Source organism: Globicephala melas, chromosome 8 (genome assembly GCF_963455315.2).
Source record: "Globicephala melas chromosome 8, mGloMel1.2, whole genome shotgun sequence".
NCBI classification, from domain to species: domain Eukaryota; kingdom Metazoa; phylum Chordata; class Mammalia; order Artiodactyla; family Delphinidae; genus Globicephala; species Globicephala melas.
The window spans coordinates 94,886,547-95,027,960 of record NC_083321.1 but is presented as its reverse complement, the minus strand read 5'-3'; the positions used below and the strand labels follow the sequence as shown (position 1 = coordinate 95,027,960).

General features: G+C 55.4%; 1 protein-coding gene across 5 annotated transcripts; it reads left to right on the top strand.

Annotated features, from left to right (window-relative positions):
- Positions 1-25,545: 25,545 nt before the first annotated feature.
- Positions 25,546-117,339, top strand: NECTIN1 (nectin cell adhesion molecule 1). 5 transcript variants are annotated; one of them, XM_070046207.1, is made up of 8 exons: positions 25,765-26,562; positions 77,407-77,757; positions 78,290-78,592; positions 79,018-79,135; positions 80,567-80,718; positions 82,823-82,945; positions 88,977-89,087; positions 90,255-94,582. In XM_070046207.1, exons 1-8 carry the CDS (start codon positions 26,484-26,486, stop codon positions 90,803-90,805), a joined length of 1,788 nt encoding a protein of 595 aa, XP_069902308.1. In that variant the 5' UTR covers positions 25,765-26,483; the 3' UTR covers positions 90,806-94,582. The 5 variants fall into 5 exon arrangements, with proteins under 5 accessions (XP_030695114.1, XP_069902308.1, XP_030695126.1 ...); XM_030839266.3 differs by lacking the exons at positions 82,823-82,945; positions 88,977-89,087; positions 90,255-94,582 and adding exons at positions 115,190-115,337; positions 116,626-116,701; positions 117,202-117,339 and having other exon boundaries at positions 25,766-26,562; XM_030839254.2 differs by lacking the exons at positions 82,823-82,945; positions 88,977-89,087 and having other exon boundaries at positions 25,546-26,562.
- The last annotated feature ends 24,075 nt before the right edge of the window (positions 117,340-141,414 follow it).

The window sequence follows — 141,414 nt, the reverse complement described above, 5'->3', positions numbered from 1 at the left end:
GGTGTGAGTGTGTGCACGCATTTATATGCATGTGAACACGCACACACATGTGCACACACACACATATTCCTCTACTTGCAACCCCCATCCTGAAAAGGGGCCTGGGGCCCAGCTGAGTTGAGGAAGTTCCTGGAAAAGAGCGTAGCTGCATTAGGATGGGGTAAGTGTGGTGCATGCGTGTAACTGCGTGTTTGCATGGGTGACGCCTGTGCATACAAATGAGCTACAGAGAGAGATTGGGAATGATCAGGGTGAAGACAGATTTTAAATAAAGCAGAGGTCTCCTAGCATCTCAACAGTTCAGAGCTACACTGGAGATCATCAGTTCTGAACCCCTTATGTATCTGATGAGGAAACCGAGGTTCTAGAGCTAGAAGCAGGGTTTCCTGACTCCAGGGTCGGTGCTCTGCACCCCTCCCCACCCCCACTTTCACGCTCTGCTTGGATGTCAAGCCTCTCCCAGGCACCAGAATGACATCAGCTGAAACCAATGAAGCATCGTGGCAAATGGACAAAAATGTTCACAGAAAAGAATCCAAGGCAAACAAATCCCTTCCCAGCCCTGCCTGCCCCCACCCACATAGCCATTTCCCAGATCCCAGAGATGCCACTTCCAGCAGGGGACCTGCCCAGCCCTGCAGGCAGGCTGGGTGAGCCTGCGAGAGAGAACAGTGAGGAGGAAAACAAGAGAAGAAACCGCCTGGGCCCTTTCAAGATTCCTGGGGCTCTCTGGGACCCAGAGTTGTGCGTGGATTGGAGAGAAGGGAAGACCAGCAGAGAAGCAGCTGAGAAGCAGCAGTTTAGAAGGAGAGGGGTGTGTGTGTGTGTGTGTGTGTGTGTGTGTGTGTGTGTGTGTGTAAAGGAAACCCACAACAGAGAGATTATCAGACTGTGCATGTGTTTGTGCAAACCCAAGAGAAACCAACAGATAGCATAGCATTCTGCAGGCTGAGGAAGAAGGAACACACACACACACACACACACACACACACACACACACACACACACATGCACCTGCAGACTGGATGTGGGTGCGGCTGGGAACAGGGTGAGGCCAGGAGGTAAAGTGGGAACAAGGTGAGGCCAGGAGGTAAAGTGCTGTCAGAGCGAGCCAGCATGCAGGCTGTTTGTGTCTGCAATGGGGCGTGTGACACAAGATGTCAGAGCACGTCTGTGCATGTGTGCGGCGTGGGGCCTGCCCCAGGGACCCAGAAAGGGAGTGGGGAGGGCAGGCAGTGCACAGCACCGGACGCCCTTCACAGATGTGCTCTCACACTTCTGGGGGCCAGGCAGCCCCCAGTGTCCCCTTCCCTGGGACCCTGCTGACAGACCCCCTCAGCTGCTGCAAAGGTCCTCCCCTGCCTTCACCTGCCATGCTTGTCACCCTACCCCACCTTCCTCCTCAGGGCCTGATATCCCAGGAGTATGATCGTCTCCAGCCTGGGACAAGTCTCTGCTCTCGGCACAGCAACCACCAAATCCGTACCCGCACCCAGCCCACACCCACACCCACTTCTGTCTCCGAGCAGGGCACCAAGTACAGACCTTGAGTCACACAACCTCAACTTCAGATCGTATCTCTGCCTCTCATACTGGGTGACCTTGAGCAATACTTGGGCCTTTCTAAGTTGCAGTTTCTTCTGTTTAGGGAAAAAAAAAAATAAAAGAATAGCGCCCTTGTGAGGATTAAATGAGGTAATGTATGTGCAGTCCCTGGCATTGTGCCCACCACCAAGTAGGTCCTTCCCTTTCTAGCCTCTTAATTCATGCTCCCAGGGGGTAGCTTCTTATTCAAAGTCACAGGGACTTCCCAAGCAGCACCAACTCCCTGAAACCCTAAAGCTGGAAGTAACCTTAGAAGTCATGTGGTCTAAGTGCCTCACCCCACATTGTAAGTCAAGACACGAGGCTTGAAGAGACGTAACTTGTATTAATAATGGAGCCGAGACCACAATACAGATCCTCTGCTTCTCAACCACCAACTTTCAGCTTTCTCCCTTCAACCAGAGCCAGAGGATGTTCACAGCAATGTACTTGGAAGGTTTATTCTCCATTGGTTTGGAGTGGAGCCTGAGCTCTGAGGTGTAGGCTGGAGCAGAGGCAGAGAAGGAGGACTCTGAAGGACAGAGCCATGTCCCCCTCAAGTCCTGAGCAATTCAGCTCTGGCCCTAAACTTGCATTCCCAAGTAGCAAAGCCAAAGTTCTCAGGAGAACTGGATTCTCTCTCCCTAACACCCCCATCCCACTGCCACTTAGAAGGCGGTTTCGTGGTCCATCTCAGGTGGTCCTTTTGGGAGTTAACCCCCCATCCATTATAAGTGATCAAAGGATTTCTTCTACCCACACCTCCCTGAAAGGAGAATCTCAAGTCATTGCAAGCTTCTCCACCTCTTAATATTTCTGTAGCACAGACCAGTGCCAGGCAGCTTCCTGTCTCACCAGGCCCCACATCTGGCTCTTTATCTGGGCTCTTATCACACCTCAGTTCTGATAAAGACCAACAGTGCTAAGGACTACAGGACTGTGCTGAAACATGCCCCCTCCCTGAAGGATGGGAGTCCCAGGGGAGGAGCTGAGGCTGGTTGCTGAGAGGACAGCAGAGGTCATGTTCCTTGTGTTTGCTCATCACACAGGATGGGAATGTTCCTGGGAGAGACCAGTGCATGGGCAAGAGGTGAGTGCAGCGGGGGGAAGTCTGGCCAGAAGAAAGAGCCGTCATGCCAGGAACCAAGCAGGGGAGGGGGTGGGGAGGAGAGAAATGCTGAAGTGGGTGCAGGGATATAAGTCAGGAAGGGGGCACAGCTGGGGAACCAGTGTGGCAGGAACCAGGAACCAAAAAATAGGAGCATCACTCACCTTCCCCACCCCCTCCTGCAGTGACAAAGCAGTCCCCCACCCCCACCCCATCAGCAGGTACTTCTAGGGACACAGGAGGCCTGGGAGGAGGCAGAGACCAGGACAGGAAATTCAGGTTCCTGAGCTCATGCCTGTTCTTGCACTTCCTTAATCCTAGAGAGAAGGAGCCAGAAACCAGGGCGAGTTAGAGACCCCTGAGTGCACAGTCGCCCCTACCCTTCAGCAGCTGACTGGGGAGAGGCTGGGCAATGGGAAGCAGACTTCCTCCAAAGGGTCCTTAAAGGCCATTTGTGTCCTACTCATCAGGACCACGCAGCCTAATCTGCAGAAGTCACACCATTCACTCCCTCCACCAAAATTCATGTATCCAAATGCAGTAAATGTTATAAATATCTAATGTGCTTCAGTGACTCATTGCTTCAGAGAAGCAACATAACACTGCTGCTGGAAGCATGGACTCTTGAGCCAAACTGCCTGGCTTGAATCCCAGCTTCACCAGTCGATGGCTGTGTGATCTTGGGCAAGTAACTCAACCCCTCTGTACCTTAGTTTCCTCATCTCTGAAATAGCGATAATATTAATAACTACCTCATAGGAGCACTGTGAAGTTTAAATGGGTCAATATATGTCAAGTGCCTAGGACAATGGCTGACACATAATAAAAGTTAAATAAGTGCTAACTGTTGTTATTATTTATTCAATCATCAAAAAGTTATTGAGCACTGACTGCGTGCTAGATGCTGGTCTAAACCTTAGGATCCCATGATGAGCCGTCCAGACGTGGTCTCTACTCTCAGGAGCTTACATTTCAGTGGGGGAGACAAACATTCAATAATCACTAAAAAATTTACGTATTTACAGACTGTGATAAGAGCAGTTAAAGACAAAAATAGAGAGCTGGGGGACTTCCCTGGTGGCACAGTGGTTAAGAATCCGCCTGCCAATGCAGGGGACACAGAGTTGAGCCCTGGTCTGGGAAGATCCCACATGGCACGGAGCAACTAAGCCCGTGTGCCACAACTACTGAGCCTGCGCTCTAGAGCCCGCGAGCCATAACTACTGAGCCCGTGTGCCACAACTACTGAAGCCAGCGTGCCTAGAACCCGTGCTCCACAACAAGAGAAGCCACCGCGATGAGAAGCCCGCACGCCACAACAAAGAGTAGCCGCAACTACTCTTTCTTTCTCGCCGCAGCTAGAGAAAGCCCGTGCACAGCAGCAAAGACCCAACGCTGACATAAATAAATTAAAGAATTAAAAACTAGAGAGCTGTGAGTGCGTATAGCTAACAGATTTGCAGTTCAGGGAATGCTGTCTGGGGTGTGATGCTTCTCTCACTCTTCCCCACTGAGTCTGAGCACCCTGGGTGCGCCATCGCTGTCCGCAGACGCCCACTGAGGACAAAGCCCATCTGTGCCCTTCGTGGATCTGGCCACGGCCGTGCATCCGTGCACTCTTGGTGTGAGAAGCCCAGGCAGCGCCAAGTCCCCACCACCTCACCTGCCGCCACCACCACACCATTTCTGGACCTGGTTCTGAACAGAACCATAGTCCTGCTCTGGGTGCTCACAGTGTCCAATCGAGAGCAGCCACTTGGAAGGTGATGACTATTTGTCAGGAGTCCTACCTGCTCCTTAGAGACTGTCCTAAATCTAATATCCAGCCAGGAAGATGAAGCAGGGTATTGTGCGAGGTACGTTACAATTCACTTAGCAAATTTATTCAGTTGTCTCATTTAATCATCACAACAGCTTTGTGAAGTCGATATTATTATTATTATTATTATTAGACCTATTTTACAGAAAAAGAAACTGAGGCTCTGAAAGGTTATACAACTTTCCCAAGGTCACACAGCTTATTTGTGGAACAGCTAGGACCCCAACCTAAGTCTGCTTGACTCCAGACCCTAAAGTCTTAAAAAGCATAGTATGGTCTTTTTAATAACATGAGTAATAATATAATAGCTAATACCTGTATAACACTTTCTATGTGGCAGTTATCATCTTATACATTTTAAGTAATTCCATCACTTAATCCCTATCATAATCCTATGAGGAAGATACTATTGTTATCCCCATTTTACAGGCGAGGAAATCGAGGCACAGAGAGGTTAAGCCGTGTGCCCAGGGCCAGTGAGATGAGTCAGGAGGTCGAGTTGACCATGCTTTGTCACAGAATGGTGGAGTTTAACGACCTTAGCAGCCTCAGCTGGAGGCTGAGAGAGGAAGAGATGGGCTCATGGCTGCGGTGGAGCTGCCGGTACCTGGGCAGAGGCTGTGCCTCTCCCCCACGCGGCCTCTCTCACCCACCTTTCTCCAAGTATCCAGGTCCAGGCTTCCCTATGACCTGGCTATCTCCTCCCCTCCCCCAGGTTCACCTGTGTGAGCCAGGGCGTGGGCACCATCCCGTCCAGCTCTGTCTCCTTTCTGTGCTAGACACACCACCTGGCCCTGGTGTCTCCATCACGAGGCTCCAACTGCAGCTGAGTCAGGTGAGGCTGGGAGTCCAGGGCCGCTGTGACGGAAGAAGCAAAGGTCAGCTGATGGCCGACTCAGAGGCCCAGGGCAGTGTGGCCCCTCCACCCCACTTGGGTCTCTTTCTCCAGAAGGTGAACTCAACCCAGCCCAGTGGGCCTGACCTAAAAAATCAGACCCCAGAGAGCGGCATAGACATATACACTACCAAACGTAAAATAGATCGCTAGTGGGAAGCAGCCGCATAGCACAGGGAGATCAGCTCGGTGCTTTGTGACCACCTAGAGAGGTGGGATAGGGAGGGTGGGAGGGAGGGAGACGCAAGAGGGAGGGGATATGGGAACATGTGTATATGTATAACTGATTCACTTTGTTATAAAGCAGAAACTAACACACCATTGTAAAGCAATTATACTCCAATAAAGATGTAAAAAACTAAAATCAGACCCCAGGGCAGAGTGGGGGCAAGGGGTTCCCCCTGCAGTGTCACAGGCTCCACCCAGAGGAGGGTTCAGACAACGAGCTTTCCTCTTCCCAGATACCCCTCCCCCCATTCCAGCTAAGCCTCTGCCCTTCTCAGGCCCCTTCGGCTCCAGCCCTCCCCATAGGGCACAGGCGCATCTCTGTCCTCATCACAGGAGGAGCATGGGGTGATGGACAAGGACGAGGAGGGGGCAAGGACTAAAGGTGGCCAAGGACCTGAGAAGCTGGAGAATGCGTTTTCTTTTGTCCTTGCATCAATGGCACTGTCCTGCGGGCACCACCAGGGCCGTGGGGCCCTCCTACTCCAGCCTGCACACCTTCCAAGAGCTTAGCCTCCTGAAGGCGGAAGGGTTTGATCGGGAGTCACCCCTGCAGGAAAGGGGGAGCCCTTCCAGCAGGTGGGGCGGGTGATGTGGGAGCGCCGAGGGAGGGGAGCAGGGGCAGGGCGGCGAGGCGCCCGCAGACCGGCAAGGTGACTTGCCGTCCTTTCTCCCTCCTGCGGCTCCCGGCTGGAGCCTCCAGAGGTCTTGTGTGGAGGACGGAGCAGAGGTGAAGAGAAAGGAACCGCTGTGTGGGCTGAGAGGGCTCCACAGACTAAGTGCTGACTTCAGCGGTCCCCGTGGACGGGAAAGCAGGGCCTGTGCGGGTTGCGGCGGGAGCTGTGGATCCTGTTGAGGTGGGGCTCTCCCTCTAAGTGGCCCAGAAGCATCTAGATGAGGCCTTGTGCTGAGCTGGCTTGCTTCTACCTTCCAGCTGGACCACAAAATGGGAGGAAACATTCATAAAGTGCCAGAGCCGGCTCTGTGGCCAGAAGTCCTACCAAGGGGCTGCCAGTTCCCCCTCTAACTGGTCTTAATTTCCATGATTTGCAGGTCCCAGTCTCACTGAGGGCCCATTCCCCATCATGATGGATGGGCAGGAATAGTCCGGTGAGCCGGCCCCCAAGGGCTCTGGGCCGGTCCAGCAGGGTCCTGTGGGTTGCAGGGCAACCCAGTTCTCCACCTGAGCCCCAGGCACTATGCCCACTAGAGCACAATCCTCTCTCCCAGCTAACCTCCCAGCTAGAGGGCCCCATCCCTTCATACAGCAACAGGATGTGGAAAGAGAATGAGCTTCGTACTGGAGCTTGCACTGGAGCTCCGTCAAACCTTCCCGAAACCCCTCCCGGGACCTGGCATGTAGTCGGTACTCAATAAACTTATTGAACCGCTGCTCGGCTGATCTAGGGGGACCTTGCCTTTCACCACGTGAAACGTGGACGTCTTCTGCCTCCCACTCTCTGGTTCGGCTTTTGTCACAGTGACTATAAGGTACAACTCTGGAGTCAGGCTGCCTTCATTTGAATCCCTAATATATTACCACTTGCAAGGAAACCTCCGGCAAGTTACCTAGCTTCTCTGTGTCTCAGTTTCCTTACCTTTGAAATGGGCGTAGTAACACTACCTACCTCATTGGTCCATCATATGAAAAAGTTCAATTATATTGTGGGAGCAGAATAGTGGACCCCAAAGATGTCCATGGCTAATCCCTGGGACCCGTGAAGATGTTTCCTTACATGGTAAAGGAACTTTGCAGATGTGTTTAAAGTATGGCTCTGGAGATAGATTGGGCTGGATTATCTAGGTGGGCCCAACCTAATCACATGAGAACTTAAAAGGAGAGAAGCTTTTTGGGGAGAGAGATGTGATGACAGAAGAAGCATCAGAGAGATGCAACATTGCTGGCTTTGGAGACAGAGGAGGGGGCCACAAGCCAAGGGCTGCAGGCTCTGGAAGCTGTAAAAAGAAAGGAAATGGAATCACCTCTAGAATCAGCAGGAAGGAATGCAGCCCTTCCTACACCTTGATTTTTAGCCCAGTGAGACCTGTGTCAGACTTCTAACCTGCAGAACTGTAAGATAATTTTGTGTTGCTTACATATTAGTGTGTAAGCGCTTAGAATGGGGTCTGGCACGTAGTAAGAGCTCAATAAATGTCAGCTCTCGATTATCTTCATCGTTATCACCATCGTCATCGTCACTGTTGCTGTGGTTATAATACAGGGTAGAGGACCCACTGTTGCTCCCATCCCAGGGCAGCCGCCTCTCCAGCATGAGCTGCTCCGAGCCCATGTCCCACTTCACTGGGGATCACAGACTGCGTGCAAGTCAGCCAGGGGGCAGAAGACATCCTGAAAACAAAATGGCACTTGGTACAGCCACCGTGTGAGTGAGAGACACATGACCAGCCTCCCTGCGGCCCCGTTCTTGTGGAGAACAGGAGTAGGGGCACCCGGGAGAGTGGCGTGGGCCTGCCTGGTCCGGGCATAAGGCCTGCCTGGAGTCGCCACTGCAGAGACGACAGCTCCGGGACCTAAATGCACCCCATTCCACACCCACCCACCTGGGACTGCTGAGGAGACAGCCTTGGCACCCCAAACTTGTAACTGCTGGGCTGTGTGAGTACGAACAGGACCTGCAGCGCGAACAACTTCGAATTACACAGAAGGGGGTACTTTCTCTGGTGAAGGAGCATCGAATAGCACGTGATGCGGTATTTCAGATTGACTCAGGAAGGGGGAGGGACAGGAAGTGGTCTCCAGAAGCCAGGCTGTGGTCAGCCACGGGTCACCTCACAGAACAAGCCCCCCTCAGGGCCCACTCCCACGTCCCCGCCTTCTCAGTCAGCCCCCGCCAAGTGAAAATGAGGCTTTGCTCCCCCAGCAGAGTCCCCCAGCCTGCACACCTCCCCTCCTCCCTTCTGGAAGCCCTTCATCCCCATCCCCACCTCCAAAGTGACCCCTACATTCCCCCCGGGTGCTGGGGGCCTCAGAAACCTGTCCCCACTTGATCTCCTACTTCTCAAGGGCCACTAAGGCCCAAGGGAGTAGCCTCTCAGAGTCCCCAGATGCAGGGTAAGACCCTTTGCCTAAGACTGAACTGAGCCCAGGGTAGGGACCAGACTGTCGTCCGACAATATCCACGGACCTCGCCATCTCAGGGGACAGGGGTCATTTCCTTTTAGACCCGTGGACAAAAGCACTGTTAGACTGTAGGTTCCCTGAGGGCAGGGTCCCTGCCTGTCCATTCACCACAGGGCCTTGCCCAGAGAGGACCTCCAAAGCCATTTGTTGGGTAAGGAACACCCTCTAAAAGTCGACAGCCCTCTCAGAGGGCCCTGGACAAAACCCAACCCCTTCCCATCTCCCTCTAAAGGGGAGCTCGGCCAAAAGAGCCACCCCAAAGGGACTGGCTGCTTTGGGGTGACAGGAGACAGGAGAGAGCTAGGCTGGGGGGGGCGGGGGACAGAGAGAACCACTGCTCCCAGGGATACCCTGACCTCAGCCCAAGGGCCCATCCCATGTGGGTCACCCACCGTCACCTCCCTTTCTATCCAAAGTTTAGCTCTGAGCTGGCGTTTCCCCACTGCTCCCTGCTCACCCAGGACTCCCTGGATGTTCACGGACCATGGAATCTCTCCTTGTTCCTTCCTCTATCCCCCAATCTACAATGTCACTTTCTGATTAAAAGAACTCCCCTTACCAACACCCCAACTCCGACTCGCGCCACAGGGAGCCGATCTGCGTGGGGAGCTGGCAGGGTCACTGCTGATCCATGTGATTCCTCTGTGCAAATTAGAAAAAGATGCCTTTTTCTCCAGATGCATGCAGGCCCCATCATGGTGCATGGGCTGGTGAGAAGGGCATAGGCTGGATTTCAGCCCCTGTCCACCCCTTGCCTGAGTATCCTTGCACAGTGCACAACCTGCCCACCCGCACACAGCTGTTAGACTTCAGGGAGTACACCCACTGGAGGAGCCTAGTAGACCAATAAGTCTTAACCTCTCATTTTACACGTGAGGAAGTGGAGATCCAGGAAGGAAATGTAATTTACTGAAGGTCACACACCAAGCTGGAGGCAGACCCAAGGCCGAAGATCCAGGCGCCCCGACTCCCAATCTAGCACTTTTCCGTCCCGCTGCTCTATCCAGTTCTCACTCTTGGGGACAGATGGCAAAGCCGAGACAGCAGGAAAGCTCCCAAAAGCAGTGCCTGGGGAAGCCTTCTTGCACTAATTAGAGAAGAAGTGATAACCTCATCCCAAACTACACATAAAACTGAACGTAAAGCTCTCTGAACCGTGTACCACTTAACCCTTGGCGGATGTGGGACGTGAATATAGCTCTTCCCCAGTTATTCCCCATCTACAACCTCATCTATCCTAGGCTACTTCACTGTGAGGATGTCCCCAATGTCTGTCTAGGCCAGTACATCTGTCTTGGCCTGGAAACTCCCAGATGAATTTCTTGCTTCCGGAGAACACATACAAGTGCTCAGAAGATGACTTTTAATGTAGATGAAGGTGAGGGCAATGGTGATGAAGAAGGAGGAGAAGTGGGGAGGAAGGGGGTTGCGAGAAGGAGAGAAAGAGAAAGAACAAGAAGGGCAATTCCTAATGTATTATATTAATTTCTTATCCTGGGATCCTAGTTGCCTATAACATCACTGAGCTGTGCTTCACGGAAATGGTGGTGAAGATACACACACGTGTATCTCTCTCTCTGTCTCTCACTCTCTCGGTGGTGCCTGCAATATAATGTGGTGATTAAGCTCAGGCAGAGCCAGACCTCCTGGTTTGGAATCCTGGCTTTGCCACTACTTGGCTGTGAAATTTCAGGCAAGGGCCTTGGCTTCTCTGTGCCTCAGCTTCCTCTTCAATAAAATGGGATAACAACAAACATGACCTCATAGAAGTTTCTGAAGATTATGAGAGTGAATATATGGGCAACACTTAATGCAGTGCTTGGCTGATAGCAGGTAGGCAGTAAACCTTGTCTGTAACTATATTGGGGTGCTGTTTCTTGACACCTTGTCCTGGCCCTATTTTCCTATGGTGTTGGGGGAATTGTCCAGGCTGCCTGGAACAATTTCCACCTCAGTATTCCAATTGTTGGAGCAGAGAGGGACTGCCTTAAGAAGTAGTGAGCTTCCTGTCACCAGGAGCAATCAAGTGGAATCCAGATGAGCACTTGGCATGGATGTAGCAGAAGCAGGGTGGGGGTGGGGGATCTCTTCCAAAGTCCCTTGCGAGCCCAATACACTACGAATATGTGAATAAACACACATCTCCTGGCACCCACATGGGCATAACCTTGCCCACAAACGGGGACACACATACAAGGGTGCGGTCTCCACACTGGCTTTGGGGACCAGGGAGAAGTATTTTAGGCCAGGCAAGCCAACATCCCCAGCCAGCCCCCTCCCCTAGCACCCAGCCTATTCCTGTGTACACACAGGTGAGCAGGTGGCAAGCAGGAGTTTTCAGGGAGGCACCGAATGGGATTTCAAGGAGCCTGTTTCCTACCACTCCCGGTTGTCTTTTTACAGGCACCAGCTGCCAGCCTCCGCGCCCCCATTGCAGGCCAGCTCCAAGACAGCGTGGGGCAGGTGACCAGGAATGGGACAAGGTAATTGGGTGTTGGTTCTGTCTCTGATGGAGGTGGACTGATAGTGCACCTGGGGTAGTCCTGGCAGGTCTGGCCTCTAAAGGGCCGCAGTGCCCAGAATTCGGATGCTGTGAGAGGTAAGGACTTCCCCATTGCAAAAGGAATGAAGCAAGAATTCGTAGGAGGGTCAGAAGCAGCCCCCCTCCAGCCAAACCTATTCCTACCCCTGCCTTGTCCTGACTGACACCCCACCTCACGCAGTCCCCCAACACTTGTCCTGGGTGCTGTGTGCCATCCATGAGCCATTCTTTGGAGAGTGCAAAGTGCTGCTAAACCGGAGCAGCAGCACATTCGAACCTTCCTATCAGCCCGGGATGCATTACTGCATATTATTTGTCTGCAGCAGCTGCGACAGCGGCTCTTCCTTCCTAACAATATCGGCTTCGCCTGGTATTAAAAAGGGTCCCTAAGTGCCACGAACATCTTTGCTAGGAGAGGAGACCACACACTGGGGAGAATGGGGAGGTGGACCACCCTGGGATGAACATTTTGCTGCGGATTAGTCCAAATGTGGATGCAAAAATTAGGTGGGGGAAGGGGAGGAGGAGGAGGCAGACGGAACAGGAGGGGGACAAGGAGCCCGCCCAGGAGGCAGAGCTTTCCCGAGGACCAGTACACCCAGCCCCACTCTGCAGGAGGCAGGGCCCCCTCCAGCTTCCCTGCCACGGCCCGGTTCCTCTTCCCAATCAATGACCTCTTTGTGGCTGAGAAGGTACGGGAACCACTACAAGAACTGGGGGTTGGGGGGAGGCCACCTCGTAAGCTCCCGGGCGCGCACGATCCCAACTTATTGCCGTCGGAGCCAGGGCTCCCGAAAAAGGTCTCCACACCTCTGGTAGCACGGGGCTGCCAGGGGCAGTGGCTGGAGCCTCTCCGACTCCGTGCGGCGGTCGCCCGTTCCCCAGTCCCGGGAAGAAGCTCTCTCCCCCGGCCCATGCCCGCTAGGTGGCGCTCGGCAGTCATGCTCCTCCCACCCCGGCATCCCAGCAGCCTGAGAGGCCCCTGGACGCCCGCTTGGAGGTGGGCGGGGGGTGGCAGGTGCACCGAGGTGGGGGAGGGAGATAGGAGCAGTATTCCCTCCTTCATTTATTCATGTCCATGGAATTTCTAAGGCCTCAGCCTTCAGTTGCATTAAAAGTGGCCAAGGACCAGGGAAGCTGGAGAATCCGTTCTACATTTTTTTTTTTTTTTTTTTTTTTGCGGTACGCGGGCCTCTCACTGTTGTGGCCTCTCCCGCTGCGGAGCATAGGCTCCGGACGCGCAGGCTCAGAGGCCATGGCTCACGGGCCCAGCCGCTCCGCGGCAGGTGGGATCCTCCCGGACCGGGGCACGAACCCGTGTCCCCTGCATCGGCAGGCAGACTCTCAACCACTGCGCCAATAGGGAAGCCCCCGTTTTACGTTTGTCCTTGCATCTATGGCGCCATTCTCTCTCTTTTTATTGAAGTATATAGTTGATTTACAATGCTGTTAGAAGTGTTAGCTTCAGGTGTACAACCAAGTGATTCAGTTATACATATATATATTCTTTTTCAGATTCTTTTCCTTTATAGGTTGTTACAAGGTATTGAATATAGTTCCCTGTGCTATACAGTAGGCCCTTGTTGTTTATCTATTTTATACACAGCAGTGTGTATCTGTTAACCCCAAGCTCCTAATTTATCCCTCCCCCCCCTTTCCCTTTTGGTAACCATAGTTTGTATCTATGTCTGTGAGTCTGTTTCTGTTTTGTAAATAAGTTCCTTTGTATCATGTTTTCAGATTCCACATATAAGTGATATCATGTGATATTTGTCTTTCTCTGTCTGACTTATGTCACTTAGTATGATCATCTCTAGGTCCATCCATGTTGCTGCAAATAGCATCATTTCATTATTTTTTATGACTGAGTAATACTCCATTGTGTGTGTGAGAGATAGATAGATAGATAGATAGATAGATAGATAGATATCTCCCACATCTTCTTTATCCCTTCATCTGTCGACATTGCATGTCCTTCTCTTGAAGGTCTAAATACCCCAGTCCTCCAGAAGCCCACAACCTCTGAGAGACAAGAGATCCAGGAAAAGTTAATCCGAGGTAATCTACGCCAAAGGCCAAGTAGGAAGTACAGCCAGTGCTCTGAGTTCAGAAACAGCCATGGGATAAGACACCACAGAGCTCGGATAGGGGTTATCTTGACCAATCTGCTCCGGACCAATCAGAGCAGAATGGGTGAGAGTCATCCTTCCCTTCCGGTGCCAGGCACTGGACTAGGCCCTGAGTATTTGATTATGACCAGATAACACAGTCCCTGTCCTCAGAAAGTGTGTGGATGAGTGAGGGAGAAAGACACCAGGCAGATAACTACACAAATAATTATCTGACTGCTACTGTCATATGTGAACAGGTTAATATAAAGACTTCGGGAGGAAGATTTCACACCCACCCTGGGTTGCCTGCTGCAGGCCCAACCAGGGTTGGAAGTGAGGAAGTTTGCATTATACAGAACATGAGCCCACTTCCTCTTAGTAGACATAAGAAACGGTTACCTAACATCCAAAGCATAATCAAGACTAGGGCGACATTTTTCCTCTGGGTAAACTGGGAAAAGAACCCATGTTTACTGAGTGCTTAGCTCCACGTACCAGCATGGTTGATGTCTTCTCATTTAACCCTCACTTCACTCTGTGGAGTGGCTGTTAAGCCCACCTTACAGAAGAGGAGACTGACACTCAGGGAGGTTGAGGAACTGGCCCTAGACTGGAACCCATAACTGCCTGAGTCCTAATCCCACCCCTCTTCTGCTGTAACACGCTGCCTCTGGGACCATCTCTGGATACACTGCTGGGACCCAACACAGGGAGCGTAGGGGAGGGGAGAGAGAGAGAGCAAAAGGAGCCTGGCAGGCTAGGAAGCCACCAGGTCAGGGCCCTTGTCACCACGTCCTGTTGGCATAGCCAGCCCTTTCTCAGCATCCTGACCAAACCACCACTCACTTAACATTCCGCTCAGTTTTCACTCCTTCCGACTCCAAATGTTTATCAACACATGCTGTAATGTAATCAGCTCCTGGGAAAATACACACTAGGTAACAGATGCTGACAAGAGTGTCAAACAGATGTCCCCTCCTGTCCCTCCCTCCCTCCCAGCCAGAGCCGGCACACCCAGGAGGCTGGGGAGCACCTCTTGCCACTCCACCCTTCCAGCCCCAGCAGGGGAGGCCCTCCTTCCTCAGTAGCCCGACAGCGTGAGGGTCACAGTGCTGGGGCCTCACACATCTCACCTCATCCTCATGGCGGCACTGTAAGGCTATTCTTAGGACGCCCATTTTGCAGATGCAGGAACTAAGGCACACAGTGACGATGAAACCAAAGTGAGGCAACAGCACCATCAGAAGCAAAAGAAGCGATGATCACTCTGCCTGTTCCTTCACTAGGAGGCCACCTCCCCTGTGGAGCACAGGCCTTTGAAGAAAGCTGTCTCATCACTTTTTTTTTCTTTTTTTTTTTTTGCGGTACGCGGGCCTCTCACTGTTGTGGCCTCTCCCGTTGCGGAGCACAGGCTCCGGACGCGCAGGCTCAGCGGCCATGGCTCACGGGCCCAGCCGCTCCGCGGCATGTGGGATCTTCCCGGACCAGGGCACGAACCCGTGTCCCCTGCATCGGTAGGCGGACTCTCAACCACTGCGCCACTAGGGAAGCCCTATCTCATCACTTTTAAATTTGTTGGATCTGAGGCCTCAGGGCCTGGCTTCTACGGACTTGACAGGCCAAGTCAAGTCGGGCTGGCAGCCTGTTCTCCATTTCTGCCCCAACCAGGCTGGGGACAGAATGGGTCCTGAAAGCTCAGGACCGAGCAAAATAGGGAGGCTTCAGATGCCGTGCGAGAGGAGAGAAGGGTCTGGGGAAGGGGCAGGCGCCTTCTTTGTCCTTTTCTCTCCCCTTCTTCTACTACCAGAGCTGAAGGACCCAGAGGCCAGCCCAGACAGAGGGGAGACGAAGGGCACAGAGATGGGGAGAGCCCTGATGGGACAGGACCGCCCCCCAGCTCAGGACCTCTGGACCCTCTGGGATCAGCTCTCTGAGGCTGGGCCATCCTAAAGGAAATCCGTATTTGCTTTTCCCTCCAACGCAGTCAGTTGCTCCTTTCATCTGACAGGAGCTGTAAATGAGACTTTATGGGATTTCTAATGATGGCGGTCTCCCTTCATCAGCCTCCAATTCCCACTTCTCAGCCCAGTTGACTCCAGGAAATGTTTTGACCAGGAATCCAGACTCTAGCACCAGGACCCCACCCTGGTTGCCGCTTTCCATAGCGACAGCTAGCAGTTGTCAAACAGGCATCGGAGGCCAGGAGAAGCTCACGACGGAGAAGTCAGATCTGGGTTCCAGGCCGCCTCCCAGATGGTGTATTTAACCTCTCTGGCTTTTGCTTCTTCAACCGTAAACCTGGGGTGATAATGCCTGCTCCACCCACCTACCTCACTGGGCTGCTGTGAGGATCAAATGAGATTACAGGCCGCAAAAGCCTTTGAAAAATATAAAGCAATCACCCAGCCTGGTTTTGCTATTATTATTATTGCTGTTGTGATTGTGTGTAGGTGCCACTGGGAAAGCCGATTATGGCAATCTGTGTGTCTCTGAGAGTGAGCTTGTTTGTGGGCACGGGGGTATCTGTACCAGATTTGTGGAAGGACGGAGTTCTTGTGTCGTCCCCTGCCTTTAAAGGCGCATACAGGCAATGTATGTGGCTATGAGTATATCGGTTCATGGGCACACATTCAAGTGTCTTAGTATAATATCATACTAAAATATAGCAATATAATAATCCTATATGCCAGGCATTTTGCTAAGCATTTGATATGGAGGTTGGGCCAGTGCAGGTATGCAGGCATCTATGGGAGGCTAGTTGTGGAGCATTTGTACCATCTGTGTGTCAGTGTTGGGCGAATGTAACGTGATGTGTGCCTATTCATCCCATGCACATAGCAGGGACTCTCTCCATGTGCTCACCTGTGTTGCAGTGAATCTGAGTGTGTGCATGCAAGCATGTGTATGCACGTACATGCATGTGGGCACACACCCACCTCCCTGTACCTGGGTTGATGGTGTAATTGTTCATTATTTATCAGCTGCCTGGCTGTGGGAGCCCCTGGCATGCCCTGAGCTCATTGCCAAGCAGCCATCAGGCCCACACACCCATTGTGGTGACAGCAGCCTGCCTGAGCAGGCAGGTGCCACTCTACTCTCTGGAGCCCCAGTCTGTGCCAGGCAGCAGGGCCCCTGCCAGGGGATTGCCTACGCCACCCTTGAAGCCTCAGGAGTGCTCAGCAGATGGGCCAGGCTCGAGGGCCTTGGGAGCAGAAAAGACAGCTGGCACCTTCAGGTCCAGAGGACGTGGCTGTAACAGGCCAAACCCAGCGCCTGGCCCAGGAACTCCATCTTAGCCAAATAGGGGCTGGGGCTGCCCAGTGGCCAGGTGTGAAACATCCTTGCTCTCTCTGCCACACCACCACGGCTCCTCACTGCCCTCAGGATTAAGTCCAAACTCCAGTGTACAAGGCCCACACAACCTGGGCGTGCACCTCCCAGGCCCCCCGCTTCCCACTCCTCTTGCACCACACCCACCAGACTGAACTCTCAGTCCTTTGATGCACCCAGCCCCCTGGGCCTTCTCACTGCCTTTCCTTCTGCCTGATTTCTCCATGTGACACCCCTGGCTAGCCAGTTCTCACCGCTCGGGGATCAGCTCACCTCTGCAGGAAAGCTTCCTGACCCTAGATTAGGGAGGGGTCCCCACTCACCTGACACGCCCATAAGCCCCTAGATTTCCTTATCATCCCACTTCCTAATAGAACCTTTCTTCCTCATTAGACTTTGGCCCCAGCCACAAAGGGAGCATGTCTCAGTAGTACATGGCTTTATTCCAATGCCTAGCATGGTACCAGGTCATAGGTGGTGCATAAATATTTGTTGAATGAATTGTTTTTAAAAGCCTGTTGAGAGACAGCGGCTGTCTCAAGCTCTCCATATATCTACATCACAGTGTGCATTTGAACAGGCTCTTGGGTTCTCAGATCTCAAGGCTGGGGAGAACCACTCCTTTCCCCACTCCGTCCCCCCATCCTACCCCACCAATCACCATCATCATCCCAACAGGGCTGAAGATGGTAGAGTTTACAAGCCGCTTTTACAAAGGTCTTGGAAATCATCAGCATCCCTTTACAACTGAGGAAACTGAGGCACAGAGAGGTTAACGTGTCTCGTTCATAGGGGCCAGCTCACTGGTTCGCCCAGAGCTTTCCTAGTTTTAGCACTGAAAGTTCCATGTCCCGGGAACCCCCTCAGCCCCAGGCAAAATGGGACAGTTGACCACCCTTCTTGTCCGGGATGCAAACCTAGGACTCCTGACTCCAAATCTCGTATCCGCTCCCTGCCCAACTGCCTCCTGAGAGTCCTCAAAATTCAGTGACCCACCCTTTGCATGGTCTCTCCAGACCACTTGGCACTGCCCTGGAGCAAGTCTCTCCAGAAGCATGTGTCCAGGAGTACAGGTCATTAATACTAACCTCAATCAAATAGAATTCAGAGAGACGCTCATTTCTGGAGGGAAAGCACTTTACATAATATAGAAGAAAACTAAGTCTACTATTAAAATAACTTCATAATGATATTAAAGCAAATTTTTAAAATAAAAAAAAAACTTCACTCACAAAGCATTTTCCTTTCTCCATGTTGCCTTTGCATTTTTCTCTTTCTAAGCGCGGGGTTGTTACAGAACCGCAATGAAGTGTAAGTATCATGCTTGTTCTCATTTTCACTCCACATTACAGAACTCTCGCTTAGGTTTGCCTCATTGTGGATCCTCCATGTCACTAACACCCATTAGCTTAGATCACAGGGAGTTTGGGCTCAGGGCTGCCTCCTTCCTGAAAGACCCGTTTCTCAGCAGGGATTGCTAACTCAGGGCCCCAGCTGGGCTCCTGCGGGTTGCCATGTAAACACCGTCCTCGGGCATGTGTGCTGTTTGCAGGGCAGAGGGACACAGCTTTCATCAGATCCTGAAAAGATCAGCGCCCTAGAGAAGGACACGCAGCTTCACGTCCACTCCCAGGGCGAGCGTCCACCATGCACTTTCTCTGCAGGGCTGGGCTGACCCAGGAACTCTGTTCCTCCCTTACAATAAATTCCATTTCTCAGCTTCCATATGGCTCTCAAAAAAAATCTGTTTCCTCTCCACGATCCTGATAATTATCCTGACCACAACGCCCCCCTCCATCCTGAATCTAAAGGCAACATGGAAGGGGAGAGAGTGTGGGTGGGAGGTTGAGTGTCTTCTTTCTTTCTCTAAGTCTTTTTCCCTTTCACCTCTTTCTGCACTGGGTATGCTCCAGGCTGGAATTTGACCCATCCTCTTCCCATCTCTTGGTCTAAGCTCCCTGGTCCATGGGTATCCTCACTGAAATCCTCTTCTTAGCACCACTGTTGAATTTTAAGTATTCCCACCCCAAATGAGGAATGATCCCCCCATCACATCCAGAATTCCCTAGGGTTTTGGATGTGGTGATTCACAGGAACGTGTTGAGGGAATTCCAACCAGAGGCAGAGTGTAGACTGATTTACCTTCTGGAATCCCTTCTTTCTGGAGAATTGGGTGGTTCGAGAGGGAACTGTGGCCTTTCAATCATCGCTCAGAGCTCCAGCCCTCAGAGCCACAGAGATGCCTAGGAAACCATGGCCCACAAGGGAGACGCTAGCTGCCTATTAGCCACTGAGGTACCACTTTGACCCAGTAGATCATCGGACCTGGGGGGCAGCTGCATTCCACTGATCTGTCATCTTCAAGAGCAATGGCAACATGGCAATAGGGAGGCTCTGCAGGGATCTCTGTAAGAATAACAATAATTAAACGTTTCTAAGCACTGTGGGATACGGGATACGGAGGCATCATCATAATCACCACAGCTACCAGGGTGATGATAACAGTAATTAGATGCTGTGGTTTCCCAACTACCCCCCGGGAGCACTGCCTGGGGTGAGGCTGGCCTGTCAGGTTAATGAAGGGGGCACCAATGCCAGCCAGTCCTCTCTGGAGCTGGCTAGGGCTTTGGCCACACTTCCTCCATGAGATTCCTCCTCTTCTCTCGCCTTGCCCTCAGCCTCCACTGACCCCAGATTGGGGACTGGGGACACAGGAGAGGGTGACTCCCATTCAGCATATCACTCTAATGTAGGTTCAAGTTCATCCCGTCCTATCAACAGATTTCAGGGGATTGGGGAATCTTGGGGACTTCTTAACAGGACTCCCCTCACATCAAAGTGAGCTTTATCAGTCAATTAGTGAATGACACAGAGGGGCCTGGGAGATGGCCAGGAGGGGAAGTCTTTATTGTATTGACTTTGGGCCTTCCCCAAGCCCAACAGCTGCCTCTCTGGAAGAGCCTGTGGAAGCCGAGGGGGGACGGTGGGGACAGTTTCCTGGGTAGGACACCTTCCTCAGGGCTGGTCTCTGTCTAATCACTGCCCTCAGCTGTGGAGAAGGTAAGAAAGGTGAGCCCAAGGGCCTGTCCTTTGAGCAGACTGTTATTCCTGTAGTCATTGAGTCTCAGAGCCAGGAGGGAACGTGAAATTCATCTGGTATACTCTCCGCATCAGAGCAAGAATCCCATCCAGGGCATCCCTGATAAGTGGACCTGGGGCCTCAGTCTGAAAAGGGACAGGGAGTTCATTCCATTGTCGGTTCCCTGAACCGACAATGGTCCTGATTGAATCAATTGGTCTTGATTCTTCTCTGTGAAAGCACACAGGCTAGGCCTGTTCCTTTTCCAGTCAGGGTTTTGGGAACTTGTTAATCACACCTCACTTCCACCTCCTTTGGCCTTCTCCTTTATGAGGTCTGAGGCCACCTTCCAGCCTCTCTCTGCAGTTAACTCCAACTCCTACTTGACTGCAATGACCTTATTATTAACTTCCCTGCTTTCCACCCCCAAAACTTCCATCTTCACTGCTCTCTTCACCTTCCCTCCAGGCTCAGAGAAAAATGAGTCCTCTCTTTTCCAAGGCTAACCCCTCCTCCACCCTAGTCCCACCAGCCACGCTTCCTCCAGGGCCTGCCCCGTGAAGTACACCCTCTTTCCCTTCTTACACTTGTTTTGCCAATCCTAGCCGTCCACTAGCTCTCTTCCTTCTGCCCCAGGATGCTCAGGGGCTTTTGAGTTCCCATCACAAAGGGGCGAATAAGCCCCTTGGTCTCTGTTGTGCGAATCCTCTTCAAGATTCTGGTCCATTTTACTCATTCTGTTCACCACCAAATTCCTCAAGAGCAGGGTGGACACCAGCTGCCTCTGCTTTTTCACCTTCCACATTCTTCTGCTCCCACTTTGATCTGGGTTCTGCCCCCAACACCACCCTCTCAAAGGTCACTGGCGTTTTTGCCACTGTATCCAAAGGCCTCCTCTGATTCCCACCTGCTCTCTGAAGCATCAGACACTATTGGAAACTTCCTCCCCCGTTAAAGTCTCTCCTCACTTGGCTTCCATGACAACCCTCTCTCCTCACCCCCCTCCTCCCTCACTGACCAGTCATCATCTGTCTGTCCTACCCACGTCATTGCCAGATTCATCTCCTGGGAGCCCAGCTCCGACAGCTCCCAACGAGCACTTCTCTGTTCAGAAACCTTCAATGGTTCACCATTGCCTGCGGGAAATAAAACAAAAATCATGGAGTTGGGCTTCCCTGGTGGCGCAGTGGTTGAGAATCTGCCTGCCAATGCAGCGGAGAAGGGATCGATCCCTGGTCCGGGAAGATCCCACATGCCACGGAGCAACTAAGCCTGTGCGTCACAACTACTGAGCCTGTGCTCTAGAGCCCGTGAGCCACAACTACTGAGCCCACGTGCTGCCACTACTGAAGCCCATGTTCCTAGAGCCCGTGCTCCACAACGAGAGAAGCCACTGCAATGTGAAGCCCGTGCACTGCAAAGAAGAGTAGCCCCTGCTCGCCGCAACTAGAGAAAGCCCATGCGCAGCAACGAAGACCCAACACAGCCAAAAATAAATAAGTAAAAACAATAAATTTATAAAAAAAAAAAAAAAGAGAAACATCGCAATTTCTTCCAAGAAATGGTCAAGGCTAAATAACCATGCCTCACCTCCCTAAAAAAAAAAAAACATGGAGTTACAAAATGATGCAACTATATGCAATGCATAATATACAATGTAATAATATGTCAGGGGGTTCAAACTTTTTAAGCAGCAGAGTCCATTCTGAAGACTCTTTCTCAGAAGCCCAATGTTTGAAGAGCATGAAAACAGTATGCTCTTTAAACATGCTTCCTATTGAAGCAGGGAATAGGGATCCCAGGAAATTCTAGGGCTTTCAAACCACAGTTAGAAAACCACTGAAAAAATTAAATTCATCAGTCTGCGGGTGAGAAAACAGGCCCAGAGAGGAGAAGTGACTGGTAGAAAGTTGCACAAGATGTGTTAGTCAATCAACACATTTTCATTAAATGTGCCTACTGAGTGCCAGACACATCCTAGGTACCAGCAATAAAGCAGAGGACAAGACAGAAGTGGTCCTGCCCTGGAGGGGCTGACAGCCCAGCAGGGAGTGAACCAAGTATTATAAACAACTACTGAAAGTGGTCACAAGTATGCCAAGGAAACTGTGGGAACATATAGGAAGGGACTCGCCTGGTCTGAAGGGCAAAGTGGGCCACCCTGGGGAAGTGACACATGTAAACTGAGCCCTGAAGGATAGATAAGTAGCTGGTCGAAAGAAGTAGAAGAACATTGAGGCAGCTCCAGCTTCGGTGAAGCCCAAGGAAGCAAGTTTGGTGGCTGGAACCTCAGGAAAGCCCAGCGGCTCCTACTCAAAGCCCTGGAGCAGGCTGAGAAAGGGCTGCAGAAGCAGGCAGCCTCAATGGCCTTACTGAGAACTTGACACTGGCCTCAGAGGCTGGCTGGCCAAGGAAGCCTTCTCAGGCATTGGGACCTAATCATTTGCATTGGAAGACAATCCACTGCTAAATCAGTGGGGTATTGTGTACTGGATCCTGGAACATAAAGTAGACATTAGCAGAAGAAAAAGACATTGGAATAAATTCTGTAGTTGAGTTAATAGTATTACACCAATACTTATTTCTTAGGTTTAACGAAGGTACCACGGTTATGTAAAACATTAATATTAGGGGAAGCTGGATGAAAGACACTTGAAAACTCTGTACCATTTTTACATCTCTTCCGTAAGCCCAAAACTATTTCAAAATAAGAAGTTTTAAAAATACATGTATCCCTCTGGCACTGTGGCAGAGAGGAGCGAAACTGGATGCAGGGAGAGAGATTACAGTAATAACGATGACTAACACTTAAACCGTTCTTCCTGTACACCAGGCATTGTTTCAAATACTTAATGTGTTTAACTCATTTAATCCTTGCAAGTCCATGACTGAGTATTTTATTCCCCCTCATTTTACACATGAGGAAGCTGAGGACAGAGAGGTTAAGTCAGTGGCCCAAGGACACACAGCTACTGAGTGACAGAACTGGAGTTTAAGGATTCAAATCTAGGCAGTCTAGCTCCAGAGTCCTGTGTGCTTGAGCATTACATTGTACCCCCTCCCCTCAGTGTGCACTGGCTCTACTGCAAGGATATTGCAAGGATCAGGCAGAAATCATGAGTGCACGGACTAGGGTGATAACAGTAGAAGTGGAGCCATGTCACTAGACTTAAGACATCTATTGGAGGCATACTCAACATTTGCTTTTGAATTGGAATATGATGGTCAAAGAAGAGGGAAGAAGCAAGAATGACTCCTAGGCTTCCTTCCGGCTTAAGAGTAGGGACCAGAACTTAGTCTCCTGATGCTTGGTCCTATGTTTCTTCCCATCACTGAGGGAAACATTCCAGACCTTTCACAGTCTACTTTCACTTTCTTGTCCCTTTCTCTTATGATCTTCAAAATGCAAAACAAGCTGGACCACCTGCTGCTCCCAAACAGGCCCCAACCTCTCCAACTTTCATGTCCTTGTACAAGTTGTTCCCTCCACGGAAAGTGTCCCCTCCATCTCCCTTGGTCCAAATCTGATCAACCCTTCAAGGCCACCTCTTCCAGAAGCCTTCCCTGCTCTCCACAATGAGGAGCACTCGGTGTCTCCTCTGGACGCCAGCATCTTTTTGGCTCTCTTTGGCAGCGAACAACTTCCACCCTATAATATAGTTATTTGAGTGGGGTCGTGGCTCTTGCTGTCTTTGGTGACCTCAGTACATAGCATAGTAGATGCTCAAAAAGATATTTGTTCAGTGAATCATCTATCTGAGTAAACAAGCTCTATCTTATTTCTCTTTGTCCCTTCCTGGCTCCCTTTTCTGTCTACTGCAACCCACCGCACCCGCACACCCACGCGCGCGCACACACACACACAACACATACAAGCTGGCACCCATGTTGGTACTTTGCGTGTTTCAGGGACTGGTTTAATCCGCCTCCATCTTCTCCACCCAACCCATCCCCAGGCAGCCATGCCAACCCCCAGGCACAGTCTTTTTGGAAGCCCATTTAATGGCAGAAGATCAAAGAAGCCTTACCCAACGATGGAGAGATGGGAGAACGTAAGCGGGGAACTAGCAGGCATTGGTGCATCTGGAACTGCCCCTTCAACCTATCCAGTCCATCTCCTACAAGTGGTCCTATCCTGGAGGAGGTGACAGCCCAATGGTGAATACATCAAGTATTCAGAAGCAGAGTTTGAGACCACTGCAGTGAACTCAATCCAGCACTGGTCCTTATAGGGCCAGACTAGACGACCACACACCAAATTGAAAAGGCATTCTCCAGGTAAAACCCTCGTGGTGGCTACCTGGTATTCACTGCCGGTCTCTCCTTTCCCCGAGTCTTAGGTTCAGGTACAGCTTAATGCCTCTCTCCTCCAGCACTTGCCTCTGTCTGATAGATAACTCACTCAGCCCCTGTGTGCCTTCCCCACAGAAGCCTTCCCTGATCCCCACCCCACCCCAGACTGAACTGGGCACTTTCTCTGAGACCCGTCAAATCATGTGTGCACATCTCTGGGACACACCACACACATGAAATGCTTGTTTATAACATCTGCTTCTGTTTGTCTTCCCCCTCTGCCCCCTAACTAGACCGAGTGCGCTTAGGGCAATGACGATGTCTCTGTATCCCCAAGCCTGGTATGGTGTTTGGTACAAAGAAAGCCCAATTACATTGGTTAAATGTAAAAGATGGATGTATGAGTGTGAATGTTCACATGAGCACTTTAGTCTACAGGCTTCAGCAGGAAACCAACAGACACTCCAGGACCAGATCCCAAATAATGGGAAAGCGGTGTCCTCCTTGCCCATCCTCTTTCTGCTCTGCCTACTCCCAGGAACTAGAAGTTACATTTTATCAGGAATGGGCCACTCCCCCTCTGCTCCTGCCTGCTGGGCAAAGGGCAGCGATGGGCAAAGGGAGCATTGTCTGGTCAGGCGTCCGGGAAGAACTTGCTTCTCCTTAGCGGGAAACTCTTTCTGTCTGTCTCCTCTTGAGGGAGAGGATGGGGTCCGGAGGGAAGGAACAGAGAGCAGGCGCCGGGCTGCCAAGGGCCCAGAGGGCCCAGCAGCCTTGGCAGGAAGCCAACCACACCCGGATGTGGTGGGTGGTGAATGGGATGGGGCGGAGAGTCCCTGCCTTGCCGCGGACACTGGATGGGTCCCTTTCGCGGGTATCCTGCAAATCGCTCAAAACAGAGGTTCCACAAAGGGGGCAGAGCAAGATTTCTTGCTCTATTTAGGGAGGGGAGGGGGCTTCAGTTTTTGGAAAAGGAACTCCTGAAGGGAGCGTGTATTAGAAAAGACCAGAAACCTCAGCGGCCCCATGTCACCCACGAATGCCCACCACCGACTTCCCTGGCAGCTTCCGGAGGATCCCCCCGCATAGCTGCCTCTCCATTTAGCGTTCAGGTGATGCAGAGAAGCAGGATCTTCTGGGCTCTAATCCGAACCCTGCCACTTTCTGCTCATGCCCCTGGGCGAGCCGCCTTGCCCTTCTTTGGGCCTTTGTTTCCTCATCTGTAAAGTGGGGCCAGGGTTGGAGGAGAGGGCCTGGAGAAGACCTTTCGCCTCGGTCACTGCTGGATCCTGGTTTCTCCGTACTGCACGCCCGCTCCTCCACAGCCCCGCCTCCACCCAGTCCTAACTCCACCCCCACCGAGCGGCTTCTCCCCTGACGCCGGCCGCTAGGGGTCACTGCCTCCCTTTGTCAGCGACGGAGGAGGGCGACTAGCCCTTCGGCCCCCTCCCCGGCGGAAAGGCGACCGAAGGGGCATCTCCCGAGCAGTGGGCCTGAGCGCGACCCCACGGCCCTTGCTAGGGATCCGCCTCTGCCAGGGGCCGGAAGGTGTGCGCGGCGGGGCGGAGGCCGGGGCCGAGCGCGGGCCGCGCGTGGGAGCCAGGAGGGGGTTAACGCTAACCCCTCCCCTTCGGGCTGACATCACGGGGAGAGCGGCTGAGAGGCTGGAGCTCGGCGAGTGAGAGAAAGAGAGGGAGAGGAGCGAGCGCGGCTCGACTCGGTGCCCGGGCAGCTCCACATTGTTGCGGATCGCCGGGACCCGGCAGAGCGAGCAGCTGCGGCGCTGCGGGGACGCGGCGCCCCGGATCGCTCTCCTCGCCTGGAGCCGCACCGCCCGATCGGCTGGGCCGCCGAGCCGCGCGCCCTCCGCCTGGGCCCCGAGCCCACCGCGCCGCCCGCCCGCCGCCCTCGCTCGTCCCGCCGCCCTCGGAGGACGGCCGCCCATGGACGCCTTCAAGTTGGAGCCGAGCGGGAGGGTGTGAGCGCGCCGGGGGCCGGGAGCCCGCGCCGGGCAGCCGGGCGCGCCGGGGGTGGGTCCCTCTCCCCAGCCCGGCTCTGCGTGGAAGAAGAGGGCGGGGACCGGCGCGGGGAGGAGAGCGGAGGAGGAGAAGGGGGCATGACTCGTGCAACTTGCGGCGGGCATCTGCCGAGCCTCTGAGCCGGCGGCCGCCCGGGCCCCGGATTGCGTCCGCGCCGATCCCAACCAGCCCACCCCGCCCCGGCCGACGGCTGAGGTTGACCTGGATCTTCAGAGCTCCCGCCGGCCTGCAGGGATCGCCTTCGTCTTCCGGGCTGCTTTCTGGAGCGCGAGGAGCGCTCTCCTCGCGGTCCCTCTCGCCGGACCCCCGGCCCCCGATGGCTCGGATGGGGCTTGCGGGCGCCGCTGGACTCTGGTGGGGACTCGCTCTCGGCTTGACCGCCTTCTTCCTCCCAGGTAAGCACGTTCCGCCTCTGCCTTTCCCTTCCACACACCCCCCCCCCCCAATCCAGTGCCTCCCCCGGGGCTGGGAGCTGGATCGCAGGCACGTCTGGGTTGTAGGGAGTGAAAGGAGCCAGAAAAGTTGGGTCACGGCTTAGGTAAGGGGGTAACGGGTGGCACGGCGGAGAAAGAGAGATTGAGCAGCCGAACAGCCTGCCCTGCAGGGAAGCAGTAGGATGCACATCTCTGTGTAGCAAGAAAGCACTTTCTCCGCGCAGTTTTTCACACAAAAATAATAATATGTAATAGCGTTCTATTTATTCAATAACCAGCTCTCAGCTCCGGAAGCAGTTTGCAAACACTTCATGTTACATAAATGCAAAATAATCACCGTCTCGGGGTACGAGACAACAGCCCCAGGGGGAGGGCGTCAGTCTCGGATCTGGTGGGCTGCAGGGCTTGGCGGATAGCAGGGGGGCTTCGTTTCTTCTACCAGCCCCTTTGCCAGATGGTTTCGGGCGCTGCCGCACCGCGTCGCCCCACCACCGACGCGGAGAGCCCGCTCCTGCGGCAGGGCTCACCTGCGGCTCCTTTACCCGGAGGCTGAGGCCCCGGCGGCGCGAGATCGCAACCTCCCCACCTTGCGCAGGGCTGGGCTTCGCCTCGGAACTGCAATCGCAGTTTGCGGGGGCTCTCCCCGCAGGAGGCACCGCGGGCTTCGTGCCAGCCAGGTAGCTGCGTGACCCACTTTCCCGAGGGTGCCCCGCGTGTCCTTCCTTGGGATGCTGGCGACCGAGGGGTTAACGCGACGCCCGACCCCGGGGGTGGCCCGCGGTGGCCCCTCTGACGGATGGGGTGGGGGCGGAGGCTGGGACTGGCCCGGGCGTTTTGTGCTGGGGAATGAACTGGAAAATGCGTTTAGGAGGCAAATCCGACCGAGTCCCCTCGCCTGGATTTAACCCTTTGTGTCCCTGGGGAAGCTGCCTGGCTCCCACGGTGGCTGGGGACACCGCGCGCCAGTCGGGGCTGGCGGGTGGAGTGGGGGAGGGGTTTGGGGGAGTTCCTCCAGGCTTCGTGAAGGAAACCTGAGACTACCTCCCGCGCTAGCTAGATGGGGGGCTTGGGAAGGAGGCTGGGCAGAGTGGGAGCTTGGCTGGAGCACGTGGCCCCGGCCTTAGGTGGCAAAATAAGGGGTCGAAGTACAGAGAAACCGGCTCCGCGTGGGGCGAGAATGTTGGGTCTCGGCTGTGTCTGCAGCTCCGCGGAGGGGGTACGTGCGGTGTTGCAGACTCGGAGGGCTGTCTGCTATCTGAGGGCCAGCCACGTTGTGTGTTTTGCGGGGCTGGCCTGCACTTCTGGGAGGGAGGAACCTGGCCGCATTCACTTTTGTACCCCGTCCGCCACCAGCTCACTGCCAGGGCTCCGAAAATGCCTCGGAGGGGCCGATGGCGGAGAAAATGGTTTGTGAAAGTCCGCACCACGGTGCCCCTGGCCCTGCAGCCCGGGGGGCGCTGCCCTGCTAGGTGTGCGGGGTAAGGGTAAGTTCCTGGGCACACAGGTGTCACTGCCCATTTCAAAGAGGCATGGTTGAGTCCCTCCACGCAGCAGGGTGGCGGTGAGAATAAGAGGTCTTTATCTTTCCCTGGACCTCCTGGGAAGCCAGCAGGAGATGCTAGAAGCTCAGGCTCTAGCACTTGTCCGACACCGGGGTTTGGGCTTCCGGGAACCCTTCAATCCCATATTACCCACACCCAGTACCCAGCAAAAGGACAGCTTTCCTGAGGCCTGTGTGCACCAGCAAACTAGGGGTTAACCTAATCCTGGGTCAGACAAAGAGCGGGAAGGCTTGGGGAGGGGATGTTCACTGCCCCCCCCCACTCTCCCCTCCTTTTGTTACTCTCTTCCCCAGCTTTGTGGTGCTGTGCTTGGTAGTTCATTCCTTCTTTGGGGGGCTGGAGGCCTGCCCTGCTTCCTCCCACTCAGGAAGTGGGGGCAGGGAGGTGACACTGTCACCTGGCTCAAGTGTAGACACTCCTCCCACCAAAAATCCAGATTGAGGGGGTGGGACGCAGAGAAGGAACCACACAGCTCAGACAGGCAGCTAATACGCCTCCTTGATTGATCGTAATTGTCATGACTGGGTAGCGTCAGTCAGCGGGGCAGCCAGAGTTCCCTGACCCGAGAGCCTCCTCTACCCGGTGCCTGTGGCCCTGGTGCCTCTGTGAGGGGAGGAAGGTGGATGTGGTAGTGCCCACGCGACACTTGGACAGAGGCTGGTGGGCCCAGAAGTTGCCCTCCCACACCCCGTTTACCATCACTCTCAGGCACCCTCCTGATTGCCCGCTGCTGCTTCTCTCTGGGGACTTGGCAGCCTGATGCTCCTTTCTGGGTTCTCCTAGGCTATGGCAGGGGGCGTGGAGGGTGGAGGAGAGGAGCCTGGTGGGGGGGGAGCCCCCCCGGGCTGTGTGTGGTGGCCCACAGACTTCAAAACACTCCAAATCCGGCTCTTAATGTGTAAGCACAGAAGTATATTTTCAACAACACAGACTTTACCGGGAAGGGTGGTGAAGCCCCACAAGCCTCTGAGATGAATCTGTTCACTCAGAGGACAGGGCCAGTGGGGCACGGGGGCTGCATCCCAGAGGGACAGGAGGAGCCCGGGAGAGGAAGCAGAGAACCTGTCTTAGAAGCAGGTGCGCTGAGCTGGTGTCCCACCTACACCACACCCTCCCTAATTGGCTTCCCCAAACCTTTTGTCTGGAAAGAGAACACACGCCCCAGGTGTCACGCACACCCTCCGAAGACCTGTCGGGGCCGCAGCACCCCCTTCTCTGCAGCCTATGCAGAGCTCGCTGTCATGGTGGTTTCCTTCGAAACCTGGGGTGTCAGGACTGTTGGGTTATTCTCCTCTCTCCCCATCGCTCACAGACAGTGGTGTGCTCTGGCTTGCTGGGCAGGACGTTATGGCAAAACCAATCCTGCTGGCCTGGGGTTTGCAGTGCCGGTAAGCAGGAATGCCAGTGCCCATTTCGGAGGCAGCGCTGTGGAATGTCTCAGACTCTGATTCAAGGCCGAATCGTCAAGGCTGGAAGGGAGGAGGAGATACGGCAGAGCCTGGGCCCAGCACCCTGGGCTGAGTGGTCTAGAAAGTGTCTCTGAGCCTGACTCTCTGTGTTTACGGGACAGGCCGCCCCTTGTCGCCTGATACTGGCCTAGACTCTGATATCCATTCCCTTCTCGGCTGCTCAGCTTTGCACAATGAATCCACCTCGTTGGCCTGACCCGGGACCCAGTTGTGCACTGCCAGGATGGTCTCCGGCCAGAACCCTAGTGCTGACGGCTGAGCAAGTGGGCCAGGCTGGGGAGGGTGGGGGGCAGGGGGGCAGCCCCAGTTGCTGTGCCCATGATACTGCCATTGTTTAGCAGCTGACTAATGTTCATTGTTCAGCACAAACAGAAAATACCCAAGGGAGGTGTGAATATACCTTCAATTTTCCTGATTGTATCTTTCCTGGTTAACCTGGTAAACTGAATGGCTCCTACCTGCTGGGGGAGACAGTGAGGGTGTCTGTATACTCACCTGTTACGCTGATTTGTTTTTTTTTAACTTTGAAGGTTAGCCAGTGAGCCAGGCTAGAATGGCCATCAGCCAGCTGTGGGGCTTAGGCTGTAACATTTTTGACAATCTGCCTATGGCCTCACCTTCAGTATAGAGTGGGTGCACACACACATGTGCAAGACTGTGTGTGCATGTGTTGGTCATCTACAATTTACTGTGCACGTGCAGACCCATGGGGACTAGGACGAGGAGGTGTGTGCACTGGGATCTATGGGTCACCATGGTGCAGGGGCCATAAATACACATCAAATATATATTCACATGCAATTGATTTCTTATGGCTTTCCAACTAGGATTTTGTGAGTGGCCGTGAGCCTTGGTAACACCTGTGTTTATGTCAGAGTGTCAGTGAGGGTGACTTTGGAGGAGACCTAAGATTTGCCCTTAGCCAGCTCCTTCCAAGATGAGCTGTCATATCCTTTGGGGTTGGGAAGCCTGGACACTGCCTTATTTTTCTGCTCTGCCCTTGGCCTTAGACTGGGCCACTGCATCCTCACGGGGGATGCTCACCTGGAGAGACTTTCCACTGCTTCTCAGGATTCCTGAACGGCGGGGAGGGGCCACAAGAAATAGAGTTTCAGCTACTATTTTGGCATCTTTGCTTCCTGCATGAATATTTGGGGAAAAGGATCAGCTGGAGAAAGGGGATGTACTCTGGGCATTTAAAAAGGAGCTCTTGAGTCGTGGGCTGTGAAAAGCCCTGCTGAACCATATGTGTGCCCAGGTTGGCAACATACATGTACCTGGAAGCATCCCAGTTCATTCAGCAGAAAGCAGGAGCCCCCTTGTTGAAAAGGCAAGCGGGGATGAGGGGCAAGGAGTGGGGAAGAGGCCAGTCCTGGGATCCCAGGACCCTGTGCCCGAGTCCAGCTGGTAAATGTTTCTGCCCCATGATGCCCGCCCCTCTCCATAGAGACCAGGTCTGCAGAGCCAGCAGCAGATGTGCTGGCTGGGGCAGGAGGTAACTTAAGATCTGAGCAGGGATCACCTTGCACAGGGAAAGCCCTGAGCTGGAGATAACACCCCTTAGTCCGGTTAACCCTTTAAGCTCTGGATTCTCTTGTGCTGTTTGGAGCTGGGAAATGGGGAGAGGGAAAAGATAGGAGAAAACACATCAAACCTAATATCTGAACACTGACAAGGAGAGATGAACTCAGTGCAACAGGAGAGATTCAAGAAGGACACAAAGAAGGTCTTCCTGACAGCAGACTGTAGGCTCTTCAGGGCAATGGATAATCCCAAGGTTTATTCTGGGGTAGCAGAGGGGCAATGCTTATGTATTCTCAGGGACTCATGGGATCTGTGCCTTTCACAGTCTTCTGGGGTAGAGTAGCAGTGGTCCCAGGCCCCAGTCAAGAGGGAGCAGCAGATAGCTCAGTTCCTCTTCCCACAACCTGGAGATCACCCCATCTTGGCCACCCAGCAGAGTGAGAGAGCAAAGCAAGGCCAGCTGGACTGGATTTGAATCCCATCTCCACCAATTGCCAGTTGAGTGGCCTTGGTTAAGTTGCTTTGTAGGCCTCAGTTTTCCCATCCGTAAAATGGGTTTCTGCTGATACAGCTTTCAGAGGAGGTTTGTGAAGATTAGATCGACAGTAATGTATGAAAAGTGCTTAGTGCATTGCCAGGCATGTGATAAATGTTCAGTAGTGGTAGCTGCTCTTGTTCCCTACGCCTTTCCTCTGAGTGGTCCTGGCCCCCACTGTGTCTGCCAGCTGGGCAGTGCCGACTTCACAGTCCCTTGAGAAAGAACCACTCAGCTGCCTGCCCACTGCTGACCTCTCTTCCCCACCTGGAAATGATGGCAAAGGCTGCAGCAGCCCTGGGGGACTCAGGTGGCCTGGTTGGCTGCAGGCACCTACCTGAGCCCAGCCCTGGTGGTCATGTATGGCACGAGCAGCAGGTGCTGTGCACCTTTGTTCTGCAGCCTGTCACCGAGCGCTCTCCCCTGCACCTGCCTCACTCCCTGGCTGGGGCCCAGCTGGGCACCATGGCCCATCTGGAGTGCTGGCTGGGGCAGCAGCCTGAGGCTGGCATGGAGGGCCTGGGACTCAGCCCCTGCAAACTTCCACACTTGGGAGAAGAGTGGGCCACAGGACCCTTTCCCAGCAGTCCACGGTACCGGCTCTTCAGGCAAGATGGTACAGTCCGAGAGGTAGAGAATCTGTCCTGGGGTCATGCCCTTCTCGCTGGCAGAAAGTCCTTTTGGTTTCTCCAGCTGAAGGCTCAGTCCTTTCACCAATAATAATAAAGATGGTTGTGACAGTCTCTTCAGTTCATAGTTTCAGCTGATCCTCTCAGTGACCCCATGTGAAGGGTATCAGTAGCTCTCCCATTTTACAGATGAGAAAGGTGAGGTGTAGGTTTAGTACCTTGCTGACCATTTCATGCCAGTGTAGCCAAATTAGATTTCAAGTCTTCTGACTCCAAATTCAGTAGATGAGGAAGATGAGATGGGCTGGGCTGGACAGATGCGGAAGAGGCTGAACCAGGCCACGAGAGAATGTGTCCGGTGAGGTGGTCATTCACTTTGCCAGCAACCACCAGCTTACACTCTCCCCGACAACAAGCAGAGCATGGCGGCTCCCTGGAGAAATGAGGGATAAGTTAAGGATCTAGGTTGGAGGGTGGCAGCTGGAGCTGACCACAGAGCCCAGGTTGGCACAGAGCACAAGATGCCCAACAACAGAACAGCTTGGGGGAGGGGGCATGTCAAGGGGAGCATGTCCTTTCAGATGCTAGAGCACCACTCCCAGGGATCCGACCTGAGACGTGGGCACGACCCCTGAGGTGTAAGCACAGAGCCTCCGGGCACAGGCAGGCACACAGCCAGCATGTGGGCCTGGCCCGGGGCAGAGCGGTGCTCAGACAGCATTGTGGACTTGACTGGAACAGTGGAGGGGGTGGGGCGGGGATTTGGTAGGCAGAGTCGATTCCCTCTCCTAGGCTATCCCCCACCCCTCTCTGGTCCACGCAGACCCCAATTTCATTCCCAGTTTATGAGGAGTCTCATTACCAAGCCACAGACAATAAAACCCGCCTGGCCACTCTGGCCCGGATCTCATTAGAGGACATTAGTTCCGCTGGCTTGGTGGCTCCGTTGGGACACAGCTGCAGGCGTGGCCCAGGCAGCAAAACAGGCCAATGGCCATGGGCACAAGCCTGTCCCATTGGGAGTTCGAGTTTGATCTGCGGGCCTAAGCAGGGTCCTCCTTCCCCACCCGCACCCGTACATTCCTGGAATGCACGTTCCCCAAAGCTGGGAACATGGAGTCCCTCCTGCCCACTTGGACCCTCAGTTCTGCTCCCCACCTTAAGGAGGCAAGGACACAGCTCCCTCCAGGGCTACGCATAGGAGTCCGCCTTCTCTGAGAAGCTCAGCAGATCACTGTCATTCCATAGAAGAGGGCACAGGGGACAGCACGCCCACCTCCACACACAGATCTGAGAGACACGTCCTAGCAGCAGAGGTGGCGTCTGGAGCCTTCCACACGGCCTTGGCCTGAATCTTAGCCCGTCTTTCTGTCCAAAAGGTGGGGGTAGAGACCTGGAGACCCCATGTGAGAAGCATTTCTCATTCCCTATAGATGCAGTTTCACCAGCTGACAGCCTCCACAGGGGCTTCCTGGCCCCTCTCCTCTCCCCAAGGTGGAGTGACTTGCCCACAGTCGCTATGATGGAGCCCTGGTTCCATCTTGGGGTTCTTCCCACCAAAGACGGGATTCTTTCTTTCTTAGCAGATTCTGGTGTCTGTTGCCAGCCAGCCCCTCTGCCTGTGCCCTCCCCCTCTGCTTTATCTTTCTTCCCCCGCAGACCAGCCAGTCACCACCATACCACCAGGGCTCAGTGAACGTAGCCATGAAAAACAAGACGAGGGCAAAGAAAACCGTGCCCCTTCTTGGAGCCTCGGTCTTGTAGAGGAAAGAGAGCGCCAGGCCGGAGTAATTGGTTCTTAGCGCACACGGGCTCACTTGGTGTTCTCCACGCGGGGGTCACACAGGCCAGCCCACACTTCAGCACGTGAGCGCCCGCCAAATCAGTCAGCGGAGGTGGGAGCGCCAAGCTGTTTGGGAAGACATCGGCAAGTCAGCCCTGCTCTGGAGAAACGGGGGCTGGAGATCTATGCCAGCCCCTGATGCTCCCCTGTAAGGCCCTGTAGCTTGTCTGGAATTCGAGCCCCAAGTGGGATTGGTGGGCTGACTCCATGGGCTCCATTCCCTGACCCCTGAGCAGCGCCCCAGGTATCCCCTCCGTCACTCCTGGTCTCTCCTGGGCAAATGCTGTCAGCTGCTGGGACAAAGGAAGTAGACGAGGTGCCTCAGAGCCGAGCCAGCCTTGCCGCCACTTGACCCACTTGACGTGGATCCCACTGCAGGAGGGGCTGGTGGCAGTGTCCTCATTCGGGGACTCCTGCAGCAGCCACTGGCTCACCTCCATCCCCAACTCCTGGCTCTCTGGCTCCAAACTGCCTACACTGCTTCTTGGATGAATATACCTAAAACGTGCCTGAGAAGGACACTCACACGCCCAGAAGCATTTGACGGCTGCCCCCTCTCTGGCTCAGCTCCCACCACCTCTCCGGGCATGGCAGGCCCAGCCAGCCACACACCTCATGCTTTCCCACCTCAGTGCCTTTACACGTGCTGTTCCCCCCAAAGGGCCCTTATTTCCCATATCCAAAAACTGAGGTCGAGAGCTACTCTTATCATGAAGCCCCCAGCTGGAGATAACCTCTCTCACTCAAAGCCCCCACCTCCCGTCCCCAGCACCTCATCCATGCCACCCAAGGCAATAACCACTCTGCATCTTGCTATAGTTATTTGGGCCTGGGATTTATCTTCATAAGACTGAGAGCTCCAAAAGGACAGGGCCCATTGTTGATAGAGCTTGGAATCCCTAGGGCCTTGCACAGGGTTGGCCACACCATGGGCTCTCTGATAGCACTGTAGTAGGTGGATACATCATTGCATAGTACATGCTAAGTGGATATGTCGTTGCTTGTTTGGACAGTGATGATGATAACAATAACAGCAAACTGTTATCAAGAGTTTTTAGACACTCAGACACTGTTGTAAACATCTTACGTGTAATAACTTATTCGGTGTCTTTAACATATGAACAAAGGAGACCTGAGCAGAGGTTAGGTAACTCACCTCTGGTCACATAGCTAGTAAGTGGCAAAGGCAGGATTCAGGTCCAGTGTCCATGATCCTACCACTTGGCTAAGCTGCCTCTCTTCTGGGTGATGGAAGAAGACAGCTTACTAAGCCTGGAGTAACACAGGACCTTGCCTCAAGAATGCCCATCCCCCGGGCTTCCCTGGTGGCGCAGTGGTTGAGAGTCTGCCTGCCGATGCAGGGGACACGGGTTTGTGCCCCGGTCTGGGAGGATCCCGCATGCCACGGAGCGGCTGGGCCCGTGAGCCATGGCCGCTGAGCCTGCGCGTCCGGAGCCTGTGCTCCGCAGCGTGAGAGGCCACAACAGTGAGAGGCCCACGTACCGCCAAAAAAAAGAATGCCCATCCCCGCTGCGTAGCATCTTATAGCCTACGCTCCTGCTCCCTTTGATGGTGCAGGAATGACCTGGGGCCTCCCTGGAGCATTGGGGAGTCATTAGTGCTTATCATCAGGGAGTTTCGGCTGTGGTTACTACTTATCCTTCGGATACCTTACAAGTACTAAAAGTACAGTTGTTACATTCCTGGTATATCCCGCCACCGTCACCGTTGTGTCTTGGGAGTATTGATGTGCCTGTGCTAGAGGGAAATGTCTTGACATTATTGCTCTTTCATCCCCTGAGCCTTTGAGCATCACTGATGCCGTTTGGGGGCCTCCCACTATGTTTCACTGTGAGACTAGAGGCAGGTGTAATAGCTCCTCCCAGAGAATCTGCCTGGAACTGCCACCAGCAGGTGTTCCCAGGCTGGCCCCAGATCCTGGGTGGGTCCACAGCTCAGCAAACTGATCCTATGCCAGGGCCTGTCCTAAGCTTCCGGAAGGTTCCCGTCCCTCTTGCCCTCACCCAGAGATCCCAAAAGATGGCAAGGGAGGTGGCCCCTACCTGGGGAGAGGGGCAGGGAGAGGACTTAGGGTGTTCACATGTGCCAGCTGCTTTGATCTCCTGGGATGAAAGGGCCTGGTTCTTCCTGTACCACGGGCAGGTTCAAGACAGGGAGCGGGGGACAGAGGCATTGGCCGCCTTGCAGCTGAGTTATCGAACTGTCCCAAGAAGGAGGATCGTGGGAGCGGAAAAATCAAAACCCTTTCCCAGTGTTGTGGTCGCGGACCAAGAGTGGACTCCAGATGGCTCACGTGTGATCGTCCCCTCGAGGGTCACCTGGGGCCAGTGCTCCTCCAGCACTCCCTGACCCTGCAGATTACCACGGGTGCTCAGGCCTCACAAACTCCCTTGCTTAATTAGGAAGGTAACTCAGCTGCAAAACAGTCATCTGATATGTTTCGACGCCAAAGAGAAATTCCTCCTAGACCCTCTGCTGTTCTAGATTATCCATGCTCCGTTAGTTTGAATTACGGTGCAACTTCTGTGGCCCAGACACAGGCCAGAGCTATGCGATCGGTTCCTGGAGCTGGAATCCTCCCGGCACCCGGGAAGTACTTGGAAGCATAGGAGGAAGGAGGGCTTAAGACCCATCTGCCCTCCATGCAAACCTAAGGATTGCCTTGTCAGCACAAAGGAGCCAGCTCTGCCCAGAGCCTGCCTGCCCCGGAGCCTGCGATGCCCACGGGCGCTTTTGAGTCAAGCCACTTTGGTGCCTTCTAGGCCAGGCCTCCTTTGAGGGTTTTAAGTCAATGGCAGAAGCTTCTACAGCGGCTTCTGGGTAAAACTTGGAGCAGAGGCAGGGACGGGCTTCTCCTTGCGTGTGAATAAGATCGGAGTGGAACAGCCACACTGCACTGGATTATTTTATTATGATTGCCCACCTCCCCCATCCCCAAACCATCCTGATCTCATTGGCCTAGATTGCTGCATATCTCAGAATGATGGATGGGCTGCCTCTCCCTTCCCAGGCAGGGTGGCCGGCCCTGCTACCGAGACACCTCCTCCCCAGCCCCTTCCCAGATTTATTCCCTGTGTTTACGGTGCCCGGAGAGTAATCAGTGTCCTGGGCCGGCTGCGCACCCTGATTATCTCTGCTCGGTTGATGGATGAGGCTTTGGGGAACTTCGATGACAACCCCCTGCCCCTGCTCCCCTGTGCCCTCCCCTGCCTGGGCCTCAGCACCCTTCGCAACCTTCAACGCCTCCCAGGAGTCAGATAACAGGCCTCTGGGCTGGAACCGAAGGAGCGGGTAGTCGTGGAGGAGGAGAGGTGATGGTCTTTGGCCCCCCACCTCTCAGCACTGCTGTGGGGTAACTGGAAAGGGTCTCTGTGGCTCCCCCTTCCCTCCAGGGAGCCTGGGACAGCGGGCAGACAGTGCCACCAGCTAGCTTCTCTGCAAGTCAGCCCCCCCCCCCCCACACACACACACAGCCCCGCTCTGCTCAGAAGCACCCTTCCCAGAAAAGAGCTCCATTATCCTCTCCCATCTCCCATCACTCCATTACTCCTACCCCCTCGGCACTTGTGTACACAGTTTGCACTGTAATGATAATTTGTGCTGGTTTATGTGTTTCTTTACAAATGTTTTTATGTCCTCTGTGTGTGTATGAGAGAGGTTTATGGTTTGTGTGTGTATGTGTGTGCCCATGCATGAGGTCACGTGCTCTGTGCGTGTGTGTCTCTGCTCCTGATCAGACTCTGATTGCCATCTTCTCCCCCCGCGGAGGTGGGGGGCTCTCACCCAGCTCCCTGCGGGGAGGGCAGAGTCTGGATCCTGGGGGGTGAGGGGAAGAGTAGGGAGAGGTAAGCAATCAAAGATGATGGCTGTCGAGGCAGGGTCTGCACTGTCCCCCAGCCACCAGTCAGAGAATGCAGAAGGTCAATCTTAGATAACTGTTTTGTCTATAGGATCACAAACAACTGGTTTGACTATATTTTTCCCGGCAAATTGACTGAACCCACTGTTTGTTTTGGAGCCAAGCGGTCTCTGCCTTTTATTACTTACATGTGGCCGTGTATATACCTATGTCTTGTCTTCTCCAGACTTGAGTTCCCGTCACTGGAAAATGGGGATGTGACACTGGGAGGTTTAGAAGTGGTAAAGAATGCATGTGGCCACGTGGTGTGATTAGCACGGTGCCTGGTACAGAGCGAGTCTTCACACCACTTGGCTGTTATGAGCTACTGCCCGCCCGGGGACCCCGGGTCTAGAGGAAGGTCACTTCCCAGGGGCTGGGAAGCCAGGCCCAGGAGCCCTCCCAGCAGTTCATGACCCGCTGGGTGGGGTATCCCTCAGCAGGGCTCCTGTGACCTCTCCATGGTGATGAACTCAGGAAGAGTGAGGCGCTCAGGCCCCTGGTCTCCTGGAAAACCACCCCCCTGCCCAGATGGTCACCTGGAAAGGTGCCTGGTGACCCCTGGAGCCATCCTGTGCTCCCTTCTTAAAGGGTAGTTAGAAGCAAGAGTTACATGCCCTCGACCAAGGTACCCCAGGTGCAGGAGTCCGGCTGCCCCCAGGGCCCGATGCCAGCCCTTATGGGACTCCCACTGCCCTGGGTGTGTGGTGGGAGAGGGGTGGTAGGCCCATTCCTGCACCCACTCAACCCCGTGTGCACTGATGCCTCCAGAACAGCATGGGACAGCGCCAGCCCTCTGACCTCCCACACAGCAGGTGACACCTCAGAGTGCCACCTCTGCATGCCTGTAAGACAGTGGCCTGGCTGGGAGACGGAGAGGAGGAGCTGGGGCCTCATGAGGTAATTGCCTAAGCCCATCACTCTCCCTAAACCCTCCCTGCTGGGACACGAAGAGGTGGGGGTGACTATTAAAGGCGGGTTATACATCTGAGCCCACCTGTCCCCTCCCAGCCCCAGGTCTGGGAAGAGCCTCCCAGCCGGGCCCTCAGCTGAGGATACCTCCTGCCTTGCAGGTGAAGGTAGGGAGGACCAGAAGAGTAAGTCACAGAAACTTAGAGTCTCAGGGTTGGAAGGGGAGTCAAATAATGTAACACCCATTCGCTTCTTAAAACCCCCCAACCACATCCCTACCTGTTGGTTGATCATCCAGCTTCAGCATGAATACCTGCAGTGATGGGGAACTCACCACCCTACATGGAAGCCCATACAGCTCTAACTGCCCTAGATTCTTCCTTGTACTGAGCTGAAGTCTGTATCCCTGAAGCTCCCACCTCTTAGTCCTGTTTCTACCCCCTTGGAATCCTGTAGAACACATCTGATTCTGCACATGGGGGTCCTCCAGGCATTTAAAGATGGCCTCTGGCACCCGGAGTCTTATCTCCCATGAACTCAGCCAGCCAAGTCTGATACCCCCTCCTTCTCAGATGCTTTCCTGGGAACCAAGTTGTCTAGATCCCCGGTAACAGGTGTGGTGCTCCAAACGCCGGCTGACTGGCCCCGGGATTTCAGCCTAGGCGTCCCCAGCTGCAATCGCTGTCCCAGGGGCCAGGAGGAGGGAGTGAGTTAGCTGCCTTCACCCGTCCCCACCTCCACCTCACCTCTTCCCAGCCCCTGTTTTCCTTTGGATTAACAATAAATTGCAGTGAAAGATCCGTTTATCTCCAGTGGGAATTAAGGAATTAAGCTGGTGAGGGGCCTGAGAGAGGGAGCATATTGCAGAGAATCAGGGCATAGAGGACAGTGGGGAGGGCGGGGGGCCCTCTGCCTGCAGTCACCTCACTGTGACGGGGTGGGGGCAGCCCCCTAATTCTCCCAGCAGCCTGTGCCCTAACTGGCACAGGTGGGGACCGGTTGGAATGGGTGTGGTCACCGGTGGGAGGCGGTGCCCACAGTGATGCCTCGGGGGTGGGGGGGGGTCTCCTGGCAGCCTCTCCTCTCCTGTCGCCCCTTGGTGTCTCGTGCCATTGTGCAGTGGCTCTGTGGCATGTCACGGCGCTGGGAGCGCGAGCCACGGCATGTGGCGGGGTGAGGCACCTCACCATCTGACCTTGTGATACACAGACTGTGATACAGATTCTGCAGCGCAAGTCTGTCCCCCCCCCACCACCACCACCACCGCCGCAGGCAGTTCATCAGTACCGTCCAGGCACTAAAAGCGCGTCCCCTCCCCGCCCCAGAAGACGCTTGCGGGCTTCTTAGCCGTGGATTCCCGTGGCCATTGGTGAAATGAGTCTTTGGCCCCTGGAGAGTCTGGCCTTCTCTTTATCCTGAGGGTAAACCAGAAGCCTCCTTCCTGAACCCCAGAGGAGGTTAGTCAGGCTCCGCCCCCCAACGCGTCTCCACATGCCTGAGCCCCAGCACCCTGCCCCCCCAAACCCAGGAGGCGTGGTTTGGAGCCCCTTCTGCCCTGTCCCGCAGGCTCGCTGCTCCTTGCCAACTCCCCTCCCCACCCAGCCTCAGACGGTGGTCCCCTTGCCAAACCTGCCAAACCCTGAGGCTGAGCAGGGAGAGATAAGGAGCTGAGCTACGCTTGGAGGGAGGGGGCGGGGAGGGGAGCAGTGAAGAGGGGATGGCTCCTCCCTTGGCCGCCTCTGGGTCACCCAGACACGCCCCCATATAATATTTTCTATCGCTGCCATCCCTCTGTCTCCTGACACCCCACCCGTGTGGGGAGAAGGAGTCGATATTCAATGGTAGCAGCCACCGGGAAGGGCGGGGTAAGATGAAGAGCGAGGCGGGGCTGGGGGCAGTCTGTGGTGGGTGGGGCGGAGGTGGGGCAGCCTCCGGAGCGGGGCGGGGGAGTTCCAGAGGTGCTCGGGATTCAACACTGGTGTAGGGGTGAAGGCGCAAAGTGGGCCCTCAAGTCCAGGAGTCTAGCTGGTTAATAATTAGTAACTCTGGTTAGTAAATCATTCGTGTTTTCTCCCCAATTTCAGCTCCCCCACCTCCAGCCCTGGAGATCCTTCTAGGCTCTGCCCTCCCCCTCTCCCAGCTGCTTTCTGGTCTCTAGAGCCAGCATGGTGTTTAATCTCCAAGAGTAATTAGTGACCTGCAGGCCTGCTCCCACAGGCTCTTTGGACGCACCTAGATATTGCCTGCTGGGAGGGCAGACCCTTTGACCAGCCCAGAGAGCGTCTCAGTACTCACTCTCCTTGGCTCCCATTGACTGATTTGGTTGGGCCCTTTCTGCTGACCAGATGGGGTCCTGGGGTGATTCTGTGGGTAACTCTTCCCTAATCCTTTAGGTGAGGTCAGTTAGTCTACAGATGTTCTTTGAGCATCTATTAAGTGCCAGGTATGTCAAGAAAAAGTACTTTAAGCCATTCAAATTGACATTAAAGGCTTTATTCAAAGACTCATGGTGTGGGGGGGGGCACGTGTCCTTGAGGTTTGGCCTTTGGGTGGCATTTTCATCTGTAACTACTGGAACACTTCCCATTGGGAGTTGTCCTGGTTTCCACACCTTTTCCTGACTCCTGGGTGCAATCCCGTCCTGGTGGCTATCAGAACAGTTCTTTCTAGAACTGTTTTTGTAAGCCGTGTGGTCAGGGGACGGGGAGGTGGCAAAGGAAGGGCAGAAAAGGGAAAGGAGACAAGGGCTGAAGCGAGGGCACTGGGAGCCTCTCCTGCCTGTTTCAGTCCTTGGCAAGAGCTGGGGCTGAGCCCAGTTGTGATGTACCGTCTGAAAACAGGTGTCCTCCTGCTCTGGGCTCTGGGATGGCACACAGAGCGGGTCTAGGGAATTACTCAAGTGATTAAAGTCTGCACAGGGCTGCACTGGGCTGCGAAGGAGACACCTGGGCCCTAACCTGGGGGAGGCTTCCTGCGGGGAAGTGACCTTGATGCTGAGACCTGGAGTCTGAGTAGGAGTGGCTGGGGGAAGCGGCAGAGGAGAATGACCAGGGCAGTCTGAGGGAGGCCAGATGCAGACACACATGAAAGAAGACTAGAGTCTTCTGGAATGTCTTCAGGATGGGGGAGCCGGGAGCTTGTAGCCATGGAGGGGGCTGGGAAGGCCGTGTGGGGAATTTTGGCCTTCAGAGAACAATCCCCTCTATCTGCTCTGTCCAGTTTCAGCCTGACCTGCTCCCCAGACCAGCTGGTCTTACCGCCAGCTGGACAGTCCCGCTTCAGGCCCCACGTACAATCCTCCTCTTCCCGGGACACAGCCCTCGCTGGACTCTGCCCATTTCTGTGCTTGGAACCCCAATTTTGCATTCAGTGGAGCTCTGACCAATTCTTCTCCATCCTCTACATCTGATTTGTCACCAGTTCTTATTGGTCCCATTTCTGTCAGACCCCCACCCCGTGCCAGTCCCGACACCATCACCCTCTGAGACGTCCGGGGGCCTCTCCCCATTCCTGGGTGGCCTGCACACACTGAGAGCAAGGAGAAGTTGGGGCATGTCATGCTCCTGCTCTGCCTGGAGCCCTCCTGGGCTCCCCAGTGCTGCTGTCTTAAACACAGACTCCGTGATCGAGGCCAGGGCTCTAACCCCCCCAGCTAGCACTGCTGACGTCCTGGGCCAAGTAATTCTGTGCATTGTAGGATGTTTAGCACCATCCCTGGCCCCTACCAGGTGGATGCCAGTAGCCTCCTCCCCCCACCCCCCACCATGTGACAAGAAAAAATGTCTTTACACATTGCTGATCATCCCCTGGGGGCAAAGTTACCCCCAGTTGGGAACCACTGGTCTAGGCTCTTGCTGTAGCCAGAACCTACTTTTCCAAAGGTATCTCCCCCTGCCTGACTTGGGCACATTCAAGTTTGCAGCCAGAGTTAACTGCTCCTGGCTCCTCCACTCCTGCCCCTGGGCCTTGGCTCCAGCTGCTGGCTGAGCCCAAAGCCCCAACATGTGAAAGTACCTGTGAAATACCTGATTCCCAAATGGCCCCTTCCCCAGTCTCCTGGTACTAGTTGTCTGGCGCTGTCTCGCTTTCCTCCCCTCACCCTAGACGCCGAGGTCTTTGCAGGAGAGGTCTCAGCCTTACAGTCTCTGCAGGCTCTAGCTCAGTGCCCTGTACACAGTAGGTGCCCCGTCAATGTGCAGTACACCGATGGGAGCTGCTGGCTTGCCCTCCTTCTCAAGCCCAGTAAACTCTGCGGTTTCCTTCCCCCGCGCACCTCCCCGTTTTCCTGACACTTTGTTTAACCCCATAGCCAAGATGCGAAAACTGCTCTGCTTCCCTCTCTCCTGGCACCTCCCATACTCAGGTCGTGTTGTTTGTGGCAAACGGAAGCATCTTTTTGCCATTTCGTCAGCATTTACTAAGTATTTACCTCCCACGCCTTGACCCCTAGGGAGCAGGGGGCTCTGTAGTCGCGCATGTGTGAAGGTGTGTGTGGATGTGTGGTTTCCCAGGGTGTGTGTTGGTGCATTGCTAGGTGCAGGTGTTTGTGTCTGACTTAGAAGTTGTGCCCTCCACGCCAGGGTTTGTTGGGGGTCTGCTCCTCCACTAGCTACTCCACTGGCCAGGCACCCTGCGCCTGCGCTTGTCCCCGCTACACGCCCTCCCTCACTTTTCATTCCTTTGCTCACGCTGTCCCCTCTGTTTGGTGAGCTCGATTTCACTGCCTGGTAAAGTCCCAGTCATCCTGCAAGGCCCTTTCTTCTCTAACTCCTCTCCCCAAGTTCATCATTTTCTCCCTGGTACCATCGTGGCACTTGTGAACATTCCTACCATAGCACGTGATCACGGTATTAGTTCATGGATTCCGTGTCCTTAAGCCCGGGACAATATCATATGTGTGTGTGTGTGTGTGTGAGAGAGAGAGAGAGTGAGTGTGTGTGTGTGTTTATAATCCCTATTTTCAGGCACTTGATAGATTCTTAATACATGTTTATTAAGTAACTTGAAGTAAATTGCTTATTTTCCTAAAGCATTTTCTTTGTACTGTTCTAAGAATGTCTCTGATTAATGACTTCGCTTAATCATTCTGCACGTGCCCCCATGTGTTTCTGTGCCTGCAACCGTGCACATACATACACGTCTATATGTATATGCACTATTTAACTGCACACGTGTGCTTGGTTGGACATGCATGCGTGCGTGGGTCTCTGTTTCAGTGTTTCTGTAGATTTAAATGTGGCTCCCCACCAGTGTAGCCCCTCTCCAAGCCCCTCACCTTTGAGAATTGAAGGAGTGAGGGTGAGGGGGACTGGGTGGTGACTCCCCCCAGGCAGCTTTCTCCAGCCACCTGAGATCTTCCTCCCAGAACTTCCTTCTGACCCCAGCCCATGGTCTGTTGGAAGTGACCCAGGGCTTCCTGTCCATCCTGGGGCAGCCTAGGGTAGGCAGGTTAGGTTGGAGGGCAGAGCCTTCTGTGGCCTAGTCACATCATACCCCCTTCCCGATCCATCTCTGCCCTGTTTAATTGGAATTTGTCTAGTGGAGACCATCTGTTCCATTCCGTCCTGTTTCCATGACAACCAAGTGGCTTGAGACTGAGGTTTGTGGTGAGAGAAGTGGCCTGGGGGATGCTGGGAAAAATCAGTGATGTCCTCCCCCTCAGACCGGCTCTGCCTCGCCCTTTCCTTTCTGCCCTGCCCTCACCCCCAAGCCCAGAGCAAAAATAAAGCTATTGCCTGCCAGGGCGTGAAGTCCCCCAGCATCCCCTCTCCCAGCTCAGCCCAGCCCTGCTCTCTCCCAGGCTCCTTTGGGTTTCGTATACACGGCTCCCTCCGGCTTCCATTCATAAGCTCTTGCCACCAGCAGACTGGGGAGCTAGCCCTGTCCTTCTACCCATACCTGGGATTAGAAGGGAAATCTGGGGGCGCAAAGCCCTGCAGTTTCTGCCTGCACTTTTGAGCCTCAGCCACCCCTGCCTCCAAACCACTTCCTCGCCCCATCCGGGCATCTTAGATCTCCTTCAGCCAGGGTGGACACACATGCACACCCCTCACTTTACAAGCATCAGAACTTTCAACCCACTTTGATGGTTGATGCATTTCCCCCCCCCCCGCCAGCCAGTGTCCAGGGAACCTCGGTCCCCACGGACCTTCCACATGACAGGACTTTGAGAGTGGGGTCCCTTGCTTCCCTCCCAAGGGAGTGAGTGCTCCCTCTGCCGCCTTAGAGACACTCAGGGCCCCCTGTACCCAGGGCTCTCCCACCCACCCCACCCCCTGGCCCTAGTGAGCAGGGTGGCCCCGGCAAGTGCGTGGCAGATAGAAGAACTCTGAGCCTGGGGGGGGCGGGCAGCTCTGAAGCTGGATGGTCCCTGGATTCCCAGGGGCTCAGACAGACTCGGACACACTGGGATGAGGGTGAGGCTTTTTCTCTCCTATTTCTGGACAGACAGTTCTGTTTTCATAGTGTTATTTTCTGCCCTAATTTCCCCATCTATGGCAAAGCCTCTTCCGTGCCTGCTCTATTACCAGGGGACCCGCCTGTCTTCAAAAATAAGTGGTGTGGCTTGTCAGGTGACCCGTCTGTCGCTCTGGTCCCAGGCATAAGGTGCCACCCCACCTCGTGGATGTGGGGCAGGGAGGCTGCCCAGAGGTGGGGGTCCCAGGATCTCCCCAGTGCCCACCACCCCAGCAGAATCAGTCCGGGGCAGAGGAGGGAAGACCTCAGAACGTCGATGCTCAGAGCAGCTGTGCTGAGCAGGGGACACCCAAATGTGGGGGCTCCGCAACCTTGCAGAGGTCTCCTAGTGGCCAGCCTGCCTGTGTCGGGGTGGGATCTAGCTCCCTGCCACCATCCTTCTTCATGTGCCTCTTCTTTTATTATTGAGACATAATTCACCTACCATAAAATTCATCCTCTTAAATTGTACAATGCAGCGGGGTTTAGTATATTCACAGAGTTGTGAGCCATCACCACTCCCTCATATAGAACATTTTCGTCACCCCGAAAAGAAACCCTGTACCCATTTGCCATCATTCGCCGTTATCCCACCCCCTCCAGCTCCTGGCAATCGCTATCTACTTCTGTGTCTCTGGATTTGCCGGTTCTGCACAGTTCATGTAAGTGGAATCATACCCGGAGTGGCCTTTTGTGGCTGGTGTCTTTCACTGAGCAGCCCATGTGCCTCTTTCCATGTCACCACCCTGATTCAAGAGCACCAGTGGCTCCCAGTTGCCAGCAGGGTGAAGGGGGTGAAGTGCAGACCCTTGTCTGGTACAGAGCCCTCTTTAAACTGGCGGCCAGTTCCCTTGGGTGTCACCTCCGCACCACACAGCCAGCACATTAGCCACAGCCAGGCTTTTAAAGACCGTCTTCCCTCTTCCTGTTCCCTCTTCTGCCTCTGAGGGACTCCTGCTTATCCTGCAAGACCCAGCTAAAAATCTCACCTCTTCTGCGCTCCTCCATCACCCTCAGAATCACTCCTCATCTGAACTCCCATGGATTTTGGTTCATACTTTAAAAAACAAACAAACAAAACACAGCACTTATCACTCAGTAATTATTTGTTTTCATGTCTGGTCCTCTGCTAGACTGAGCTTGCACAGAGAAAGAAAATGTCTTATTCTCTCTTGTTCCTCTGCCTTCCTACCTCTTGCCGCTTCCACCATCGCCTCTACCCAAATGAACTAGCGCTGTGCTTGGCACACAGTATGTGTTCAGTAATGCTTCACAGACTCGAAAGAGCCCGTGTCCAAAGTATCCTGGAAGAGAGAGCCCAGTGCAGGGGACGGCGAGGGCAGCGTGAGGCTTAGGCCGGTGGGGTGAGCGGGAGGCCAGGTGCCCAGGGAGCTTTATGACAAGGTAAGGGTGGTGGCCTTTACACCTGTGTCTGATGAAAACCTCCCCATCCTTCAAGGGTCCCTTCAGGATGAATGGACTCTCCCTGACCACCCCAGCCTGCAGGGATATCAGTGGTCCTAAGTGTCCTTGCCAGATGGAAACTGCTAGAAGGCAAACGATGGATTCTAAAACCCTCTCCCTCTTCACCCAGCCCCATGGGGAAGAATTGAGGGTCCTCTGGGACCCTCTCTCCTCCTATAGACATTGGCCAACTGAGCATAAAAGCGGGATGATAATACCACGTACTTTGAGGATTTCCTTGAGGAGTAAATGAGAGGGGGCATACGAATGCTCTGAAAGGGCCGGGAGGACACCTATTCTCACATGTGCTATCAGCACAGATTAACTGAGGGAAGGGAGCGGAGGCCCGGGGTCTCTGGCTTGAAGGAATCACCCCTTCTCTTTTCTTGTCTTTTATGTCATTTCCAAGAGATTAGAAACCCTGATGGGGCAATCCCATACTGTTTATTTGAAACAGGCTGGAAAGCAGACAGAATTGTATTTTCTTGGGAGGACGGTGATGGGGGGGACAAATTGAGCCTCCGCGCCTACTCTGAGCACTGGGGATGTGGAAAAAAGAGAGTGGTGCTGGGTTGGGGGCGTCGGGAGGTCCCTCCCTCTTCACAGATACCAGCAGTTCTGGAGCAGAGGGAATCGGGTCGTTCCTGCTGCCGGCGGAGCAGTGAGGGGCTGGTGGCCAGGGTGGGACAGGACCAAGTGAGGCCGGCAGCCTTCTCCACGGGGAGTCACCGGAGCCACTGGCCCTCCCCACGGTGCGATCCGGTTCCCAAGGAGGGTGCCTGGCAGACCTTCTGCCCCTGCAGAAACAAAGCTGCCTAATTGCCTTTAATCTGGGGATGTCAGTCCGATGGTGTTGGTGCTGAATTGTAAGGGGAGATAACATCTTTCCCTTTGAGTGAAACGCTATTTGATCTCTGTGTGTCAGAGGAAGGCCTGTGCCCAGGGAAGAGGTGGGACGGAAGGAAAGGTAGAAGGAGAGGAGCGAGGGCCTGGCTCCTGGCTGAGCTGAGGCTCCATTTCTCCCCATAACAATCATAAATAAAGGGGAACAAGCATCGTGCTTGTCTTGGCTCAAGGCCATTGTTAGGTGCAGGCTTCCTCCTCACCCCTGCCCCTCCCAACCTCCCTTTCAGGCCCAGGATGGGGAAGACAGATTGTCTGCAGGGAGAGAGTGGGCTGCCAGCTGTCTTACCTGGAGAGGTGGGAGAGGTGGGCTCCCAAGACCTGAGTGCACCCTCCCCCGCCCTGCCCTGCCTCTGGCCTTGGGTCTCCCTCCCCATCTTTGCAGAGGCTGCTGAGATGTCCCAGGTGATTACAAGGGCCTCCTGACCAGTGCCTCTGCCTCCACTCCCTACTGTGTCGGTAGTCTTGTCCAAACCTAACCTAGTTCTCCGCTTGCTCCCACTCCCCAACGGCTCCCGTCTTGCTCAGAGAAGAAGCCTGGGCCCTCCATCATCTGGCCCCTGCACCTCTCCCCTCCAGCCACACCCACCAAACTTACCAGGCACACGCCCGCCTCAGTGCCTTTGCACCTCTACTCCTTCTGCCTGCCATGCCCTTGTCCCAGGCGGCCACACGGTCGGCAGGCTCGCCTCCTCGGTCCTTCCCTCAAATGTCCTTCTCTCAGTGAGGCCTTCTCTGGTGACCCTTGGTCTGAAGTTAAGCAGCCCTCGTACATACCCACACAGACACACCCACACAGCCCCCCTGAAAGTCCTGCTTGCCACACCCTGCTCCAGGAGCTGTCCCTGACCTGTGCATCCCAATCCCTCCGACGGTGCCCCACTTCCTGCAGGGTTTTATAGCATCTACAGGGTGCTCTCGCCTCATCCTCCTAGCATCCTCTGCAGGTCAGGGTGGGCATCCCTGATTTACACTTGAGGAAGCTTCTGAGAGGTCCAGGACTTGCTGGAGATTTCCACATGTGAGCGGCAGGCTCTTAGCTGGAGCCGTGCACATTTTTTCTAGAAGCTTCTGCCGGGCTGAATGGAAGAATGTCCGAGCCCTCCGCCAGCCTTGGGTCTGTCACCGTGGCCTGGGATGCAGGCTGTCCTGTCGTGGGAGCGGCTCACCGCCTGCTGCCCCGTGTCCCAGCTCATCTAGGTCCCCTCCCACCTCCTCCCCTCACTCCCTGGCGTGCACACAGGCCCAGCTGATCTTTCAGCCCTTTTTCTGCATCTGTCCACCTGGCTGGAGAGACCCTCCTGGGAGGGGGCAGGGTGTCCTGTCTTTACCCCAGCGAGGAGAGTCAGACCCCCTCTGAGCCCTCGCAACGCTTAGTACTCCAAGTTATAGATGGAGAGGTGGATACTGAGAGGGCCCGGGAGGACCCCTCCGATGCTTGGGTCGGCTCTCTGCCTCCGGAAGCCCCTCTCTCGCAGCTCTGGGCTTTCTCCATCTCAAGAAACTCTGGGGTAGCCCTGGAAAGATCCAGAGGGAGAAGGAAGACAGCCCTGCCCTCGGTGTACCAGCAGGAACACAATGGCAACCAGGGACACCAGCTATGCGGCCTTGGGTGAGGCACTCCTTCCACCCCAGGTCCACGTCCCTGGTGCTCAGGTGGGGTCCCCCAGCCCGGAGCTGGAGGGGCTCACAGGAGCAGGTTTCTGAAGGAGCTGAGCCCAGTGGGTTGGGAAGAGCAGTGACTGGTCCTGGAGAAGAGGCGTGATGCGGTGGAGTAGATGATCTGGAAGGGCCGAGCGCGCGTTAAATTAACCTGGCAGTGAGCTACCTTGCGTCGTATGCGATTGACCCTTTGGGGATCTCACTTGGAGCGTTGCAGTTGGGGGGAGTTACCTTAGCAGTAATGCAGGGTGACAGGAATCAAATGTGGAAGTCACACAGGAAGCGGGATTGCTGACATGGGCCAAGTGTGCTTTCGGGGAAAGAGCGTCAGCCTCGGGGTTAGGAGTCCTGCTCAGCCACTTGTCGCTGAGTCACCCTGGGCACTCTCTGGCCCCAGCTTTCCCATCTGTACAGCAAGAGTGTTAGACTAGGGCTTCCCTGGTGGCGCAGTGGTTGAGAGTCCGCCTGCTGATGCAGGGGGCGCGGGTTCGTGCCCCAGTCTGGGAGGATCCCACATGCCGCGGAGCAGCTGGGCCCGTGAGCCATGGCCGCTGAGCCTGCGCGTCCGGAGCCTGTGCTCCGCAACGGGAGACGCCACAACAGTGAGAGGCCCGCGTACCGCCAAAAAAAAAAAAGTGTTAGACTAGCTGTCCCTGTGCAGTCCCTGCTGACCCATCCTCGGTGTACAGTGATGTGCGTGGGACCAGTGACTAGACTTCACCACTCGGGAAAGTCCAAGGCACTCAGAGACCAAGAAGGGCACAGGAGAATGTGGTGCTGGGACTTCCCAGGGGCCAGCTGGTCCCTGAGCCCTGGGGATGTCCGAATGCCTTTGCTGTCAGACGTCTCTCTGTCCCTTTGGCAGCCAGCGTGAAGGCCCTTCCTGACTACCTTTGGGCCTCAGAGCAGAGCCAGGCAGGACCTGGCCCCCTCTGTCTCTGCCAGGAGCGATTCTCAAACCCTTTCCGCTGGGGTGGGGAAGCTCAGCACCTTGCCCCCTCCAGTTGCGCCAGCATCAATCCGTTCTCGTGACTGATCACCAAGGCCTGCGTGCAGGCGCTGGCAGGGTGCTGGGATCCAGCCTTGAGCAGGTGGGCGCCGTCTGTGTCCTCATGGAGCTTATGGTCTAGCAGGGAACAGTGAACAGGTTACTACAGGTGTGGCAGTAGCCAAAGAGATGGCCTGGTGAGAGCACACAGCAAGGAGGCTTAACCCAGTCTGGAGGGACCTAAAGGATGAAGGGACACTGGAGAAAGAGGAGAAAGAAAAGGGAAGAGCACATGTGGGGGCCCTGCATCTGCAGAAGGCGTGGTACTCCTGGGTGCTGGTAGGCGTGACGGGCAGCAGCACCTTGAGATAACGTTTCCCGCGCCAGGCTCCGCTCTCAGTGCTTTGCTTGTAGAAATTCACTTAATCTTCCCAACAACCTGTATGGAGTTTACTGGCATTTTCTCCATCTTTATAGATGAGGAAACAAGTACAATACAGAAAGCGTATAGTCACACAGCTAGCCAGTGGCAGAGCTGGGATTTGAACCCAGGAGCCTGATGCCAGAGCCTCTCTGCTATACAACTCGAGAGAACTGGGATCTCCAGCAGATGCCCCGATGAGGTAGGACCAGGACAGGAGCAAGTGGCAGGGCCAGACCTGGCCCAGCCAAACTCAAAAGGGAAGACACGCTTTCCTGCAGCACAGAGCAGGCTTGGCAGTATACAGACAGCCTCTTCCCCCAATCTGGGACTGGCCTGGATGGCATCTGGTGGTGGCTGACCCTCTCCCGGGCTCTGAATCAAAAGGCATGGGGAAATGCACTTGCTTTTCAGTGAAAGGGATCAAGATATAACAGCAGGAAGAATTTCCCAGCTGTCATGACCATACGCTATTAAAACAGGCAGCCGAGGGAGGTGGAGGCCCCTCACGGAGAAGGTCAATGTCTTGGTTGTGCAGAGCTGCAGAAGAGGGGAGTGGAGGCTGGGGAGGTATGGGATGACCCCTCGGCTCAGCTCCGAAGGTGAGATACAGTCAGACAGATCGCAGGGCACCGTCCCACAGAAAGAGACATCCGCTGTCCCCAAGCTGGTGCCACCCTTTTCCTGGCACCCTGTCTGCCCCAGCCCTGCCATCGGACTTCATTAAATTGCATTTTCCCAGAGCAGGGCAGGCCAGTGACAGAATGAGTCAACGCCAGCTTGCTACAACTGTCGCCCCTGGAGCCGGCGGGCATGGAGGGAGATAATTGGGAGTGGTTTGACAGCTTAATGTCTGGGGTTGGCTTCCCAGAGCAGTGGAGGGGTGGGGCAGGGTGGACGCAGGCAGCCAGCACGGAGGAGGCAGGGTGATGGGGGCTGCGTCCATCCAGATTGACTCCACCCCCAACACCTTTCCGTCCATTTCCTTATCAGCAGCTTGTTGGGCAGGAAAATAAACACGGGGAAGGAAATTAGATCTGGAGAATAAATGAGGCTTTCTTTATTAATTTGTCAGAACTAATTAACATCTCTACCAAATTCATCTCCTCTCCAGCTGCCCCCCTGAGCAGAAGGAAGGGAGGAGTCTGGAAGAGGCCGGATCTGGGCTTCGGGGTCCCGTTCTAGGGACTGCAGGCTGAGAGGGACCCCACCAAGTTCTCTTGTCCACTTACTTGGGGTGCTGAGTCCCGTTGTGGGTGACACAGCTCGGGGTAAAGCCCCAGAAAACCCCAGCACCAGGTCTCAGCGACTTCACCTCTCCGAGCTTCTACCAGAAACCGAGTCAGGGCCTGCCTCTCCACCAGGGGCGTTGGGAGAACAGGAAGCAGCAAATATTGATACCTTCTGGGTGCAAACTCAGCTCTCGATGTTACTATGGGAGATGGAACACAAGTAAAGCACTGGAAAGATCTCACAGTTTCTTCATATTCACAAGGTCATTTTGGTTTGACCCTAACAGTAACCTCAGGAGGTATTAAGAAACAGTCATTGGTGTTCCCATTTCACAGGTGACCCAAAGGGAGCACAGAGTGGTTAAGGACCTTATGGAAACCACACAGCAAATCGCTGTAGAGGCAAGACCAGAACTCAGCTGGGCAAGTGCTCTGCTCCCCGGCACGGCCCATCCCACCCCCACCCCTGGGCTCTGCAGAGACCTGACTCATAGCCAGAGTCTCACTTACTAACAGATGCCTCACTTCCTGGGTTTGAGCTCAAGGTCTCCAGCCCAGAAGCCTGCCCTCGCTACCGGGCACTCCTTCAGGCTGGCCCTTGACGTGGGCGAGAGTGGGGGTTCGTCTTGCAGAGTGGGTGCCTTCCCTCACCACCCGCCCCCATCCCAGAACCGGGCCCAGCCCCGCCACTTTGGAGAATAACCAGCTCTGAGAAAAGCTCTCCACGCCAGGCAGAGGAGAAGCCCTCGAGAACCAGCCACGCCTTGGTTGCAAAATCCAGTCTGTTCTCTTGCCTGCCGTGCTGTGGTAGCATCCTAGAGGTTCCATTCCTGCCAACCGGCTGCTCCCAGGGGGCCCTGGGAACACGTGGAGGTGAACACTGCCCAGCCGGTAGCATCAGCCCGAGAGCTCATTGCCTTCTGCGTGTGGAGCCGGTTGGGGGCTGCCTAGAGAGCAGAGGCTCCCGGACTGGCCAGGCCGGGGGGGAACCGGAGGAAGCGTGGACTGTCCAGCTCCTGTATGTGAAATGAGGAAACTGAGGCCTCAAAGGAGAAAGTCCCATGTTTGGCTCATGGTGCCACCAGGGCCAGCACCTGGGTCTCCTGACCCCCAGCCCCGGCCCCTTCATGAACTAGGTGTTAGCGCTTGGTGAATGGCATCACAATAAGAGGAACGGGTTGCATCAGGGACCCTCAGAGCCAAGAACAGGCTGAGGGCTGGTGGCAGCCGGACAGGGCAGCATCCCTGCTGGGGGAGGGGAGGTGGGACATCTGCCTAGTGGGGCCAGACCACAAGGCCCAGGTCCAGAGGCAAGATCACTACCCCCGTGCCCTCTGGGCCTCCTGGCAGAGCTCTCAGGAGGGGCCTCACCCCTACAGGGCACACGGCCCTGCTCCATGCCCTCAAATCATGGACCGGTAGTGGCCAGGCACCTCATGGGCAGCAGCACCATTCTCTTCAGAGCTTGTCTCATTTGCAAATGCCCTCAGCAGACCCACTAGTGCCGGCGGGGTGGGGGTTAGAATTCCCATTGTACCGATGGGGAACGGAGACCCAGAGGCTCTGAGTTTCCCCGTCTTCATGGGCCTGCAAAGCAGCGTCCTTGCTCTGGAGGCCTTAAAGAGCAGGGGGTTTTCGTCCATGCTCCTCTGCTCACGGACTGTGGTGGTCCAAGCACCTCTGAGCCTCGGTTTCCTCAGCTGTCTCCTAACGCCTGCTCTGGGAGGCAGTGCCCATGCCCAGTGAATCCACCAGTGTCTTTCAAAAGGCCACACCCCAGGCTCCTGCCGCCGTCCCTCACACGTCTGTGAGCGATGAGGGAGCCGGGAGAGATGTCAGAAAGGAGCCCTCCCAGCCGTCCTGTGACTCCAGCCAGGCCCAGAAGCCCGAGGTGCCAGAGCGCGGGGGTGTGGCAGGCAGCTGGGATGGGGGCCTCTGCCCTCCAGGACTCGGGGCCAGGCCCTGACAGCGCTGGATGTGGCCAGCTGGGGTGGTGGGAGAAGGACCCAGGGAGAGAGTGGAGCTGGCAGACTTGGCGTTGGCTGGCTAGATGTGGGACAGAGTCCCAGAGTTCCTGCGAGTACACTCAGAACTTTGTTAGAGGTACTGGGAAAGGAGGTCGGGAGAAGCCCCTCAGCCCTCGTCACACCTCCGGCCCCTCTGGTCCTTCTTTCTCCTGCATCTTCAGGGCCCACAGTATGAATACACGTCTGTGCTGGCACCCACCCCGGAGGCCCCTTACCCTCTGCGGGGAGCACACTCCGAGCTCTCCTGGGTCCCCAGCCACTTGCCGTAGGACTCCAGGACCAGGCCACGCACCAGATTAAGGATGCTGATTTGGAAGAAAAACAATTGAGCTGAGATCTATCATGGAGCTTTGAGGCTGTCCATTCTTCTGCATGAGGGCACAGGGCAGCTTCTAGAACCCAAACAAATGGGGGTAGCCTTAGTGTTTGGGGAGGGTCTGGAGCCTACTTTGGGATGCTAGAAAGGGCCTACTCCAGCCCTGAGGGATGGTCTCAGCTTCTTGGCTCTGTCCATGACCCCTAAGTACCTACATACCAGCTGCCACGTCCTGAGCAATTACTCTATGTCACACTATCCATGAACATACATTATTTTATTGAATCCTTATAGACATATAGTGATCAAACATTAAGTCCATGTTACAGATAAGGAAACTTATCTCATGAGCGCTCACTGCCAGTGAGTGGAAGAGCTCAGCCCAGGTCTGTCTGCTACCACCCGCGTCCCCTCCCTACCTCTCCCGTTCTCTCCTTAAGAGGAGGACCTGCCTGATCTCCAGCTCTGGCACCTGATGCAACAGGCCCCAGCACACCACAGGATAGAGTGTGCTTCCACCGCAGTAAGAGGAATTGAGGACAGACTTTAGGAAGGACTTCTCTGTCAATGAAGTGTCTAGAACATTTTAACAGTTTCCCAGGGAAAATGATAGGATCTCCTACTATGAAGACCTTGAAAGAAAAGGAAGAGATTTATTTAGTCACCTAGGTAGAGTTTTTGGGGGTAAAGCCTTGTCAGAGGCAGAGGGTAGTATATGACAGCCCCTCTCTCTAACCTCTGGTTGGGCAGTTCAGAGGCTCAACCTCTGGCTGGGTGTGACTGCCCTCTGTCGCTACCACCTGGCCCAGAGGGTCAGGTATGGATGTCGCCTTTCTAAGGACCTGCTTTCTTGCCCAGGTCCACTTGGAGCCCTTGCCAACTGATGCCTGGGGCGGCATGTGGGGCAAGGCAGGGCCTGGGTAGGTGTGGTGCCCGGTTACCTGTCCGGGCACCAGTTGGCTCTATGGGGAGAGCTCAGCCACTCCAAAGCCCCAGACTCTGCTCCTTTTCCCTCCCTTGATCCCAGAACTGGGCTGGGAGGAGACCCAGACTGGGCAGGTCACCGAGGACTTCAGCCTCTGATGCCCCCCCTGTCCTTTGGGGAAGTCCATCTTATTCACTTCAGCAAATCCGCAGAGAACCTATGAATGTCAGCCAGTGAGTTGGGCACTGCTTGCCTAAAAAGCTGAAATCTGGTCTTAGGAGAGGTTCTAACTGAACAGACAGAAAAACAGAGGGCAGTCTCATTCTGAAAGTGCACAGAAGCCAGACTCACCACTTTTTAGCATTGCAAGTTGGCAAATTTCTCAACCAGTGGGCCTCGGTTTCCTTCTCTGTAAAATGGGAACGTCAGTACTTGCTCCAAAAGATGGAAGTAAGAATGATGTGAGATCCTAAACGGGAAGCACTTCCCAGTGCCTGGAACGTAGGAGTGGTTCAATCAGTATTGGAGGAAATAAAACAGCTTGCTGTTAGAATTCTGGGAGGCAGGAAGCACAAATACCAGTACTTACTTTTAGGGGTGAGGGAGCCCACAAAGGAGGGAGGACTGAGCCTCATATAAAACAGGGACACACACAATCTGTCTAATCACTTTGAAAATGAAAAGTTGCTGGGAAATGCCAACCTGTCTGATGGGAACAGGGCTGGAGCAAAGATGAAGAGACACAACAGGGCAGATTGTATAAAATAAAGTGCATATTTTTAATTGCTTGAGTTCACATCTCATAAAAGGAAAAAAACTATAGCACAAGCCTTGGCCATCCCCCCCCCACCCTTTCTCTGCCATGAGCCAAGAACCAGTTCCCGCCGGCCTGTCTTGGGTTCAAAGCGTCTCCCTGCCCTAGTCCTCACGCCAGCCTGCCCACCCCCTGCATCCACTGCGGGTGAGAGGGGCCTTCCCCTGAGCAATGGGGGCACTGCCCCTCCCCGGGCCAGCCCCTGCCCACTGTGGTGGGCAGCACCTAGAGTTGTCAGGCCTGATGGGAGATGGGGAGATGGGGGTGTGTGTGGGAGATAGGAGTTAAAGGCAGCTCCCCCAACCTCTGCCTGCCGGCCTCCTGTTGATTGTAGCTTGTTGTCAGGGTGAAATGGCACAGCTGGGTCACTGTTGTTAGGCCTCGCGGGACTTTTCCCCAGACAGTGGAGGCTAGGTGCTGCTTCCTCCCTTGCCCTATCTACAGCCAGCAGTCCTGCTCCCAGGGCGTGTCTGAGCCTGTAACCTGGGAAGCCGGGGCCTTGGGCCAAAGCCCGCTGAGCCAACTCTGCTTCCTTCCCACCCTGGGAACCCACCCTTTCCGTGGTTCCTGCCAGCCCTGGTCCCCACGTCCTCTGAGGTGGGACAGACCTCCCAGCCACCTGCCTGTCGCTCTCTGTTCTCCCCTTCATTCTCCCCGCCCACCCCTGGCCCCCGAGCCCTGACTCACTCCCTCACTTCCCACTCAAGCTGTTCTCTGGGACGTGTCGGGACAGGGCGCCTGGGTTCTGGTCCTCCAGGCTCTGGCTCTGCCCACTCTCAGTGGGGGTGGGGCACGTGGGGAGGATCTGCTTTGACCTGCTTCTTCAGGCTTCCTCCCTCCTCCACCCCCAACCCCGAGGGGGCAGGCTGGTGGTGAGCTCCAGAGCGCCTCCTGATTCACCCTTAAGGGCCCCAGCCTGGGGCCACTGAGGGGGGTAGGGGAGAGGGGCGCTGGCCATCTTCGCCTTGATCTGGGCCAGCTTGGGTCTCTGAAAACAGGACGTGGGACGCCAGCCTGCCCACCAATGACTCCTACCCAGAGGCCTTCACTCAGCCAGGCGCTGTGTCTACACCATTCCTCTTCTTCATCCCTTTGGGACCAGAAGAGTAAAAGAAGCATCAGGAGACTTGGATTCACTCTCTGATCTCAGTTAATTTATTATAGAGCCTCTAGTAATCACCTCACCCTTCTGGGTCTCAATTTCAACATCTACCACATGGGCGGCACCTTCCTCTGGCTTGTTCCAGGATCCAGGATCATCAGGGTAAATGGGGCTGGAAGAGAAGACTGATGGGATTAGCCCTGGCACCCTGGACTGGACTGCAAAGGAAGGGTTGGGGGGGGGGGTCTTCCCACCTCCCGTTGGGGCCTGGAATTGGATGCATCTCTCACATATGGGGCCTCTCAGTCTTTCTCTTATAGAGAATCCTTCCTTTTCATACATAATCATGGCATTCTCCAGGGAGTCTTTGATCGTGAGCTTTCTAAGACGTCTTGATTAAAAGATCTTAATGACTGGAGCCGTCAACAGAGCACCCCGTCCGAGTCTGTCCTCTGAGATGTGACTCTAGCTGGGCTCGCAGTTCACTGAGCAAACACAGATCGGGGTCCTGCCTTGTGTGGGCACTGCAGCTTCAGAGTAAGAGACAGCCCACGCTGGGCACCCGGGGAAGGCTCGTGCTGTGGGCGCTTGAGCACAGAGCTAGTGGCCAGGGGACCTGAGTGTTGAGTTGGGTGGGAGCTGGTGTGGCGGGTGGGGACCTCGGAGGGCCCAGAGGAGGAACTGGGAATACAGGACGGGGGACAGATTGTGAAGGCTGCTAAGCAGCTCAGATTTGCCTTAGATTTCGCCCGAGGCAGTGGAAAGTGGGGGTGGGGAGGGCACTGGTGTGACAAGGTCTGCTTTGTGTTCAAATCCACTTGTGGCTTAGACAGGCCACTTCACCAGCCTGAGCCTCAGCTTCCCAACATGAACAGGAAGGCTTCACTGGGAGGAATTTTGTGAGGGGGAAATGAGATTCCGCGCCTCACCATACCTCTTAGATAGTGAGCACTTACTAAAGGTCCGCTGTTTTTAGTGTAATCTGTGCCAGGACTCCAGATTAGAAATGGTGGAGGCCTCAATTCCCAGTTGAACTGCAGGGTCAAGGGCTGTATTCTAGAAATCCAGAGGAAGGAGAGTCAAATGGATATAATGAGGTGACTGATGCGATGGGGCCCTGGGAGGGACGGGGGTGGTGAGGGAGCAGCTGGAGAGAAGAGTTCAGTGCGGAGCTGCCCAGTTGACAGGTGCACGCGGGGGGCCCTCAGCACGGAGGCGTCATCAGGGCCTTAGGGGCACGTGGACCCACCTAGAGCTGACCAAACGTCCACAGCCAGGCAGCCGGTCCTCTCCCCTCCTTCATCTCATGCTCCTTCCTCCAGTCTCCTCCCTCCCCAGAATAGTACAAAATCTCTAGGTCACCGTGAGGTTCCAGGGGTGAATGTCTTCATCACTTCAGGATGAGGCTGGTTAGTGTGAGCCAAGCAAGAAAGATACAGGAGATGCCTTAAGAGACGCCCATCTAGGGGCTTCCCTGGTGGCGCAGTGGTTGGGAGTCCGCCTGCCGACACAGGGGCCACGGGTTCGTGCCCCGGTCCGGGAAGATCCCACATGACGCGGAGCGGCTGGGCCCGTGAGCCACGGCCTCTGAGCCTGCGCGTCAGGAGCCTGTGCTCCGCAACGGGAGAGGCCACAACAGTGAGAGGCCCGCGTACCGCAAAAACAAAACAAAAAAAAAGAGACGCCCATCTAGCCCTTTCCATACAGACCAGACAGGAGAGAGAATCGCAGCTAGAGGAGGTGTAGAGGTCCGTAGCCTTCCACGACCGGCCCACCGCTCTTTCTTTCTACACCTGACTTGTCTCCCGGCTTGATGAGCTATTCGCTTATCTAATGACCCAGAGGCAGGGCCTTTGTAACCACAACAAGAGAAACAACCACAGTATATTGCTATGGGCCGGTGCCTGGCTGATAACTGTCCCCAGGTACTCTCACACCCACTATCACAGTGTTGAGTCCAGGTGGCTACAGTCACACCTTCCCACTTCTCTTCTTCCAGGGCCCAGCCCTGCCAGCTCCCCCTTTCCCCGTTCCCACCAACTTCCTGGCGACTTTGAATGAGTTGCTTTTCTCTGCACCTCTGTTTCCTCCCCTATAAGTGGGAGCTTAGGCTAGATGGTCCCCATCTAAGGGGACGCACCACAGCTGAAGGATTCTCAGCCTGGTCCTTCCTCCCTGGGTCTGTCTGAGTGCTCTGTCCCTTTGACTTTCCTATCTATTTATACACAGAATTCACCCACAACATTTCAGTTTTCCAATAGCATCATTAATTACCCCAGTAATTAAACCCAATTAGCAGTTGTAGGGGCCTTTTTGAGTGAGGAGCCATTAGCCGGGGTGAAAATGCATGGGAATGAGAGAGAAAGAAAACCCACCCTTTCCCAGCATTAAAAATGAAAGCCCGAGACAGCACTGCAAAGCAGAGGGCCCCAATTAAAGCTGGGGCCTCACTCGTTAAGCTAATTTGACATGCCATCCCACCCAGCAGCCTCTGATGGGAAGCCCGCTGGTAGAGCTGGCTGGGAGATGTGTCCAAGCTTCCTGCTCACCTTGTGGGCTAAGCTGGGCCCCCAAGTACCCCCTCCAGCCCCCTGCTCAGGGAGGGACATGAAGAGTCTGCCCATTTTTCATTAGCACCCGCTGCCCACTTCTGGGGGCTTCAGGTAGCTAATAACCCAGAGTGGATGGGGCGGGGCTTGTGGAGGGGACGACGTGGTGGTGGAAGTGTGGTACAGGCCAGCTGGGAGGAGCAGGGATGAGAAATGAGAAGGAAAAGAAAAACCCGACATTTCTGGGGCCTTGGGAAAGGCAGAGGTGGCAGTCACTCTCCTGTCTGGGCCCAAGGCTGAGGGGACTCCCCCCGCACACCCGGGGATGGCGATAAAGAGTAAGTGAGGTTATATATGTCAATGCCTGACACATCATAGGTGCTTAATTGATGGTGGCCAGCGTTAGCCCTTTGCACGCCTGGTCCTCCTAGCGCCACATCCCCGGAGGCCCTGGGGGAAGATGTGAACACCAGCCTTCACAGGTGCGGAATCCCAGGGACAGAAAGAGGAAGATCCAGAGCCAGAGATCAGACTGGAAGTCAAGTTCCTTAGCTCCTGGACTGGGAGGAAAAGAGAGCAGAGGAAGAATGATTTGGGAGTGCCCAGAATTACCCTTTGGCCAGGGCTGCCCTGGGCCCAGTAGTCCCGCTAGGAGTGGTGTTGGGGGGCTCAGCCTCACCCAGAGCCTGGATGAGAGGGGGGATGTTGTCTGCCTTCCCAACGAAGAGCCCTTCCCAGCCCCATCAGCATGGCTGCCAACAGACAAGGGTCCCAGGTGTCACGTGCACCCTCACCCACGATTCTGGGGCTCGGTAGGTGTGTACTGGCCACTCGTCTCCTCATGGAGGGGGGAGGGGGGAGGCCGCGGGCAGCCGGTGTTGTTTTGAGGAGCATAGCCTCTGGAGCCAGCCTGCCGTGTCAAATAGGCTTCACCGACTATGTGACTTTGGGCAGGTTACTTGACCTCTCTGTTTCCTCATCTGTAAGATAGAGACAACAAATGGTACGTAGCTCCCGGAGTTGTTGTGAGGATTAAGTGAGTTAATGTCTGTAGACATTCAGACCTCGGCCTGGCACAGACAGGTAATATACATGTGTTAACTGTTCTTACCGTCCACTGGCAGGGGGCTGGCAGGGGCCCGGCAGGGAACGTCATCCTTTGGTACTTTCTGTGCTAGGGAGGGAGGGGAGCATGTGAGACCCCTGGCTTCTGCTGCTAAGGGGCTGGGCTCAGCCTTGGGGCAGTTGTGGGTAGCAGGCAACACCCTTCCCAGACTTAGTAGAACGTGGGGGTCTGCTCCCCACCACACGTATACGCATCCCGCCAGGGGCCACTCCTGGCTTTTGGGGGCTGCTCTCGGCAATGCGGTGGGCAGGGCGAGGAGGGCATGGGAATGGGAAGGAGAGGGAGGGCGGAGAAGGGAAGGGAAGCAGGTGGCCGCAGAGGCTGGGCTGCATCCCCGCCGCTGGGTATTGTGCCCTGCTGACTACGTGCTAGCTCTCTGCAAGGCAGGACGAGAAGCAGGTCCTGGCATGCCGGGCCCCTACCCAGTGACTCCTGGAACCCTAACAAGTCTGAGCTGGAAGTGGGACTGGGCGAGGTTCCTGATAGATTCATGTTGGGCAGAGGGATGGCGGGGGCGAGAGGGTGGGGAGAATGGGAAAGACCACCCCCCCAGTCGAAACGACGGCACTGCCCGTGTCGGGGGAGAGTGGGCAGGGCTGGGGAGAAGTGACCAGGGCTTGGGGTTTTCGCCTCCTGCCTCTTGGGTTCCCTCTCACCCCACCTGCCCTGGCCCGACAGGGTGGGAAGAGGACAAGCTGTGACAACGGCAGGGACCTTCTCCTCTCAGCATTTTGCCAAGAAAAGGGTGATGATTTCAGCGCCGCTGACAAAGGAAGTGGTGGAGAAACGAGGGGGAGGGAAGATGGCAGCCCCATGGGGCCAGGCAGGAGGGGTCATTTGGCACAGATGCCCTCACTCCATCCTTTCCCCGGCCAAAGAGGTGGATGTGCTCAGGCCTGTTTTACAGGTGAAACAGGCTGGGCTTCGGGGAACGTGTGGGACGTGATCGTGGGTCCCACTGCTAGTGACGGCTGCTGCTGAAATCACAGCAGGACAAACTGGGTAGCATGTACCCCATCACCACCCCTTTCAGCCTCCTGGGCGCCGGGGAAGGGACAGCCCAGGAACTAGACATGTCTACAAGGTCCTGGGCCATGGGGTGGCATGGGGAGAGAGCAGGATGAGCCCCCCGTCAGGCAGATCCACCCACAGAGGGAGGCCTTCTAGCTCAGCCAGCCCATCCCTGCAACTTGATGTCAGGACCCTTTGAAGACCCTGCTTTCTCTGGCCACCCCAGTCGGGGATTACTGGGTAGGACAAAAACCGTGAGCTGTGACTGCCTTCCTTCCGGGGTACCACAGAGCTGAGGCTGAGTTCAGATCTGGAGTGAGTTGAGGTTAGAACCACATGTAGGACTGTGCTTCACTCTGTGGTTAAAAGCAGGAAGAGGTTAGCACAAGTGTTAGGGTCGTGACCCAGGTCTGCGGTCTAGGTTGGCACTGACACGGCGACTTCGCTGGGGCTGGTTTGGGGGTTCATACTGCGGCTTGAGGAGGATGCTATTCTGGGTTACCGTTGGGGTAACAGTGAGTTGGGGGTGTCACAGCTAAGGGGTGTTAGAGAGGTTGGGGATCCAGCACCTCCTGCTTATGTTTGGAGGAGAAATGGTCATTTTCACTTGAGCCGTGCACTGGGGAGAGAAGCGGGGCTGGGGGTTGCAGCTGAGCCAGAGTGGGTTGAGCATGGGGGTGTGCAAGGGGAGGGTGTTCTGGATGTGACGGAAGGACCATTGAAAGACTCTCTCTTCCCTTTTCCCAAAGTTCTGCTCACCTGTTGCATCCCGTGACCCAGGCCACCCCAGGCCTCATTCAAATGCTACTCAGAATGAAGTCCGAATTTCTGAGGCATCGGGAAGTGTCTCCTCTGTGGGGTTTGGGTTCTCCCATCGGCCAAGGGAGCATAAGGACTGAGGTTTACCTCCTCCTCTCTACCCCAGCAGGCCCTCGGCCCTGACCTGAGGGACCCTAGCAGCCTGCCTTCCTGGCCCAGCTCCAGCCCCCCACTGGAGACCCTTTAGGGGAGGCCCCTGGGGCAACACTAGCTGAAGAAGGTCAATCAGAGAGAAACTGTGACCCGAGCATTTGCCGGTTCCCTGCTTCCTGCCCTCGCCTCTTGTCTGCACCGTAGACCCTGCCCAGTACGGAGGTTTAATGCTGCCCGGTGTGCGTGAGGTCAAGACTGCTCCCCGCCCGCCTGAAGCCCAGGAGCGGAGCTCATAGGGTGGCACGGAAGGCTTTCGGGGGATGGAGACAGTCCTGAACTGGGAGGTGTGGAGAGGGAGGCTGACCTGCTGACGTCTGGGGCCGGGTTGTGGCAACCCAGACATTCAGGAGGGGCTTCACCAAGGAGGGGCTGTGCAGGGAAGGGCCCTTCTGCTGCACCCGAGACACTTCCCCTGCACCCGAGTCCAGATGCAGAGGAGGCCCCGTCTGCAGGCCCGGGAGCACCCTCTTCCCATCCCCCATCCCCACAGTCAACAGAAAGCGTCCCAGGAGCCAACGCCCAAGGCCTGGCTCTGTCCTTGTACCATCTGTACAGGGAGGGGGCCCAGCAGAGACCCGGCCCCTCCTGCCCTGCCTGGCAGTATTACGTCTGAGCTAAGCCTTGGGCTGCAGTGTGGCTACAGTATTGCTCATTTGGTCCAGACGGACCCATGTGTCCTGCCCAGGGATGAAATAGCAAGTCTGGCGCCTGCAGCAGCCACCTTCTCCCTCTCAGGCCCCTTCTCCTTCTTAAGCCTCTTCAGAAGCAGGTAGAGGGGAAGAGGTTGTCCTGGGCCCTAATCACTGACCCCCACGCCCTGCCAGGAGTCCAGGGTTGCCACTGTGCTGTGGCTACAAAGCATCTTCGCAGAGGCGGCTGCGTTTCAGCACTAGGGACCAGTGAGACCGAGGCCTTCCTGTGTCTCCCCCCCGAACCCCAGCATCCCTCCTGAGACCCTCGATGCTGCACCAGCAGGGCAAGTCCAGTGTAGTCCTGCCGCCCTGTCATTGTCCTCTGAGCAGCAGCGGCCCCACCCACCCTGCAGCCTGGACGATCCCTCCCACTGCAGCCCTAGAGTCCCTCCCGGCAGGAAGAATTCTGACCCTAAAGCCTTGCCCAGGAGGAGCCCCCAGAGGCGGGGTGGGCGGGGGCGACAGGACACAGAGCTGCCAGCCCATGTGGAGGAGGCTGGGGTGTGGACGGAGGTGCTGGGAGCCGAAAATGCCAGTCCAGGGTGGGATGGGCACAAGGGCTGGTGCTGTAGATGCCACAGGGAGGGGTGGTGTTTGTGTGTGTGTGTGTGTGTGTGTGTGCGCGCGCGTGCACGCGCGCACGCGCACATGCCCACTCATCTCCTGAGGCCTCGAGGCTGAACAACCTGCACAGAAGCAATCAGGCCACCTGCCTTAAAAGGAAAGACAGAGGCGAGCCAGGCCGGGGGTGAGAGGAGCAAACGGCAAAACTTAATGACTTTAATATGAAAGAATTTGCCACTAATTAAGCACAAGCACTCCACTAATGCAGAGAACACATGTTGTGGATTTCACTTAAGCAGGAACCAAATGAGGTGACAATCCTTCCGAAATGATAGCAGTTTACCAGCCGAAGGAAGATGCTGCCGACCTCATTTCTGCTCTTAGAAACACAGCCCTTTTGTCTTTGCGGCCTCTTGGCACTGAGTGTCTCCCTGTCTGCGCCTGTCCCCGACTCCCCCTTCCCCACGCTCTTCTGTCCTCTGAGGACTGCACGCCACCCTGTCACCCATGTTCTGACAGCAAACAGCAGTCAGGTGCGAACTCCCTAGGCCTCCTGTTCTCTCCACCTTTTCCCCCCAAACACGCACCTCCTCCCACCGGGTAGGGAGCAGGCTCTCCAGACAGGAGCCGGCAGCTCCTCTGCCCCGAGAGAGATCAGGACACTTCCCCTCCGGAGTGCCCCCAACCCTCTTCCCCACTCCCCTCCTCACCCAGCGGACTAAGGTCTGCCCTGCGCGTGCATCCCACACCCCAACCCCCCTGCCTGAGCTCCATGCCCTTTCCTCTAGGCCAGTGGTCTTAACTGGAGGCAGTTTTGCCTCCCGGGGAACACTTGGCAATGTCTAGAGATGTTTCTGGCTGTCACACCTGAGGGAGGCTGCTACTGCGTGGAGCGGGTAGAGGCCAGCGACGCTGCTAAATGCCCCACGGAGCACAGAACGGTCCCCACAGCGAGGGGTTATCAGGCCCCACGTGTCAGCAGTGCTGAGGCTGAGGGCCCCTGCTCCGGGGGAGTGGCCTAATCACAACAGGGACTTGCCCGAGATCACATGGTGGGTTGGTAGAGCTGGGATGGAAACCAGCTTACCTGACTCCTAGGTAGCTCCTTGCCCCAAGACTATAATAGTGACAATAATACAACCACTTGTGTAGCATAACTGTGCCAAGCACTGTGCTAAGAACTGACGTGAATTATTTAATTTTCACATCCACCCCAGGAGACAGTCCTGTAAGTGTTCCCCTTTTATGCATGAGAAAACTGAAGCACAGAGAGGTTGATGCAACTTGCCCAGTCACCCAGCGAATAAGGAGCTGATATAAGCCTGGGTCTCTCTGCATCCAAAGTCAGTGCTCACGGATGAATGAATTACTTACGTCCCCCCGCCCGCCGCCACATTCCTCTTAACCGCTTCCCCATCAGTCTCCCACCCCAACCCTGCCCTTTTAGATTGAGCCTTCCCTGAAGCTGGTACCATATACCCACCTGACTGCCTTCCCTTCCCCGTACAGGCCCAGCCCCCTGCCACCGGGGAAGGCAGCTGCCTGGGCGTCTGGAGCTGGGCACTGGGGTATCCAACAGGCCCCTCCTGGTAAGAGGTAGATCAAGAGACCTCCACTTCTAAACAGGTGGTGACCACTGGCATGGAACCCACAGGGCTGGGACAATGCATCTGTCACCCCGGAGCCTTGGGAGGCTTGGGGAATTCTCCCTGTGTTCTCGGCAGCCCCCAGCCTCTCCCACTCCACACTAGCCTTCCGAGGAGGCTGCAGCCTACACTCCCCAAAATGTGTCATTAAAAACACACATTTGCTGAGGGGAATCCGGGCTGCCATGTGTCTGCTGCGAGATATGTCGTCTGCTGCAGCCGGGGTGGAGACGGCCGGCGTCGGCCACAGAGAGGGGACCTGTCTGAATCCTGGCCTGAGAGCCAGGTGGTTTCAGGTCTTTGAAGCCTCAAAAGCCTGACCAGGCCGGGAGAAATCCAGGCTATGTAGTGAGGGGCGTGGAGCTGGAGAGCGTGCCGGCTTTGCAGGGCTGAGACCTCAGGAGCAGGGCCTCAGGGCCTCAGGGCCGCAGCTCGCTTGGGTGAGAAGAGTATTTTTCACCTTACGTCTGGAGTGAGGAAGGAGGTGGGGCCGGGTGCTAGGAACTGGGGCAGAGGACAGAGGAAAGAATCAGGAGGTGGCAAGTGGGAAGCAAGCGGAGGATATGGGGTTGGGGGGCAGACAAGCGGTCACCCTTTGGGGGTGTAGCTTCCTGGTTTCCATCAGGAAGGAGGAGACTCAGGCCCTGACCTGCTTCCCTTCCGTGCAGATGTGAGGCCTCACCTTCTGTCTCTGTCCTCCGGCCCTACCTGGCCACACCATGCTGTGTCCTCCTGTACAGGCCCCCCTCCTTGGCTAATGTGCAATTTCCAGGAAGGTGCAGTCGGACCTGAGAAATGGCTAACCCTGGCCTGGGACCCCAGCTGGCTCACAGCCTTCTCCAACCACTTGAGGCCCCCTTATGCTTACTAGGTGCCTGGCACTGGGCTGAAGTCCTGATCTTTCCGCTCAGTAGGGGAAATGCTATGACAGGTGTATGCTGAGGTCCTGGGACCCTCGGGATGTAGGAACACGTCACTCATGGGGGAAGGGGGAAAACCTCCCCAAAAGTCAAGGCTAAGGTCATTCAGGAAGGATAAAGAGGTGTGGGCAGGTAGCAGGGTATGTGGGTTTTATTGTTTTTTGTTTGTTTGTTTGTTTTGTTTTTAATTATTATTATTATTTTTTTTTTTTTGGCTGTGTTGGGTCTTCGTTTCTGTGTGAGGGCTTTCTCTAGTTGCGGCAAGTGGGGGCCACTCTTCATCGCGGTGCGTGGGCCTGTCACTGTCGCGGCCTCTCTTGTTGCGGAGCACAGGCTCCAGACGCGCAGGCTCAGTAGTTGTGGCTCACGGGCCTAGTTGCTCCGCGGCATGTGGGATATTCCCAGAACAGGGCTCGAACCCGTGTCCCCTACATTGGCAGGCAGACTCTCAACCACTGCGCCACCAGGGAAGCCCCAGGGTATGTGTTTTTAATGGAAGGAAGAATGTGGCAGGGAACTGGTGGTCTTGTCCCACATGGCAGGAGAGAGAGAGCAGGCAGGGGAGAGGCAACTGGAGTCTCGGATGCCCGAGACGAGGTCCAGAGCCCAAAAGGACTTTGGACTTGATCCTGAGGGCTGTAGGAAGCCATGGAAGGGTTTTAAATCGAGAATGCTTTGTATTTTAGAGAGCAGAAAATGGATTAGAGGGGGAAGCCTGGAGGCAGGTATGTGTCCTTGGCATTATAGTACAGTAGACTGGGCGAGAGATGATGGTGGCCTGCACCAGGGACAAGGCCTGGGGAGAAGAAGGGCGGCAGGGATGAGATGGTAAGTGCTGGGTTCAAAGGAAAGGGGTTGGGATTTACTTCACTGGGGGTTCCCGGCCCAGGAATGTTGAGAAAATAAGGAAGTGAGCCTCTGCTGGAGGTGCGGGTGGGTAGGAAAGGGGCTGAGCCGGAGGGAGGGGACTTAGGAGGAGCCTGGATTGGGGCCGGTGGGGATGGAGAACAAAGGTGGATTCAGAAGCATTTAGGAGCTAGCACCAGCTGCGCTTGGTGATTACGTGGCCGTGGAAGAGCCCCGTGTGCCCCGGCTCTGCCGTCGTGCAGCCTGAATTTTCCTGGCATTCCACTTAATCTGGGAGGTCTTCTTGGAGGAGATGGGCAGTATACAGAGGTAGAGCACCCACTTGGTAGAGAAGTTCCAGAGGCTGATCCAGGGAAGGTGCAGAGCAGGGGCAGAGAGAGAGCTGGACAGGTGATGTCCAAAGTGGAGTCCTCCAGGGACATGGGGTCCAGCACTCTCGTTTTACAGAAAAGGAAACTAAGGTCAGAGAAGCAAACTGCCCTACCTAAGGCCGTACAGAAAAAAATGACCAAGTAGTGGGGGCCAGAGCCCACCTCTCCCAATTTCCAGTAAGTACCCTCCCTTCCCACCATCCAGCCAGAGGAAAGGTGACAGGTACAGGATGAGCAGTACAGAGAGGACCGAGAGGTGGAGCCTGAAGGCTAGAGACGGAGGGGGCAGAGCCGAGAGAGGCTCCCTGTTTCTGGGATGCCAGGAGTGGAGTCAGGAGCTGCTCAAGACCAGCCTACCCTGGGCTTTGGGGATGGGCAGCCAGTGTGAAAACAGGCTTGGAGGAGAGCCGTCCAGGTGTCCCTGGCCACTTGCTCCTCAGTGGGAGAAGGCAACACCCAGCTCCCTGATTCATCCCCAACCCCCAACCTATCCTCCTAGGGCTCAGGGAGAGATGGGACCAGAGCAGGCCCCACCGCCACCGCTCCCCGGGGGCTTCCGCACTGCCAGAGAGCAGGGCCCGCCCAGCCCGTCTGGAAGATCCCGGGCTTCCACTCTGGCTCTTTCTGGGGCTCTTCCCAGGCTGCCGCGCCCCCTGCTCTCCCAGGCACTGTGCTCACCCGCCCCAGGCGCCGGGCGCCAGCCCCACAGCCCATCATTAACCAGCTCCATGTGGGGAGTTGAGGAGGGTGTGCATTAGCCAAGAGGAAAACATTGGCAGTTGCTGTGACCCCAGATGAGGGGTGGAGACGCCTGGGTTCGGACAGTAGCAATTAGCCCCTGGCTGTGGGATCATGGGATGTTAGCACCTCTGCTGGTAAGGTGGATGTGGAGGGGACGCAAGGCTCCAGGACACCTGGGGCCGTCCCAATAGGCACTGCTCCCAGAGAGAATCCCACCAGGCAAAGCCCCTGCACTGCAGGAGGCCGGGGAGGCATTAGTGCTGAGCTAACAGTGGCACCGGGCCGGGCTGCTCAGCCTGGACTCGGCCCTCACGCCTTCTTGCCATGTCCAGGCCCAGTGAGGGGGGGCTAGGGGTGCAGGGACGAGAGCTGGGCCAGCTGCCACTTCTCTGTTTCCTCACTGAGCCCTCTGCCCTGGCTCACCCCGGACCCCATCCTGGATGTAGAGGGGAGGCTGGAGGCTGGAGACGCAGCCTGGGCACTTGGGGAGCTCCAGAACTAATAGGGAAACGTGCCCAGGGCATAGATACAAGACAGGACAAGCTCAAAGGACTTCAGTGAGAGCCCTGCTCATGTGGGTTCTTGCTGGCAGAACGATCGGGTCCAGGCGACACTGATTGGGAAAATCTTCCCAGAGGAGGGGACCGTAGGAAGGGGATTCCTTCCGAATCTCACCCTCTACCTCACTAGCCTCTCCCCCATGAGGTTAGGCCGTGACACCAGAAAGTGAGGAGCTAGGCAGCCCTGGGAGTTGACATTCGGAGAAGTCGCTGCACTGGGAGGAGGGGACCTATAACCTTGAGGTCCCTGTGCTGACTCAGCAGGGTTTCGTCTGGAGGCTCTCCCCCCTCCAATGGGTGAGTCATTCCCACTTACCACTTAGCTGGTTTCTCACCGGATTTCCTGTTCCTTTCTACCAGTTCCAGGGCAGGGAACAGGGGAGCATCCCTGGAAAGCCCTAGAGATGGATCCCAAAGGATGCCGATTTCAGAGAGGCCCCTTCTGCAGGGCCCAGTGCCTCCCACCCAGGCCAGGCCTGCCACTTCAGCCCACCCAACTGAGCGCACCCGGGCAGAGCCTCAGGAAAGGAATGGGGCACCGAAGAAGAGGTAGCCTGTGCCAGAAACCTCTGAATCCCCCGGCCCCAGCCCTCCCCTTCACCCACCACGTGGGCCCAGTCCCAGCCTGCTCGGCTAGGGAGAGAGGGGTCTGAGGTTTCAAAGGTGGGGACAGACTGGTCGAGGTGGGTACGGGGAGGAGAGCAGCCCCCGCTCTGGGCCACACCCCGCTGCGTGGGAACCCGTGGCCCCAGCCTCGGATTAGCTCGATGGCAAGCAGGGCGGGCGGGCAGGGCCCTGGGGAGCAGGTTTGTCGGCCACAGCTGAGGAGCCTTTGTGTTTTGTTGCTGAGCTGGGGCTTTTGCAGGTCCGTGACGTCTCGGGGGCAGGCCTGATGCCTGCCTTGTTGGCTCAGCACTTCTGAGAAGCCACGAAGGCAGCCCAAACTGCCCAACCCCAGCGCCAGTGGGGAAACTGAGGCACGTATGCACAGGTCCCCGGGACCTGGGTCCCAGACCCTGGAGCTCATAGGGTGGCCAGGGAGAAAATAGGCAGGGCATGAGGTCAGGAAAAGAAACAGACTCATTCTTTGGTATCCTTAGGATGCAAGAACTCCTCTGCTGGGACTTCCCTGGTGGTCCAGTGGTAAAGAATCTGCCTTCCAATGCAGGGGATGCTAAGATCCCACATGCCATGGGACAACTAAGCCCCCAGGCCACAACTACTGAGCTCACGTGCCTCAACTAGAGAGCCCACGTGCCGCAAACTACAGAGCCCACACACTCTGGAGCCCACACGCCACAACTAGAGAGAAGCCTGCATGCCGCAATGAAGAGCCCAAGCGAAGATCCCGCGTGCCACAACTAAGACCAGACACAGAGAAAAATAATTAATTAATTAATTAATTAAATAGAATAGCATTTTTAAAAAAAGAATAAGAAAACTGGAGCGAGAGAAAAAAGAACCCCTCTGCCAAGGACACAGGTCCCAGTGGATCTCTTCACCCTCACTCCCCACTGCCCTGGCTTTTTCCTGCTCTGTACATAGCAGCCTCCTGCAGGCGCCCCCAACCTTGGCTCCCAAAAGTCCCTGTTTCTGACCTTGCACCTGACACGTAGTCACTGGACTCCAATGTGGGCTCCAGCCCTGGCCCCCAGCCCCTTGACCCACCTGCCCGCCAAGCCCCGCACAGGTAGCCCGCAGGCACTGTGGCTGCAGTATTGTAACTGGTATTTTTGTGCCATTTCTCCACAGGAGCAATGGAGGCACTGAGATTACACAGGAGGGACACCACCCAGAATGAGGCCCTGGAGCGTTAGATTGAGAACCTGAGTCTATTTTTTTTAATTAATTTATTTATTTATCTTTGGCTGTGTTGGGTCTTTGTTGCTGTGTGCAGCCTTTCTCTAGTTGCGGCGAGTGGGGGCCAGTCTTCATTGCGGTGAGCGGGCTTCTCATTGTCGTGGCTTCTTTTGTTGCAGAACACGGGATCCAGGCACACAGGCTTCAGTAGTTGTGGCACATGGGCTCAGTAGTTGTGGCTCTCGGGCTGTAGAGCTCAGGCTCAGTAGTTGTGGTGCACGGACTTAGGTGCTCCACGGCATGTGGGATCTTCCCGGACCAGGGCTCGAACCTGTGTCCCCTGTACAGTAGAAAACATGCTAAACACACATGCCAGGAAAAAAAAAGCATACAGATTCATGTTATATGCAGTTGGGCAATGAATAGACGTGTCAGCTAAGTAGGAGGAGTCCAGAAGGACTTCCTGGAAGAGGGGGACTAGAAGCACACATAGAGTGACTAGTACTGCGTAGGTGCTCGATAAATATTTGTGGGTTTTTTTGTTTGTTTTTCTTTTTTGCGGTACGCAGGCCTCTCACTGCTGTAGCCTGTCCCATTGCGGAGCACAGGCTCTGGACGCGCAGGCTCAGCGGCCATGGCTCATGGGCCCAGCCGCTCTGCAGCACGTGGGATCCTCCTGGACCGGGGCACGAACCCGCGTCCCCTGCATCGGCAGGCGGACTCTCAACCACTGCACCACCAGGGAAGCCCTCGATAAATATTTGTTGAATGAAGTTCCGGGAAGGGAGGCCTCCTGCTTCATAAATGAGAAATGATGATGATGATGATGGTGATTGTGATGGTGATGATGGTGATGATGGTGATGTTGATGGTGGTGATGATGATGATAGCAACTAACATTTACTGAGCATTTAATTTTGTGCTAAGTGCTGTCCTCGAGTTTCACATTTACTCGTTTAATCATTACAACAGCTTTTACAATAGGTATTATTATAATCCCCATTTTACAGATGTGCATCCTCAGTGCAAACTGAGGCACAGAGAGGTTAAGGCATTTGCCCAAATTTTCACAGCTCGTAGGTGACGGAGGGGGCATGCAAACCCACACTGTCTGGCTCTTCACAACCCACCATACTACCTGATGGGGATGGGGACCTTCTCTTCAGAGGGTGGGAGGAGCTTGGGCAAGGTAGGGGAGACATAAGCATCAGTTTTCGGGCTGTCAGGGCTGGAGTGCTTGGTGGAGAGGCACGGACCAGCCGAGGAGAGGGGCTGTGTGGTCTCCCAGGGGACTCCCCTGCAGTGCACCCCTTCTCTCAGGCCTTCCAAAAAAGGCTTACAATGCACAGAGGAGGGCCCTTCTCCTGGGTCCCCGCCCTCAACTAGCCCTTTCTCACTTTTCAGTGGCGCCTGCAGCAGTCTGACCCTGGCTGTCAGAACCACTGGGGTAGAGTGTGCCCCGCTCTCTGAAAGCCTCCCGATCTGCCCAATCTAAACAATGAGGGACATACTCCCCTCACCCCCACATCCCCCAACCAAGACACGTGGATTGGGTTCCGGGTCCCTAAGCCTAAAGTGGCGGGAAAGGTAAGGGAGGGTCTTCAGCCCTTACCAGTCTTCTCAACCCCTCCCAGTTCCACAACTCTAGGATCCCCGCCCTCAGTGACCCCAAACCCCATACTCCAAGCGTTCCCTTATACCCACCCGCCAGGGTCGCCTCACCGGCCCTGCTAACAGCAGCGGTTCTAGGTGCTTTCACCAAAAACATTTTTACTGCAGACATTTTGCCACATAACTAATTGGCCTTGAGGCAATTTTGCCATGAAAGAGAAAATAAATGGTTGACAGTTTGGTTTGACAGTTCGGTTTCAACTAGTTGAGATGCGCTAACGTTTCTTCCAGTTAGTGACGTTACTGATGGCTTTATCAAGCTGACAGAAGATGATGGTTTTCCCCAAGAGTTGGTTTTGTATTTTGAAACACACTAAGTTGGAGGAGAAAGAGGCCAAGGGCCTCAAAGGCACAGAGTTGAGCCTACATTTCCCATAGAACTTTTTGGAAAGTCTATCAATGGACGTAAGACAATGTGCTGAGAGCACACAGCAGTGCAGAGGCTCTCCCAACGCAACACAAAGTTCAGTTATAAACATGCACCCTGGGCTTCCCTGGTGGCACAGTGGTTGAGAGTCCGCCTGTCGATGCAGGGGACACGGGTTCGTGCCCCAGTCCGGGAAGATCCCACATGCTGCGGAGTGGCTGGGCCCCTGAGCCATGGCCGCTGAGCCTGCGCATCCGGAGCCTGTTGCTCCGCAACGGGAAAGGCCACAACAGTGAGAGGCCTGCATACCGCAAAAAAATAAAAAATAAAAATAAAAATAAATTAAAAAAAATTAAAAAAAATAAAACATGCACCCTAGTGTTCGGAAACTGATACCTCTCTGAATGAAGGAAGACATTTTAGCAGAAAAGAAAAAGTTCGATACCAAATGAGGAGACGAATCAACAAATGTATAAAATAATATAAACGAAAGACTTGGAAGACAAGTGCTTACTGCTTAGACAAGTACAACCCACAAAAGAAAATCAGTTCTTTGCACGGTATTGCCATGCATCTACACACATTTTATTTATTTATTTTTAATTTTTGGCTGCATTGTATCTTCATTGCTGTGCGCGGGCTTTCTCTGGTTGCAGTGAGCGGGGGCTACTCTTCGTTGCAGTGTGTGGGCTTCTCACTGCGGTGGCTTCTCGTTGCAGAGCACGAGCTCTAGGCGCACGGGCTTCAGTAGTTGCAGCACACAGGCTCAGTAGTTGCGGCACGTGGGCCCTAGGGCACACGGGCTTTAGTAGTTGTGGTGCGTGGGCTCAGTAGTTGTGGCACAGGGGCTTAGTTGCCCCTCGGCACGTGGGATCTTCCTGGACCAGGGATCGAGCCTGTGTCTCCAGCATCGGCAGGCAGATTCTTAACCACTGCACCACCAGGGAAGTCCCTACACACATTTTAAATTCAAATATTTTGTATTTTGCAATAAGGTCTTTTTAATTTTGTTACTCATTTCTCCTGTTTCATTATGGCCTTTTTAATGTCCCTCATTTAAACTTTATTATTTTATCTTTTTCGGCAAAATTGACTTATGGACAATTAGTTATGCGGCAAGAAATGTGGCAAAGGCATCTGTGGCAAAGATGCTTACAGTGGAAATAGCAGACAAGGCTAACACTAAGCTGTAGGCAGAGAGGCCCATGTCAGGATGCACCTGCCGGCTCCTTAGAGGTCCTCCCGCCCGCCTGCCCACTCATCATGGGGGCAGAGGGGCAGGAGCCCAGGGAACCCACTTAGTACGCAGTGAGCGGGCACCCAGGCACCTTTCTCGCTGCCCCGGCTGCCATGGGGTTGCTTCTGGGAGAGTCACACTGGAGAGAAGACAGCAGCCTCAACCCCAAAACAGACGTGGGATGGGGAGGGCCACCTCAGCCTGGTGAGGCGCTGATGAGAGGGGGCTTCTGGGGCACCTGAGCCCCTTGCAGAAGCCTCTCCTCCCCACGCCAAGGCTGCAGTCAGCCGTCTCCCCTCCTGGCTCACAGCTCTGCAGAGTGAGGTCACTGCTGAGGACGTGGCGAACGAATGTCAGCCTGTGCTCCAGGCCCTGAACGCTGCCTGTCCCTACCTCCCCAGTGGGTGAAAGGAGATGGGGTGGCAGCGGACTTGGTGGGCTGTGTCCCATTGTAGGCCCCACTGTGCCCTGGTACCAATCCCAAGATCCTGGTGCCCACACCCCTACCCACCCCCCCACCGTGGCCTGAGCCTTCCCAACCGGCTTTTCCTGTTCCCGGCTTTGTGTGGTGAAAGTTCCCCAATTATACCCACATTATCTCAGCTGCTGGGCAGCCTCCAGCAGGCTTGGTGAGTAGAGGCTGGGCATGTTGGAGGGAGCACCCACTTACCCTGCTGGAAGGCCTAGGGCTTAGCCGCTTGCCAACTGGCCAGTCAGCAGGAGTACTGGGCTTACTGGCCCACTGACTTCACTGTGGGACTGTGTCTGGGGTGAGGCCACAGCTGGGCTGGGCTGCAGTTCAGGGAATCAGACTGGCCAGAAGGGACCATTGACATCGTGGAGTCCAGCCTGCTCCCTTACAGGGGAGGAAAAGAGGGCGCGGGAAGGGGAAGTGACCCGCCAAGTTGCCAGGGTGAGCTCAAGACGGAGCCGGGCTAGAAGTCAGCCCTCCTGACCCCCTGCTGGGTGTCTCCGGCATGGTTCTCCCACCAGCCCACAGTGTTCTCCACCGGGGACATGTCAGAACCCCCCAGACCGGCCAAGGGGATGGCTGGAGGGGTGGGGTGGTGGTACCCCAGGTGGATCTTGAAGGGCTGTGTGGACGTGAGCGGGCATAGAGGAGGGAACCATCAGGGAAGCTTTCAGAGCGTGGCGAGGGCCTAGCTTGGAGGGCCAAAGATATACTTATTCAGCAGGCATGTCTTGAGTGCCTACTGTGTGCCAAACACAGGGGATACCGCAGTGCCTGGAGAGACCTGGCCTGTACCTTCCTGAGGGGAGGTGTGGGGGCCAGCATACTTCACTGCCCATGGTTTCGGGACCCTTCAGAAGGGTGTGGCCTGCTCACACCTACATCACGCAGAGGCAGGCATAAGCCCCGAGTTCCTAGTCTGCAGCAGCAGACTCCCTTGGGGGGGGGGGGCGCGTTTAGGCCATCCCTCGGGCTCTGGGTCAGTCCAGGGCCTGACACTGATGTTACTGATGGCACTCAATAAAGTAACTGAGTGAAATAAGAATGGAAGGACGGCTGATGACAGAGCTCAGGAGTGAGCCCACTGGAGTGAATGACTGAGCCAAGTTCAGAGTTAAGGAAAAGCTCAAACAGAAGCCACTTGAGATGGAATAAAGCAAAATCGGTAGGGAGACTAGAGCGAATTTATTCATTCATTCGATGCCACTGATCGCTCCCTCCCTCTTGCAAACCTCTCCTCTCACGGCTTCCGGTGCCATTTGTCTGGCCACAAATATTTACTGAGCACCTACTGTGTGCTAGATAATGGGCTAGGCGCTGGGGCTACAGGGATGGAAAAGACACAGACGCTGCTCTGGAGGAGCTCACCGTCTGGCAGAGGAGAAGCCAGAGGTGTGAACAACCACATTCCCAGGCAGAAAAGAGCTGTAATAGGGTTGGGAGGATCAGGGAAGCTTCCCAAAGGAGGTGGCCTGAGTGGGATATCCATAGGTGGGAAAGGGGCAGGGCCTTCCAGGGAACGAGAGGAACAGGCCTAGACACGTAGCATCTACGGCTCTGTGCTCCTTGGAGGCTGGGACTGAATCGCTCATTGACGTGACTCCAGTGCTGATAATAGACTCAGAAATTGATACCTAAATGGGAAGAGGGAGAAGGAAACACAGAAATATGGCACGTTCTGAGCAGGGGTCCAGTCTGACCTGGTTGGAAGGCCTCATGTATGGAGAGACGTGGACAGAAAGGCAGGACCCAGGTGATGAGGACGTCAGATGCCAAGTTAAGACATCCAGGCTTGATTGTGAAGGCGAGTTAGAGCCAGAGAGGCGGAGCCTCGTGCAGCCGCCTTGCTGGGTAAGAGGGGCCAAGCCAGTGCACCCCAGGGCCCGGGCCCTCAGCCCTTCCTGAGTGGAGGTGGCCATAATGATGGCCACTGTGGGCCCTGGTGCTCCCCCAGCGCTTCCTGCCTCCTGACACTTTCTCATCCGTCGTACCATTTGGTTCTCCTAGCAACCTGTGAGCTAGAGAGGACTGCATTACCCGCCCCATTTATCAGACGAGGGAACCGAGGCCCAGGAAGGTGAAGCAGCTGGTGGCTCCTCTGCTGAGCCTCTGCTCAAAAAACAGCACATTCAACCCTCCTCAAAAATAAGGGTGTGGACGGTATTTACTGCCATGGAGCGACACTGATGATATATCACTAAGTGAAAAGACAGTTTATGGAACAGATTACGGTACGCTTCTGATTTTGTGTAAAAAACCAGATGGTTACCTGGATATATAGAGAAGAATGTAAAAGAGAACACTTCCTATCAGATGATCAGTGATGTGTCTGAGTGGTGGGATCACGAGTTGTTGTCATTTTCTTCTCAGTATATTTTAGTATTGCCCACAACAGTGTTTCTATAACAAGCAATTATTATTTTAGAGTCAGAATTTTTTAAATAATGACTACTGGAAAATAGAAGACCAGCGCACAGGGAGTTGGGGCGGGGGCTGTGGCTGTCCCTGACCCCCCTCTGCCATCTCCCTCGACCAGGCGCCCACACCCAGGTGGTCCAGGTGAACGACTCCATGTACGGTTTCATCGGCACGGACGTGGTGCTGCACTGCAGCTTCGCCAACCCGCTGCCCGGCGTGAAGATCACCCAGGTCACGTGGCAGAAGGCCACCAATGGCTCCAAGCAGAACGTGGCCATCTACAACCCGGCCATGGGCGTCTCGGTGCTGGCCCCCTACCGCGAGCGCGTGGAGTTCCTACGGCCCTCCTTCACAGACGGTACCATTCGCCTTTCCCGCCTGGAGCTGGAGGATGAGGGCGTCTACATCTGCGAGTTTGCCACCTTCCCTGCTGGCAATCGAGAGAGCCAGCTCAACCTCACTGTGATGGGTAAGCTGACCGGACCACTCCTCTCTGCTTGGGTGGGGCCTGTGGCCTGGGGGCTTGGCCATCTTCAGTGGCCCCAGATGCGCTCCTTGGGTCGGCATGTGCTCTGGGCTTGGCACCTCTGGCCTCTTCTAACCAGGCTGTGTCAGTTCACTAGGGATGGGGGCTGGGCCTTCGCTGTGGACAGAGCTGAGGATGAGTATTCAGGTTGGAGCCCCACCGTGGGGCACTTTCCAGGTGGCCAGGAAGCAGGCAGACGCCATGGTAAGGGAGAGAGCCTCCTCAGCACAGCAGGACTCCAAGAAGACTTCCGCGTGACAAAAGGGGATACAAAGACTAGAGCAGGAAGGCTGCGGGTTAGACCCGAAGAGGTCCCTGTGAGAAGTGCTGGGAGGGGCTTCGGTGAAGCGTAGCTGAGAGGCATGGACGGCCAGGGTGACCTGAAGCAAGGCCTGGCAGGTACCTGCCCTCCTGGCCTGTGTGTCCTTGATAAGGCAACAGAGCCAGACTCATGGCTGTCTCTGGTTCCCCGCAGCCAAACCCACCAACTGGATAGAGGGCGCCCAGGCAGTGCTTCGAGCCAGGAAGGGGCAGGATGACAAGGTCCTGGTGGCCACCTGCACCTCGGCCAATGGGAAGCCTCCCAGTGTGGTGTCCTGGGAAACGCGGCTGAAGGGTGAGGCGGAGTACCAGGAGATCCGGAACCCCAATGGCACGGTGACCGTCATCAGCCGCTACCGCCTGGTGCCCAGCCGGGAAGCCCACCAGCAGTCCCTGGCCTGCATCGTCAACTACCACATGGACCGCTTCCGGGAAAGCCTCACCCTCAGCGTGCAGTGTGAGCGGGGCAGAGTGTTGGAGGGCTGGGTCTCCCGGGGTGGGGCAGGCGCCGTGGTCCCCTCACACCACCCCCACCCTCGCCAGCCCTCCCTCCTTCGCTTCTCACCTCTCATCACTCTCCCCACCCCTCCTTCCCTCACCCCCTTATCCTTCCTCTTTTCCTTCCTCCTCCCTCTCTCTTACTGGGGGTTCTTCGTCCTCCCCTCCTCTTCCCCCTTTGCCCACCCTCTCTTTCCCCCTTCCTCATTCCCCTGCTATTTCTGCTCCGAGGGTCCGTGACCTCCACCCTCCCTGTCATTCTACCCCCTCTTCCTGCTGTTTCCATGTCACTTCCCCTTCCATCCCCTCCCCATCAGAGCCTCCCTCACCCAAGTTCTGCTCTCCTGACCTCACCCTTTTCAAACATCACCTCTTGTCCCACAGACGAGCCCGAGGTGACCATCGAGGGGTTTGATGGGAACTGGTACCTGCAGCGGATGGATGTGAAGCTCAAGTGCAAAGCTGATGCCAACCCCCCAGCCACCGAGTACCACTGGACCACGTAAGTGCTGCGGGGCTGGCTGGTCGCTTTGCCAGGAACCTTGCTGGTCACGGGGAGGCCCACCCACCCCACCTCCAGAAACCTTGGGCAGAGAGGAAATGAAGGTCTAGGCTCAGGTGCTCGGTGAGAAGGGGAGAGGGGCCACGAGAGACACGCACACACACGCACACATACACCCCCTTGTTGGACAGCATCAGGGTCCGTGGGACAAACCATTCTGCCAGGGGGGCTTCCCTTGTGATCTGCCTTCCTTCTGCTCCCTAATAAAGAATGCTGTGGTGATTCAGTTTGAGTCACTCCCACCCCAGCCCCCACTATTTATTTTTATCGAGATGTCCCCAGGGAAGCTGGCTTTCTGGAGGATCCCAGATCTTTCTTTGTTCCTTTTCCTTCTCTCCAACACCCCCAGATTCTCAGGGAAGAGGCAGCAGTCAGCCCAGAATGCCTGTGTTCATAGAGTGCTCGTCCCAAGGCCCATCCTCCCATTCTTGGCTTCGTGGTCTTTGGGCCTGGACCTCAAAGGGTCTAGTCACACTCCCCCCAGAGCCAGCTCTGATGGCCTGAGCCAAGGTTCCTCCCAGAGAAGAGCTGGATGGGACACACAGAAAGCAGAAAGACAGGGGCGTGGGGAAGCTAGGAAGCAGGTTGACATGGGTGGCCAGAATATGGCTGCCCAGATCGTGTCTACGTTCTTTTTCTGGGGAGTAGAAGGCACTGACATACCTTAACTGTTTGCTACCATCCACTTCCTGGAACCAGAAGTAGTTCCGGAGGTGCGAGTGGGCAGGGCCCTGCTTGCCAAGTTCAGCTCCGGGTCCAACAGAATAATAGTTTTGTGGCATGAAGGATCGGGAGGAAGGAAAAGGTCTCCTGTGTTCAGGAACCTTCTAGGACTCTCCCCCTGTGAAAAAGACCTGTGACATGCCCAGCAAGAAAATGAGCTGGTGAAATGGAACATAATTCCTAAACGTGGGTCACATCTCGTTACCTGAGTAACTTGTTAAAATTCTAGGCCGTGACCCCAGTGGTGCAGCTTTAGTAGATTCGGGGGTAGGACCCCAGACTATTAACCAGCTACCCAGGAAACCAAGGAACCAGTGTGGTGGAAAGAGCACTGTGCCAAGAGTCCAGAGCTCTGGCTAGAGCTCCAATTGTCACTTTCTAGCTATGTTTCCTTGGCCTTGAACCTTGTTTCTCTTTTGTTAAGTGGAACCAGTATCTGCCTGTCCTGTCTGCCTGTCAGTGCTGCGATGAGCAAATGTGAAACACTGAATGATTGTTGTTTTTGATTGTCTTTACCCCTTCCGAGACAGATGCTGCCTATTAACTCAGCCAAAGGGCTGATTGTGTTGAAGTCAGGTGGGTGACACAGGGGCAGCTTCTCGGGGCTGGAGAGTCATAACCCTCTGCCTTGTCTCCCAATCCCTGCAGGCTGAATGGCTCCCTCCCCAAGGGTGTGGAGGCCCAGAACAGAACTCTCTTCTTCAGGGGACCTATCAACTACAGCCTGGCAGGAACCTACGTCTGTGAGGCCACCAACCCCATCGGCACCCGCTCGGGCCAGGTGGAGGTCAATATCACAGGTAGGAAGCTGCCCCCTTCCCTGCCATTCCCCGCCTCTCTGCGCCCACCGCCTCCTCCACTGCCAGCATCTACCACCTATGGGCTGTGTCACTGTAGGAAATTTGCGTCTCCTCTCCCTGCTTCTCTGGTTCTCCCTTGAGCTCTAGCCACTGGTCTTGCTTTGCTTTTCTCTTTCCTCTCTGAAGGTTGTGTGTGAGATAGGGTGACCCCCCCGCCCCCGCCAGTCAGAGAGGGGCGGGAGGGAGGCTCCAGGAGGGAGGAAGGAAGTGCTGTTTACAGCAATGCTGTTTTGGAGGTGGGCGTGGTTAGAGCCTGCCCATGGGTCTGCACACCTGTGATGCTGCCTTGGTGGGGTGGGCTTGTGGGAGGAGCTCATCTCCTCCGAGCTTTGCTCCTGCAGTTCAGGAAACCTGCGTGGGCTGGAGGGCGAGGCTTACCTCAAGCAAAGATACAGAGGGAAAGCCAGGCTAGAGCCCAAAGCCATGGTGGTGTGTGTGCCCTGCAACTGAATTGCTATTTTCCCTGCATTTTTCTCTCTCAGGGCAGATGGGAGGGAGACAGCCTCCTGACCTCTTAGAGCGAAGGGAACACAGGGGCTGGGATGTTCTGGGGGAGACATCACATGGAACGTGAAAGGAGCATGGGCTTCCGTGTCAGACAGCTGGACAAGCCGTCATCTGTAAAACGGGCACAGTATGACATGCCTTGAAGGCTTGTCGTCAGAATTTATATAACGTAGGCCAAGCACCTAGCACAGACCAGTGTGTCAATAAATGGCTCGTGTTATTATCTTGTCTCTGTCATTATCATTATTAATGGAAAGATCAAAACAAGCCAACAGAGGGGTAAAGTACCATCACGACTTCGCAACCAGGGTGTCTTTAACCCTGTATCTGAGCTAGTTCCAGGGTGAGAAAGTGACAGAAAGACCCTCCTAGGACAGGAAGTGACATCATGCTGCTACTGAGCTGGACAGGAAGTGACCTCAGAGAGATGGTGAGCTAGGTTCAGGGATACTGGATGTTGGGCGGCGGTTCCTGGCTCCAGGCACAGAGCTTGGGCAAGTCCTGAGGATTCACTAGCTCTGAGCCTGTTTCTCAGAAGTGGGAACCCTCACCTGTGGGTACATTCAAGGCACAGCTGCTGATAAAACAGCCCGAAGCTGTCCGAGGGCTGCACCCACCTGTCTTCGGGGCTGTTCTGTCACCTCTGTCACCAGGGTTGGAAGGAGATGGAGTCACTTGTCACTTGCTCTTTTCTTCAACTCCCTGCTCTGGGCTCTCGGACTGGCTAAGGTGGTAGAAATGTCAGAGGGAACACACAGTTTTCAAGGCGTGAGCCCGCTGTGTCCCCCTTTGCCTGGCAAAGCGATAGAGCTATTCTTTTCTACTTAACGCCCCCCCCTAAAAAAAAGAAATGTCAGAGGTGGAGCCTGGAGAAAGCTGAGACAGCCCCTCCCCCACTCTAGGGTCTGGGCGTTCCCGTAAGTTGGCAAGGATGGTAAGGCCAGTGTCACATACTTCTCGCCCCCTGGAGAAAGTCTGAGCAAAGCTCCGTAAGAGCCTCCTAGGCGCCTGAGCTCTGGCCATGTGGCACATGAGGGTGAACAGTGTCATAAGGGAGCGTGACCACCTGGGGGGATGGGGGTCATGTGACGGACAGCACAGACTTGGCCTGAATGTGTTCACATACTGGCTCTTCCTGGCTGTGTGGCCTTCACCCCTCTGAGCCTCAGCTTCCTAGTCTGTAATACAGAGATCATCATACTTATCTCAGGCTTCTTTTGATCACACCAAGTCCGTATACCACAGCCTAGCACACAGCATGGACTTCCTGCATGGGAATACCTTCACCCAGCAGTGGAGCACCAACGCCACCACCGCATCCCCCTCCACCACTCAGGCTCTCTGGGGAAACTGCTGATTGGGAAATCAGGGGCGGAGGCCAAGAAACCCTGGAGCAATGACCTCCCATTGATCCCACTGCCCAGCATAAGCGGACCGGCCAGAGGCCCACGAAGCTTACGGGGCTAAGTGGTACTGCCCTACTGCAGAGGCAGGGCCGGGACAGGAAAGTCAGGGCCTCCCTTCTCCCAAAGCCCAGGAGAACGCAGGACCACCGTGAGCGCAGGACTGCTCAGCAGGCAGCCACAGCAGGTCCAGGAGCAGGGAGGAAGGAAAGGGAGCAACTTCCCAGGCCCAGGCTGGGAAAAGAGACGAAAGGAAGGTAGGGAAACCAGCGTGGAGGTGAGCCATCTCCTTGGGCATGTTTGCTCCAGTGGTGCCCTCAGTGGGATCTGTGGTCAGGCCTAGGTGGCCTTGCGGGGAAGGTAGGCCGGGGCCGTGCAGGGCTCCAGCTGGAAGAGGCATGCAGCGTGTCCTCGCGTGCTCCCCAGATACAGAGCGGGATGGGGGTGGTCACCAAAGCCACACACATGGGTGGTGAGAAGGGCCTTGCGTAAGGGGACTCTGTCGTTGACAGCCCAGTTAGGCAGGAGCCAGGGAAGTGTGATGCTCCCTGAATCATCGATGGGCCCAGGAGCTGTTTCACTGGCCGTCCCGAGGGAAGGTCTCTCAGCCCCCTCAGGAAGACTCAGCCGGGCGGCCTGAACCTTTTCAGAGCTGTTCGCTCTGTTCACTCTCGTACTCACGGGCAGCCGCCGACCCCACCAGCCTTCCTCCCACATCGGCTGGTCTCCGGGGGGCACAGCCGTGCCCAGTGCTCCAAGCCCCGCTGGTCTGGAGGGAATGCATGAACGAGATGGATAAGTGGAAATTTAATTTTTCATTCTGGGCGTCGTACAGGTAATAGCTTTGCCCTGGGCGCATCTGGTGAGGGAAATGAAGAGCAGAGCAGAGGAAGGCGTGCAGCAGGGTGCGTGCCAGACACACGTGTGTGCAGGGCACACCTGCACAGACACACTTTGTCACAGGCTTCTTGGGATCGCAGATCCCGGAGGAGGTGGCCTTTGAGTTGTTCCTCGAAGGATGAGTGGTGGGTGAGCCGCAGCGATGGAGGAAGTGTGTGGGAGGAGAGTGGCTGGGGCCGAGGGGGCGGGGACAGAGGGAGCAGAGCTTCCTCTCTGTTGGCCACGGGCGCCCTCCGAAAGCAGCAGCGTGGCAAGGAGGGTGGTCGAGACTGAGCGCCTGGGAGGCTGTGTGGATAGCACCTGGGGGACCAGTAAGGGGCTGTATGTACAAGGAGTGTTCTTCTAGAGGGAAACGACAGGTCCAGGCTGTGGCCGTGCAACTGACAGCAGAAGAGACAAACCCACCGGAATTTGCGGATACACTTCACGGGGCCCGGGCCCGCAGAGAAGCCCATTTCCCAGGGGCGGTTTCATGGGGTTGGCCCCTAGTCACAAAACAAACCTGTGAGCTCCCCTCCGTCCTCCCTCTGGGGGCAACGCTGAGGACGGGGAGGGCTGTGAGGGTATGGCCTTGACCAGACGAAAGAGGCCAAAGAAGGCAGCATCTGCCCCTGGGACTGGGTTTGTCCAGAGAAGAGTGTCCAGGGCACTCCCAGGAGCCAGGCAGGAAGGCCACCGGGATGCAAGGTGTCCCCAGTTTCCATTTCCAGCGCTGAGCCGGCTCAGCCACCGGGGGTGAAGGCAACAGGGTCTGCGCTTTAGGCCGGGAGTCCTTCAGACCAAGGGCTGGTGGGGCTTGGAGGTCCATCTAGAAGGGAGGGCTGTGTGAGCCTGCGAGCGTGCGTGCCCGGGCGTGCGTGTGGGCGTGTGCCTCTGAGCGTGTCAACGTGCACAGGCGAGCAGGCGAGCGATGTCTGCGTGCTGAGTGTGCAGAAGGGGCCCGCAGCTGTGCTGTGGGCAAATGTGGCCGCCTCCGGGCCGCCTGTGGCAGCACTGAGGAGCCTGTGGGGAGGCAGCTGCGTCCACACCCCTGGGAGGATTCAGTTCCCCTCCACCGCGATGAGGCCCTGCCCACTGGTCTGCGCAGTGCACGGCTGCTGCAGCTGCAGGAGCAGGAGAAGGGCTTCCCAGAGCTTGACCTCAGGCCTTCCCCCCTCCCTGGGCCCGCAGCACTGCACACTGGGAGGTGTAGTTCTCACAGCTTCCCGGCCTAGGCTTCTGGTGCCAGAGCACTGCCTGCCTGCCTGCCTGCGGAAGCAGCAGGCGTTGGTTTGAGAAGCCCGAACATTCTCTTTGACCCCAAACCTCCTCTGGATCCTGGAACCAGCCTAAACCCTAACCCTCGCTCCACCTCCGATCCATCCAAAGCCCCCGTACTAGCCCGCCCACCTCAGTCAGGAGACCCCCGGCCCCAAAGGAATGCGGAGCCTCCACGGCCCCAGGGTCCCAGCCAGCCTGCCATCCCCCAGGGGAGGCTGCAAGCCTTCAGCAATGGGGCTGGGCTGCCCCCTTCGTAAGAGGAAGTGAGGGGAGCCGGCTGGTCCCCCACCAGGAAGCGCAGATGACCCCACGGCCCAGCTCTTCTCTCCCACCAGCTGCGGCTTTGAGGCTCTGCGACTGGCACAAAGACGGGAGCTGCTGGCTGAATGTGACAGCTGGAGGGGTGGAAGGGGAGGGCGCTCCGTTCCACACCAGACAGCCACCTCTGCTTACAAATGAGTTAGGTCCCCACGTGCACTCCTTCTGCACCCTCACTTGGCATCTCCACACAAGTCTGCGTTGCTGGAAGGTCACCTTAACCGGTCTTCTGCCTCTAGGCAGGCTGGCCCTAAAGTAGGCAAAATAACCAGGGTTCCCTTTGGTCCCAAAAATCTCCAGGGAAGAGTAAACATACTTAGGACTCAGGTGGGGAAAAGGTAAACAGAAGGCCCTAGAGAGGAAAGAGACCCAGAGGCTCCCCTCTGAGACATGGCCTTGCCTTTGTAGAATTCATTCACCAAATGTTCTTGAACTCCGGCCACGTGCCAGGCCGTCCAGGGGGCGGGGGCTACATCAATGAGCCAAAGTCCCTGTCCCCGTGGAGGTTACGCTTTAGCACAGGAGGACAGACAACAAAGAGCAGATAAAATACGTTTGAAAAGTTATGTGGTCATTTTGAAGGTGATCAGGAAAAAAGAAAAACAGGGTGAGGGGTTCACAGTGCTGGGGGCGGGAGTTGGTGAGCTGTGATTTTCGATAAGGTAGTCAGGGGAGGCCTTGGCGAGAAGGTGACCCCCGTGAGAAGTTGGAGCCAAGCCCCGAAGGCGTTGAGGCAGTGAGCATGGGACACCATGGGGAGGAGCTTTCCAGGGTGCAGAGCCGCCAGTGCAAAGGCCCTGAGGAAGCTGGGAGTGGAGCGAGCTGGGAGGAAAGCACGAGATGAAGGTAGAGGCACAGATCATGTCGAGCATTTTCAGCTCAGGTTTAACAGGATCTTTGTGGCTGCCCTGCTGAGAAGAGCCTGTACAGGGAAGGAGTGGAATTGGGGAAGCCAGTTAGGCAGCTACTGCAACCATCCAGGTGAGAGATGATAGTGGCTGGGATCAGAGCAGTAGTGATGGAGATGGTGAGAAGAGGTCAGGTTCGAGATTTACTTTGAATTCGAATTTACAGACTAGTTGGGACAGCAGCCACTCTCGTGAAACAGGCAATACAGTAAACTCTACCATACTGTGATTAGTGGGGCCCAAAAAATTCAGTCTAGTCAAGTGAAATGTAGGAGGGATTTACTTCTCCTTGGGTCTCTGTTGCTACTGAAGGCATAAAAGTAAATATAGTTGAACTAATATTGTACACAATGGGAACACACCGAATTGAGTTGGTCCCAAATTATCATGACACTGCCGCTTCCTCAACCCCTCTCCCTGTTCCTGCAGAAGAAAAGAACTTTAGCCGCTTGAAAACTGGCAGAAGGACCAGAGCCAATCATGGTAGATCCTAATTTGCATTTACTGTGGGTTGTTCTATCAGGCCTTACTGTAATATGTCAGTATATGATTAACGAAATGGAGTAAGCTATTGTTTATACCAGAAGGAAAGCTGCAGACCACTGGTATGTAAACATTCTAAAGAGAAAGAGAAGTGTGAGCTGGAGAAGAGAAGGCTGCACAAAGAAGGGAACCGAAGCACTGAAATAGGCAGAAGGAGATGAGGAAGGGCATTCCTGGCAGGGGAAACAGCATGAGCAAAGGTCTGCAGTAAAGAATCGACTTGGGGGCTTCCCTGGTGGCGCAGTGGTTGAGAATCCGCCTGCCGATGCAGGGGACATGGGTTCGAGCCCTGGTCTGGGAAGATCCCACATGCCGCGGAACAACTAGGCCCGTGAGCCACAACTACTGAGCCTGCGCATCTGGAGCCTGTGCTCCGCAACAAGAGAGGCCGCGATAGTGAGAGGCCCGCGCACCGCGATGAAGAGTGGCCCCCGCTCGCCGCAACTAGAGAAAGCCCTCACACAGAAACGGAGACCCAACACAGCCCAAAATAAATAAATAAATTTAAAGGAAAAGAATCTACTTGGACAGCAAGAACGGTGAGTTGGCCAGACCCAAGATCAAGTTGCGTGATGGAAGCTTTGAAGACCAGACTGACGTGGTCCAACAGGCAATGGGGAAGTCATTGCTAGTCTTTTGAGAAAGGGAATGGTAGTGTCTACACAGTGAAAATTAACCTGGTGACTGTGGATGGAGTGACTAAAGGCGGGGCAGAGACGAAATGAAGGTGGGAGATTCACGGATCTGCTGTAAAAGTAAAACCTGGTGTCAAGTGAGAAGCTATTGAACAGGAAGAGCCAACAAGATTCGGGGGCAGATTTTGACCCAGGAGATGGAGAAGGAAGAGTCAAAGGTCAATAAGATTCTAAACTGGAAGAGCAGACAAATGATGGTGGAGCTGTGGTGCTGAATGGAGTGGGTTTGGAGGGAAGACGGTGAACCATGTTGGGAAGGATGGGCCTTGAGTGGGTGGAGAGAATTCCAAGTGAGGTTGTGCTAGATAGAAGAGTGTTCAAAGTGTGTCCCTAAATACTTCTCCTGTGAATGGTCTTTGAGTCAGGAGGCTGGGGTTTGTGTTCCAGTAGGCTGGGAAACTCTTTGTGTTCCTCTTACAGTCCACAGTGTGCATGAGAAGATGAAAGGGCTCCGATGCTCTGTCTCCACAGACATTTCCCGAAGCGTTTGACCCCAGTATTTTTGCCAGCCCTCTGAGCCAATGGCTTGAGGTTCCATGGCCACAGCTTGGGAACTGCTGTCCCAGAGGCCTTTGGAGATAAAGCCCCAGAGTTGGGGGAGAGCTAGCTACCCGAGATGGTTTGGAGAGCCAGCAGGATCAAGGGAACTCATGATACTGAGGCCAGGTCTGTCCCTAGGACAGAAAGCAGAGGGTAAGGTCCAAGGATGGAGCCCCCAGCCAGGCGGCTGGAGCAGAGAGAAGGCCCAGCAGTGCAGTCTGCAGACAGAAGGCTCCAAAAAGAAAGCTGAAGGTCAAGGACTCCTTGTATGTACTGGAAGGCAAAGGAAACATGTCAGAGAGGAAGGGCAAGTTCCTCCACCTGATGCCTTTCTTATTCCGCTGGCCTCTCCAAGTCCTAGTCATCCTTCAAGGCTTGGCCTAAGTCTTCTCTCCTCCAAGAAGCCTTTTCAAACTCCAGGCCGCAGGACTTTCCTGCACTGCACTCCTGAAGCCCTTATCGGCCAGCGCCCTTGATGTCCACATGCTGCTTTGCCTAAGAGTGTCATCTGGTTCCTCAGCTGGGCTGTGAGTTCCTTGTATCCTGTGACTAGCGAAATAGATGCTCGGTACATGTTTGCTGAGTGGATGGGTGGGTGGGTGGATGGAGCGATGATGAGGCAGGTGGCGAGAGGAGAGAGCACACAGGTACGGGGTAAGAACTGAAGAGGGAGCTGGCAGGTTGAACGTACAGAGGTGGCTACGTTCCCGCCAGCTGCCTCTTGGGCATTTCTTGTGGCAACATCTCCCACCTCGCAGGAAGCAACTGTGCAGCCCTTTTCAGGGCGGTAAACAGATGGGACCTGGTGAACCAGGAGAAGACGCTTGAGGTTCAGGGAGGCTGTTCTGGAAGTGGGCGGTGAGGACGAATGTTCACTAAATATTTATTGGGCGGCCCCTCGGTGACCTGCACTGAGGACACAGTGGTGACAGTGGGAAGCTGAGTCCTCAGTTGGTCGTGCTTCTCTCTGCCAAGTCCCGCCCGTGGAGAGGCCCGAGCAGGCGCCTCTGGGTGGCCCCAGCTCAGCCGTGTGACGCAGGCAAGTCGCCCCCCTTCTCCGGCCCCCGTGTTTAATTAGCCCTTCCAGCCCGAACTCGTGGAATGCCCTTCCTCTTCTCTTCTAGAATCCTTGCCCTGCTCCCGCTGCAGACAGCACCCCACAGGCTCACACACCAGACCGGCTCCACCTCTGGGAGGAGGGACTGGTCTCATAGGAGGAACAGGATTCCCACGGAGTGAGTGATGCTGAATCGGGGGGTGAGCTGGCAGAAACAGATTCCCAAAGGCCAGAACATATGCCCAGATTGACCGCCTCCCTTGGCCTGAAGAGAGGAGGGCTGAGAGCAGCCGAGGTCAGCCCTCCAGGCCTGCCCTGGACCTGCCCACCGGCTCCTCCTGTCCAAGGCCAGCTGTGGTCTCCGGTGCCACCCTGTGGTGATGCTGGGAACCGCCTCCCTCAGCCTCACCTGGGGACCCCTTCGGCCTCTGGCCCGACCCCACTGGCAGACAGACACCGGCCCAGCCTTCTCTCCCTGCCCACCCACTTCCTTTCTCTTTTCACCTTTTCTGCCTTTTTGTTTCTGCTCTGTCCTCAGTGTGTACATATTTGTACACACACGTTCATCACATCAGCACGTGTGGGCCGGTCGTGACAACAAGGGTGTATGCCGGCACGCGTGCTCGCTCGTGTGTACTTGTCATCTTTGCTGCTGACGTACTCTCATGCGCCCTTTCTGCACAGCCGTGCTGAGCGTCTTGTGCTCATAGCCCAGCTTGGCTACACCCTGGCCCCCACCCTGCCCTGCAGGGCCAGACTGCAGCCAAGAACCACGGCCCGGCCCGGGCGTCTGGCACTCACGGGGCATCTACGGGGCCAGCACCTCGGAGCAGATGAAATCAGGCGTGGGGCACCCGGTCTGCTCCAGGCTCCGAGTCTCAGAAGCCAAGGTGTGGTGCGGGGGCGCAGTGACGTTTGCACAGGCTTTCGGTGCAAGAGAATCAACGACGCGTCATTGGCTGATGGCCTCGGACAAGTTATTTGACTTCTCTAAGCCCCGTCTCTTCGTGTGCCGGAGGGAAATTAATAGCATACTTACTTCACGGGGTGTCATGGCGGTGACTGGCATCTACTGGACCCTGGGTCGTGGGTGGGCTGGCTCCACATCCAAGGAGAAAGTCAGCATGGGGGCTCTGGGGCTACGAGGCTGTCTCTGCCTCTCCCTGGCCCCAGCTACCCACGCTGCAGCGTGTTGGGCTCCTGGATGGGTGGGGTGCTGGGGGGGGCCTTTGGAACTGGAGCTGGCCTTGGGCCCACTTCTTGGCTTTCCCTCCCCTGCCACCCCTGCTGACTCCCCAGGAGCAGACACTGACAATGTCCCCCTCCGTCTCTCTTCCTCACCCAGAGTTCCCCTACACCCCGTCTCCTCCCGAACACGGGCGTCGCGCCGGGCCGGTGCCCACGGCCATCATTGGGGGCGTGGTGGGGAGCATCATGCTGGTGCTGATTGTGGTCGGCGGGATCGTGGTGGCCCTGCGCCGGCGCCGCCACACCTTCAAAGGCGACTACAGCACCAAGAAGCACGTGTACGGCAATGGCTACAGCAAGGCCGGCATCCCCCAGCACCACCCGCCCATGGCCCAGAACCTGCAGTACCCTGAGGACTCGGACGACGAGAAGAAAGCCGGGCCCCTGGGCGGCAGCAGCTACGAGGAGGAAGAGGAGGAGGAGGAAGGCGGAGGGGGCGAGCGCAAGGCGGGCGGCCCTCACCCCAAATACGACGAGGACGCCAAGCGGCCCTACTTCACGGTGGACGAGGCGGAGGCCCGTCAGGACGGCTGCTACGGGGACCGGACTCTGGGCTACCAGTACGACCCGGAGCAGCTGGACTTGGCGGAAAACATGGTTTCTCAGAACGACGGGTCTTTCATTTCCAAGAAGGAGTGGTACGTGTAGCCCCGTCTGCAGAGCCCCTGCCCCAAGCCCACACCCGCACGCCCCCTGCCCGCCCCCCACCGTCCACTGCCCCAGGAGCTCGGCAGAGACTCACCCAGCTGCTCGGGGTACCTGGGAGCCCAGGGCACACGACCTGGCTTTGTTTTGATTTCCTCCCTGCCCCCCTACCCTCCCCCCTGGTGTGTGTTCACTGTGGCTTCGGTGTTGCTGGTACCTTTCCTCCCCTGACCCCACCTGCCTCCCTCCGCAGGGAGCCCTAGTCCCGTCTTGTGTACCTAGATGTCCCCTCCGGGGTTTGGGGAGACAGCCCTCCCCTGCCCCCAACACTGGAATTTGTCTGTGTCCTCTCTCTGCGAGTGGAGGGCTGAAGGGGCTCCAAGAGGAGAAGCCCCCTGCCGCCGACCCCAGATGCTGCTCCTTTTTCCCTGGGAGAGGGAACCCGGCACCCCCTCCCCCATCCCACCGTGAGCTGGAGTTCGGACCCCGGTCGAGGCAGCCGTTGCGCCCAAGGGGGAGGGGAGGGGGGTGGCTTTTCTGAAGCATCCAGGGTTGTCTTTGTTGTTAAGGGAATCAAGCTGAGGTCCCCACCTGAGGCCTTGGGCAGTGTGTTTACCTGGCAAGGTTAGTTTTACATTTGTTTTCCTCATTGGCCTCCAGGGAGTTAAGGCTGCCCAGCTCTGGTGTGTCCCTCCTCTTTACCCCAGTCTGCTGCCCACATAGCGGGACTCCAGGTAGACTCTGGCCCACACTTCCCATACACTTCTACCAACACGTACGCACACTTACACACACACACACACACACACACACACACACACACACGCCGCTCGTGTCTACCCCTGTGCTCCCCCTGGGGTCACATGCCTTACCCAGGCTGGACACTGCCCAAGGCCCACCTCTCTGCTCCACCTCTCCCCCTTCCTTCCAGCTGAGGATGGGGGCAGCCTTCAGAAGCTTCCAGTGAGAGCTGACACTAGGCCCTTCGGTGCCTCCACCCTAGCGTCTCAGGCTGGCTCTGAACTGCTCCTTATAGCGTGGAAGTTTCTTGAATTTCTCCCTGTCAATCAAGTGCTAGCAATTCTTGATTCTCTTGGGGAGTCAGAGCTGGGATCCCAGAAGGGAATAACCTCCAGGAGCTACAGGTGAAGGAGGATCAATGCAGAGGGCACTGGAGAAGGAAGCCCGCACAGTAGGAGCTCTGCAAACACAGGCTGATAAGACTCTGCAGAGCGCAGGTAGCTCCTGGCCCACAAAGGCCGATGCAGCTGCTCCGGGCCTGCCAGAAGGTGCGAGCGGAGCGGGGAGCCAGGGATCCTGAGTCTGTAGCTCCTGCTCGCCACCCTCCCCGTCCCGCTTCCCGCTTCAGCCATCGCTGGTCTCCATCTGGATGAGGTGGGGAACCCTGGAGAAGCTTTCCCTTTGAGTTGTAGATTCCCTTCCTGAATGGGGCTCTGGGTCCCTGTCAGTCACCGGAGACCGATGGTCTTCCCCAGGATACCATGGAGGAAGGCCCCGCCCAGCCCCTCATTTGCTCCCCCAGCTCCAAGTGCCTCAGTTCCTCCATTTGCCTACCCCATCCCCCCGGCACTCTAGATGGGAAAGACCCTGGGATGGGAGAGGCAGGTTCACGCCTGCCCATGAGGATTCCAGTGAACTCAGCCCAGGGTGCAGGGGCTCTGTGGGATGGCAAGTGTCGGGGGGAGTTAGGCAGACCACTCTGTGCCCCACGGGCACCAACCCACCCTGCCATAGGCTTCCCAAGGGAGGCGCCAGCCTCCCGCCCTACTCCTCCCCTCCCTGGTGCTGCTATGGGACCCTCAGCCAGCTCCATCTCTGCCCTGGCAACCCTGGACCCGCCAGCTGGGTCACGCTTCTCCCCCCAGCCCCCACTGCCCTCGCCCCAGCCCAGACCACCCAGTAGCCACGTAGCAGAAGTCTGAAGCCATGCCAGCCCTGGGGCGGTACTCCCCTCTCTTGGCATTGGGAGTACTGGATGGGGTGGAGTTGGGAGAAACTTCTGGGGTCTTTCTAGCCACAGGGCAGAGGGGGTGGAGGAGCTGGGCTGCATCTCCCAGCATTAGTAGTGTCCCCCCCCCCACCCCAGGGCAGAGGACCTTTTCCATGTTACATCACTACCCCATCCCACCTCACACCACCCTGGCCCCTCTGCTTGGTCCCCTTGCCCCCCAGGCAGGAGGAAATCCCAGGGGCCTGCCTGATAGAGGCATTCTCTGTCCCCTTGAAATCACAAGACTGAAAGGACTCTTCCTCTGTGTCTCCTTTATCTGCACTGCCACCCCCTCTTCCTCCTTATATGATGGACTTAGGAGGCCCCCGGGCCTAGCCAAAGCACTGAGTCCCCCTTAAGACACCTCCAAGCCCTCCCCTCCAGCAAAGCACAAATTGTGGGGTCCACACCAGATGTGTGGGCCACGTAGAAGGCTCCTGCCTCGGCAGGGACCCATCAGCAGCGCGCCCAGCAAGGCAGCTGCTACCCGGGGTCAAGAGTCGGCACGAGGCCGGGGTCGGCACTTGGGCCTGGGGTGACAGGGTTTTCTGTGCCCCAAGTTTGTGGGGCGGTGGGTACTACTGCTGGGCCCATAGCCACAGCCGCTGGCACAGGGAAGGTCTGGCCCAGCAGAGAGACGAGGACGTCTTGCTTCTCCGTGCCCCCAACGTGAGCTGAGCTTCTGCCTTTGCTGGAAATGAAATAAACTTGGTCTGCATCGTGCCAAGGCCTCCCCACTTGTCATCCTGCCTCTTGTTGCCCTCCCAGTCCTTGCCCGCCCCCCACTCCCCAATACCCCTCTTTCCTTAAGATTTTGATATTGTTCTAATGTGTAACAACCCTCTGAGTCCCCTTTGATCAGAAGCATCTGAAGAGCAGCAGCGTGGAATCAGGGAACACAGGCGCGCACGTGCAGCTGCGTCAGGCCTGGCCTGTGCGTGCACAAGGGCGCACAGCCCCCGACAGACCCAAGCACAGGTGCCCCAGCCCCACAGACCTGCCGGGGGCTGGGCTGGTCCTGCTGAAAGCCCTTCAGGAAAAACTGATTTCCCAGCGCTCGGGCCATAAGAGAGACTCACGGGGGCCCTGTTTCCCAGGCACGTGCCCCCATGCCAACCCCCTCCCGCATGCCCGAGTCACTGGTGCAATAATTTTTCTGCCGTCCTCCAAGCAGAGGAATTGGGGATTGTGTCAGGTGGTGTGGGCAGCTCACGTGAGAGGAGGGGAGGGCTGCCAGGCCTCCCAGGGGCCAGACGGAGACCTTCTAGGCCTGACTGCCACCAGGAACCCTCAGGTGGGCCCCACCAGGCCCCAGGCCCACGGGGAGACGTGTCCAGGCCCCTGTGCCGTGGCCCAGGCGGTGAGGGCTTCTGGGACCTCGCTGCTGCAGCCCGATTGTACGGCCAGAGGAGCCTCTGCCCCACCCGTGCTGCTGCTTTTCTGACTCCTGCTGTGAGGAATGGGATTCTTGGCCGGAAACAAACAAACAAAAAAAAAAATGGTTTTCTTTTTTTGTATAAATGGAAACAAAATCCAGGAGAAGCTGCCCCCTCCCCTCCCCCCGGAGTGTGATGCACTACCTTTGCTTCAATTTCTTAGTCACTGTTTTCGTCTTTGGTCCCAGGGACGGCCCAGCAGATTCTCCTGGTTCTAACCCAGGGGGTGTTTGCATCACCCCCTTTTACTTGTATAAAAAAAAAAATGATGGGTTGAAAAATGTACTGAGGAAAAAAAATGTACTTTTTTATAAATAAAGTCTTTAAAACAACCCCGGTTGCTTCGTGTCCCTCGGGAGCTGGGCCCTTCCCCACGGACCTGGGGGCAGGACAGGGTACGCGGGGATGAGCCGGCACCCTAATGCAAGGAAGGCAGCTTCCACCCCGGGCCCCGTTCCCATGGCTCTGGAACACTGACTCGGACCCCGGAGGAGCCCCCTGCCCAGGCCAAAGGAGCCCCAACCCGCCCTCTCGCGGGAGCCCCAAGGGCAAACGTGAGGGTCCTGCCTGAGTCCTCAGCACAGCTCCCGGGCTGCCACTGAACCGCCTTCCACACAAATGGCACCACCGTGGACAGCTGCATCGGGAGGGGTTGGCCGCTCAGACACAAGCAGGGAGCCCTTCAACATGCGGCCTGAGAGGCTGGGGACCGATGGTGCAGAGGGAGTCCCCTGCCCTCCTACCCCAGAGCTCCTACTCAGGCCCCTCCAATTCCCCTCCTCACCCCCCCCCGCCCCCCCACCGTCCTGCTCCTTCCTGCCAAGTCCCCTCCTGTGGCGGTTTGGAAAAGAAAACCGGCAATGTCACACCTGTCGTGTTAGATCCCTGGGGACAGGGCAGAGACGGGAGCTTTATCCTCTCATCTTTTGGGAGGATACTGCCGACTGCATCCCCCACAAGCTCTCAGAGGCCCCGCCCCACCTCCCAGGGGGCTGATTGGAAGGAAGGTCTCCTAGTTCCTCGGTTACCTCGCCCCTCCCCGCTCCAGCACCATGTGCTTCCCATCTTCTGGGCTGGAATGCAGGACAAATCGATCCAGGGGTGGCAGTGGCAGGGGCTTCAGTGACTGCCCCCTCCCAGCCACCCCCAGCAGCATCTCCTTTCACTGAAATCCACACCATACACCCCTGAGAAAAGGGGGTGGGGACGCTGGAAGCCTAGGTGGCTGCCCGGCAGCAAGCACTCCCGCCCATCTGGGGCAAGACCACGCCCTCCATACATAGGACTGGGGCGGGCGGAACTGGCGGGAGCACGAGAAGCCAGCAGCTGTTGGCAGCTGGCTGGGTCCCTCACTGGAAGGTCAAACCCAGCACCTTAGACTGTGTTTGGATGTCGACACTCGAGTGAGATGCAAATTGGTTGTTTAAGCGGTCACTTCCTCAGTTCTCTAGGCTGTCCATTTAAGTTAATTTTTAATTTGCACAGGCAATAAATGCTTAATTACATTATTAATATATTGGAAGAGAGCAATGGACAGAATGTCCTAATTGGCATTTAACTAGAACGTTCCGGCAAATTAGCCAAGACTTTCTCCGGCAGCCGAAGGAGGGCAAGCCAATTAGTCCCAGGCACAGCCCCATCCCCCAAGATACCAGGAGGCCAGGACACACGTAGCTTTCTAGTTGAGCTAGGCTTTGGAAGGACCTTCTGCTAGTTAGGCTACTTCTGCCCAAACTTCAACCCTTGCCCCTGTGCTCCACCCACACCCTCAGCAGAGCAGAGGACAAAACGCTGGATGGCTTGGAGACAGGATCCACCTGAGAGGCCAAGGTCCCCCTGGGGTGTGCCCACCATTGCCTTACCTCGACTGTGGGCCCAGAACTGAGATAGCTGGGCAGCCAAAGCTCCTCTCTGGATACCAAGGAGTCCTCTCTCCCATCCTCCTTACCTTACCCTCTGCAGATGGTTAAGGGAATGAACTTGATGAATTGAGGGATTCATTTATCCACTCATGCATTCCTTCATTTGGCCACCCTGGGTCAGGCACTGTGCGACCCTGTGACAGTCCCACCCAGAGTCCCTGGTCTCAAAGAATTCAGAGCCTCCAGGATCCTAAACCCCAAAACAGTGCCATGCTGGCCATGGACTGAAGCAGAGCTGTGTGTAAAGTGCCGTGGTAGCACAGAACGGGAATGACTAATTTTGTCTGGGAAGGTCTGAAAGGCTTGATAGAAGAGGTGAATTTTCCCCTGGGCCTTGAAGGATGTGTAGAAGTTCCCCAGACCAAAGGTGTGTTAAGAGTATTCCAGGACGACTTGGAATTTAGCATCTTATATTAATTCTTCTAATAAAAGAGATCGTTCTAGTCCAACACACTCGTTCAGCATGTGGAGAACTGGAGCCTAGAAAGAAAACTAAGGTTTGGTAACCAGACCATCAGAACGCATGTGCTGAATACCGTCAAGGACAAGGCCATGTCCTGGGAGCAGCAGGAGGAGGAGGAATCCCGGGGAAGGGGTGGCACCAGCCTGACTCCCTTGGGGGTATACTAGATGCGACCCAAGGCTCAGTACCCCTCCCCCACGGCCCCAGAATAGGACAAACGCCCATGGGGTGTAAACTGGGCTTTTGGGAGCCACACTTGGTGTTGAGTGGAACCATCGGTCAGACAGGGCCCATGGGGAAGACTTCCTGGAAAAGGCGGTGTGATTCGGGTCCCGGTGCTGATGTAGTTTTTTCCCACACCACCGAGCAATCAGCTCAATTCTAACAGTATTTACCTGGAGGTAGCATCCGATCTCACAGTTCAGGGCTCAGTCGCACAAGACTCCTCCCACTTCAGCTGCTAATCACGAGTCCAGGGTGTTACCTGTGCTTCTGACTGGCTGGCTATAAATCAGAGGTCCCCGCGACCCCCTCCCTGCGTTCGATTAATTTACTAGCGCAGCTCACAGAACTCAGGAAACCGGTTTACTCGCTAGATTACTGGTTTAGAGTAAAAGGATCCCACTCAGGAACAGTTAAATGGAAGAGATGCAGGGGGCAAGGTATACGGGAAGGGGCGTGGGGCTTCCATGCCCTCCCAGCACCAACCTGGAAGCTCTCCAAACCTGTCCTTCCGGGGTTTTATGAAGGCTTCCTCACATAGGCATGACCCATTAAATTATTGGCCATTGGTGACTGAACTCAATTTCCAGCCCCTCTCCCCTCCGCAGAGGTCAGGGGTGGGGTCGGAAGCTCCAAACTTGGTTCGTTTGCCTGGCACCCAACCCCCATCCTTAGGTGCTTTCCAAAAGCCAGCTCATTAACATAAACTCAGGCGTGGTGGAAAGGGATGTCCTAAGAATGACAAGACACCTCTCTCACTCTTATTCCTTAGGAAATTCCAAGGGCTTTAGGATTTGCGCCAGGAACAAGACGAAGGCCATATATACACTTCCTGTTAGAAGTCAGAATATCACAGGTGGTATCTGCAATGGTTTTGAGGAATGAGAGGCACATAGGTTGGTGGGAAAATGGAAGAGGAAAGGGCTCTGTGAAAGCTGGAGGAGAACAGCCAGGCCCTGCTCCTAGACCCCCTCTGTCCTCTCCCCACAGCCAGACGCTACTGGGGAGCAACGCTTGGGCTCCAGCTTGGTACTGGCGTATAGGGCCCCCAAACCCTATTTTCTGCCTCGGCTTACAGGCCAGATGGCAGAGCCAGGCCAAATCCCAGTCCCCAACCCCAGCATCAACTCCCAGATGAGAAGCTGCAAGCACTGCCCCCTTCCCTCCCTCCTCTCTGCCAGCCACGCCTTCCCTAGCTGGAGGGCACCCTCGCTGCATTGCCTTGGGCCACATCTAAGCTGGCCCTTCTGGCCAGACTCATCCCAAGCTAGGAAAGGTATAGGAATGGCCTTGCTTGGCTCAGGAACCAGCCCCAGGGCATCATCAACCCACACCGCAGGCTCCATTGAGCCAGGGAACTAAACCCTGGACACACAACCCAAATCACCGGGGGATTTACAAAATCAAATATCCAGGCCCCACCCCCAGGCCAATAGGGTCAGAGCTCTAGGGTTGGGACCCAGACAGCTGTATTTTCAACAAGCTACCCAGGAGGTTCCAGTGTACAGCCAGAGTCAGAGCCGCCGGTGTGGAAGCAGAGGCCGTCCAAGGTGTCAATCATGAGGAAGAGGCACGTCATGAGGTGGGAAACTGGGACTGAGGGGTGGTAGTTAGGTGATTCGGTGAGTTAATACACATAAGAGTTTGGGTACCAAATATGCTCTATATTGTCACCATCATCAATCATCTTCATCATCGCCATCCTCATCCCCTCTGAGATGGGATCCTGGATGACAGTGACTGCAGTGGAGGCCAGTCCCTGGAGGCAAGTAGGGAGCCAGGGTGGACCCGTGATTGTAACACTAACAAAGCAGGTTTTCTGGGTTTAGAACATTCCCCAGCGCTTGGCCTCTGGGCACCTGTGAGAGGGAAAGTGGGATCTTGAGTTCAAAGCTCAGGCAGGCAGTCTCGCAGGCCCGCCCCGAATGCGGATGTCGCTCCTCAGTGACCCCACCTTAGAAGAAGCCAATGGGGTTGATGAAGGACAGTGATAGTACCCTTAGAGTCCAGTTCGGCAGATGAGGGGGGACCCTCGGAGAGAGACAGAGGGAAGGTGGCACACCGGGCCCCGTATGCCCTTTCCTCCTTGCCCAAGGTCTAGCCGAGGGCCCCTCCAGAGCCTTCTCTGAGGAAGGTATTCCATTCCACAGGGAGCAAAGACCTTTGGGGGAATAACTGTCTCACAGACCGGCAGGCTGGGGTGCCCTCAGCCTGAACTCCTCCCACCCACTGTCCTCTCAGTTAGTGGCCTCAGCCTCGAGAGAGCCTCCATGGATGAGAAAAGAGTCAGCAAGTGATAGGACCACACAAGCTGCCTTCCTGCCAGGCTGTAAGCCCCTGGAGGGCTGGGACCCCATCTTATTCGTCCTCAGCACCCAGCCCAGGGTGGACAGAGTGGGTGGTCAGTAAAGGTTGAACCAAACTGAACTCGTCCAAGTGAGAGTCAAGAGATCTTGCAGGTGGCATGGCCCAACCTCCCCGAGGCAGGGCTGTCCTCCAAGCATCCCAGGTGCCTCTGGAGAGGGGCACCGCACTGCCTCTAGAGCTAAGCCCTAGCATCAAAGGGTAACTTCTCCATTCAGACAAAATTTCCCTCCCCTAAGTTTCACCCATTGGTCTAGGTATTTCCCTGAGAAGCTACATGATCTGGCCTTCCTAGGACAGTCCTTCAGGTATTTGGAGATGATTACTCCCGGCCCAACCTCTTTTTCATATGATTCTCCCTCTGCTCTAGTCATCAGGCCACTTAGCAACACATCTGTTAGGAACCCGGACTTAGGAGTCAGGCAAACCTGGGTTCAAGCCTTGGTGGAGTGACTTGTTGTGAGTTGACTCACATCAAAAATCCCAGTTATCTTTGGACTTTTGGTGTTCATAATGTATCTCTGGAGGTTCACTGATTGTAACAAACGTACAACTTTGGTGAGCGATTTTGGTAGTGGTGGCTGTGAATATTTGGGGGCAGGGGGGTATATGGGAAATCTCTGTGTCTTTCAATTTTGCTGTGAACCTAAAACTGCTCTAAGAAAAAAAAGAGCCTTTAAAAACAACCCCATTACTCCAGCTGTTCCTGAAGAAAACCCATTACCAGCTCCCTCCCGTTCTGAGGGCCAGGGAATACATGCTGTTTCCAGGAACTGATCTGACCAGCAGGCGATGGGGGTGGAGGGGTGGGAGACTCTCTGCATGTCCTCCCTGAACCTGGTGTGCTCTCTCTTACTCTGTGACACGGCCAACCCAGCTGACCTCATGGTGATGGTATGGAACACAGAGGGGCTCCGTTGTGGTGGTTAAATTTCCGGATGCATGGGTGGATGGATGGGTGGATGAATAAACCTTTGAGTCTTTTTCACGTGTGCTGCCTCTGAGCAGACCTCTCTCACCTGCACTTGGGCTGCCTATTTTTCTCCCGAATGTGGCGCTTTTCATGTATCTCTGCTCTGTTTTATCTTAATGGCAAAGTCAGCATTTCAGCCTGTTGGGCTCCTTTCAGATGCTGGTTCTATCATCAGTTGAGTTCACACTCGACATCTATTGAAAACCTGGTAAAAGGAAAGAGGCAGGGCCTTAGGGTCCATTGATCTCCATTCAATCCCTAGTCCTACCACTTGTCCGCTGTGTGAACCTTAGGCGAGTTGCTTGCTTTCCCCCAGCTTTATTTCTCAATCCATGTGAACAGACTGCTGGGATGAATAAAGATAGTTAGAGAGGGAGAAAGTTAGTTGTAAAGCAGATAACACCGGTACCTACCACAGAGGGCTGCTGTGGGGATTAAAGGAGAATCATCCCTTTATAAAGCACTTAACACAATGCCTGGAACAGAGTAAGTGCTCGGTTAAGCTAGGATAATATTAGCTCTTACTATTATTTTCCCCACTGTGCAACTGCCCTTAGCAGCAGCAAATTGCAGCACGGAGACAGAACCTGTCATAGAGACGACATCAGGCACTCGGACTCTTGACAAGTCCAAGTAGAATCCCAGCTCTGCGCCTTCCTGGCTGCGGGGTGACCATCCCCTTAGTTCCTTTCTCCCTGATTTGCATCATCCCACGCAAAGACCCACCAGCTAGTGGAAGGGACACAGGCATCAAGGGGCTGCGATGTGCCCCTCAAGGGCACGGCTTTGGTGGGGATTCCGATGCTAGGTCACCGCCGATGGGTGGGGGACTGGGGCCAGCCGTGGGAACAGGAGGTCACAGTTACTCCAGAGCAAAGGCTTCCAGCATGCCCTCCAGAGTTTCATCTTCAGGAATGCCCCAGAGCCTCCTGAGGTGGGAGGCAAGAGGATGGGTCTCAACTTTCCACTGTTTTACTTTCCAGGATTCTGTGTCAGGTTTTAACCCTTTGTTATTTTTAACTTAAAGGAAAGTTGTATTGAGGGATACAAACAGTAAAGTGTCAAACCTTAAGGGAACAGCTCCATATTTTTATAACCATGTTATATGTATACCCTCACGTCATCAGCCCCAGATCGAGTCACGGAGGCTCGCTCAAGCTCGCTCTCAGGCACACACCCCCATTCCGGAACTTCACATAAATGGAATCGTGCAAAGTGCGCACTTACGTGTGTGCCTGGCTTCTTTCACTCAGTACGATGTCTATGAGATGTACCCGTGCAGTGTGCCTCTCCTCGCTGTGTAACGTTCTATCGTGTGAATGTGCCACAATGTAGTCCTCTATTCTGTCATTAGTGAATACGTGCGTGGTTTCCAGTTTGGGGCAATTATGAATAAAGTTGTTGCAAACAGTCTTGTATGTAACTTTGGAGCACTTAACACTCATTTCCGTTTAGAACGGAATTAAGATTGATAGATACAGCCAAACGGTTTTCCAGTTTATGCCCCAGTGTAAGAGGGTTCTGATGCCTCCACTTCCTTGCCCGCACTTGGTATCATCTATCCTTCTAGGTTTAGCCATCTGGCAAGGGCATAGAGGTATCTCGTGATTTAATTTGCATTTCCCTGATGACTAAGGATGTCAACACTTTCATATGACTATCAGAGATTTGGAGTTCTGAAAGGGTCCTAGACTTAAAAAAAAAGTTTTTTTGGAAAATCCATTGTCATGCATTCCCTGGAGGATGGGTTAGTGTCCATCCAGCCACTCTGTGGTCATCTGGGGACAGGTCCCTGTTCTAGGTACCTAGGAGGCCCTGGGGAGGCGGGAACAGGACAGGTAGAGCCAGAGGAGGAGGGAGGATGGTGTGTGCTCTGGAAGAGTCCCAGAGTAGCAGGAAGGAAGGGCCAGCCATTGGCAATCGGGAATTCTGACACAAGACACAAAGCAATGCCCTGTGGCTGAAATGAGCTGTCGAAGTGTCACGATGATGACACTGGGTGGAATTAGCTGGGAAACCTTCATCTGCTCCCCACGATCGATTCCTAAGCAATGCAGTTTTCCTGGAGTTTCACCAAAAAAAGGGCAGGGGACGATGAGCCACACCCAGATGGGCTTTTCGCTGATGATGACAATGGGTTGGCAGGGAAGTGCAGGTGGTCAGGGCTGGACCGAAGGCAGGAGGCAGGTAATGTGCTGGAAAGGTGCCTGGACTGGGAATCAGGAGGCTGAGCTCTGCTTCCTCTCTGCCACGTCTCACCCAGTAACTCTGAGCAAAACCCTTCGCCGCTCTGATTTCATGACTTTCTACGTGTGGAACAAAGAACCGGGGAGATGGGAGCTTGGTGGCCTCTCCTGCGCTACCCCTGGAGACAAAGCGGGGCTGGGGTGAGAGGTCCCCCGCAGCCCTGACAGTGATGAATCACCACGCCCCATTCCATTGCCTCTATCTACTGTAATTGATCCTGAGGCCAGGTGTCTGGGGCGATAGTGAGCAGGGGTAGCTTCCAGAGGAGTCTGGCTTGCTGCAGGAGGGGGAATATGGGGGAGGGTGGGCAGCAGCCCCCTCACCGGTGAGAACACCCCACGCCACCCTCCTCTGCAGAGAAGTGACGGATCTGCTCTACTAGCAGAGCAGAGATCCAAGCCTTTACAAGGGCTGAGCAGAGAAGCGGTCCCCACTGGGAAAGCCACAGTGGGAGTGGGCTCCCCATGTCTCCTCTGAAGCGTACTTAGGGGGTGTCAGCTGCTATGTGTCTCCAGGGTTTTCCTCCGGAGTTCACCCTAGAAAGACTTGGGGTTTCGTTCAATGAAAAGTGTAGGTCCCTTACATGCAGCTCTTTCAGGAGACATCACAGGCTCACAAGGGAACTGGGGCCCGAAGCTGGTTGGTACTGGCCTTCCCGCAGGCTCTGGGTGAGAACGGCACACAGGAACCCCCTGATTGGGAAGACTCACCCTCCAACACCTGCTGCCTCCTTTTAGGTGTTTTCTGCCATCACCTCCCAGCAATCATCCTTTCCCTTCCTGAGCCTGGGTCCTGGGGTGCCCCGCCCTTTGCCCTATCCTTTTGCCCCTACAGCACAACACGTGCAGACCCCAAGCAAGACATCTATCTACCTATTTTAGAATTATAGACCATTAGAGCCAGAGCAACCTCAAAGATCATTTGCCCCAACCCACAAATGGGGAAATCGAGTCCCAGAAGGCTAACAACAGTAAGAATTCCTTACATTTATACAACATTTGGAAATTACACAGTGAATCAAGGGCTTTTACTAATAGCTAAGACTTATAATATCACTCACAAGTGTCAAGCACTGTTCAAATTACTCTATGATATTAAATCCTTACCTCAGACTTAGAATTACTATTACCATCATTACCAGAGAAATGAAGAGAGTTGTCCGAAGTCACAGAGTTTGCTGGGCTTCAAACCCAGGCGGTCTGGCCTCAGAGGCCATGCTCTAACCATTGTACCACCCTTCCCACTGCCTGCAGCCCTCCTGAAGGGCAGAGTCATGTCCTGACAACAGAGTGGGAGAAGAGCCAGGAGAGGGGGCCACACCAGCCTAACTCCTGGGGGGATCCTGGGCCTGACACAAGTTTCAGTACACAAAGAAGCAAGCATCCCAGGCAGGGATTGACTGAGCCTGTGGGAACCACGTTTGGTATCACATGGAGTCATCAGGGGCAGGCGGGGCTCACAGGAAAAGCTTCCTGGAAGAGATGGTATCAGAGATGACTTTGGAAAACGAAAGTGATCTGGAGAAGACGTAGAATACCCATACCCAGCGTGGGGAGGACCTCCAGGTAAATGTTTGCATCGGGAATCAGTTAGACTAGACCAGGCGCTTTGGGTAGCCGGAGGGCACTCGGCACCCCAGGATCCTCACAGCCAGCTGAGGAAGTCAGCAAGGAACCCCATTTAGCTGATGATTAACCCGGGGCTCAGGGATGTTAAATGTCTGGCCCAAAGTCACACAGGTGGCGGGTGGTTGACTCATAACTTGGACCCAGGCCTTCTGACTCCAAGCCAGGTGCTCTTCGCTCCCTACTGAACCTCCCATTGAAAAGAAACAAAATGCCACCGTGGTCACAGCTTTACACCCGCTTATAACTTACGAAATGTGTGGCACACACAGGCCCCTTTGAGGTGGCTCCCCCGGGACCCCGAAGCACGGCCTAGGCGCGCGCAAGCATGGGTGGGCGGGCCCAGTCTGGGAGTCATACAGACCTCGGTTCAGTCACCAGATCTGTCTCTTATCAGCTTGGTGATTTGGGGCAAGTGGGGTAAAATAGGGACAATAAGGCCTACTTCGCGGGCTGCAGTGAGGGGCAGGTGTTACGAGGCCCGTGGCCTGCGCACAGGCAATACCATCCCACACCTCCCCCACCCAGACGCCCACCCCCAATCCAAGTCTGACCTCTTCCAGTGTTCTTCCCAAGAAGGACCCAGAGTCCAGGTGTCCCCTGCTTCTTTTCTTGAGATTGTTTTCCCCTCAACTGGAGAGGGGTGAACAAATGTATTCAAATCTCTCGGGCTTGCCATGGTGCCACTCAGAGAACTTGCCAGAACTAGCTGTTCCTCTCCTCCTCACCTCCCCAGAAGGGTCCAGATCCTGAAGGCCTCCAGATCTGCTGCGTCTTCCGAACCCCTGGCCCCCAGCGACCCCAGGGCATTGGAGCTCATCCCACCCGCCAAGCCCAGCGCACCCCCTCGAAGAACCAGAGCTCCTCCTGCGTGCGGTGCATTCCCCACCTTGGCAAGGCTCAGAGAAGCACCATTGAATTTCACAGCATTTTAACGTAGAATTTCCATATCTAAATCCCCTCGTTTTGAGTACTACTCTCAGTATATGCTTGATTTGAGAGATCTGCCACAAGGAGAGGGGTCCTGCAGAGGACCCCTGCCCAGGATGGACAGACAGCTAAAACATCAACACCCGTGACTCGCAGGGAGACAGACACAGCCCCTCAGCTTCTGGCTCTTTGCTTCCAGAATTCTAGCCTTTTCAGGTCTTCTTCCCCACCCAGCCCCTCCCAGAAGCCTCAAGAGCCCCCAGTTTATCTGGCTAATGTGTCCCTCTAGAGGTGTTTCCACTCTCCCTGCTGAGGCCCCATTAACTCCAGAATCACCTCCAGCCACCTCCTCAGTACCCTGCAAATGTGGTCCAACCCTGGAGGAAGGGGCAGGTAGGGGGGATGGGCGTCCACGAGAGACTGAGTCAGGAAAGAAGCACGGGCGCCCTGAGGGTGGAGCAGCTCTGCCCTGGTGGCTCCACATGTGGGTCCCAGCAAGTGTGGCCTCCACCTCCCTGTGACCTTGGGAGAAGCCACTTCTCTCTTGTCCCTCAGTTTTCTCGTTTGCGAAACAGTGATGTTAATCCTTGCCGTGCCTAATTCCTAGGATTACACCAAAGACTCCAGAACGCCAGCGAAAGCCCTTTTGTAAACCGTGAAGTTCTATGCGGAAGTGAAGGACCATCATTATGCAGTGAGCTGTCAAGGTCATTCCCCACCAAGGAAGCATCAGGGCCCTGCTAGAATACCTCCAGTGACAGACCTCACTTCCTCCCAGGGCTTTCTGCCCAAGCTTTCTGCCAGCAGCACTGACCTTCGGAGATTTCTAGTGAGTCTGTGGCTAGATGGTAAATTACCTTAGAAGAAGTAGGTCCTCCATGAACTTGGCCACCCCTGTATGTTTTTATTTCCTATTCTTCTTATTTTCCTAGTAACACTCCTTTTGGAAATGGCTCAACTTGCCCCAGATAAAATAACATGGAAGAAGTTTATCCTCATAGGCAGTGACTGTTGCAGCAGGAAGTTTAGGCAGTAGGTGGGGGGGTGTGTGGGGACCATTATGGGTCCACAATGAGACCCATGGGACCCCTCCCCAAAAACCAGAGCCTGTTCAGAGGGGGAGCAGCGGGGGAAGAGCCTGAAAGAGCTGGAGATGCAGCCCCTTCCCTGGCCATCCCTCAAACCGTGCAGGGGAAGTCCTGGGCTTTGTGGGTGGTGACGGTCCCCCTGGGCACCCACCAAGACTGGGACGAGTGATGGGTCCCCAAAACAGGGAGCAGGGGCTTGGACGATAGGCTGTCTCCGAGACCCCGGGCAGCGTGCATGTCGGGGCGGGGAAGGGGCCGTCAGTCTGCTGTCCCCTCCTCCCACCCACCACTGGCGCCCTGAACCAGCTCCAGACCATGCCCTGGGGCTAAGCCTGCTCTGGAATCCACCGGCTATCGTAGCCTTCAGCCCAGCCCCCAGACCATGCCTAGGAACCGTCTCAGCTGCCCTGGACCTCACATCCTTCTGCTCCGCGCACAGAGCTGATACCATCACGCCACAGTGGGGCAGGGTCAGACGTGACCCTGTCACTCATGACGTCTCATCCCAACCCCAGGGAGGCAGGCCATGGCTGTAATAGCTCCAACCAGACTAGAAGAGAGAGGAGGCTCCCGCAGGGCCACCCTGACCCCCTGGTCTCTCCCGCTCCGCAAGGGACAGTGGAGGCTCCAACAGTGCAGGAAGTCTCTGTGCTGTGCCCAGCAGCTGAGAGTGGGAAGGGGGCTGGGGAGCCTGCCTGAGACGTCAGGTGACACCGACCCCAGCCCAGTGAGGTTTGGTTTCTGTGAGGACAAAGCCCAGGGCCCCTTGCTCTGTCCAGGCTTCCTACTGCTGGGTGCTGGACCGTGGCTCCCGAGGGCAGCAGTGAGGGGTAATGAAGGAACACCTGCTGGGGCTGGAAGAATCTGGAGCTCACCAGAGGTGGTCAGTCCCTCCCCCACAATCCAGGCAAAGGAGGGAACCAACATTGTGCTTCAATGTCGGAATCGCCGAGAACACCACTGATGTTAGAACACTACTATTGCTGCTGCTACAAGTCATAGAGGCCGCTCTACCCCAGGAGCTCCGTGTGTGTTATCTCACTTATTTCTGCCATTTCTCCACTTTACAGAGGAGAAAACTGAGGCTCAGAGTAGCTAAGGTCACAGCACTAGAAATACTGGAGCATCCAGGCCATTATTTTCCCCACTGCTCTGTGTGCCTTCTCAGATTTGTCCTTCTTTCCCCTTCAAAGCAGCCCTTTGTGAGAGAGGGAGGAAGGAGTTAGGAGCTGACAGATAAGGGGAGAGGGCACCCAGGGGGGCGGGAGGGAGTGCCCAGCCCAGCCCACAGGGTGCATGACAGACAAATGGCTTCCCTGTGCCCCCCGGCCCTCCCCAGCTCGCTGGGCAATAGCCTCGCTCATCTTCCTCCCTCTGAGAGGGCTGGGGCTCAGGGTCCTGCCTGGCAGGGTCCCCAACAGGGAGATAGTCCCTCTCCCCCCAGGAATGTGCGTGAAATCCCAGTAACTCTCTCCAGCTGGGCCCAACTTTGCAGAGGGCTCTGGGAGCAAACCCTGTGGCGAGGAGCGGGCTTCTGGGAAAGTTAGCCTCCCTCATGTTCCTTTTTCCCCTTAATGACAACTCAAGGTGTGATGGGCTGGGTGGGAGGGGCTGGGACCCTGGTGACACTGGGGAGAGCATTCCAGATGGCGGGAATTCTGTGTGCAGAGTGGGAAGTGACCGCCCTCAGCCCTCCCCAAGGATTGTCACAGTCTTTCTCTCTGTGTCACACACACGCAAATGTAAACATACACATACACCCACATACACACGTATACACCCATACACATATACATACAGACACCCATACACACATAGACTCACACACACATACACTCACACACACTTGGATGTCCTAAGGCCCGCACAGGCCTAGACAGGTTGGCTTTGCAGATCGTGACCAGCAAGGGACTAGGGAAAGCTGAGGGCGGGGATGAGAGCAGGCCACAGGCAAGATTAGAGGAGGGGTCCCAGCCCGAGCTGCCTGGGAGTTGCCCAAGGAGCAGACACGTCCCCTGCCCTCCTTGAACCAATGCTTATTAAGCACTGAGTGGCGCAGGCACTGTGCTGAGGGCTCTGACATGCATTAGCTCATTTACATCTGACAACAACCCTGTTGTGATTGCCATTTTACAGGTGAGGCTCAGAGAATTTGAGTGACTTGCCCAAGATTCTACAGCTAAGTAAGTGGCACACTAAGGAAGGAGCTGGCCTGTCTTCCCCCACAGAGGAACAGGGAGAAATCCTCATCAAGGCTGCTCGGAGCTCTGCACTGAGGACCCGGACACCTGGGTTCCTACCTCACTTCCATCATCAGTGAGATGTGTGACCTTGAGCATTTTATTAAATTTCTCTGAGCCTTCAGTTAGCCATCTGTCAACAGAGGCAATGGGGTGGGGGCATCAAATGAGGTAATTCAAGTAAAAGCACATGGAATACAGGTATGGTATCACATATATGATAGTAAGCTATGGTGGCCACAGGTGTAATTTGGCCCAGCATGCTAGCTCAGGGAAGAAGCCAGGACTCCAGGGAGGGGAGAAGCAGCAACATCATCACCACCAACCTCATCATCACCACAAACATCATCACCACCATCAACATCATCACCACCAACATCATCACCACTATCAACATCATCACCACCATCAACATCATCATCAACAACACCATCACCACCATCAACACCATCAACACCATCAACATCATCATCACCAACATCATCACCACCATCAACATCATCACCACCAACATCATCACCACTATCAACATCATCACCACCATCAACATCATCATCACCAACATCATCACCACCATCAACACCATCACCACCATCAACATCATCATCACCAACATCATCACCACCATCAACATCATCACCACCATCAACATCATCATCACCAACATCATCACCACCAACATCATCACCACCATCAACATCATCATCACCAACATCATCACCACCAACATCATCACCACCATCAACATCATCATCACCAACATCATCACCACCAACATCATCATCACCAACATCATCACCACCATCAACATCATCACCACCATCAACATCATCATCACCAACATCATCACCACCAACATCATCATCACCAACATCATCACCAACATCATCACCACCATCAACATCATCATCACCAACATCATCACCACCATCAACATCATCATCACCAACATCATCACCACCATCAACATCATCACCACCATCAACATCATCATCACCAACATCAACACCACCAACATCATCACCACCAACATCATCACCAACATCATCACCACCAACCTCGTCATCACCACCAACAGCATCATCACCACCAACATCATCACCACCATCAACATCATCACCACCATCAACATCATCACCACCATCAACATCATCATCACCAACATCATCACCACCAACATCATCATCACCAACATCATCACCACCATCAACATCATCATAACCAACATCATCACCACCATCAACATCATCACCACCATCAACATCATCATCACCAACATCATCACCACCATCAACATCATCATCACCAACATCATCACCACAAACATCATCATCACCAACATCATCACCACCATCATCATCACCAACATCATCATCACCAACATCATCATCACCAACATCATCACCACCATCAACATCATCACCACCAACATCATCACCACCATCAACATCATCATCACCAACATCATCACCACCATCAACATCATCACCACCAACATCATCACCACCATCAACATCATCATCACCAACATCATCACCACCAACCTCGTCATCACCAACAACATCATCACCACCAACATCATCACCACCATCAACATCATCACCACCAACATCATCAACATCATCACCACCATCAACATCATCATCACCAACATCATCACCACCAACATCATCATCACCAACATCATCACCACCATCAACATCATCATCACCAACATCATCACCACCATCATCATCACCAACAGCATCACCACCAACATCATCATCACCAACATCATCACCACCATCATCATCACCAACATCATCATCACCAACATCATCACCACTGTCAATATGCGTTTATGGAGTAGCTAACAACAAAAATAGCAGCCATTTACTACATATTGACTATGTGCCAGGCACAGTGCTAAACACTTTCCATAATTCGTGTGTGCTGCAGACAGATGACATGGAAGTCAGAGGTGAGGGAGAAATGAGGGCAGGGCTGCAGAGCCCAGAGCCCCCGGTCTCCATCCAGAGGGGACAAAGAAGGTGATTGCAAACTGACCTCCACCTGAGTGCAGAACCAGAGAAAATTCTGTGGTCAAAGGCTTTCTGCACTAATACTAACCCACCAGGGCAGATGCAAAGGTGAAGGGCAACCCAGCCCAGGGCAGGGGGAATGACCAGGAGCCCACCTCAGGGAAGAGGGAGGCAGGGTCTCCCAGCAGCTCCTAAGGTCAGCCTCTTTGGCCTGTAGCCCAAGGCAAGGAGAAGGCAGAGGCCTGGCTGAGTCTGAGTCGTGCTGGCCAGGTAGTCGTGCTGGTTGCATCGGGCTGAGGAAGGGGCTCTGTGACTCACTCAGTTCCAGGCCTCTGAGTGGGCTCCCTCACCACCTGGGTCACAAGAAAGCACATGAAAGGGTGCTCTTCTGTATGGACTGAACAAGGGAGGAGAGGGATGTATCCCCTCCTGGGAAAGGAGAGAGGATATTCCCACAATCCCACATTGTGATGGTACAGCAGCCACCCCACTTGGAGTCATGGGAAGAAAGCATTGAAATGAGAGAGAGACAGGGAGACAGGGAGCTGGAGCAAACTGAACACAAGGACTCGAGTCCTGGCTGCCCACCTCTGGCCAGCAGGAAGGAGCCACTCCCGCACCCCTGGGCTGGAGAAACGGCCAGAGGGACTCTGACCCGGTGGGTGGGCGGGCCCTTGGCAGTGAAATCAGCCCCACCCCCAGCCAATCCTACCTACCAGCATCCGCGTGGAGTCCAGACACCCAGCTTCCTCTGAGCTCCTGGTCCCCCAGAAACACCTCTTCGGCCTGTGCCACAGAAGGCGAGCAGACGGCGGACCGACCCAGGACAGCTTCGTGGGCAGGAGGGCCAAGTGCTCCCCAAGGAGCCCTGGAAGGTCAGCCCACAGAGAGCCCGGGTCAGTCCAGCTCCTGAGAAAGCAGCATCTCTGTCCCCAGGCAGGGGCAGCAGGAGAGAGGGGTTACATTACCTATGGATAAAACCTAACCTCTGAGCCAGGTCCACTCCCTACATACCTCTCCCCAGATTCATGCCCTGTCTATCCTCTTTTGAACCCAATTTCCAAGACATAGCCCATGCTTGGAATTGCCCTTATACACCCCACATCTCACACACGTGTCCCTGCAACGCTCCTTATCCTGCCTACAATGTTCTCCATTTATTCTCCTGGAGAACTCCTATTATGCTTTCAAAACCCTGTTCAGAAGGGCCCTCATCTGTGAAGCCAAGAACTCCCAAAACTAATCACTCTCTTCCCTACACCTGTCCTGGACCTTGGACAGACTTCTCTTGGGGCATGAATCATAAAATACAGTATTTGTATACATGTCAGATTTCCCCATTAGCCGGGGGTAGAACCCCCAGCAGCTGGCACAGTGCATGGCAAATGGAAGGTGTTGGGATGTGTTTATGGAACTGAGCGGGGGACAACAGGTAGGCAAGTGAGCAGGCTGTGAAGCAGGATGTCTGGGTCCACTGTCCATCACTGAGCAAAGGCTGGGACTCAGGACCAACGAGGTATGGCTGAGAAGGGGGGTGGTAGGGAGAAGCAGACTGAGACTGCTGGACCCTTGTGTGGGACCTAAAGCTCCTCCCACCCCCACCATGGGGCCTCAGGGCAGCGGGCTGGTCTGGTTCCAGGAAGAGCCAAGAAGCCCCTGACTGTCACTGGCCTGCAGCCCCCTTGACAAAACCCAGGTCTGTGTTTACTTCCCAACTGGGGATTTCAGTTTCTCAGTCTGAGGGACCCAAAAACCAGGCACGCTGTCCCCAAGTGACAGGTGAGAGCACTGAGGCATAGGGGATATCACTGGTGTGACCCCAGAGACAGATGCATCTGGGACGCAAAGCGACCAGCCCCTGCTGACAGAGTAGGGAAAAAAGGGACTTCAGAAGTCGACCTGGATCCAATTCCAGCTGTGAAGTTCCTGGCTGTGGGACTCCAGACAACTAACTTAACCTCTCTGAGCCTTTTTAGTAGAACAAAGCCAATGTGACCAACCTCAGCCCAGCACCCAGCCTGGCTCACAGCAGATGCTCCCGGGAGGCCCCTTGGCCCCCTCTCCCTCACAGAGATTCCCAGCTCTCCCAGGCCCTATGGTCCAGCCCCGGCCAGCCCCGCTGCCTGCAGGTGACTGGTCCTGCCCTAAAGCCTGTGGAGCTGGGGCTAGGGGAACGGATTTGTCCCGGTGTAACCAGAGAGTGTCTGGGGGCTCAGTTCCAGGGCTCCAGCTGGGGTCAGAGCCAGGCCCCCACCTCACAGCTGTCAGGGGGAGGAGGCCCGGAGACAAAGCAACTGGGAGTGAGGGGATAGGTAGGGCTGTGTCTGGTAAGGGAGAGGGGGTGGCAGTTCCATGCATGTGAGGGACCAGGACTGCTAAGAAGACGCCATGGCCTGATTGGGGAATGTTACGCAGATGCAGGTTCCAGGGCCGCTCAGCCACTGACAAGCTGGGTGACCCTGGGCGAAGCGCTTAACCTCTCTGAACCTCATTTTGCTCACTGGGAATAGCATTATCTAATGTTGCAGGCTTGATATGAGGATCTAACCCCAAATCAGCCAAGGCGCCGGGCAGCGCCTGACATGTTGGAGACTTCAGAATGATTCTCCTCTTTGCCTTCCCCTTTTCTCTTCCCCATCTCTCATTTTCCCTCCACTAGTATTTCTTCCACCAGGGTGGGGCCCTCCATGTGGAGCAGGCAGGGCCCAGGGCCTCCAAGGGAATTTGCACTTATATTTTGAGAGGGACATGGAGAGAGGGCAATTTGAGGGAACAAAATCAGAGTTATCCACTCTGGCCCTGGCACCTTTGAGGCCCTGCCCGCAGTATCCCACCCTTTTTGGCCCTTGCTTTCTCTAATGACCACGTTAGTGCCTTTACAGACTCATTTGCGTATATTAGTGTTTGCACTGTAAGCATGCTATAAGGCCCCTTAGAAGGACGGCTGCCTCCCTGTCTTGCTGAAGTGGCCCCAGAGTCACTGAGGGGGTGATGGGTGAGAGAGCGTGGGAGAGGGCACCCGGGAGCAGGGAGCTGAGGGAAAGGGCTGACGCGAAGCTGTCTCTCCCTCCTGCCCGGATCCCACACAGGGCTGGCCCACCCAGCTGAGCTGGCTATGGCAGGAGAAAAACGTGAACTTCAGGAGCCAGGCAGGGCATGTGCACTTATGCATCTCTGCTGCTCAGGGTCAGAATAGTGCCTTGGAATACAGTAGATCCTCAATAAATGCTTGCTAAACCAAAGGAGAGGCAGAGGCAGAGGCTGCAGGAGTGGATAAAGAAGAGGGACCGGAAGGAGATGATGGTGGGTGCTAAGAAGCTAAGGTTTAGAGAAAAGAGGACAAAGTTTGTTTAATTGATTGCAGTATCCCAGCCCGAGAGGTCTGTGAAAGGAGAGGAGAGATGGGGGAGGGTAAGGGTCCAGGGAGGAGTCTGAGGTTCCTAAGTCCCTGTGATACACACACGCAGACACTGCCCTCCCAGCGGGACCATAGCCCACCAGCTGTGGATGGATAGGTGCTGGGCCCAGAGGCTTTGCAAAGAGTCCTCCTTCCAGTCACGGTCAGGAGTCCGGCCAGAGGGGCTGCAGATTCACTGGGAGCCAATCTGTTACGGAGGACCCTGCCAGACACCCCCTCCTTCAGGGCATTGGAATGGAGCAGAGAGACAGAGACAGAGAGAGGCAGGTGCTCGTCAACCCCGCTCTAGGAAATTGCCTCCGTGATGTTTATTGCAAACTGCAATTTAGCATCTCTATTCAGGAGCTCTCCTGTTTAATTACGTGTAATACGGTGTGGGGAGGAAGGAGGGAAGGGAGTGCATATGATTTTCTCCTCAGTCCCCTCCTCCCTGGGTGTTGGGAAGGTCAGAGGTGAGAAACGGAGCCCAGCAGAGGGAGGGAAGGGAAAGTCCTGGTGTCATCCACGCTTCCCATTCCAAGCCTGGGCTGGCAGGGCTGCCAGAAAACAGCACGTGCCCCTGGCCACACGTTCAGTTCCAACAGTTCTGGTGTCCTTGTCTTCAGGGACCTCCCCCAGTGGCCGCCCTCAGGCTGAGAAATCATTCGACAAAACTTCACAACTTCCCAGGCCCTTTTCTTTCCAAGGCCCAGAGACACTGGGTGATTTGCCCAGGTCATCAGAGAGCAAGCTGAGAGGGATTGCCACCTACCCCAGCCCCACTTCCCACCCGTGGAGCCAGGGCTCCCGGGGCAACGCCCCGGCGGGTCCAGACAGCTGGGCGGGAGGCTTAGTCCCCTCCCCTTAGACTCCAGCCCTATGTGTTTTTCAGCTTCTCAGGCACTGGACAGACTAGGTTTCCCCCAATTCACCCTCAAGCTCCCATCTTCCCCTCCCCAGATCCTCACACTTTCTCCGGAGCTGGGAGGGCAAAGCACCAATTAGTTCATTTGCCTGTTTAATTGGGTAGGAAGGGGAAGGAAATTAAACTCCTCAACAGAGATCTTCCCTGCAGGGCCAGAGATGGAATGAGGGTGTGGGGACCCCCACCCCTGAGCACCTCTGAGCCTGGCCTGTGTTCCCCAGCCCCCATTCCCACCTCCGTGCCCCAGATCCCAAGATCAGAGCAGAGGCTGGGATTACAGGGCCCTGGGGAGCCAGCATATGAGGTCTGTCCTGCCCTAACTGGGACAGCCCCCCCAGAACTGGAGCATGATGGGGGAGGGGAGCTGCAGGTGAAGGGGTTAGGGCAGGACACCGCCTCAGCCTCTGATTCTTACGTTTTGCCCACCTCTCTGACTCCAAAAGTTTTCTTTCTCTCCCTCTCTTCTCTCTATGTCTCCCTCTGTCCTACTCTCTCATTCTCTGCCTTGGTCTCTTGGTTCCAGAAAAACCCCTCCCCCAGGCGGGCCCAGGAAGTATGGCCAGGTTCCTGGGGTGCACCGTGGCCGTGGTCCTCATCCTCAGTGTGGCTCTTACTGTCTTCTTTCTGTATCACCGGCAGCAGAAGAGCAGGCTGGAGGTGGACGGGGGCGGGTGAGTGCAAACCAGCCCATCCTCTGTCCCCCCAAACCTCCCCCACCCCACCCGCTGCCCACCCCCATGGGCTCCTGCTGAAGCACCCGGACTTGTAAGGGGCTCAGGGCTACCCCGCCCCCCGAGGCCCTGTCTCCTCCTCCTGCCGCCTGAGAGGTGGGAGGGAGACCCTAACCCTCCTGCAGTAGAGCTGAAGCCTTCGGAGGGCTCGCTGCGCACAGGCGCCTCCCCACGTCTACGCTGCTTACGAAGATGCATTTTATCCTCTGAGCAGCTCTGAGAAGTACGTGTGCGATTATAACCCACGGTTTATGGTGAGGAAACTGAGGCATAGAGGTGAAATGCCTCACACACGCTCACCTTCTCCCAGCTGGACCAGGGTGAGCTGAGTGGCCAGCAGGAACTCGCCTCTGACACCAAGTTCAATGAGGCACCAAAAACCTCCATCATTGTGAGAAATAATACTCTAATGCAATATTTTAAAAATATCCAAATGAGGGCTTCCCTGGTGGCGCAGTGGTTGAGAGTCCGCCTGCCAATGCAGGGGACGCGGGTTCGTGCCCCGGTCCGGGAAGATCCCACATGCCGCGGAGCGGCTGGGCCCGTGAGCCATGGCCGCTGAGCCTGCGCGTCCGGAGCCTGTGCTCCGCAACGGGAGAGGCCACAGCAGTGAGAGGCCCGCGTACCGCAAAAAAAAAAAAAAAATCCAAATGAATGCCCAAAATACACAATGAACAAAATATCAACACTTTAAATAAAGACAGGATCAGTAATACTGATTTTTCTTTTTGCCTCAGGCTCTGATATGACTTGGTGTGGCCCTATTACGTACCTTGTTTTTACTTAAAATGTTGATATTTTGTTCGTCATGGATTTTTGCATTCATTTTGGTTTTTTAAATATTGCATTAAAACATTCTTTATCGCGATGACTGAGACTTACAGCACCCCCATAAGCTTTGCATCTGAGGCCTCAGTCCCCCCGCCTTGGTCCCGGCCCCCGCTGAGGGCCCATGTGGATTTCCCACTGTCCTTCAAGCTAGGACACCTGACTTACTTGGCTCTGGGCCCAGGCTGGAGGGAGGGACAGGCTGGGAAGATGGGAGAGCCTTTCTCAGCCTCTATCCCACTACGCTGAGTAACCATCTCCCAACCTCTGGCCACTCAGGAGGCCACCTGGGCCTCCTGAGCCCGGGGCCATCCTTGAGAGGGGGCATCCGGGACCAGTAACTGTCAGGTGGCCTGACTGGGGCAGAGACCCCAATGTGAGCCTCATTCTGTTCCCCCAGGACTACCCTGCCCTTCGCCCAGAAGCTGGAGCCTTCTCCCGACAGGCAGAGCCACCTTGCACCTGAGGACATCCAGGTGGGCCTGGGTGGCTCGAGTGAGGGAGGGGGTTGAAAAAATGGGAGATGGGCTCAGGGCGGGGGCCCAACCTGAAGGCAGAGCCCTCCCAACTCCATGAACTCCTGGACAGTCCCAAGTGCACCACTAGCCCTGGCCAGTTCCAACAAGGCCAGCTCCAGGCTAGAGACCGTGGTCGGGGCTTTCCCCTCCTCTACCCTGAGAAATGACACACTAGGACCCTTCCTACCCAGGCCCCCCACCCCGAGGGGAACCTCTTTCTCCACCTCTCAGATCATTCATTTAAAAATAACCATTGATGCGTGGCCCCGGGCTGGTCAGAGAGAGCCTGCAAAGCCGACGGCTCAGGCCGCCCTGTGCCTCCCAGATGTCGCCAAAGTGGTGAATGCAGGATGGGGGCGTGTGGGAACCTAGGAGGGGAATCCACGTCCCTCCAGGAGGGCCGCCTGGAGCAGGCCCGTGCAAGAGTCCATGCAGCCGCTCAGCCCCTTCTCTTCCAGATCCTTCGCCTGGAGCCTGGGAAGCAGCATCCCCAGCAGGAAGAGGAAGAACTGCAGAAGCTGCCCGCCCAGCCCCCCTACTATGATCTGGGGGCCTCCCCTCCCTACTGCCCCTTGGTAAGGACCTCTGAACCTTGAGGATGCTGTCCCCCACCCAGCTCCACCCGGCCTGGCCACAAGCCCAGCTGCCTGAGAGAGCAGGGGGTCAGAGGAGGCTGAGGAGACTGGACAGGGAGGGCACAGGACAGCCCCCCGCAGGGGGGGGAGGCCCCTCCTTGTTGCACCACCACAGGCACCGTGACGACCAGGGCAGGAGGGTGGGGTTTCCAGCGAGGGCAGAGCCCCAACCTAATGTGCAGCTCTCCCTCCCCCAGCCCCACCCCCTGGTTCGGTACCCTGCACCCCAGTCCCTGGACCTGCCGACGACCACCAGAAAGCCAGCCCCAGCCCTTCCTCATGGTCCCACTCCCAGCTGCTCGGAGGGCCGGCGTCCACTTGAATGGCTGCCACCTCTGCCCAGAGCCCACTCCTTTCAGCGGACTTGGGGCCAGGGCAGTACCCATACAGTGCCAGTCCAGAGACCCAGGCCAGACCGCCTGGGCCCAAAGATAACACGTTCTCTCCTGGCACTAGGGGGAGAGCCAGGTCATGGTCTCCACAGCTTTGCCATCCTCCCTCTCAGTTGGAGGTGCCAAAGTGAGCCCGTCCTGAGATGCCGAATCCTGCCCCCAGGGAGGTAGCTATCCCAGGGTGCCAAGCCCAGAGGACCCACCCAGCGCCCCCTTATGATTCTACGCAGGTGGTAAGAAGACTACCAGCCGTTTGTAATTCCTCAATCAACCTCGAGGCTGGGAAGTGAGTTAGAACTCACAGTGGACACAAAGTCCATTCTTCACACAGCGGCTGGACAACCCCTTCCTGTGTGAGGGTGCCCACACCCCCGTGTCCCCGGCTGGACTGCCTGGCCCTGCCGGTTCCAGCAAAGGGAGTCTAGTGACAGTTCTGAGCACGGACTGCGTGCCAGACACTTTGCTGAGACTTTTCAAACACGACTCTGTTTAGCCCTCACAGCAATCAGTGTGATAAATCCTATTATTGCCCCCATTTTATAGATGAGGAAACTGAGGCTCAGTGAAGTGACGAGGTTTGCCCAAGGTCATCCAGCAAGTAATTGTGGAAAGCATCGTTCAAACCCCTGGTCCTCTGGCTCCCAAGTCCAGGCCCTACCACACAGCAGCCACGGTGATGGCCACACCTGTGGGGAGCTTACCTGGAGAGGCTTGAAGAACCTCAGAGTGGGCGCCAGCCCGGGCAGAGCCCTCCAAGGCCCCAGGCTTCCTGCGCACAGCAGAACGCCCAGCTCTGCTGCCTGGCTGCCCCTCAGCTCTAGGGGCCTTGAGAGCCGCAAGGTGGCCCTGAGAGCTTGGGTTTAGAGTCCTGAGTGGGAGATCGGGTGTCACTTTGGGCCACACAACCAGCACCTGGCAGGGTGGAATCTCCCACCTGGAGAGCCTCATCTTACCCACCCCTGCCTCAGGACAGTGAGAAAACACTTTATCCCCAGGCCTGAAAGTGGGTAAGGTAGGAGGGAGTGCAGAGACCCCAGTGTTTCCAGAAAAGAGAAAGTTATTCCCCCTCAGGATTCTCCAAATCAGCCTTCCCCTTCCTCAGCGCAGCCCCGAGTTAGGAGTCAGTAACCTTGTCAGAGCCCTGGGTGAAAGGAGAAAGCGGGGGAGAGGAGAAAAAAACAGGAAAGGGCGGGCAGGGGACCTGAGGCCTGGGGGAGAGGGAAGATGATGGAAGGGAGTGATTTGGAAAGTCATGGAAGACTCCAGCGGGATCTCCTGAGGAGTGGGCCCAGGCTCGGCATAAAAATCGCCGTGATGTAATGGGACAGCTGCAGCTGGCCCTAATCCCCGCTAACGACTTCTCGGCCCTGCTCTCTGACTGCTGCCCCCTCCGCCTGGCATGCACAGCCCTCCCTGGGGGCACGGCGGGAACCAGGCCAAGCCTGGCAGCTCCAGCTCCAGGACAGCCCCCGCCCACCACCATGACCCCTCCTCCCCCTCTTCTCTTTCATACAAGCCCCAGACCCCAGCACATGGCTCTGACCCTGTCCCCTCCCTGATAGCCTTGCCTCCCCAGGTTCTGCCATATTGGATTGACAGAAACCCCAAATGAGTTGAAGCATTCGAGACACAAGACGACTACTTGGGACGAAGAGCAGAGTGGGCTAGTGTCCACCACCTCGCCACGGGCAGGAGGGGCTAGGTGATGGGCACACTCTGTGTCCTGCACCCAGAGGCCACGGGATTAGGGCATCAAGGTGGATGGACACTTGGGAGAATGGCCTGTGGGGTGGTGTACGCAGGTCAACTCCGGCATCCTGGGGAGGCGCTGGTGTTGTTGCCAAGAGGAGTGTAATTCCTTTTGGCTTACAGAGCAATTGCCGGGCCAGGAGAGGATTTATCCCCGGCGCTCGGGTTTGTTGGCAGTGCAGCTTGTAGACAAGTCACATTATTGATGATGTCATCAATTCTCCTTCCCAGCAAGTAGTGAGAGGGAGCCAGGCAGATAGCATGCGCCATTCACCGAGGCAGGGCTCTGGAGGGGAGGCTGCAGGGGTCTGGGGGGCCAGCAACCAGAGGCTCGTCCCAGCCCAGTGGCCCCAGTCTGGGTGGCCCAGGCCCCATGCTTCCCACACACGCCAGGGCACTAAGCAAGGTGTGACCCTCCCCTCAATTTCTGTCGAGGTTTCTGGGCTAAGAGTCCGCTCAGGTGGCAGGTACAATTTGAAGAGCTGGCTGGCTCAGGACTAGATCTCAGGGAGGACTTCCAGAGTCTCCAAAGTAGATGTCTCGCAGTGGTGGGAGGAAGAAGCACTGCCTTACCTTTAAGGAGAGGGGCTTGCATCTCCTCAGTCTTATGAGGATGGATAGCCCAGGCTAGAAGCAGAAGACCGGGTGCAACAACATTTGGAGGGATGGAGTTCTGAAGCTTTTGTGTTGGTTCAGGTCCCCCAAGAAGGAGACGCCAAGATGGAATCAGACACACAGAGTCATTGGGGGGGACACCGGCGAAGGATCAAGGAGGGAGGAGAAGTAGACGGGGAGGGGGGAAGGAAGGAAGGTTGAGTAGGAAGAGTCTCGAACGGCCACACACTCTACAGAAGCTCTGGGCAGGCCACGGAGAGCCCTCGAGCCACAGCTGCCATTAGAGGAGCCCCGCATCCCGCAGGGATGAGCTGCACAAGGTCCCCATCACACTCGGTCATTGGTGGGAGCAGGCTGGGGAAGTGTGGGTGCAGCAGAAACGCTGAGGTGGATCCAGAGGGGTGGCAGCTCGCTGCTAACAGCAGAAATCTAAGTCGTGTGTGCCCACAGCTGCCACGGGTCACCCTGGCACCCCGGGGATCTCCACCTCCATGATTCCGGGGCCTCTCTTCCTGAGGGTGTAGCCCCTATTGCTCCAGTAGATCTCAGGGCCACAACTGTGCACATCCTCTCCTTCCCGAAACCGTTCTAAATTCCCCTCGCTCAGCTGTCACCTGCCTTCATTCCTGAGGCGTCTGAGCCCTCGATGACCCTTCGCAGGCCAGGGCTGTTGCATGTGTCCGTTCACAGCTAAGGCAGAAGAGGCCCAAGTCATCACCCATGCCTGTCACATAGACCTCCCCGCCTCATGTGTGACAGCAGGCTGACCTCCTCCTGACTGTCAGGGCCAGTTACACCTGCCAAGATGTGACTCCTTGCCTGCTGGCCTGGAACACGAGGAGTCCAAGTGTGCCCAGCAGAGCCCAGAGGGGCAGGGATGGGAAGCACACCATCCCCACACTGGGTCATCGGGAGTGATGGTGAGTGGGGTCACACCTGTCTTCATCCCTTGTATTCTTCCTGCTCGGGCCACAGCGCCATGTAGAGGCCTTCCAGAGTATTGCCACCGAGCTGGCATTTCAGCAGGCATTGGGAGCTACAGCGGGGCTGCCGCGTGATGGAGCCTATGGTGATCGTCGACAGTGATCCTCTAGCATCCTGTGCGGCCAGACTGAGGAATTAAATGGAGATAAGACAGGGACCCCCATCCCCGCGTCCTTTAGGGCTCTACAACGACACCGATCTCTCCCCGACCTCGGGTACTATATCACTTTTGATTGACTCTCTTGGCGGGTGGGGGCAGTCGCAGAGGTCTCCCCTTGGCCCTTGGCCCGCAGACCATGGGCTTAGTGTGGTGTCAGCATGTCAATTCCACTTCTGCACTGGGGAATGCGGTATCCCCAGCAGTGAATTTGCCCTGTTCTCTGCGGTCCTTGCCAGGCTGTTGAATCCCATATCCTGAGAAAGTGTCCTGCAGGTCAATGCAGTCTTGTTTATCCCCCCAAATCCCACCCAGGAATGCTCGCCTGGCTTCTGCTGGAACGTGCTAGAAGTGTGTGCCACTCCTTGCTCCTTCGGTGTAATCTCTCCTCCCTCATCAGGTCCCGCTGTCCCCAGCTTAGTTATTAGCCTGGCAGCCAGGAACACAGGTAGAGGCAGCTCTCAAGGGGGGCACCTCTAGCCCTGCGGGGCAAGCCTGGAATGGTGTTAGCCCTTACAGGGGAAGGCTGGGCACCTCCATGCGCTCTGAGGGACACATCCTCCGGCAGCGTGGGGCGCTTCTATCCATTTACCCTCAACGCAGTTTCAGAGCTGCAGATTTTTCCAGCCGGAGCTCGCACTTAGCATAACAAAGCCGGCGTGCCTGAGCGTCTCTGGGGCCCTGTGATTCCCGCTCTCAAATCCTACATCTGCTCCGCCGCTGTGTCCACTGCTCCACAGCAGGAGGAGACGGGGCCTCTGCGGAAGCTACCTGAGAGGGTCTCTAGCTCTCACATTGAGTCTTTAACGGTCAATGGCCCTCAGTTTCTCATGAACCCTCTGTAAGTGCCAACATCACTAAATAATAACCAGCCAACTCTGCCGCCCCTCCGGCGTCACTTCCCGGGCATCTCAACGCCTGATTCACTGTGCCTGAGGGAGCGTCCCCTCCACCATGATGTCCTCCCAGGCCCCCGCTGGTGGAAGCTTCACCACTGGGCTGCCACACTGTGCCAGGGACTCTCCGGGCCCTCCTTTCCACTCAAGGTGGGGCCTCCTTGCTGCGAGGCAGTGAGTGAGCCAGGCCCAATCTCCACTCTCCCTTTTGCATCTATTTTCTCAGACACTCCTGGTACCACTTTTGATCATCCGGGGCCTCCAAGAAGAGACAGCAAGACGAGATTTGATGTACAAGAGCTTCCTTGGGGGAAACACCTGTGACAGATAAAGGGGAGGGGACAGGAGAAGGCGGGGCAGGCTTCTGACCTCCACACAGGTCTGGCCCTGAGAAAGGAGAGGGGAAGGAAGGAGGGGCCTCAGACTTCAGCTCAGCTCTGGGAAGCTTGCCCCGGGCCAAAGGGGAGTCCTCAGGCCAGCCTCAGAGGAGTCCTGCCCTTCAGGAATGGGTCTCCACCAGGACAGCCATGCTCAGTCACTGGAGGGAGGAGCCAGGGGACATGAGGCCTCTGCAAATGCCATGGTGGATCCAGCCAGGCGGCAGCTGGGTTGTTGTTCAGCCACGCTCCCCACGGCAGATCTGAGCGCTGCGTGTCCACGGCTGCTCCAATGACAAAGCGGGGAGTATGGGAACTCCAGGGCAGGAATGACCTTGGGATGGAATTGATGGTTGAGTTTGCCAGGGGCCAACTCAGGGTGAGACTTCTACCAGTTCCCCAAACTTATACCAAGAGGTGTGTACCTTCTGGGATGAGATGGGGAGCAGAGCCTGAGAAAAGCTGGTGCCTGGGGCCAGAGACACGCCTGGCCTACAGGGTGCTGACTCCCCGACCTGTCGCCGAAGTTCCCCCAGTCCAAGCAGGAGTCTCGGGGCACTCCTCCCTTGCCTCTTTGAGATGGATTCTTTTAAGACAGAAGGCAAAGTGCCAGGGCTTCCAGGGCAGCCCCACCTGCCCTGGAGAACTCCCCTCCAGCCACCTGCATGAGATGGTCCCAAAGCACCTTTACCATCACCCCATTATCTCCCAGGCCTCTGTGGGGATCAGAGCCGAGTCTGCTCCATACAGATGGCCCTCAGTTGGGAAGGACCCATGTAGAGAAGTTACTGGGCCCGCTGCTGGTGGTCTCTCAGCAGACAGCCTCGGTGGGGATCCCCCGAGGGGTCCCTGCCTGTGTCTGGCAGCCCCAGGACACCCCCGGCCTCACATCGCCCTGAAGCACCTGTCCACAGGCATCCTCATGTTGATGGGAAGGTCAAGAGGTGGGGTCCGTTCATCCTGCAGCACCCTGGGTGTGTGGAATGAGGACACCCAAGGTATGGCATCCGTCCCCAGCCTCCGCAGGATGGTCTTCACACCATCCCAGAGTGCCAGCCACCCTCCCACCTTATGGGAGTCCCGACTTGTGGCGTCCACGCTCCGCCTGCCTCCAGGGCCCCGCGGGGACAAAGCAAGTCAGGGCTTTCGCCCTCAGCAGATCCTACTCACATGCCGCCCTGCTTGCCTTGAGCCCACGTGCCCAGCCCTGGGCCACCCTCACCGGCCCTCCAATTCATGGCTTGGGAGACAGACCTCCCATCTGTTCAGCCCCCTTCCCCTTCCTCCTACCTCTGGCCTCTTGTACCTCCAACCTCCTCCCCCGGACCCCTTCCTCCTGGAAAAGAGGTGTTTACTCCACCCTCACCTCCAGGCAGGCTCTGGAAGCACAGGGGGCTGAGGAAGGAAAGGGATCAGGGCGTGACTTTCACTTCTGAGAAATCAGGAGCTAATTGCTCTAATCTTAGCCCAGCCACGTGTTCCTGACTGCAGTCACGGATGGGCACCAGACAGGCGCTGCTGAAATCAGGACACGTGCCCTTCCTGCCATGCAGGCAGCCCCGCCAAGAGGCAGAGAGTGGGCACCAGCCTGGGTCACAGGAGCCTGCCTCGCATGACGTGGAGCCCTGCTCCCTGCCCTCCGACCTGGGGAGAGCCCTCTCTCCCTCGGCCCCCGCTCTGCGGACAGGTCCATCCGTCTGCCTGCCTAAACGTCGGCAGTGAGCTGGGGAGAAGCTTGTGAGGAATGGTCCAGGGCTGAGAGCTGGAAGCTCCTCAGAGGTCACGGATCATTTTGCCAAAGGGGAAACCGAGGCCTGTGAGGGAGAGGGGCCAGGCACAGCCGTGGCAGGGGCCGTCGGTAGAACTAATGCCCACGCAAGGCCGGGAGGGTCTCTGCCCTTTCAGCTTCATGGCAGCCCCTGCCCTCCGAGCCCTCTTATCCAGTAATTTCCAAATCAACTTAAGATCAAGTAATACAGAGCCGCCAGAGAGCTCAGGGGGGAAGTTGGAGCTCGGGGTTCTAACAACAGTGATTCACGTAATGAATTGTTTTATTGTTTTATTTATTTAGGCTCAGGTGGGTTGAATCATCTGGCCAGCCACAGCAAGTGGTCCAGCTGCAATTCAAAGCCAGGTCTTCTGACTCCAAGTTTGACTTTATGCCACCGCTGCTCTGCCAGCTACTTCCACGTGACCTTGGAAGGTCGCATCACTTCCCCTCTCTTGGCCTCACTCTCTTCCCTCTGCAAAATGAGAGGGGTGGCCCAGATAGTCTCCGGGAGGCAAGTGCAGTGGGCCCAGGAGCGGGACCCACCCTCCTCTGCCCATCCGCACATCAGTCCAAGGGGACACAGCGTAGTGGAGCATATGCAAATGCTTGGGGTGACTGATTGTTTTTCTGGTTCTCTCTCCTTCTCTCCATACTGTACTATCCTCCCTGGTTCCCTTTTCTCCTCACGCACCCACCTCACTCCCACACCTCCCCATCTCATCCCGACTCCTGGCCCTGGGGCGCTTCATCTGGTCCTTACTCCCCTCCCCCAACCCCTCCTGCCGTCTCTCCCTTCTGCCTCATTCCTAGGGCTCTGGTCCAAAGAACACTGACATCCACTATGCAGAGCTGGACACATCAGCCCTGGAATTCATGCCAGGGCCACGGAGCACCATGCTAGGGTCTGAAGAGGTTGTGGAATATGCTACCATCCAGCTGAGCCCAGCCTAGCACATGACCCCTAGCGGCCCACCCTGCCTCTGGACCACAGGTACACTCTGCCCACTACACTTCCCAGCAGTGCAAATGCCCAGCTGCACAGAGGCCTGGAGTGATGCAGAGCTGGGGGCTTCAGCGATGGATAAAGGGGGGTGGGGGGAGCCAGACAGGTGCAGGAGAAGGAATCCTGGACCAGGAGCCCAGAGGTCTGGAATGTAGTCCCCTTCTGCCACCAATGTACTGTGTTACCTTCATTTCCCCTTTTGGAACCTCAGTTTCTCCACCTGTGAAACAGAGAGGTTGGAAATAATCTCTAGGGCTCCTTCCTGTTCCAGCGGCCCCCATTTATCCTTCTGCGGGTCCAGTGGGCACATGCCTCTCCCAGAAGTGGCCTCACTCCCTGCAACACTGACGCCCCTTAGCCATCATGGGCACCTGGGTGCCACATTTTATTTTCTTACCATGGCTCAAGGCTGCACCCCCACATTTCCTCCTGACCTTGACCTCTCTTGGCTCAGCTGAACAGTTTGAGGCAGAGTTCCTATCCCCTGAGGGGCTCCCAGCAAAGTGACAACCCAGGGCCCCTGAGCTGAAAAGGGACCAGCTGGGCTCTGCAGGGTGCGGTGAGCAGGCCTCTCTCTGCAGCATGGATTCTGACTCACTTAGAGGCCACAGGGTTGAGAACTCAGATATTGGCTTGGGGAGATGGTGAGGTCAGAGGGGTTTCAGCAAACACGTGAGCCTTCTTGAGGGATTAAAGTAAGCTGAAGGCCCCTCAAACTGAGAAAGTAGAATCATAGGGCTGGAGACTTGGGTCAAAGGGTCCACACACACACACACACCCGCCCCCGCCCAGCTACAGATGAGGAAAGCTGACCTTGGGGCCCTGTACTTGAGATGGCTGGGGTATGAGCAGGGTGGAAGAGGATAAAGAAAGGGGCAGGAGGGAGAAAGGAAGGATCAGCCAGGAGAGACATGGCAGTGCTGAGTGTGAGAAAAGTCCCACAAGACCTGTGAGGGCTGGCATGGGGGCAGGACCCAGGAAGGACTCACTGGCGGCCCCTGCAGACCGTTCCCCACCGACTAGGAGCCAGTTGGGTCCTGGGACCCAAGAAGGGCCAGGACTCTGCTGCCACCCACGCCACCCATCTCCACCCCGCTGCCTCTCAAGCTCTGTGTTCCTGCGACACATCATCCCCCAGCCGCCTCTGCAGATCGATTTCCTTGAGCCTCAAACCCCCGCAGTGGGTATGGAGGAGTGAAGACCCAGAGGGATGCAGGGGCCTCCCCCAGGGCCCTGCACAGCCACCCTTGGAGAACTTGCCGCTGGGATCGGCTGTCTCCCTACTCTGACAGGGCCTCCCCCTCGCCAAGGAAAGGGTGCTGCGGCTGGCGTGAGGAAGGGGCTGGGCGCCAGGCGGGGTTTCTGGCCTCCCCCCCTCCCCCACTAACCAAGGGAAGCAGCTCAGCTATTGCAGAGTCTTCTTGTGAGGTCTGGGCCCCGGGGAGGGCCCCCGCCACCGCCCGGGAGGAGGGCATGAGGCTTGCAGTGAGGGAGACAGGCAGGGGGAGGCAGAAAAAAGCCATTAATCCCATAAATCCTAATTTGGAAGCCCTCCCGGCCCCTCTGAAGTACAGGGAGTTGGGGTGGGTGTAATCCTGGGCGCAGCTGGCAGAAACCCAGGAAAGGGAGGGGTTCTGCTGCCTTTCCCCTCCCCCACTGCCCACCCCACCTCACCCACATTCCCACCGTCAGCAGAGCTAAGGGTTCCATCCTGAGCCCCGGGGAGACCCTCTTTTTGGGTCCAGGGTCTGAAAGGTGCTGGACCAGGGTGCCCAGGACAGGGGAGAAGCTGTCACGAATTGACAGCTTCCAGGGAGGCTGGGCAGTGTGGAGGGGAGGGAGCGCAGAGCTAGGGCCAGGGTCGGGTGGGCAGGGGCCTCCGAGCTGGTGGCTTGGTGGAGCGGAAGGGGGCTGCCAGCCGGGAATTAGCTGGCCCCCCGCCCCTGGCCCCTTCCCACCACGTGTTCTTACTTCCCCTCCCGGCAGGAGGAAGGAAGATGTCAGACAGGAACAGGTGCAGGGGCCGCAGGCAGAACACCACCCCCAGTCTCTCCCCACCCCCTTGTCTGGGCACAGGCCTGAGCCATAAACCCCAGGGAGATCCCCTCCCCCTCACTCCATCCCTTGGGCCATCTGATGCCATCAATGAGGGCTTGGCCAGAAATTTGTTGGAACCTCCAGACCATTAGACACCGACAACTGGCGAACTAGTCTGAGAGAGAGGTGCCTGCCCTGGAAGGAGAGGGAGGATGGGAGGTGAGGGACCAGTGGGCCCCATGCCACAGGCTCACCCCGTAGCCCAGATTCCCGGGCAGAAGAGGCTGGAAGCTGGGACCCCGGGATCCGCCACTGCCCCCAGGTCACCCTCTCCCACGTCGCCTCCTTCCTGCCCCACGCAGCCCACTCGGCCCTGTCTCCTTTCTCCGCCCCGGGACTGGCCAGTCCCTCTCTCTGCCCACAGCATTTCCTGTCCCCCAGTCCCTCTTCCCCATCGGCCTCTCACTCTCCCTTTCACCAGCCGCCTCACCCCCTTTCTCGGTTCACATCTGTTTCTCTCTCATGTCTCTTCACGGCCCCCCACGCCCTCCCTTGTCTCTCCCACCCCGGCTGCCTCTGCCCTTTCATCTCCCCCTTCCCTGGGCCCTCCCCACTGAAGTTGCCGGTTCCAGGGGCCGTCACTTCAAAAGGAGATCAAAGCTGGGCTCCCCCATCAAAGACCAGACTCTCCAGGAGCGCACCCCCCCCACAAAGACTGTAACTCTTCCTGAGAGGCCAAAGTCCTGCATCCCAGCACCCCGGGAAGCACATTCTCAGCCAGAGCCTGGTGCTGGAAAGGCCATTGTGTTTGACGGAAAGCTCCCAGCACTCGGGATTCAAACAACAAGCTGGAAAACTATAACAGCCACCCCCTTACTGGCTGTGTGACCTTGGGCGAGTCACTGAACCTCTCTGACACATAGCTACATTATGTGTTAAACGGGACTATAATCTACTTTATGGGACTGTTGAGTGGATTAAAGGAGAGAATGCAGGTGAAATATCTAGTACTATGCCTGTCTTGCAGCTGGTGGTCAGTAAGTTGATGCTCTTAATACTACTGCTACTACTATAGTACTCCCAGGGCTGGAAGTGTGTAGAGACCAGGGCAGATGTGCCCAGGGAGTAAGGCCTACTGCTGCCCTGTAGGACAGGAGTCCTGACACCCCCAAGGGGGTCACAGGGCACACGGGCTCCACCTGAACCCAGACCTCTGGGTCTCATCCTCACCAGGACGCAGTGGCCACTGGATAAGCCCCCTCCCATCACCCCCACCAGACACTCAGCTCTATCTCCAGACTGGGCTCTCCTGCCCCGGCGGCCGCTTCTCGCCAAGCCTCTGGCCCAAGTCCTCACCCTCAGCTTCGGCCCAGCCCCACATCCCTCAAGGGGATGATGGCGTCTAGATGGGGTGGGGGGTGGAGCTGGAAGGCCGAGGCTGCATTTATGAAACTTTTCTTGGCTCCAAACATCGGGGAACTTCAGGAAGACGTGACTTGAGTAAGTCCCTAAACCTCCCGAAGCTTGTTTTCTCATTTGTAAAATAAGGGGTTAGCAGCCTCAAATCCTCCTTTGGCAGCAGGCTCTGCATGCATTATAATTTTAAAGAACCTAGGAAGTAGAACTCAAGGCCCTCTGAGGCCCCCTCCGGACGGGGAGACACGGCACAGATCTTCAGTCTGCACGGCTTCCCACAGCCAACAGCCCTGAGCTCTCAGCTCTCAGCTCACCGGAGCCTCCACTGGTCCTGCTTTTCCAGGGAGTGACTGAGGCTCCGGAGGTGACGGGACCTGCCCCCAGGCCACACGGCCAGCCCTGGCCTCTCTCAGGCCCCCATCCCTACACCATCTGATGGGAATTATTCTTCCCAGGTTGTAAATGCGCACATGGGGGCTCAGAGCCTAGGTGCACAGGCCGGGCTCGACGTTGCTGGCCTGCCGCAACGTCCGCTGGGACCCGCTGGACCCTCCCTTGGATGTCTGCCCCCCTTCCAACAAAGCCCGTCCCTGACTCCCTAGCCCCAGGGCTTCAGATGGCAGCACCCCACCCTCCAGATCACCTGCCCCCCCGAACACACTGTGAGGAAATCCTACCTGCTTCCTGGCTCAGTGCCCCCCACACACCCCAGGGCCCCCATAGGACTGTCTGCGCTGATGGAGGTGCTCTGTATCTAAGCTCTCCAGTACACATCCACCAGCCTCGGACTTGGATGTCAGTGTAATCTTATTTTTCTTTTTAATTTAAACAGACACACACGGCTAGGGGCTGCCACACAGGACGACACAGATAGAGGCGCCACCGAAAGGCCTGGCCTCTGCCCGTCTCCTCCGCACGCGCATCCGGCAGTGGAGACTTTTGAAGTGTGTCTGTGGAACGTTTAGGGTGGCGAGGTGGACAAGGGAAGTTCCTGCCCCCGGGCTCCCCACGCCAGGCCAGCCTCTTCAGTTGAGCCCCGAGTGGCCATGGCCCAGATGCGGCCAGGCACGGGGCACGGTGGGAGGTGGAGCGATGCCCGGGGAGCCAGTGGCCACCTTACCCGCTACCCCCAGACACACACCTGCAAATCCCTGCAGGGGGTGTGCAGACTGAGCAACCTCCCACGCCCTGGTTGCTCTTTCCTCCCCTTCCTGAGGACGGCCTTTTCTCCCAGGACCCCTCACAATCTCACATGTTCTTCCTCCCCTCTAGGCCTGGAGGAGGTGGGAGGCCCAGGCTCACCCCTGGAAGGGGCTTGGGAGCCGAATGGCCAAAATCTTTTTTTTTTTTTTTTATAAATTTATTTATTTATTTTTGGCTGCGTTGGGTCTTTGCGGCTGCGCGCGGGCTTTCTCAAGTGGCGGCGAGCGGGGGCCACTCTTCGTTGCGGTGCGTGGGCTTCTCACTGCGGTGGCTTCTCTTGTTGTGGAGCACGGGCTCTAGGCACGCGGGCTTCAGTAGTTGTGGCACGTGGGCTCAGAAGTTGTGGATCGCGGGCTCTAGAGCGCAGGCTCAGTAGTTGTGGCGCACGGACTTAGTTGCTCCATGGCATGTGGGATCTTCCTGGACCAGGGCTCGAACCCGTGTCCCCTGCATTGGCAGGTGGCTTCTTAACCACTGTGCCAGCAGGGAAGCACGGCCCAAGTCTTATGTCCAATCTCTTGGGAGGCCAGGAGTTGTGCAGGTCGGGCAGGCCAGGGAGAAGAGGGCCGGGGAGCCTCCCCCAGAGCCGGCCAGGCTCCTCCACTCATTGGCCTCAGCTGTCTTCAGAGGGCGGAATGGAAGCTGCTGCATCGGCCCCTCCAGCCCTGTCAGACCCTAGGAAAGTGGGCTGGTGGGGCAGAGCTCCCCCTGCTGGGCAGCCCTGGAAGCGTGCCCCTGCCCCCAGGCCACTGCAGCCAGGGAGTCCTCAGCCCCAAGGTGAGCTCCCCCATGGAAGCAACTGGAGGACTTCAGGTGGGAGTGGGAACAGGATGGAGTGACTGGGGACCCTGAGACATACTGGCCAGGGCTCAGGGTCGCGGGGAGCCAAGTGAAGATCAGTTCAGGATCCCAGTCACCCCATTGCTACTCACTTCTCGCCCCAGAGAGAACGCCCTTCTCCTCCTTCCCCAGCTCCATTCGTCTAAACCCTCCTCTGCAGCACGGGGAGGTCAGCCCTGGACAGACCTGAGTTCAGGCCCTGCTCTGCCACTTACTTGCGTGTGGCCATGGGTGAACAGGTTAACTCTCCCCCACCCAACGCTGGAGTAGGGAGAATAACGACCCCCTCCCACATTGCGGGGAGGAGGGGATGGACTGGGAGGTGCCCAGTGGGCAGCACACCCCGTTATCACCCGTTCTTTTCCCTGCCCTCCCTCTTCCCCTCCTGTCTTTCCCTGGAGCTCCAGGATGAGACCTGCCAGGCCCCTGGCCCTCCAGAGCTACCCTTTCCTCTGGGAAGACCGCTATCTGGAGCTGGCCGCCTACCTGACCACTTCCCCAAGCCTCTTTTCACTGACCTCCCTGGGCTCTGTACCCGTCTCTAATGGCCATCCATGTAGAGGACACTGTCCCCTCTCCCATACTCATCCCAGCCCCCAGCTGCTGCTCTGGGCCAGCCCAGGACAGAAGCCTCATCCTGTATGCCTGTCCCCTCCCCCCAGACCTACAGAGCCCTCAGGCTCCGCTTCCCTCCGGCACACACGGGGCTTTTTTGTGAGTCAACAGTAGAATATTACTCAGCCATAAAAAGGAACGAAATTGAGCTATTTGTAGTGAGGTGGATGGACCTAGAGTCTGTCATACAGAGTGAAGTAAGTCAGAAAGAGAAACCATATGCTAACACATATATATGGAATCTAAAAAAAAAATTGTTCTGAAGAACCTGGGGCAGGACAGGAATAAAGACGTAGACCTACTAGAGAATGGACTTGAGGATATGGGGAGGGGGAAGGGTGAGCTGGGATGAAGTGAGAGAGAGGCATGGACATATATACACTACCCAACGTAAGGTAGATAGCTAGTGGGAAGCAGCCGCATAGCACAGGGAGATCAGCTCGGTGCTTTGTGACCACCTGGAGGGGTGGGATAGGGAGGGTGGGAGGGAAGGAGACGCAAGAGGGAAGAGATATGGGAACATATGTATATGTATAACTGATTCACTTTGTTATAAAGCAGAAACCAACACACCATTGTAAAGCAATTATACTCCAATAAAGATGTAAAAAAAAAAAAAACCAGTTGGTTGAATGCATGGAATCTGGCGGAGAGTGAGCGGGCGTGCCGAGTGCGTACCTCTCCCCTGCACCACACACTCCCCACCCTCTCTCTGATGCTTCCAGACAGAGCCCCAGCCCTGACTACTCTCTGCCCCCCACCTCCCTGAAGCCAGGGCCGAGACTGCTGCCTCTCCTCTCCTGCTGGGGAGCTGACCGTTAGGGTCACAGGAAGAGGACACTAGAGCTGACCCCATGAGGTGGCTCCCCCAGGTCTCCAGCCCCCCACAAGTCACCCCCAAACTCAAATAGCAAATCCCTTCTTCCCATTCCCACCAGCAGAGGCATTGCAGGCAGGTCACCAAAAAAGGTCAAGCCACGCACTCTGCTGGCCGCTCAGAGCTTGGGATACCTATCGGGCCAGGTGCCCTTGCTCACCATCAGGGGAAGAGATCCAGGAAACCTGGGGGCTCCCAAATTATGAGATCCTCCTCCTGCAGGAGCTACACAGCTTCTGTTCCAACCGGGCTCTCCTGTGACTCGGAAAGAGCCAACCCAGGAGGCCACGGAGAGGTTCCCATCTTCCAGCAACCTCCAACCCTCGGGCCTGGAGCAGAGCTCATCTCCAGAGTGTCAAGTGCCGTTGATCGAGAGGGTCCTGGGGGCATCTGGGCTGGGCCTTATGAAGGTGCCGTCTGTCCCCCGTACTCACATCTGCCCACAAGCTAGCAGGCCCTGGAGAGCTGGGAGCGGGCAGCGGGGCCTGGCTGTCCCAGTCCCCAGATCACTGGACCGGGACGTGGTCATCTCAGAGTCAACCTTCTTCTTGTTCCTGGGCCAAAGAATGCAAGGAGGGGACCAGGCTGGCTCTTGTACACAATCTTGGGTGGAGAGCCAGAGCGGGTCACTGCCAGGGCAGCTCAGGAATGTCCCTATCTCCTGGATAGGATAAATCTTTTCTCCCAGAATTCCCAGTTTCATCTAGGCCCCCTAGATGGGCTGAAGAGGCTTCAGGGGGTCTCCATCTCCCCCACCAAGTCTGTCCTTCTCAAGAGCCCCCTGGGGATCTATTTCTGGGATCAATCAGATTGAGCCCTACCCTGGCAGAGGTCCAGGAAGCTCAGGAGGAGAAAGGTTCAGCAGAAGGCAGCCGAAGTGTGTGTAGCTCATCTGAGGGGCCTGAGATAACCTTTCTGGCCTTTGACAAGAAAAAACTTGTGCTATCGTTCTACATTTCCAGCCAGCAGCCCAGCCTCTTAGCTCTTCCCGCCTTCCCCCACCAACCCTGACCTCAGTCCTCATCCCCAAACCAGGACTGTGGACCCAGCTTCATTTGCAGAGAAGACTGACCATCCGCCCACCACATACAAACTTGTACAGAGAAGGTCATAACCCCGGGAGCACACTGACCCAGCGTAGGTCTGCTAATTTGAGTTCCACTTTTTTTTTTTTTTTTTTTTGCGGTACGCGGGCCTCTCACTGCTGTGGCCTCTCCCGTTGTGGAGCACAGGCTCTGGATGCGCAGGCTCAGCAGCCATGGCTCACGGGCCCAGCCACTCCACGGTATGTGGGATCTTCCCGGACTGGGGCACGAACCCGTGTCCCCTGCATCGGCAGGCGGACTCTCAACCACTGCGCCACCAGGGAAGCCCTGAGTTCCATTTTTATAAAGTGGGGTAAGTCAGTATATCATAGTCACTACATCCTGATTTAAGCAAGGCATTTCTCCAAAGGTGGGCAAGATAGAGAAATATGGGCTTCCCGGTACAGCAAGGTAGGCTCAGAATGTCTGTACATTGTGCCCTGGGGTTTCCAGTGTAGGTGTACAGACTCTCTCTTTTGCTTTGCTTCAGCTCTCATCATTTCTTTGGATGAAGAAAGTGTGCTTATTGAAACCTTATGGGTAAAAGAGGTAGAGTTGAAAGGAATTAGGAATATTCTGTATCATTAAATTGGTCATTGAAAAGGTCTGTAAAAGATAAGAGCTTAGATCAACTAGATCGAAACCAAAAAATAAAATTTAACAGAAATGAAAAAAAAATTTAAGAGACAAATGTAAAGTCCTTTATTTAGGTTCAGAATTCAGTCACATACATTTAGGTTGAGAGAGTCCTGGTTTATTTGCAGTTCATGTAAACTTCATTGACTACGTGTTTCAAATGAGTTAGCAGCTTTTGAGGTTTGCTTAAATTGGTAGATACAACCCAATGCTGTTTAACTTAGCTGTTCAATGACTAGACCAATTCCCCCATTGTTTGTTTGTTCACTTGCTTCCTTGTTTATTTGTTTTATTTTTAAATGTTTTTGCTCTGTGAGCCTCAGTCTTTCCACCCTGCCTTCAACATAGCTTCCCTCATGGTCACAGGATAGTGGCCACAGTTCCGGGCATCACATCTAAGCTCAAATTTCTACTAGAAGAAGAGACCAGCTCTTCTTGTGTCTTTTTTAAAAGGGAGGAAACCTTTCCTAGAAGCCCTTAGCAGGCTTCTCCTCCACCTCATTAGCTAGAATTATGTCACGTACCCATGCCCTTGTCAAAATCATTCACTGGGAAGGGAAATGGGGTGACAGAGAGAAGAGATACGATTAGGTAACCAAAAGTTCCTGCTCTGATGGCAACGAACTTTCTATCATTAGAGATGTTCAAGACTGAATAAAACCTGCCAGAGATATAAGAGGAGATTCTGGTAGTGGGTCGGAGTTGGATGTGATGAACTTGAGGTCCTTTCCAGCCTAGAAGATGTCAGTCTTCTATAATTCAATAATTATACATGGCTCACAAGTGTACACACTTCCTCAACCAAGGACCATGTCTCTGGACATGAAGTAGACTTTGTGACTGAAGGCTATCTCCATGCCCTAGGGGTGTCCCTCACTTCACACTGCTCACCCTTCTCTCTCAAAGACCCCCTTCTTTGTCTCTTTCTCTCCATGACCACATCTGGGCACCTCAGAATATCTCAAGAGACTGGAGTAAAGAAACAGACTAAAACAGAACAGGGGCTGATCCCAGCCTTCTGCCCAGGTGCGGGCTCTCGGGGCCCAGCCAGGGAGGGAATTAACACCCACGGTAGCAACACACCTGTGGAGCCACTCTTGTGTGTAAGACAAAAGGAACCAAAGGAAAACTGTCCGCTCGATTTCTGACTCAAAGAGCTTGCAGTATAATTGGAGGCAGGAGACAGGATACACCATGGAACCAAAAAATAGTCATTCTATTTCCATAAACCACACGTGAAAACCAGCCAGGTTTCTTATATCTAAAGAGAAAAATAATGATCTAAGATTAGTACTCGGCGACAGAGGATGGAGACAGACAGTAAATGCTCTGCGGACACAGAGGATGAAGAACAGTGTTTTTAAAAATAATAGTAGCCGACAATAACAACAATGGACATTTCCAAATATGGTAAGACCGTCCCTTGCCTGGAGACTGTGGCCAGCAGCTGTGCATCCCCACCAGGGAGACTGGGTGCCAGGGAAGGTACAGGAGAGGTCCGCAGCTGCTCCTGCAGATGTGTGCCCACCTCGCTTCTGATGAGATTTTTGTACCCTTGCCAAATATAAAACAGAACATTATCATGTGTTTGAAAATTAGCAACTCCCAAATTTTGAAGAGTATCCTAGGTGTTGGGCTCAGTGCTAAGAGCTTTAAGTACATTATCTAATTTAATTCTCAATGAGCCAAATGCTCTCTTGAAGCCCCTTTAAGGCTTTAAGATTCACCCTTTCCTTTAGTCTTCAGATAAATATGGTTCCCCTCCCCATGCTCTCCAAGATTCCTGAGAATTGCCAGGACCTGGCGTTTTCATGATTCCCTCTCGTTCTGACGATGTCCTCTTCTCTCTCAATCCTGTTCTGCCTCAGTTCTGCAGTTCATGCGTTTTTGTCTTCTTGTTGATCTACAGAAGTGGGGTACTCAACCCACGGTGGCGTGGGTGCAGGGAGAATCCAGGAAGGAAGGCTTCCTAAAAGAAATGACAGGTGGAGTGGCTCTGCTTTTCCCTTAATTTTCCCCCAAACATTACTAACGTAAGGAGGGACTTAGAACTTTACCGAAAGTTGAGAGTAGCTGGGGAAAAGATGGGCGCTTCTCTAAGCCCAACAAACAGCTGGAAATTTAAAACCCAGACCTGTTCTTGCAAGTTCCACCCCCCCCCATCCCCAGGCACATCCTCTGAGCCCTCTCTTCAGCCTCTGCCCTCCAGTCCCACTGCTAGACCCTCCCCACACCTGTGCCATTTTGGCCCCCTCTTCCTGGATTTCACTCTGCGGGGGTGGGTGAGAGAGCAGGCTGGAGAGCTTTACCTGTCACACTCCAAAGTGTGTCACTTTCCAAAACAAAGATTCCTGTCTCTCTGCCAGCAACTGGCACCTTTCTCTAGAACGCAAACCAGCTAGAGACACACACTCCATTGGCAACAATCTGCGATACAGTGACTACAGTTACGCAGGGAGAAACCGAGCTTAGAGCGATTATGAAATTTGTCCAAAGTCACAAATCATGGTGATCTCTGGTTTGAACCAGGTCCGTCGGCTCCAGAACTACTCCTTCTAACTCTGGCAGTAATCTTCAAAGAGGTGAGGCTTGAGGGAACCTTGAAGGAAGGGGATGTGCCCGACAGAAAGCAAAAGGCATGAGGCAGAGCCTGAGACCAGCTGAGCTGAGGGGAGTGAGCAGAGGTGAGCCCGGAGGCAGGGAGCCCGGGCGGAGGCTAGAACAGAAGGAGGCCTCCATGCCAGGCTGGGGACCACTGGAAAGGCGATAAGGGAGTGGATTGGGAAGCTAATTAGGAGGGGAAAACCTCAAGGAAAACTGGATCAAATCAAACAGGACTGAACTTGGAGGGTGAAAGAGAGAATGGCTCCAAGAATCACGCCCAGATTTCTGACGGATGTTCACTGAGGGGGTGACCATGGTAGGAAGGCAGGGAGGGGCCTTTACAATGCGTTCAATCAAGTGTGCGCGTGTGCTGATGGAGGTGCCTGTGAGGCATCCACGCAGACATGTTCACAAGCTGCTCTGTGTATGGGTTTGCTGCTCCTGAGACAAGCCCACACTGGAGAGGCCGTCATGGGCCTACAGATGGTAATTGAAGCCACGGGAGGATGAGCTCAGGCTGGGACAAGGTGTGAGAGAGGAGGCGAGGACCTTGGACAGAACTCCAGGAGCATCCCCAGAAAAGGGAGGGGCCCAGGGAGAAAAACCAACAAAGAAACCAAGAGAGGAGAGGCCAGGTGGTCAGACGGAGTGGGGAGGACTCATGTCAGGGAATCCGGGGACACAGGAGGGTCGGGGGGTGGGGCAGGAGGCAGAGGTCCACGTTGTCCAATGCTGCTCCAGAAACATCCTGAGAATGACCATTGGATGGATTTAGAAACAGGGTGTGGGGTGTTGGAGTGGGGCGGTGGTGGGGGGGGTACTTCAGAGACCACTGGCGATTCCCTTCAGAGGAATATCACCTGAGAAGTAAAGGAGAGATGAGAACATAAGACAGCAAGATATGGAGGAGAAAGGATAAGATGTTATGAGATGAGACAGGTAGGGGTGAGGGAGATAGGTTTTGGTTTTCTTTTGCGTAAGGAGAGTTGAACAAGGGTAAATGATGGTGGGAAGGAGCCAGACAGTGGGGGGAGGAGGCTGTAGACAGCAGAAGTGAAGATGCAGATGGAGACCGACCAGAGACTTCTGAGGCTCGGGGACGGAGGGTCCCACTGACCTCTCCTAAAGACAGGCTCTGTCAAAAATATCTGACTCCACAGAAATCCATTAGAAATCTCTGCACGAATCCATGGTCCCAGGAGGGTCATAGGAGGAACGGAGATGCTCCTGAAGGATCATTCTAACCCCTGGTGAGGCCAGGCTGGCAGAGAGGCAGTGTTCAGGAAATCCAGTTGCAGTTTGGGTCCTTCTGGCCATCGGTGACCAACCCCCCAACCCTGAGCACAGGGGCCCCAGCAAAGCTCTCTCTGCCCACCCCCCAGGGGCTGTGTACATGGCCCTTGGACCACCCACTTGAGCTGCCCCTGCCGGTCTGCATGGACTTGGGCTTCAGTATCCCTCTGCACTCTGGGGCTTACTGTGTGCCTGGGTGCAGAGTAAGCTGGCTCCTGGCCCCTTGAATCAGAGCAGAGGTGTCCCAGAGAGCCTTGGTGCCCAAGAACTCAAGTCGTTCCTTGAGCCTGTCCTCCTCACAGCCACCTGGGAGATGTTTGCAGACCCAGCGCCTCCAGCCTCTCCTCTATGTCCCCAGACTGGGTTAGTTCACAGGCAACCCCATTTCTCCAGCACAATTACAATGGTGGCCCTTTATTGAGCACATGCTACTCATTTATCCGTCCGTTTAATGAATACTTATGGAGCACCCCCGTGTACCCCGCGCGTTACAGATTGCTGGGGATTCAAAGGTGAACGAGGCAGATTCGTCCCTGCCCTCGTGCAGTTTGCAGCCCTCTCCCCTAGTGCTGTGCCTGACACTTGGCTTCCTTTATCCTATTTATTCTCATAGCAACCCTGTGAAATAGACATTACTACCTCCATTTTACCAAAAAAGGAGAAACTGAGGCCCAATGTGGTGAAAAATCAGGCAGCTTGTAGTTGAAGAACCTTGATCTACCACCCTCAGAGGCTCTGTCTCCTCCAAGCACAGCTGATCCCAAGCTTCTCTGCGTTTGGGGTCTCCCAGTTCCCTTCTTTAGAGCGACTCCTTCCCCTCCTTCCATTTCCTCTCTCCTTCCTTCTCTCCCTTCTTTTGCTCTTTGGAGGAAAGCGTGAGTTGTTTGAGTCCAGAGTCCCAGGTCTAGCTGGCGAACCTGGAGCTAGCAAGTTGTTAGTTTCACTGCTCGGGGCCCACATCCCCTCCTCCCTGAGAAGAGCATGACTATCCCGGCCCTACCCTCTCCAGAAGGCGCTGGGAGGATTAAATGGGGTCAGAGATGTGACAGTGCTTTCAAAGGCACTCACAGGCAAGGGGTTATTCTTATCAAAACCTTCTCTAAGCGGAAGCCCTGGGATCAGCAAATTACTTGTTAACGTACATTGCAGTCACTGTATTTCCTGTCCCAGGCTGTTTACACTGCAAGCCCTTCGCTGGCTGTGTAATGAAAGGGTTTTCCTCTTCTGAAGGAATTTCAGGTGTCATCTAACAGGGAGCAAAAGGAAGTGGGGGCCTTCCTCACACTTCTGAGATCCCAGCCAAGGAGGGATGAAAGACAAACACGTATCAAGTATTTATTACGTGCCAGGCTCTGGGCTAAGCACTTTGTCCACAGCACCTTTGTTTATCTCTCACAACCCCTTAAGACTAAAATACTACTATTTTTACTTTACAGGTAAGAAAATTAATTTATCTGAAATTGCAAAGCTTTGAAGTGGTAGATTTAGGACTTGGACCTAGACCTGTCTGATTCCCAAACTCATGCTTTTCCCACTGAGAAAAACCCAGTCCTGCCTGAAATCCCTGCTGAAGCCACCTCCTCCAATGCAGCCTCAGCAATGTCACTCTATGACAATCGCTGATTTGCCTCCCTGCTTGCCCTGTACCAGACAACCAGCCCTGTAAGGACATGGACTGTGTTAAATTCATCTTCGTATTCCCAACCATCAACACAGTTTGCCTGGTTCACGGAAGCTGAATGGTTAATGGTCAAAGAATAATTTCTGTCTTAAAGATAAAATCATGACTCTCACGTACAAATATAAAATCAATCTGTATCAAAAATCTTATTTCACTCATTAATTAGTGAGGGAACCACCGATGTTACAACTCGTTCAAAGGAAAACTCAAAGAACCTCAAATATGTATGTCTTTGTCTCCTCGGGCTGTCATAACAAAATACCACAGGCTGGGTGGCTTAAACAACAGAAATTTATTTCCCATAGTTTGGAGGCTGGAAGCCCAAAATCAGGATGCCAGCAGGGTCCTTCCTGGTGAGAGCTCTCTTTCTGTCTTGTAGGCCGCTGCCTTCTCACTATGCCCTCAAGTGGCTTTTCCTTGGTATGTGCCTGTGCAGGGAAGGGGGAGAGAGAGTGAGGTCTCTGGTATCTCTTCTTAAGAGGACGCTAATCCTATGGATCAGAGCCCCACCCTATGACCTCACTTAGCCTTAATTACTTCCTTAGAGTCTGCATCTCCAAATACAGCCACACTGGAGGTTGGGCTTCAACATATGAATTGGGGGTGGGGCGGGGGTGGGGCGGGGGTGGGGGGGGCCCACAAACATTCAGTCCATAACAACAAGCAAATAAGGAACGCTGGCATGAATTTACAGATAGATGTAAAATGGGTCTATCCACAGGCAATAACCAATTGCATTCCACTGAACACAATTCAATGACATTTTTAAAGACAGCAAGCCTTTGCATTATTATCGGTTTTCTACCACTTGCAGAGCTGTAAAATAGCTCAAAGACAATGAAAGGTTGAACAAAAACAAGAATATTCTAGTCAGGACACCTAATTATCTTTTTGGTCCATTTCAGCCTTTCACAGTGTTTCCCTGTAGAATGAATCAATAAAAGCAGTTGTCTGGGCTGCCACAGGAATTGTCCAGTCCCCCAGCCATCCCCTTATTCTGTCTCTCTTGGATTGCATTTTCGCACATGTCTTTTATCACCCTATTTCCACCAGACAAGGGGTGGCCCCACAGCCTGTCCCCTGGGCCTTTCAACTGCCAATCAACTCCCACTCACAGTGACACTAACATCCCAGACTCACAACTACAGCTGCCTGTGGAATATCTCCTTTGTCTAGACTGGAGAAAGTAGGTTGCATCACAATGTACTAAAAGGCAGAGGGCCTCTCACATCAAACAGCCAACATCAAGGGCACAGGTGGGCTGGGGAGATGAGGGTCCTGCAATGCTCGGATTTCCTAGCCACTCACATTTGCATTGGCCCATGGAAGATCTCCATAGCCCAGGAAAGAGATGCATTACACAGTCATACAGGAAAGGGGCATCCCCGGGTCACTCAGGCCCCAAGGGCTCCTTTACCAGCTGGGCACTTTGAAAAGTTTCAGGTCTTTGCCAGAAACTGCATCTGACAGAGGACTGAGAATGTAAGAAAAGACCGGGGATGTGGAGAAGGCTTCTGCTGGAAAATCAATGGAAAGCAAACCCTGGGATGTCTAAATGCCAAGTGGAGCCCAGCTAGCTCATTGAGAAATTCAGCCTTGACTTCAGATCCTCTGGAAATCCAACCTTTGCTCTGGGAAAACAATTTCTGATTCCTTTCTCTGCCTTCCTTTTACAAAGGTCAAGTTCTATCTGCAAAATGGAATTTGTGGTGCAAGTCCATGGTGTTTATCACTAGAATAGTCCATGCAAACTGGACAAGGCCCACAACAGCAGTTGACAGCCTCACATCTCTAGCCTGGACTAG

Coding starts and splice junctions, on each gene's coding strand:
- NECTIN1 (XM_070046207.1), top strand. CDS start 26,484: ATGGCTCGGATGGGGCTTGCGGGCGCCGCTGGACTCTGGTGGGGACTC. Junction 26,563..77,406: donor GACCGCCTTCTTCCTCCCAG/GTAAGCACGTTC, acceptor TCCCTCGACCAG/GCGCCCACACCCAGGTGGTC. Junction 79,136..80,566: donor ACCGAGTACCACTGGACCAC/GTAAGTGCTGCG, acceptor CAATCCCTGCAG/GCTGAATGGCTCCCTCCCCA.